At 36.6% G+C, this 136288-nt stretch overlaps 15 protein-coding genes, 1 long non-coding RNA gene and 1 pseudogene across 22 annotated transcripts; 10 read left to right on the top strand and 7 right to left on the bottom strand.

Annotated features, from left to right (window-relative positions):
- Positions 1-902: 902 nt before the first annotated feature.
- Positions 903-7038, top strand: LOC130728847 (heat shock 70 kDa protein 4-like). Of its 2 annotated transcripts, XR_009015803.1 has the most exons (3): positions 903-1340; positions 1423-3999; positions 6734-7038. XR_009015803.1 is itself a non-coding variant. In XM_057580431.1 (2 exons), exons 1-2 carry the CDS (start codon positions 1121-1123, stop codon positions 3087-3089), a joined length of 1887 nt encoding a protein of 628 aa, XP_057436414.1. In that variant the 5' UTR covers positions 903-1120; the 3' UTR covers positions 3090-7038. The 2 variants fall into 2 exon arrangements, 1 of the variants encoding a protein (XP_057436414.1); XM_057580431.1 differs by having other exon boundaries at positions 1423-7038.
- An 895-nt stretch (positions 7039-7933) lies between these two features.
- Positions 7934-11807, top strand: LOC130728861 (uncharacterized). 4 transcript variants are annotated; one of them, XR_009015805.1, is made up of 8 exons: positions 7934-8477; positions 8763-9030; positions 9121-9217; positions 9307-9513; positions 9590-9722; positions 9795-10001; positions 10691-11341; positions 11426-11807. XR_009015805.1 is itself a non-coding variant. In XM_057580448.1 (6 exons), the coding sequence occupies exons 1-6, from the start codon at positions 8328-8330 to the stop codon at positions 9951-9953; spliced, it is 1014 nt and encodes a 337-aa protein (XP_057436431.1). In that variant the 5' UTR covers positions 7934-8327; the 3' UTR covers positions 9954-11807. The 4 variants fall into 4 exon arrangements, 1 of the variants encoding a protein (XP_057436431.1); XR_009015806.1 differs by having other exon boundaries at positions 9795-10860; positions 10943-11341; XR_009015804.1 differs by having other exon boundaries at positions 9795-11341.
- Positions 11808-15571: 3764 nt separating this feature from the next.
- Positions 15572-20268, top strand: LOC130728850 (heat shock 70 kDa protein 4-like). The gene is made up of 3 exons (XM_057580435.1): positions 15572-15618; positions 16622-16851; positions 18497-20268. Exons 2-3 carry the CDS (start codon positions 16632-16634, stop codon positions 20125-20127), a joined length of 1851 nt encoding a protein of 616 aa, XP_057436418.1. The 5' UTR covers positions 15572-15618; positions 16622-16631; the 3' UTR covers positions 20128-20268.
- A 507-nt stretch (positions 20269-20775) lies between these two features.
- LOC130728889 (uncharacterized) lies at positions 20776-24371 on the bottom strand. 2 transcript variants are annotated; one of them, XR_009015811.1, is made up of 3 exons: positions 22842-24371; positions 21308-21455; positions 20776-21121 (listed from the first exon to the last, which is right to left on the bottom strand). It is a non-coding gene; the product is annotated as an uncharacterized LOC130728889 (long non-coding RNA). The 2 variants fall into 2 exon arrangements; XR_009015810.1 differs by having other exon boundaries at positions 20776-21059.
- Positions 24372-41474: 17103 nt separating this feature from the next.
- LOC130717501 (uncharacterized) lies at positions 41475-41867 on the top strand. The gene has a single exon (XM_057567745.1). It carries the CDS (start codon positions 41475-41477, stop codon positions 41865-41867), a length of 393 nt encoding a protein of 130 aa, XP_057423728.1.
- An 8865-nt stretch (positions 41868-50732) lies between these two features.
- LOC130728867 (uncharacterized) lies at positions 50733-52068 on the top strand. Its single transcript, XM_057580454.1, has one exon. The coding sequence runs from the start codon at positions 50829-50831 to the stop codon at positions 51624-51626; it is 798 nt and encodes a 265-aa protein (XP_057436437.1). The 5' UTR covers positions 50733-50828; the 3' UTR covers positions 51627-52068.
- Positions 52069-59635: 7567 nt separating this feature from the next.
- On the top strand, positions 59636-60307 carry LOC130728879 (uncharacterized). The gene has a single exon (XM_057580466.1). The coding sequence runs from the start codon at positions 59727-59729 to the stop codon at positions 60138-60140; it is 414 nt and encodes a 137-aa protein (XP_057436449.1). The 5' UTR covers positions 59636-59726; the 3' UTR covers positions 60141-60307.
- A 245-nt stretch (positions 60308-60552) lies between these two features.
- Positions 60553-63791, bottom strand: LOC130728840 (heat shock cognate 70 kDa protein-like; annotated as a pseudogene).
- A 3616-nt stretch (positions 63792-67407) lies between these two features.
- On the top strand, positions 67408-68146 carry LOC130728877 (uncharacterized). The gene has a single exon (XM_057580464.1). It carries the CDS (start codon positions 67566-67568, stop codon positions 67977-67979), a length of 414 nt encoding a protein of 137 aa, XP_057436447.1. The 5' UTR covers positions 67408-67565; the 3' UTR covers positions 67980-68146.
- Positions 68147-68391: 245 nt separating this feature from the next.
- Positions 68392-71511, bottom strand: LOC130728841 (heat shock cognate 70 kDa protein-like). Of its 2 annotated transcripts, none has more exons than XM_057580425.1 (3): positions 71220-71511; positions 70607-70851; positions 68392-70502 (listed from the first exon to the last, which is right to left on the bottom strand). In XM_057580425.1, exons 2-3 carry the CDS (start codon positions 70824-70826, stop codon positions 68743-68745), a joined length of 1980 nt encoding a protein of 659 aa, XP_057436408.1. In that variant the 5' UTR covers positions 70827-70851; positions 71220-71511; the 3' UTR covers positions 68392-68742. The 2 variants fall into 2 exon arrangements, with proteins under 2 accessions (XP_057436408.1, XP_057436407.1); XM_057580424.1 differs by having other exon boundaries at positions 70607-70856; positions 71220-71510.
- Positions 71512-73865: 2354 nt separating this feature from the next.
- Positions 73866-74537, top strand: LOC130728878 (uncharacterized). The gene has a single exon (XM_057580465.1). The coding sequence runs from the start codon at positions 73997-73999 to the stop codon at positions 74408-74410; it is 414 nt and encodes a 137-aa protein (XP_057436448.1). The 5' UTR covers positions 73866-73996; the 3' UTR covers positions 74411-74537.
- Positions 74538-74849: 312 nt separating this feature from the next.
- Positions 74850-81485, bottom strand: LOC130728854 (transcription initiation factor TFIID subunit 6). Its single transcript, XM_057580438.1, has 12 exons — positions 81117-81485; positions 80876-80962; positions 80010-80111; positions 79812-79920; positions 79144-79247; positions 78917-79054; positions 78726-78821; positions 77773-77897; positions 77168-77300; positions 76456-76581; positions 76224-76335; positions 74850-75360 (listed from the first exon to the last, which is right to left on the bottom strand). Exons 1-12 carry the CDS (start codon positions 81240-81242, stop codon positions 74984-74986), a joined length of 1635 nt encoding a protein of 544 aa, XP_057436421.1. The 5' UTR covers positions 81243-81485; the 3' UTR covers positions 74850-74983.
- A 6064-nt stretch (positions 81486-87549) lies between these two features.
- LOC130728873 (CASP-like protein 4D1) lies at positions 87550-88902 on the bottom strand. Its single transcript, XM_057580459.1, has 3 exons — positions 88576-88902; positions 88222-88357; positions 87550-87936 (listed from the first exon to the last, which is right to left on the bottom strand). The coding sequence occupies exons 1-3, from the start codon at positions 88770-88772 to the stop codon at positions 87733-87735; spliced, it is 537 nt and encodes a 178-aa protein (XP_057436442.1). The 5' UTR covers positions 88773-88902; the 3' UTR covers positions 87550-87732.
- A 4561-nt stretch (positions 88903-93463) lies between these two features.
- On the bottom strand, positions 93464-95465 carry LOC130728874 (CASP-like protein 4D1). The gene is made up of 3 exons (XM_057580460.1): positions 95199-95465; positions 94467-94599; positions 93464-93938 (listed from the first exon to the last, which is right to left on the bottom strand). The coding sequence occupies exons 1-3, from the start codon at positions 95369-95371 to the stop codon at positions 93732-93734; spliced, it is 513 nt and encodes a 170-aa protein (XP_057436443.1). The 5' UTR covers positions 95372-95465; the 3' UTR covers positions 93464-93731.
- A 7012-nt stretch (positions 95466-102477) lies between these two features.
- LOC130728875 (uncharacterized) lies at positions 102478-103780 on the top strand. The gene is made up of 2 exons (XM_057580462.1): positions 102478-103136; positions 103225-103780. Exons 1-2 carry the CDS (start codon positions 102957-102959, stop codon positions 103525-103527), a joined length of 483 nt encoding a protein of 160 aa, XP_057436445.1. The 5' UTR covers positions 102478-102956; the 3' UTR covers positions 103528-103780.
- A 307-nt stretch (positions 103781-104087) lies between these two features.
- LOC130717494 (uncharacterized) lies at positions 104088-104777 on the bottom strand. The gene has a single exon (XM_057567736.1). It carries the CDS (start codon positions 104775-104777, stop codon positions 104088-104090), a length of 690 nt encoding a protein of 229 aa, XP_057423719.1.
- Positions 104778-120766: 15989 nt separating this feature from the next.
- Positions 120767-123117, top strand: LOC130728858 (dof zinc finger protein DOF2.4-like). The gene is made up of 2 exons (XM_057580444.1): positions 120767-121133; positions 121408-123117. Exons 1-2 carry the CDS (start codon positions 121077-121079, stop codon positions 122476-122478), a joined length of 1128 nt encoding a protein of 375 aa, XP_057436427.1. The 5' UTR covers positions 120767-121076; the 3' UTR covers positions 122479-123117.
- The last annotated feature ends 13171 nt before the right edge of the window (positions 123118-136288 follow it).

The following is a 136288-nucleotide window of genomic DNA, read 5'->3' as shown; positions in this document are numbered from 1 at the left end:
TAAAATTGTAGATTAAGTTGTACTCCATTTTCTTTTTTCTTGAAGTTTCACTATGTAACTTACTCAAATATCTTACACTTTACCCAATTTATATCAAGTAGCACTACTGAGGGCTCGTTTGGTGGTCATAATAGCATAAAAGCAGAATATGATAAATGATTGGAAAAGGACAGGATATGATAAGAGCAGGATAGACTTTTATCCTATCTTACGTTTGAGGTGAACAAAATATTAATATGATATGATATAAACAATGAAAAATGTATCAAATATTCCTTTGAAATAAAAAAAATTCATAATATTCATAAGCTGATATCCTATCATGTCAGGATAATTTCTATCATAACTCTCCCTTCTAGATAACTTTTACACACGATAGACAGGATATAATAAGCGACATGATAGTGTTATCCTATCCTGCTGACGTAACAAACAATATATTACAGGAGGATAGAATTATTGCTATCGTATCATGTCTGTTTATCATGTCCATCAAACGAACCCTTAAAAACTTGTGACCGTTATAAATCATAGCTAATACATACAAACTAGATATTATACCCGTGCGTTGCACGAGTTTATTTACAATATTTTTTACCATTATATATAAATTATTATAGTTTAAATAAATAAAAGTTAAAATATTTTTTAATTATAACTTTAAGAAAATAAATAGGGTTAAGATATTTCAATAAATATAATTAGAGTTTTTTGTGTGTAAATAATTAATATTACTCAAATTTAATTATTCATATTTAATTATTATCGTAGAAATAACAATTTAAAAATTTATTTATTTAATAATATGAAAAATTATTAAGTTAATTTGAGGAGAGATATTTCTTAAGTTATACTTATAATAAAATCAAGGATAAGCAATAAATGTAGCACGGCTAGAAGTCAAAACCTGTTTTCCGAGATAAAGAGGCTCGCAGGTTTTTAATCTTTAATGCATTTACTTCGATCACAAAACCTGTTTTCCGAGATTATGTATGCCATTTCAATTTCAAATTTCAATTTCAAAAAAAAAATGTATGCCATTTCTTTCTGCACTTTATATCTTCCAAACCCTTAACTCATTTCTTTTGATCACAAACACAAATTTGGTTAGCCTGAAAGAATGACAGAAAAATATGCAGCATGCGCCATAGGAATTGACCTTGGTACCACTTATTCATGCGTTGGAGTGTGGCAGGAGCAACAAGATAGAGTGGAGATTATCCACAATGACCAAGGCAACAATACCACACCTTCTTTTGTTGCCTTCACAGATAAACAAAGGTTGATTGGGGAAGCTGCTAAAAATCAAGCTGCTACCAATCCAGACAACACTGTTTTTGGTAACTTTTTTCCTAAACTTTCCTTTCTGCCTACCTTGTGTATGATGAAATGACTAATTAAAATTATTACCAATTTTTGCAGATGCTAAGAGGTTAATTGGAAGGAAATTTAGTGACCCCATTATTCAAAAAGATATTTTATTGTGGCCCTTCAAAGTCATTGGCGATGTTAATGACAAACCCATGATTGTCGTTAGCTACAAAGGCCAAGAGAAGGAACTTTCAGCGGAGGAAATTTCATCTATGGTTCTCATAAAGATGAAGGAGATTGCAGAGGCATTTTTGGAGGCACCTGTGAAGAATGCAGTTGTCACTGTTCCTGCTTATTTTAATGACTCGCAGAGAAAAGCCACCAAGGATGCCGGTGCCATTGCTGGCCTCAATGTTATTCGTATAATCAATGAACCAACTGCTGCAGCTATTGCATATGGCCTTGAAAACAGAACACGTTGTGTTGGAGAAAGAAATGTTTTTGTGTTTGACCTTGGTGGGGGTACTTTTGATGTGTCTCTGGTTACAATTAAGGATAACGTCTTTGAAGTTAAGGCCACTTCTGGAAACACTCACCTTGGGGGAGAGGACTTTGATAATAGAATGGTAGAATATTTGGCAAGGGAGTTCAAGAAGAAGCACAAAATGGACATCAAGGGGAATGCAAAAGCTCTGAGGAAGTTGAGAAAAGCATGTGAGAGGGCGAAAAGGACACTCAGTTTTGCTGTTGATACCACCATTGAGGTAGACGCTTTATTCGAGGGAATAGACTTTAGTTTTCCAATCTCTCGTGGGAGGTTTGAGAAGATCAACATGGATCTATTTGAGGAGTGTATGGAGACTGTGGAGAGGTGTCTTACTGATGCTAAGATGAAGAAGAGTAGTGTGGATGATGTCGTTCTTATTGGTGGTTCTTCTAGGATTCCCAAAGTGCAGCAGCTATTACAAGATTTCTTCAATGGGATGGAATTGTGTAGGAGCATTAACCCTGATGAGGCTGTTGCATGTGGTGCAGCCGTCCAGGCTGCTTTGTTGAGCGAGGGCGTTAAGAATGTTCCAAAGATAGCTCTTTCGGATGTTACACCTCTTTCACTAGGTATTGCAGAAGAAGGAGATCTCATGAGTGTTGTGATTCCTAGGAACACTACCATTCCTGTGAAGAAAACAGAAGAATACGTTACAATTTATGATGACCAATCCAGCCTTTTAGTCGAGGTTTATGAGGGTGAGAGATCAAGAGCCAGTTATAACAATTTGTTGGGTTATTTTTATCTTACTGGCATTACTCCCGCTCCTCGTGGTCATCCTCATGATGTATGCTTCGCTATTGATGAAAATGGTATCCTCACTGTTTCTGCTAAGGAAAAAACTAATGGCAATATGAATGAGATTACCATAACCAATGACACAGGAAGACTGTCACCCGAAAAAATCAGAAGATTGATTGAAGAAGCTGAGAATTACAAGGCAGAAGATATGAAGTTCAAAAAGAAGGTTAAAGTAATGAAGGACATGGAGGATTACCTTTATGATATGAAAAAGCTTGTTACGGATAAGGGTGTCAGTTCTAAGCTTTCTACAGTGGACCAAGTTAAGATCAATTCAGCTATTGTAAAGGGAAAAATATTGCTTGGTGGTGACCAGCAGGAAGATACGTTTGTATTTGTGAACATGTTAAGAGAGCTTAAGAGCATATTTGAACCTGCAATGGCCAAGATTAATAATGGTTGGACTAATGAGGAAAGTGATAATGATTGATAAAATTTAGTTATTTGCATTGCATTAATCAATTTCAGCTTTTCATTTTAAATATTGGAGTTGCTTGTTTTGCTTGTTTGATTACTATAATGGGAACATACTTCTTTTTGTTAGTAGTATTTTCAGTTTCAATCACACTAGGCATGAAGCAAACAGAAATCTATGACAGCTTTTATCATAAATATTTTAATTATAGCAATTTGTATTCTGTGATTGACCATTCAAAATTGGTATGCTTAATTGATGTATATAATTCATGCTCTGTAACTAAAATTGTTCATAGAATTGACTATTGACTTCTACTGCAAGATGCTTGCTGTCTGAGTTAAGGTCTTAGCTTGTAGTTTTTCACTTCCTTTTCTGTTAAGTGTTCATAACTACCTTAGCTGAATGAGTTGTCAAAGATTTGGGTTGTGAATTCATATTTGATGGTCCATGCACTGAATCAATTGATACAAGTGTTAAGTTTGTACCTAAAATTCTGTTACTTTTGACATTCCTGCATCTTGAGTCACAGTTCTACCAAGAAACAAATACTGGTTGATATGACTGCAATGGTAATAATGATGTTGCTGCCAAGACTCAAAAACCCGTGATGTTGAAATTCTGAATTTTCTCTCCAAGTTCAAAACAACAATTTTTTTTGGGTGTGTAACAAGTTCTGTTTTTAAATTAGTAGATTTTCATACTGGTGAGTTTTCCTTTTCATTTTTTACATTTGACTAATTTTTTTCTACTGTAGGATCACTTTGTGGAATGTCAAAAAATGGCTATAAATCTGAATAACATTGGTTAAATATTGTCTTGCAGATATCCACTTACATGATCCTTGCTATTCCAAGCAATGCATCTGATAAATTGTCTCTCAGGTCAAGAACTTAGAGAAGAAGCATATAATTAGGCTCTCCAGGTGTGCTTACTTCTCGTTACCATATGCTATTATTCTCTTCTCAAATTTGAGGTTTCACTCTTCATCAAGAATTAGTTCAAACTTGTCTAAATGGACCTCATGTACGACTACGTTACTCTAGCTGATATCAATTTTCCGGACTCTGAATTAGTGATAGGAGAATACTAAAAAGCATGTCTTAGAACTGAATAAATTGCCTACGAGATTATGGTTTCCTTACTGCTAAAACTGCCTAAGAGATTCTGGGGTCCTTACTAGGTAGTTTGCTTATGATTTTGCTCCCTCCATTCCAAAAGTTTTGTTTCACTTATTTTCCAAAAGTCGTTGTTTTAGAAGTGAAGACTATTATACTACCATATCCTTATTTAATATTATATGCCTCACATATCATCATATTTTCACCTATCACAATCTTCACTAATTATCTAACCAATAACTATCATTCTTTTTAAAAAATAAAAAAAAAGAAACTGCGCGCTCTCTTTTTTTTTTGGTACCCCCAACTTTGCAAGAAAATCTACTGGCATGTTCCCCTCACGAGACAAATGCTCCAACAAAATCTCCCACTGCAATTGCAACAACCCTTTGTTGCAGCAATGATCGATGCAAAATGATGCCAAGGGGGGAACCACATCTCTGACTAGCTGGATCACTAACAAGGAGTGCGAAGAAATTGCCACTCACTGATATCCCTACTGCCAACAAAGGTGCAAGTCATGGAAAGTTGCTAACAATTCACCATTGGAGCCCAAAAAACTAAGGATCCAGCCACCACCACAGTCCCCGAGTAAACCCCTAAACCTAGCCTAGCCAGGATTACCAAGGGAGCATTTGTCCACATTCAACACAACCCAACCCAACAGTGGTCTCGACCAAGCGATCCACCAGGGTGAAGAAGACTGAGAAGCCTGGGATAAGGTGTTGGGAATGAAGGATAGTCTGCTACTCACCTTATGCATCATCGTACCGATAGGATGACCTTGCCCTTGGAACACCACCTTACAACGGTTCTTCCAAAGCTCCCACACCATCAGCGCAAAATGATCTCGAGCTTGGGGCGGAACACGACCATGGCCAGGGCCCAATAATCTGTTGAAACATTGAACTCAGAAGACAACAAACCCACCTACTTCCAAATCCGCCCCAAAGTTGGACAATCCCGCAAGCAATGTAACAGGGACCGACAACAATCTGCACAAGCTACAAATTGCCGAGCTAAATAAACCCCGATGATGAAGCACAAGCAATGGCACCATGGCAAGCTTGCCGAAGGAAGAAACAGAAAATCTCTGGAACCTGCAACTTCCAAATCCAATACCACACCCGGATCAAGAAGGAGAGAAACCTGCCCACGCAACCAACCATAACAACTCTTCACTAAAAAATATCCACACTGGCTATGGCCCCAAGCAACAACATCCTCCACATCTAGGCCCGACACAAAAAATAAAGAGGCAAGGTAGGATCACACATCATCAGAGAATATAAAAAAAAGCATATATAGTTAATGTTACCACTCACCAACACATCACACAACCTCAAATCTACATCAGAGATGTGCTCGAAGTCCACCAACTTACGAAGCACACCAAGATCACACCACCTCTTATACCAAAAGGAAACATGACCTCTACCAACACGAAAAACAAGTCTAGGACCAATGAGAGCCCAAGTCTTAAATATCGAACGAGCAAATATTGAACCTGTCGACGAAGACGCAACCCCAAAATCCGCAACCGAGGGATACACCGCACGAGATAACCTCACCTAAAGCTTCTTCTCGGAATGAAGCAAATTACAAACCTCTTTACTAAGGAGCGCAACATTTCTCCTCCTAGAAGTTCTGACACCATATGAACTCCTCGCCTATCATTGTTGCTCCAAAGAAAACGTCGAGCAATATAGTCCAACATGTTACACATAGATCTTGAAAACCACAGGATCTGCATATCATGAGTAGGAATAGAAGACAAGACTGGATTAATCAAGGTTATGTGCCCCGCTTTGCTAAGGTTCCATGACGCAAGATGCCTAGCCAGTAGCCACTTGATCAACAATGAAATCAAAATGTTTTCACTTTTAACGGCCACAAATAACAGATTACCCAAGGTACTTCTGAAATTTGAAGAAAATGGGATTGCAGTGATGGCTAGAATACTATATATCTTTGCTTGGGAGACTAAAGGAGAAACCAAAGCCCAAAAATTGTCCAAGTTGACTCTCAAACCAGAAGCCCGACAAAATAGATTCAGCACACCATGAACAACCCTAGCTTGAGATACTTTGACTTTGGAGAACAACAACAATCATCGACGAAAAAAAGTTGTGAAATCGCGGGCCCATTCCAGGAGATAGTCATCGACTGCCACTTATTCATACTAACCTAATGCATGATAACATGCGCTAACCGCTCCATACAAAGAACAAACAAGTATGGGGAAAGTGGATCACTTTGCCGCAAACCCCGCTTGGGAGACAAAGACGACAACCTAGCTCCATTCCAAAGGAGGGATATGTGACGACAAATAGTGCATAATAAGGTTAACCACACTAGAGGGAAAACCAAATGATACTAAAGTTTTCTTCAGAATCTCCTAACACACCCTATCATAAGCTTTATCAAGATCAAGCTTAAGGATCAAATTATTATTCACTTTCCTCTTATGCGTAAAATGATTTTGATATTAGTCAGATTGACTGGTCAATTGGTGGTGAGGATTCTATTCCATTTCAGCCACAGGACATGTTTGGAGGTGATGGACATGCGGTAAGTTATTCTTGGATGTTGGATCAGATAAAGTGAACCTTTCTCCTGCTAAGAGAAAGTCAGATGAGGATTGTGAAAGTGCTGCTAGCAGTACCAGCCCAAAGACCCCTGAAAAGTATGAAGATTGAGAAGGATTGAACTTGTAGAGAAGACTCTTCTAGGCTTTAGATTGAAAAATCATGTCTTTTTTAGTTTTTTAGTTTCTATTTTTCAATTTATGTAAGCAATTTTGTTTATTTCAATTTTTAAGTTATCATATTCGGTCTTTTCCTTGAGTTGTGTTGTGCACCCCTTGGATTTGTATGATTGTATCTATAAATGATATATTTTCATTAAAAAAAAAAAGATAATGCAACTCTTTGTATAAGACACAGAATAGTATAACTCAGCGAACGATCTTCTTGTACATACACATACACATCCACATCAAGGTCGAAATGGAACACAAAAAAGAAAAATAAGAGATAAGATATGTGATCACGTAAAAGAAAAAAGTGAGGTATGAATCAAACGCGTGGATTAGTGAATGATTGCACGTGAAGCATAGCAACTTCGTGGAAAGTGGAAATTTAGAGTATATTTGTCGTTTTTGTTTACGGTGCTTTGTTTATTACAGCAAAAGCTTGCCTTCAAAACACCCTGTTTGCTGGCTAGACCTTTCATCCCCCCTCCGGCCTCCCTATAGGCTATAGCAATGGCCCTCTATATATGAAGATGCAAGGAACATCCCACCGCGTCCTCAGCAGGAAGGGACAGTGTTATCAGACTCAACCCGGAGATTGACTTGGTCAGGACATTGGGTCAATGGGTCATTGGTCTGACCATTGGGTCACTGGTTGAACCGTTTGACTCGATTAATATTAAAAAAATTAAAAAATTCATAATAGCATAACTAAATATCACAAATGCAACTAGAAATAAATTATTTTTTCATCTACCTTTACTGCACCTATGTGACTACTTCTGCGCACTGCTCTACTGATGTTATTACTCTTGTGCATTGTTCAATGACAAGTCTGTCATAATGTCACTCTCTCAACTTTATTAATAATAATTAACTTAGTCAATTTTTTTTTATGGGAAAAGTAAAGTACCTTCTCGTTCTCGATGTGCCTACTACCTAGTCTCTCTAATTTAGTTTGCATCCCCCTACTATACAATGCAGGAGCCCTTCAAAAGAACCCATTGCATACGTGTCTGCACCGCGCCCCTTCTCAAGTCCCTTTGTCCACGTGTCAGTGCTACGGAGATTCACTATTTTTGGTCCTTTATATTGGTCCTTTATATACCATTCCCACTTGCTTTGATTTACAAGTATCCCGCTCAAATTGAAATTGGAATTTCAACTCAATCATCAATATTATGTCTGACTCACTGAGATACATGAGGCATGGTACAGGTGCTAAGTTTGTCCCCTAATAACTCACCTTTAATTATTCTGCTTAAAAAATTCCTTATTCCCATCATCCATGTTCCACATACCTCTCTATAAATACACTTGCTTCCACATATCAGTTCTCCACCAACCATCTGTTTTCCAATTAACAACTTAGTTGCTATCATGGCTTCTCAATTCGATGATGTGATTAATCTTCGACCTGGGAAGGAGACATGGAGGATGCTGGTCAAGATCATACGCATCTGGTATAGCCAGGGCTATACTAATTCCAAATTACCATTATCTCTGGAAATGGTTGTAATGGATGCCAAGGTAATTTAGCTTTGACATATTTTTTTTGGCTTTGACATTTTTTTTTGAAAGAAAAGTAATTCGTTTCATTTCTATGTAAAGAAGATACCCTCCACACATGTGTCCAAGTCCATCTGTAATGTTTGGCAGTACAGAGATTATTGCACCGTTACTTGACACAAGGCAAAAAAGAATTTGCAACTATATATTGGTTGCCCATATACAAAATTGAAAAAAGCAACATGAACTGAAGCACCATAATAATATCTTTTGTGTTTAACCATAATTACTGAATCTATTTGGCAGGGGGATAAAATACATGTCATCATTAGGAAGACAATCATGTATAAATTTGAGACGACTCTTATTGACGGAAACGTCTATAGCATGTCCTATTTTGAGGTTGCTGACAATACTGGGTTGTTCAAACCAACTAAACACCCCTACAAAGTTAATTTCCAGTTTAACACTGAAGTCCGCCCAATGAACCAAAATCCCATTTCTGTTGATCCTTATTCGTTCGTCCCTCTTGCTGACGTGATGTCTACCGCTTATGATACAAATTTTTTAATTGGTAAGAGTAATACAATTAATTTCCCAAAAATTTTAGGACATATCGGGTTAAATAATTTATATTAATAAGTGCTTTGTTTCATTATCTTAGACGTCATTGGAATCCTCACTGTTGTTGGAACTGAGAGGGTGATTGAAAGTCATGGAAAGAAAACAAAGATGAATGTCATTGAAATTGACTCTTATGGGTATTTTTGGCTTAATCACACATACTTTAAATATCTATTTAACACACTAATTATAATTTAAAAAGTAAAACCACTTACCATATATGTAGGGTCAAGATGGAGTGTGCCTTATTTGGACCCTATGTCGAAGATCTCAATCTGTTCCTTAATGGTGGTGAAATGGTGAACGTAGTTATTCTTCTCCAATTTGTCAAAGTCAAGACATGGCAAGGGAATTTGTCTTTGCAAAATGTGCATGGGGCTACAAAAATGTTGTTTAACCCCGCAGTCGACATAGCTGTGGCTGTCATGGAAAGGTATACTCATTAAATCCGGATTTTTTTACTATGGGTAACAATATTGTGACATAATTTTTTTTCATTGTGTTATTAGGTTTTCAGCAAGTAATGATACAGGATCGCAATCTCTAAGTCAGCTTCAAGATTCAAGCAAGGTTGTAGATGAAGAGGACTTCTTAATCTTAACCCCTCGAAAGACCATTGCGCAAGTCCATGACATGAAGGAGGTATCATTCTTTAATTTGTGAGGGATTATTGTTCGAAAATCATATCGTTGAATCTTTACATTTACCCTGCAGAATTCGGTGTGCATTGTATATGCCACTATCAGCTATGTAGAAGAGGGTATGGACTGGTGGTACACTGCATGTAAATGCAATAAAAAAGTTTATCCAGATGAAAAGATGTATTTCTGTGAGGTCTGCAACCGCCACGTTGTCCACGTTATCCCAATGTGATAGATTGTAATATCGTCCATTCCTTTGATATGGATTATTTCCATTAAGGTTAGACCAAACGACTTCCAACTTCACTAAGAATGTTGTGTGCACTGAGGTTTTTGATAATATATGAGCAGGATAGTATTGTAGTCCATTGGACGTATCTTTCAATTATTTAATTTGAAATCTCCCACATGGTTGACTTTGTTTTGAACTAATATCCTACAAAAGTAGTTATGATTTTATTCATACCATTAATTCTTCACTGCATGCATGAATCACGCATGCTGCATCTGACACTCTTGCTCCCTTTTTTCTTTTTCTAGCAAAATAATTGTACATGTCTTTTGAGCAAAAGTTCTCCTTTTTGTCTATATGGTGTTGTTTAAGTTTTAAGTCAATATAAACACTAATTTTATTTTCGTATCCCATTAGTCTAATTTTTTTTTTTTGGACGGATCTAATGTAACACGTAAATCCAAGTAGCTATTTTTTTTTTAATTTAATTGTGGTTTGAACGGCTAAATAGGGAAATAGTGGAATTTGGTTAATTGATATATTTTTATGCCCATCTAATGGATACAGTATTGTGTAATGGGAATCATAAGAATGATAGAATGGAGAATGAGAAAATAAAGCTAAAAGAGGACAGTTTAGACATGTAATATGAATTAGTTTAGAAAAGGTCTTTAAATGCAACCTACTGGTTAGACATTCATTACTTACATTCTTACTAAATATCAACTCAATAATAGGACTATGCTGTAAAAGTCCACAGTTGTGAGTCTATATATACCCTCCATACCCCCTACATCCCACACTTTGGCTGGATTGCCCTCCCATTTCCTAAACAATGGACCACATTCTGTCGGCGAATTTTGAAGCGTATGAGTCTGCATTTGCTGTTGTCAGTCGTCCTTACGAGGTTTGTTTGATCATCTAATGTTCATATCCATATCATATATATCACCAACTTATTAAATATTCAAAAATATTTTAAGTTGCAGATGACTGCTTCTGTGGCAGAATTTTTCGCAACAAGGTTTGATGTTGAACTTAGTAACAGGTGGTTGTTATTTGACCCTGTTGGTAATAGGAATTCTGTCCAATTTATTAAGTGTCCTGTTAAGCCACAAATTTCAACTGGGTGGTTTGAAATCCGTCATTTTTATGGATTGGAGGGGGTGAGATGGTGTATTTTGAGATATAAAGGAGGGTCTATGTTCGATCTATTTGTTTACGGTAGAAATTCACAAGAGATAGACTACCACAGAGGGCCTCGATCCAAACACTTAGAGTATCCCCCTATGTTAGAGCCCATTGTAACAAATGTGCCAGAATGGAGATTTTATCCATGTTATTTCACAGTGCAACTTACGGAAAGCCAGTCAAAAGGAAGCCAGTTGGTAATGTTTTAAATTGTAGGTTCCATTCTTAAAGTCATATAATTATTTTGAATATCTAATATCTATCCTTGGTTTCATATGCAGAATGTTCCTAAGCACATTGCTTACTACCTTCGTAACTCTGATGTTTTCCACTGGATTCTAAGAGGGCCATCTGGCATTCAAGTGTTATGTAGCATACTTGCACCAGAACGATTCAACTACGCTAAGATCGGTAGAGGTTGGAAACTCTTCTGTGAACTGCATTCTATACATACTGGACAAGTGGTATCTCTTCTTTTTTCAACCGAAGATATCAAACTGGTGGATGTTATTATCCACCCATATCAAGTGTAACAGCATTTGCCTTTATTTCGTTGCCACTTATGTATGATGTATCCATATATATGTATGGTAACAAGCTTCCATCTGATGTATAATCCATTAGGATTATTTTTTTTTATTGCAAACTTCCTGGTAACCAACGTATGCCTGCATATAATTGACTTATGCTTGCATATAATTGACTTAGGCATGTGCATTTGTTAACATGATGTTATCAAAGATTTAATTCAGGAGACAAAAAACAAAATAAAAATTACCAGATATGAAACACCGTGCATAGCACGGGCCTATATACTAGTTTTTTTATATGAGAAAAGCAAAGCACCTTCTAGAGCTTTAACATTCATCACTAATTACACAACCCAATCTTCTCCACTCTCTCCCACGCACACCCTTCCAAATTCAACCACTGTGTTTATTCCTTCTTCTCCACCTCCATTTTAGCAACCACTTCACCTCCACCATTGCATCTTCTCCTTTGCCTCATCCAACACCCAAAGTTGCAGCCACCATCAACCGCGAAGTCCATCTTTCTTGCTCCTCAAAAGCTTGTCTTGTTCACGCCAGCCTCGGTATCACGTTGCAAGCACCTTCCAGATGTAAGTTCGCTTTTCCACCATTCACGATCTGATGTAAGGAACATCCCACCGCGTCCTCAGCAGGAAGGGAGACTCTAGGTTGTTGCCTTTACCATGATCCTTTGTTGGGGATCTTGTCCACAAGCTGGCTTTGACACTCCCCATCCCATCTCACTGTACATACCAGAGATTCCCTGCATTATTGAAGTCAGGTCTTTCTCTGGCTTTGAGTGCTAGTGGGGTGGGTGGTCCACTAATTATCGTACTGCGCTAATTTCAAGCTGTGCTTCCCTTTTCATTATTACGTGTTGATTTTTAGTGCATGTACCACCAGTGGCGGAGCCAGGAATTTTGCAGAGCCTGGGCAAGGTTAAGCTTGAAAACCATAATCGGATATTCGGATACAAGTCATGTCAAATGACACCAAATTTTATAACAACAAATCCACATTAGTAAAAAATGAATGTGAAATTTAGTGCTAGTACGAACAGACGCTTCAATGCAAAATGTAAAGATGATTCTTCTGGATTGGGATGAAAAATTTTCATGTTAACTCAACTAAAATCCAGATTCCAATCAAAGTCTATTTTATCATGGTTGTTCCGGAACATGTCACCATTAGACATCTGCAAATAAGAAAATATGACATTTTCCATTTTTCAGATTGAGAAAATAAAAGGATACATAAAAACCAGTACCAATTCAACTTTTACCATGTGAAAGTCATTTAATGAATCATGTAAAGATGGTAAAAAAACTTATGAAGTTTCGTATCCATTTGTGAACATGAGATTGGAGAAAATGAAATTAAAAAGTATTTGATTTATTGCATATCACCAAAGACTTACAAGGATGCTTCTAGGCAGTGTTATAAAACTCGGCTCAGACCGGCCGGTTGAACCGGTCCGACCGGGAATCGGTCACCTGAGCGGTTCGAGTCGAGGATCGGATCGGCCATGCAATTGAACCGGTAAGAACCGGTATGACTCGGTCGGTTTACCTCAAAACCGGTGACTCGGTCGGTTTTTTACTGAACCGGAGAGTAGAAAAAAAAACGGCATTCTAGTATCCATTCTCTTTTAACAGATCTGCAACAAAGCTGTGTCATGGAGCTAGGGGCCGTCCTCACCGTGCTTGTCCCTGGGTTATCAATTTCCGGCCGTCCAAGGTTGCCACTCTTCTTTCCGGCCGTCACGAGGTTGTCTCTTTCTTGATTTTAACTTCTCTTCACCCACATCGCTTTGCTCCCGCACCTTCATTGTATTCTGTTGCTGCTGCATATTTGTGTGGCTGCTGTCCACTGTTTCTTTTCTTTAGTTACATATAGGGTAATGTTTCATCCACACCTCTCTTTTGAGGTGGAGAGGTGGAATGTTGAGAGAGATAGGAAGAAAAGAAAAAGTAAGAGAGAGAAAATATGAGATGTGATAGATGATAAGATGAGAGAGATAGAAATAAAAAGAGGTGGAAATTGAGTGTTTAAAAAATGAGGTATGTATATATCATTACTCGTTACATATATGATATTAGAAATTAGGGTTTTGTTTCCTTGGGCTCTAGCTAAAGTGCGGCCTTCTATTAGACTTTAGATTTACTTGGCCCAAAAACATGATCATATTATTTAAGAGTTTGAATGGGCCTAATATAAAACCAACAATTAGCTAGAGTACTATACAGGCCCTTACTCCCTTTTGCTAAATTAGTGGACAAAAGAAATCTTTTCTGATTTGTAGCAATAAGGTCCCAACGTGCATAATATTTTTATATATTATTACTTTAGGTAACCGTAATAAATTGCAAGGTTTTATTATGTAAATTATTTTTAGTTTATATAATTCTTATATGATGGTAATAATTTTAAATTTAGAATGTAATAGGCTAATTAGTGTTAATTTTTTATATTTTTTAATAAAGACCGAGTCAAACGGTTGAACCAGTGACCTAGTGGTTGAACCAGTGACCCATTGACCCAGTGCCCTGACCGAGTCAATGACCGGTCCGACTCTGATAACACTGCTTCTAGGCTTCTAGCCCTTATTAATTCAATGAAAAAAAAGAGAAAAAAAGAGATAAAAAGGAAGAAAAGGTATATAAAGGGTTTTATTTTGTCATAGAAAGGTATCCATTAGATTGAAAAAGGGCTCAGCCCAAAACAGCACAACAAAGGGAGTATTCCTTACAGGCCAAGCAACAAGACACGTAGGGGTTCACCACTTAAAGTTGTTGGGAAATATTAAAAAACTGCTAGTGGAGTAATAATTGAGCTGCTCTACCTCCAAACGGACCAATACTCGCACAGTACGGAATCCAAGTCTTGACCAGAGGAAAACTTGTAAGACCATCTCCAATGCTAGTTCTTATTTTTTAGTTCTTAGCACTATTCATGTGGGCCTGTATTGCCACATGTGTTTAAGCAACTCTCAAGTAATTTTGCTCCAACCATGAGTTCTTAGTTATTAGTTCTTACCACTATTCATTTGGTCTCACCAACCACATTATTTATACTTTTTATTTTCATAAAGTAATAAAACAAAACTCATAAAGTAATAAAATAATTTGGATGAGAGAGAAATAATTAATATTTTAAGCTAAGAACTCAAAAAGCAAAACTTCTTATATAAGAACTGAGTTCTTATTTTTAAGAACTAAGAAGTCCATGTCAGCACCTCCAATGGTAAAATTCTTAGTTCTTAGTTCTTAACTCTAAATTGACTAATGTGACATAAAAAGATATGAGTCATTGATCATGTGTCAAACCAACGTGGCAAAAATGATGACATTTGAACTTTTCCGTCTCAGGGACTAACGGAAAACTAAATCAAGGACCAACTTGACACATGGTAACACATTCAGGGACAAAAAAAGACTATTTCCAAAGTATAAGGACTGGACCGTGATAAATGAACACATTTAGGGACCAAAATGACCTTTATTAGAAATTGGGAGGCCTATACTCAACCACAAAAGCTAGCTCAAGAGTTGAGGTTTGCACAACCCTTATAAACACTTGATTGGCCTTATCTCTAGCCAATGTGGGACTTCTAACACACCCCCTCACGTCCAGGATTTGAACAGACTGGAACGTGGGAACAACAACGGGTGACCCAAATATGGGAGGTCTCCACACAACAAATGGATCTAGGATAGGCTCTGATACCATATTAGAAATTGGGAGGCCTATACTCAACCACAAAAGCTAGCTCAAGAGTTGAGGTTTGCACAACCCTTATAAACACTTGATTGGCCTTATCTCTAGCCAATGTGGGACTTCTAACAACCTTTTTACTCTATAAATAGTGAAAGAAGAGAGGAAAACGAAAAACACTCAAAAAGAACCAAGGTCTCTAGCATTTTAAGATTTTGGACTGCAAAGATGTAAGATATCTCATCTATCAATGTTATTCCTTTCGCCTTTTCTTGTTTTGATGTTGCTTGTTCTGCTCTCTCCAGCCATGTTAAGAATGCAATGAATTGTTAGTTAGCTATTTATTTTTTAAGTTTGTTCCCGAGCTTGAATTCACTCCAATTTTTATCTTGTACATATTGGCCATCTTTTCTGGCTCTTATAGTCAACCAAGGAATCATAACCAGCATTAAACACAGTAAAATTAACACTTTGGCCTATACGACCTTAAACCCCCATCCATATAATTTTCTGAAATCCCTTTTGAGTTCCTTACAAATTCAAGGCCAAAATTTAACAGAACAGAGTTCGTCTTCCATTATCTATCCAACCAAGTCGCGAGTCCCCGGATAAGGATATTGGGAGCATGTAGTGCTGTTTTTTTGTCTTCTTTAGGCTTTGGTTTTGGCTGGAGTTGCTTTGTTATTTCTTTTGTTAAGTCTGTTGGGGTGGTTTTTTCCTCTTTTGGCGGGCTCTTTGCTCAGGCTAGAGTCTTTTTGATTAGCCTTTTATTGAGAGGTTTTGTATCTCGATAACTCATCATTTCAATAAAACTTTTGCTTTAGAAAAAAAAGATTTTGGGTTGTGGTTGCCATGTTAACATTTTATATATTTCTCCCTTCATACATACTCCTTCCAATCATTTTTATAAGAAAAACTTTAACAAAATCACACAAATCAATGAAACTAATATTGGGTGCTTGTAATTTCCCTTTAAATTTTTGTATGAGGAATGAGTCTCTTTGCATTTGAATGAATTATTTGACTTAATTTTGTAATAGTATTTTTTATAAAAATGAAAAAAAAAATTTCAAAGTGTTTCTTATAAAAATGATTGGATGAAGTATTAAATAAATGTGAATTAAAACCGTTTTAAATCTTACTCACCGTTTTAATTTTTCATAAATTTCTCATTGATGAAAACCAAAATGGGTTCTTCTATGGTACTAAATAGCTTCCTGCGTCTGACTGCAGTTGAAAGAGAATGGCAAGGCAAGATGAGGGATTGGTGATAGGAATCGACCTCGGCACGACGTACTCATGTGTTGCAGTATGGGAAGAGCAACACTGTCGAGTGGAGATCATCCACAATGACCAAGGAAACAAAACCACTCCTTCTTTTGTTGCTTTCACAGATCACCAAAGATTGATTGGCGATGCTGCTAAAAATCAGGCTGCAACAAACCCAGCAAACACTGTCTTTGGTAATAAATTTTTCTTTTGTTAATGGACTCATTTCAATGATTATTTTGATGTTGCTTTTAATTGAACAAATATATGGTCACATTTTTTTATAAGCAAAGTGCATTATAGCAAGCACAAGCGTGCTTGAATCCTATAACAAATAGGCTTAATTGCACTTTTCGTCCCTCATCTATACCTCTTGTGCAAATTTGGTCCCCTTTGTTTAAAAGGAGCAATTTTGGTACATCAAAGAATAGGATGTGACAATTAGGTCCGCCGTTAGCTTCCGTCCAATTTTAAACGGAATATTCTTATTGAGATTTTTTTTATTACACCACCATAACACATCAGCAAATAAAATAAAATAAAATAAAATAAAATAAAATAAAATAAAATAAATAAAACAAATTAAATAAAGAATGAAATTAAACGTATTGAACCCTAATCCCAATTTTCCCCAGCCACCATCACTCTCAACTCCCTTGAATCCTCCATCATCCACAACCAACATTTTCCTCCACCTTCGAGCATCTTCATCGTCCTCCCCTTCATCTTCACACACGTAGAGAGACAAATCCAGATCGAGAGAATCGGTGGTGCGTCTCCAAATAGAGAGAAAATGTCGGTGCTTCTCCAGATCGAGAGAAAGGGAAGCGGGGAAAGGGTGGACGCACAACAAGGAGAGAGACTTGATGCGAGCTTTGATGGTGTTGGTGAAGATGGTGCGGTGCGTGATGCCATGGCCAAGGAGCGGTTCTGTCAACGACGACCATGGTCTGAACCTCGACTGTGGGCTGGATCGAGGTTGCGCGGCGGTGACAAAAGTATGCTCTGCGGCGAAAGTTGGTGGCTGAGATGAGATTAGGGCCTCTGTTCTTTATGGTATGTTGGAATTTATGTTGTGGTTCCAGAATTTATGTTATGGGTTTGAATCAGATGCAATTTCAGATTGGAATTTGTGGTGGTGAAAAGTTTTGCAGCAGGGCTTAGTGGTGGAGAAGAAAGAGGTGATATGCAGAGGATTGCTTTGGGTTTATTGTTTGGATCAGCAAGGATAAGTTGAAAGGTTTTTGTTGTTGATTAATTCCAGATGAAGATGGAGGTTTTTTTTTTGAACGTATGAAGATGGAGGTTGATTAGATTAATAATTTGATTACGATTAAAGTTAAATAAATTTTGATTTTTTTGATTTTTAAATTTTAATTACTTTTATGTTGTATTACGTGGAGTCCTAGTGGCATCTAAGTGGCAAAATGTGTTAGGGCCACGTTATGAATGAGCGCCACGTATGAAAAATCTGTTAGGAATTGAACGGAATCTAACGGAAGGATCAAATTGTCACAAATTGATCTTTGATGTACCAAAATTGCTCCTTTTAAATAAAAGGGACCAAAATTGCACAAGAGGCATAGATGAGGGACGAAAAGTGCAATTAAGCCTAACAAATATATGGCAACATAACTCATGATTGTTACCTTTACGGCAAAAAATATCATTTTATCAAGTGCTCAAGTTTGCTCTCTAACTTTACCTTGTTTCAAATTATTTCTTTCAAGTTATTAAATTAATAGTGTTTTGTTTTCTGCTAGGCTACCTTGACTTGATTAACATCATTAACAAATAATTCCTAACTTGTTCCTATGTGACACTGATTATGTTTTGAAGATGGGAAGAGGTTAATTGGAAGAAAATATAGTGATCCAGTTATTAAAGATGATCTAATGTTTTGGCCATTCAAGGTCATTGCTGGTGCTGATGACAAACCCATGATCATTATTAAGCACAAGGGACAGGAGAAGCATATTTCTGCTGAGGAAATTTCTGCCACAGTCCTGACAAAGATGCGCGAGACTGCAGAGGCATATCTGGAGTCACCAATAAAGAATGCTGTTGTTACAGTGCCTGCTTATTTCAACGACTCTCAGCGCCAAGCTACGAAAGATGCTGGTACCATTGCTGGTCTAAATGTTGTAAAAATAATCAATGAGCCTACTGCTGCAGCTCTAGCATATGGACTTGAAAAGAGGGCTAATTGTGTTGGAGAGAGAAATATTTTCGTCTTTGATCTTGGTGGTGGAACATTTGATGTGTCACTCCTCACCATCAAGGGTGAAATCTTTGAAGTCAAAGCCACTGCTGGAGACACGCACCTTGGAGGAGAAGACATTGATAACAGAATGGTGAACTACTTTGTTAAGGAGTTGAAGAGGAAGAACAAAGTGAACATTACTGGGAATGCAAGAGCCTTGAGAAGGTTGAGAACTGTATGTGAGAGGGCAAAAAGGACACTTTCATTTGCCATTGATACTACCATTGAGGTAGATGCTATATTTGAGAGCATTGACTTGTGTTCATCAATTACTCGCGCCAGATTTGAGGAACTCAACATGGACCTCTTTAAAAAGTGTATGGAGACTGTTGAGAGGTGTCTTAATGATTCTAAGATGGACAAAAATAGTATCCATGATGTTGTCCTTATTGGTGGCTCTTCTAGGATTCCCAAAGTGCAGCAGCTATTGCAGGACTTCTTCAGTGGAAAGGAACTATGCAAGGGGATCAATCCTGATGAGGCTGTTGCTCATGGTGCAGCTGTCCAGGCTGCGTTGTTGAATAAAGGCATTAAGAATGTTCCAAACTTGGTGCTATTGGATGTGACACCACTTTCACTTGGTATATCGGTAAAAGGAGGTCTGATGAGTGTGGTGATTCCAAGGAATACCACTATTCCTTCGAAGAAGATAGACACATACTTAACTAGTGAAGATAACCAAACCAGTGTCCTGATTGAGGTTTATGAGGGTGAGAGGAAAAGAGCCAGCGATAACAACTTGCTTGGTTTGTTTAACCTTAATGGCATTCCTTCTGCTCCTGCAGGCCATCCTTTAAATGTATGCTTCGATTTAGATGCTAATGGTATCCTAAATGTCTCGGCTGAAGAAGAAACCACTGGTATTAAGAATGGGATTACCGTAACCAATGACAATGGAAGACTATCTTCTGAACAAATTATGAGATTGATTCAAGAAGCTGAGAAACACCGGGCTGAAGATAGGATGTATGAGAAGAAAGTTGAAGCAATGAATGCTTTGGATGACTATGTTTACAAGTTAAGGAATGCTATAAAGGATATTGATAGAAGTTCTAAGCTTCGTCTACAAGATAAAAGTAAGATCAGAGTGGCAGTTACAAAGGCCAGAAATTTGCTTGGTACTAGCGACCAGACAGAGACAGAGGTGTTTGAAGATTATTTGAATGAGATGGAGGGCATTGTAGAATCCATTGTCAAGATTGACTAGTTACTTTCTTCTTCTGTTTTGTATTTGGTCCAATGTTACTTTATAGATTATGTGATGGGTATGAAATATCCAAAACTGCGTGTACCATATTATCTATACAAACTCCTTTGATTTCTGTTTTTGGAATCGAATTCAAGCTAATCGGGAGAACATGGAACAAGTTGCTTGCATAATTTATACTTATATGGAGTTTAAAGCAAGTAAAGAAATGAAGCTCATGTCAATTGGAAAAATCCCAGATTCAGAGTTAACGACCACAAAGGCAATTTATGCTGCTATATCCTTCTTGGCCAATTCTCCATAAAAATAACTCCTCCTTGTTTTCTACTAAGATATTTGCGAAACATTGTTTCTGTTGTCATCTAAGCAATTATATAGGACCAAAATTCTTGAGGTCACATAGAAAAATTATTAGGCTTTCTAAGAATTGTGTCTGCTTGTTAACAAGTTCAGAGTTTACGAATTTATGTTTCCAAATATGCAGTATGGCTGCTACGCTTTTCCAGACATGTTTTTCTAATTATGGATGATATAACTTTAAACAACACTCAAAAACTCGGCCCCCCTGGGAGTCCAGTTGCATTTTCCAATATAGAAAGAAGCAATGTGTTTAGTTGCATGTTTGTTTCTCCGTTTGCACCATCCCAATCCAAACATGATTTCACATACCACCCTTAACACACAAACAGAGAAGCAGGATTTTATAGCGTTGAGTTGATGTAGATCAACTTTAAGTTCAACTGAAATACAACTGCACACTAAGTTGCTATGCAAAGAATTTGTAAGAAAAGCAAAAAATGAACCTGTAAGCACCCGCCATCCTGCATGTCATCGTAGCATCCAATAGGCTGACCATCACCCATGGGGCCATGAGACCAAAGTACATTGCTCGTCCTATCAGCTCACGATCGAATGCCACATTCATTCCACACCTGGGAAACGAAGTTCTCTTTGGTATGGTCATAACTCATAAGTCATAACCATATCCACATACCTCAAGCATAATAATCACAAGACTTAGAATCAAACTGACATATAAGCTAATAGTTTTTTTAATTTGTTCATAAGAGTACAAGCACAACTAGTACCTAGTGTTTCTCTCATGAGGCTTCACATCAGTATCAGCTATTGATGCATATCAGCAGACAACTACAAAAAAATTTGAAATCTGAGTGATTACCTAAATATCCAAGCTGTCTCTTGTGATCTTTATTCCATCCAGATTCACCCCTTCACGTTTCAATAGAGTTCCTAAACATATTGGTCCTCGAATAACTCCTAATAATAGCATTCCACACAAACACATCCGGGTGGGCAAAATCATCAAACTGTTTACGGGCATAACAAATTCTTTCAATAGTTGTGATAACCTCAACATATCTTCCAGCAACCACAACATATATAAACATTTAAAACCAGTAAATAGCATGAAAATATGATCTAACTTTATCATATAAAAAATAAAAACTAAAATGAATGAAATGTATAAGGTGCATCATTTTAAAAGCTGTCAACTGATTAACCATTTTATTTGACCGTTAGAAATAATATTAGACAAAGTTAACGACATGTCCAAGGTGAGAAGCTGATGAAGAACAAAGATGTTTGACAAGCTTGAGGTACAAGCAGCATGTGGGTTGTTGTTTGCAAGATGGTGAATGAAGAGTGAAGACGTCACTTTTGTGCTCTTGAAAACACTCACATCAATTGGATCTGGTGTAAAGGAATGGATCAGATGATTTTATTCCTCAAAAAGCACCTACAAGTACTCCTAGAATCGTGCCTCTAATTACAGCTGGAGATTCTATCTATAATTACATAATACCTTAAATACAACATGTCTAACTACAACAAGAATCAATTCTAACTAGACTTAGACCCGCGCATCGCGCGGCTGCTAAAATTAATTTCTTTCTTATCAAGTTAAAGTGGTACATGTTAGTTTGTTAAAAATACCAATGAACCATTAAAATGTGTATATTGTTTTAGTAAAGACCTCTCTTGTCGGCATGCATTTTTTGGTGAGTACAATTTGAGCTTTTTCTACATTCACTTTCCTTCTTTTCTTTTATGGAAGATCTTAATTTAAAGCATATATAAATATAATAATTTTTTTTGTTATTTAATGTGAAATTTGATGGGTAGTGATAGAGTTTGTGTGTTTTTTTTTTCTTTCTTGTAGCATACTCTTGAAAAAAAAAATATTATCACAGCAATTGAAAAGCATAACTTGCCCGTGATCAAAACCACTTGCCCGTGATCAAAACCACTATCAGACATAAAGAATCCATATACAACTTGTACATGACTATAGTCCAATGTTCAATACGGACACATATTTTAAATAAATAATTTGTTTAGATTGGTTTCATGATGAATGACCCTTGATGTATTCAGCATGTTTGTTGAAATGCTTAGGGCATCACAATATTAGTGTGCATGAAGTTTGTAACTTCAAAATTCCAAAATCAAACCTCTTACAGCATAGCACAATACTTATGACCACATTTAATTCAAGAATAACAACTCAAACCTATTTTTAACACAGCGTCATGTTTTTTGACTAAAGACTCTACTGCACAAAGGCAAAACCAAAAACCAGGAGCAATTGTCACACGAATATGTTGGTCACAAGTGTTGTATAAATAAGCCTTGTGCTGAAACAGGCACTTAAAACTAAGAAAGTTATGCAAAAGCTAAATAAGCAGATGAACCTCTATCAATCAAACTTGTTTATGGTCTTAACTCTGGACCCTTGACTCCCCCTGGTCTTCTGCTGCTGCTCTTAGTTTCTTTTTCCCCTCTGTTTTGAGGCTGTTGTTTGCTGTTTGCTTTGCTCTGCTTTGTGCCTTTGTTGTCGTTTTGTTGGCTAGTTGGTATCTTCCGGAATGCTGGCCCTTTACGGCCCTTGATGCTCAACCAGCGACCTCTAATATGCAGTCCTGGTGCGCTCTTCCTGTGTTTGTTCTTGGCTGTTACATCTGTCTCGTTTTGCTCTATGGCTGCTGCTTATTTCTTTGTGCTTCTGGTTTGGGTTTTAGTGATTTTGCTGTAGTTGCTGGTTGTTTCTCGTTTCCCACTGTTGTCCCAATCATGTTATTGTACCATGTCTTTTGTCTTTGGATCCTTTTGATGTTCACTCTTGCTTTTATTTATGTCTTGTATTCCTCACTTGGGAGAGGTTTTTTCCCTTGGACTGTTTCTTTTTAATCAATCCTTCTCTTTTCTAAAAATACTAATGGACCCTTGACTAATTAAGTAAAAATTGTATCAGTAAAAACATCTAGAGTTCAAATAAGCCATTGTAAGGAAGGTTGAAAGTACATGATAAATTAGAACCTCACTTGAACTGGAAAATATATGCAGCATATAGACATCCACTTGAGCTTCAACAGTTAGAAAACGCGGAAGAGTGCTCACACATTCTATAGAAAGAAACCATTTCCTCAAGTCCTCCCTTGACATGGGAGTCAGTAATGGAGTAATTTAGTACAAATGAAATAATTTTGAAATGTATTTAGATTCTCATCATTGTAATGTTTCTTTAATCTACGCTAATATGTTTCAGGTTGTTCTTGTTCCTTATTTTGGTGTTTGTAAATTGTCATTCAGGAAAAATTAGTGTTTTAAAAATACAAGGGTGTTAATGGTCTTAGTTTCTCATCATTACCAATTTGAAGAAACACATACAGATATACATGATTTGGATACAATATTAAATTAAAAAAATAAAGAACTGATTGCATGTTTAAGATCTTCAATTCAATACTACACTAAAGTTACCGCAAGCCTGGAACCAGAAATTAACTGAAGTAAATTCTTCGGTGTGCTCTAGAAATTTAACCAAAAATAAAAAGAAAGATATCAGGAGCACCGGACAGAGTTAAAAGCGTAATAGCTTATCCAAGGCATGAGCGATCACTGGAAGCATATGGTTGCTTTGCGCAATGAGCAGATCTCTAGAATTGGAAGAAGCAGAGAACATGATAGTTGAAAGAAGGAGGAAGAAATCTGACCTCGAAGGCGAAGGATGCCCAATGACTCGAATTGGGGAACAGAGCGAGCGATACAATGGAGACACGCTTTCCTTCTTCTCTTGTAGTGAGGAAGCCAAAACCGTAAAACTGCGAGTTTGAGGGGGACCGTTTGAAGAATATAATTGCAAGGCGAGGTCGGGGATTAATTACGAGAGATGAGATCAAAGGGTTGAGAAATCAGAATGTGGTGAAGAAAGAAGAAACCTCACACGTAAGCTAATAATCTCATGTGGCAAGTTAAGGTGAGAAAAAATTGATGAGTTGTCGGCGCTACATTACGCGCTTCACAATTCCTATATTATAATAGAAATAGATAGATAGATATGGAAAGAAATCAAATCTGATGTCTATAGAGAGAGGTCAAATGTGATGCAATTACCAAATACCAGTGTTTTTTACCCGTACGTTGCGCAACGATTTAATTTATTGTATAGATGTCAGTAGAAATATGTTTTTACTTGATTTAGACTCTTTCTAATAAGTACTTTAAAAAAAAGACTCTTTCTAATAAGTAGAACATATGTGAAACCAAAAATATGTTTCAAATATATAGATTAATAGACCACAGCAAAAATATTAATTTGATGAGGTTGTATAGACCTCGCAATGTCAACATTTGAATAGTAATAAGAACCAAGTTTTTAAGGAATGCATTACATTGAAATCGAAATAAAATAAACATAACAACGACAACAACATGAACGCTTATTAGAAGTTGCAGTCCATGATTAATGATAAAAACTTCAAAATCGATCTTGTAGTCTAGCAAACATATTTGAGCAATAGAACCTACAAAGGAAAAAATATATATAAGAGTAAAAATTAGTAACCAATACAAAGATAAACTCAATATAATTTGAAAATGTTAAACAAACCTTATAGCAACGCCAATAGCCCTTCGAATTAGATGATCAATAAACTGCTTAACATTTTTTATGCTGTCAACAATTAAAAGAAAAACCATATCAGTTTTCCTATTAATAAAATTTAAATAAAAAATAATTGTAAGAAAAATTAGCACTTACATGTCAAATATTATGGAAGACTTCTGGATACACTATTGCGTGTAGTGTTATATACAACTCCTTCGTCATCTATGATGAGCATCTTCAACCATTTTCTAGATTTAACTCTTGAAAGTGCAACATATAACTGCCCGTGAGTAAAGACAGGCCTTGACAAATACAGACCAACATGGTGATTAATTAAAAAATGTTATACCTTGTCATCCATAAGAACCATGTCCATGCACCTCATGTTTTTTTTTTTCCGGCCCTCCCCTAGTAGTGTAGTGTAGCTTGTTGTCCTTCTATTGTACCTTGTTTGTTTTATTGTTTATGTTTCTTTACTGTTTTGCTGCTTTCCATTTTTCTTTTGTTGTCTTTCGTTGTAAGTTATAGTCCTTCTCGGATAGTAAACTCTCATATTTCATGAGAAGCTTTTTCTCATGGTTTTATCTATAATATTTCTCTTTTTTGAAAAAAAAAAAGAACCATGTCCATGGAAAATGTAAGTTTCGAACCATATAAGCTCAGACTTAGCCATAAACGGTTCACTTTTGCAACAATAGTCTAGTTCTCCTTGGAGGCATCGATGGTGGCGAGATCGTCGATTGCCATCAGAACAAAAGTTTTTTCAAAGCTATTAGATGCTGGTAAATGGATGGAATGATGAAGGTGAAGAATATCATGAGAGAATATATATATATATATATAGATGAGTCAGAATTAGGGTTAATAATGATTGAAGGTTAAAAAAGGAAGGAAAACATTTGATATAAATTAAATTAATTATGTAAGGAGCTAGTTACCATTTATATCTTTTGTAAGGCCCAATATAATTATTTTTTATTTTCCAAATCAATATTTTTTCTCAAATATGGAAGGAATTTTAAATTGTGATTATTTTTATTTATAGTCATAACTTCTGTAACGGCTTTAGTTGAGCTAATTACTGTACCTAACTCTTGTAACATTATTTAATTATTTTTAATTTTCCAAATCAAGTTCGTTGCTTAAATTATTGAAGGAATTTGAAATTGTGGTTATTTTAATTTATATTCAAAACTTAGAGCTAATTTATAGTCAGAATTGTAAAGTTTGTAATGATCGGTCAACAAAATTCACAAAATCCAGTTAATAAGGAAGGAGAATATTTGATGTAAATTAATTAAAAAAGAAGGTGAATATTCAATGTAAAAGAACACACGACACTATTTTATTCCTAACAAAAGTTAACACTAAATTTAAGCAACGAAATTAATGTAATAATCAGTCAACGAAAAGTAAGACTATTATATCAAATCTTGAGCTAATTACCGTTTTTAACTTTTGAAACAATCTTATTTGATAGATTAAAAAAATGACAATAAATTATTGCTAACATAAATTATTACTAAATTTAAGCAACGAAATTAATGTTAAATTGTAAGTTTAAAAAAATGAAATAGGTTCGCTAAATGTAAGCTATGAAATTAATGTATATTGCAGTCAACAAAATTAAGACTACTATTTTTTTTTTTGAATGGGACTACTAATTTTTAAAAACATCCCAAATTTGATTAACCAAGTTGGTGCTTTTAGTATGCACTGGAATGAATCAACCATTAATGTCCAAGTTATATGCAATTAATTAAAACTAAATTAGTCAAAGATTAATCAACCAATGCCAACGAAAAATTCAATTAATGAGTGGGCTCAGTACAAAATTTAAATAAGCATTCAAAAGGTTGTCAATGATGGGTCTCCATACAAAATTCAAAGAAAAATAGGCTTGTAATAATTTGGTACAAATGAATAGGATTGTGACACTTGTTAGCTAATGAGGAGTGTGGGTGAAAGTTAACCTTGGAATGTCAACTCATCTAAGTGGGGCTCACAGAGATTCTCATTTCTAAAGTACTAGTATATGACCCGTGCCTTGCATAGGGGAATTTACTTTTGAATGTAAGTTTAAAATTTGCTGATCAAATATTTCTTAATTTTATCGGGTAATTAAAGTGACGCGATTTGGTTTTTGTTGTTTTTTTTCACATTTGTGTTTTGTTTCGTTTTGATTGAAGTATAAAACTTTTTAGCAAAAAAATAGACCATTGTTGGCGTAGTTGTTGCTGCAAAGCACAGTGTTTTAGGGGCAAATATATGAGATCGATATGTGAAAATAGAACAAAATTAAAAATAAACTGACAAAGCTTTCAAATAGGGGGAAATGTACGACTGTGGTGTAAAGCTCTTGTAGCTGAAAAAAACATGAAGTTACACTTAAAACGTGAAAATACTCCTTATTGTTAAATGACATCATTTGAGCATTAGACTTTAGAGCTCCAAACGACAAGTTCTAAATCCTGCAATGTTCACAATAAAGATAAATGATTATAATCTCATGAAATATTGGTGGACAAATTCAAAAATGTAGTTATAAAGATTTAGCAATTAGAATATGAAATTTAAACATTGATTTGAACTTTGAAATTATGTCCGGGTCTTTGAAAATTTTGAGGACGTTAAATGCTGATTTAAACTCTCTTCTAAAGTTGTCCTTCCGTTCAACCTTGAACAGAATTTGTTTGTGCACTAAATCACTTATTTCTTCGGGGTTGTTCCATGCAGCCGTTCTAGATTAATTAAAAATTAAAATGAAAAAATAGATATTTTATCAATTGATTGTGAAATTAAAAAGTAGTTTTATTTACATGTACATGTTTACCTTTTCCATTTTTTCCAGTATTGTGTTGCTTGTTTATGGAGCAGAGCACAACCACTGCGATAAAAAAATTGTCAAAGTTGCAGATTCAGTAGGGAGGGTGGTGTGAATAGAAATGTCATGTAGATTTTAAGAATAATAAAAAAGTCACGTGGAAAAGTTGACTGGGTAAAAAATAAGACGCATCAGACTCAAACACATTTTGGATCCAATTAGATTAAAAAAACATTTAAGGGACTCAATTTGATGCAAAAATTTTACAAGGACCAGGTCTGAATTCTTTTACAATTTCAGGGACCAAAAAAGTATTTAAATTTCTAGCTAGTACATTTGATCTCCTATTCGATGAATAAGATGACAAAATATATAACCGACGAAATATATCTTCTTGAATATTTGAGATTAAGTCGCACATGACTCCAAATTCAGGACATTAATTTACTTTTTTGCTTGCTTGGAAGTAGAATGTTCATTTGAAACACGTGTCAAGAGACAAGAATAAAGCAGCTAATTTTCTTGCTTGTCAAGCTTCCCGTGAGAGCTCTCGACGTCGTGTTTGGCGGCTTCCCCCTTCTGGTGTCGTGGCCGCGTTGTGTCGTTGTTTAGTTGCTTAGTTCTTGTTTTTCTTCTCATATATATATATATATATAAATATATATATATATATATTGTAGATTTATCATATGAGAAAGATATTCTTATGTGAGAATAAATCATAATCGTTAGATTATATTATGAACGGTCAAGATTAAAATAATTTAATGGTCTTAATGGTCACATAATCATATCAAGCTCACGGTCCAGATTAAAACAATTTAATCTTCTACGCATGGAAATTAATAACGGAAGAGAAAACATAAGCAAAATGGGTTTTCCTTCTATTTTGCTCAACAAAGAAAATAAAATAAAACAAGTTAAAATTGTAGGGCCCAGCATAGTATTTTCCCTCTTAGGCTATGTTTGGATTGATAGAACATAACGGAATGGAGCGGAATGAAATATAATTGAATGGAATGGAACGGAACGGAATGGAATAAAAGTCTTCTTCCATTGTTTGGATATTTTAGGATGGAACAGAGCAAAGTGACTACTCCATTGTTTGGATAATGAACGGAGCGAAATAAGTTATAAATTCTTTAGTACCATATTACCCTTACTTTCTTTCTTGGAGCATTAGCTAGTCTTGTTTTCAAATTCTGACATGTTTAAAAAATGTAACGGAATATCATGAATGGAGAAAACACTGATAAAAAATAGCCTAAAAAATACCAGAAACCCAAATCTAACACAAAACGCTAATTTTTTTTACGAGATGCTTCGGCTTCCAATAAAAATTGCAAATTGATTGCATATACCTACAAAAGCCTGTGTTTGAAATAATATTTAACAAAACACATTGAATAATGCAGCAACGAATTGAGCACAGTAAATGAATTCAACAATGACACAAAGTTAAAAGCAATTATTAGGAACAAACAAGCCAGCAACGCAGCAGATAGAGATAGAGAAAGGATCATTGTAAAAAACCAAGACCCGTGTAGTGATGTAGAAATGCAGCAAAGTGGAAACTGCAATGAAAGAAGCAAAAGGTTCTAAATGAGCGTGAAAGAAACTGGGTAGTAATAAGGGGGTGGTTAAGGGACATATTTGTATTTTTATAATTTTGTTAGATGTCAATAATTTTGCTCCATCCTATTCCTCCCAAATTGAGGAGGAACAAAAATGGGGGAAAGTAATGGAACATGATGGAGCACATTCCACCGGGCTCCGTTCCTTTCCATCAATTTTTAATTAATCCAAATAGTGGACCTCATCCTCCATCCCCTCTCTTCCGCTCCATTCCCTCCCCCTCCATCAATCCAAACAAAGCCTTAAGCAAAGAAGCGATTTTTTGGTCATCTTATCATCGTTTTCCACTACATCTTCAAATGCTCTGATCATTTCTAACAGCTTAATCAATGACGTATAGCTTTTAATTTTCAATAAATTCTAAGTTTAACTATGAATATAAGTTTTGGTTATCAAATGACAGCAAGCAATGTCAAAGTTCTATTTCAAGTTTCAACGAATGATTAATTAAAATTTTAGTTACATCACAACAGCAACCAATGTCAAGTTCTGGTGAACATACCCATAATGGCAAACACGCAAAGCGACGACGATGTAAACATTTAAACCTTTTGGATAATTGGTTATTTACGTGATAACCTATTTGATTAAATTAGGAATGATAATGGATACAGATTTTAACCTTCCCAAGCCCAAAACAAAAAACCCGAACTCGATACCGGGGCTAAAAAAATCCCATGTCCGGACCCGATGGGTTTCGGGTTTACTCGACCGAACCCAAACCCAGTATTGTCCCATGTAACCACTCAACAGGTGAGTAGCGGCCGAAGGTTGTGTCTCTAAAGATATTCTTGTAAATTTATACACATTTGATCGGGTTCGGACGCAGGTTTTATCAAACTGAAACTCGTATCCAAACCGTGTTTTCAATATCGGGTAAAACCTGAACCCAAATCTAGTCAAATCGGGTTAGGTAGCCACTAGTACAGGTTACATTGTCATTTCTAGATCAAATGGTCTAGAGTAAAGTTACATGAATAATTTTATATCATTATTTTTAACTGGAGAAAGATATGTGGTGGTGGTGTGAGGGTGGCAGACGGTGGTGGCGGTTATTTTCATTTCTTATTTTAATTTTTTTTAAAAAGGTTTTACTTGGAACTTTTTAAGTTTTGAAAACATGTTAATTTTTTACTATCTGTGTTTATTTCTCGCTGTCGTCATTACCACCATCGTTGCCGCCACCACTATCGCACCATCTCCACCACTATCTTCACTAGCACCACTGTTTTTCATCTCTCTATTTTCAATCGGTTTCATTCTTACCAAAATGAAGATGCTATTATTTTTATTTTCTATTTTGATCTTACTTTAGAAAATATTTTTAAATTTCCTTAACAGCAGTCAAACATATTTTCAGCTTTATTTTCTATTTTCATTTAAAAAGAAAAATAGAAAGTGGCTAAACCAGACACGCAATGTGTTCAGGTTGGCTCTTGAGTCATAACGCCTGATAGCGTTATAGCTAGGGGAGTATCTGGGGAGGGGCTGGCATGGGCCATCAACACCCCCAAGAATTTTGAAAATTTCACAGACTATAGGTATTTTTATATAGATTTTTTTGAGTCATAGTCTCACCCCCCCCAAAAATTTTTTTGTTGATGTTGTAGAATTTTAGTCGAGTCCCTCAGTTATCACAAAATTTCATTATTTAAAACATTCCATGTTTCAACAGCATCTAAGAGCGATTTTTTTTCTGCAATGAAAGTTGTTAAGACTCGGCTTTGTAACAAAATTGAAGATGATCTTCTCATAAATTTATTAGTTGTATTCGAGAGAAAAATTGCTGAAAAAATCTCTATTAATACAATAATAGATAAATTTTGTACTATGAAAGAACAAAAAGTCGTATTAAAATAATTTTTTATTATTTAAAGTTTATATAAAACTCAATTAAGATTTTTTTAGTCTTATTTCCCCCCTCTCCAACAAGAAAATCCTGGATACAACCCCTGGTTATAGCGGATCCACAAGGGTTTGCTTAAGCAAACATAGACATCATAAGGGCGACTCGCACAACCTGGTTCAGGAACGGACCATCTCGGGGCAAAATGTCTGAGCGGTCTCACAAAGGGCCGAGATGAAATCCTTGACGGTACCAAGCAAACTATACGCACAGAGCTCTACTTAAGGACTTCCTTACACCTGCAAAAACACTAGGCTCAGATACCGATCTTGTTAATACAGATTTTATCGCTCATTTACATAACAACATATTCATTCTTTACAATGAACACCGCCAAAGAGTTCAAAGAGAGCGGCCAATTCTGATTCTCATAAAGAACCGTATATAAGTACTGATTTATCAATGTCCCACCTATTTACTATGACACTTGAGATAATACACCTTACAGTGGGTGCCCACTGCGCATTCAAAGGGAAGGGATGCTGGTATTGTCTCCAAACCCTAGTGCGTGCAGGTATTGTCTAAAACCCAGTCAAACTTTAAATTGTTTCTATTTTCTAAGACTAGTGATGAAATGGAGCTTCGTCCTTCCAGCTGGAAATTAATGACCGAGTCTTAGCTTGTCGTGGCTTTCTAATCAAGCAACTATTAATTCCTAATATATATATCCACGTATTAATTAAGTAACTATCGTCCACGTGGCTTTCTTTTAGTCTTTCTTCCTATCAAATTTAAATTTATATTAAACTTATTTGTATTTTTGGTCCTATTAGTTTGGACTATGTTTGAGTTTGATCTCCCTAATATATTTTGAGCTAATTAGGTCCATTTACTTCTAAAACTGAGCAAATTTTGTCATTCTCACAATTATAATATGTATAAAATTTTCAAATATTTTAGTGTTTATCATGGATTTGATTTACAATATAATTTTAAAAGTTAAAAAAGAATTGGTGAAAATTTATTAAAATTCTTATGGATTTTGAAGAGAATGAGATTAGGGTTTATAAAAGGTGGAAATTTAAGATTTTTAATTTTTATTTGAAATATAAAATTTTGTTTACTGGGTTTTTTTTTATCAAAATAATGTCTACAATGATTAAGTTTTTTTTTTGTTACAAGAGGAAAGGTAAAAAACAAGAAACTAAATATTAACGTCCTTGAAGAGCGCTTCAATCACAGTAGATGTGGAAGACACCAAATACGACGTGGCGAGCCATCCCTCGAAGCTTTCCTAGCCAAACAATCTGCGACATTATTCTTCTCCTTAGGCACATGTTCAATCTGCACTTTCCAAGACCATGAGAGCATATCCTTAATTCGCATAATAGTATCATTCTCCCGATATGTTCCCCGCTGGTTGAGCCGCTGGAGGATTCGGAACACGCAAGGAAGGCCACCGTGTCCAGTTCTGAACATCAACCAGTATCTGTCGCAGGACATAATACAATGGTCAAGGGTTCTGCTAAAAAATCTGCTGATTCTGCCAGCGCCATGTCCACCACATAATTTCAATCATCAACAAACTCTCGTGATGTGAAACAACATATTGAAACCAATCTTGGAGCGGCATAGACTCCCCCAAAATGGGGATACACGAACCAAAATGCCTCCAAATTTGCCTTGCCAGCGCATACCGACGAAGCACATGATCTATATCTTCAATATTAGCGACACAAAGCGGGCATGCAGCAACACAGCTCAGGTGGTTGTAATTTTTCTTTGCATTTGTGTGCAATGCCTCCCTCGCCACGAGCCAAAGAAATAATTTAATTTTTTCTGGTATTGGACACTTCCACAATTGTTTCCAGCAACCTTGGAGCAACATCCGCTCACATGAAACCAAGGCAGAGGAAGTGTTGGTCGTGTATACACCATCATGGGTGGCTCGCCATCTAATATCATCCAGCTCTCCCTGGATTTGAGGCACCACCACCTTCTTGATCTCCTCACAAACACTCGATATGGAAGTATAGTATATAACCGGGATAAATTCCAGCTCCCATTCTCCCACATTTTCGCAATAGTGAACTCAGAATCAGATATATTAACATATGGGACACGAAAGTAAAGTTTACCGGACCCAAGCTAGTTATGATACCAAAAAGAGGAAGACCCATACCCCTCCACAATATTGTTCTTAGCTTGTATAATACCTTTCCATATATAAGAATCGCCGCTCTTGTAATTTCCAGCAAGGATAATAGCATTAGGAACATACTTTTCCAAGAGAACCCGAGCCCAGAGTGTATCATTCTCATGAAGTAAACTATCAACAAGCATACCTAGCATGGCGATGTTGTTATTGCGTATACTCTTCAAGCCCAATCCCTCTATGGCATTAGGGCACGTTATTTCCTTCCAAGAGACCAAGTTCTAGCTTCTGTTGTTACCCCCTTTCGCCCAAATACAATTCCTAAGCTTCTTATCCACAACCTCCCAAACTGACTCAGGAAGCCAGAACGCTTGCATGGCATAAGCGGGCAAAGATGTTAGGAAAGACTTGGCTAAACAAAGACGCCCCGCCTGATGAGAAGCTTGTTCTTCCAAGAGGCCAAACGAAAATTAATTTTTTCAATGATTGGGGCAAAAATATCTCTAGTAACTCTACCTTTCAAAAGAGGCAGGCCAAGATACTTCCCCAGATGACTAGCTCTATCTCTATCGCCATAATCTCTTATAGCTCTTGCCGAGCATTCTGCTGTAAGTTTTTAGAATAAAACATCTTGGATTTCTCCAAGTTAACCCTCATTGTAGAAGTCCTCCAATGTCTTGGCAACAAGTTGCATCTGCTCTTTGCTTGGCTGACAAAACAGAAAGACATCTTCAGCAAAAAATAGATGTGAAATGCCAACACCCTCTTTAGTTACTCGAATGGTTTTCCATTTCCCCTCATGGCCGACTTCTGAATTTGGATAGCCAATCTTTCCATGCAAAGAACAAATATATATGGTGAAAGATGGTCTCCTAGGCGAAGACCCCTTTGGGGAACAAAAGAAGGCATTTTAGAATCATTCCACATAATAGAGATACCCGCCGACGAGACCCCCCACATAATCAGATTCACAACTTAAGAGGGAAAACCAAAATCATAAGGGTACTCCGTAAAAAATCCCAACTAACCCGGTCAAAAGCCTTCTCCAAGTCAATTTTCAACGCCACAAGTCCACCTTTCATCGTATGAGTGTGGATAGTCTGCATGACCTCCTGAGCTAGTATGATATTGTCTTTAGTGCCTCTTCCTGGTGTAAAATTCCCCTGAAGCGGGCCTGCAAGATCTGACAGGAGGGGCCTGAACCTGTTAACTAGCACCTTAGTGATCACCTTGTATGCTACATTGCAAAGGCTTATCGGGGGCAAATCCTTGAAGCGAAGAGGTTTTTTCACTTTTGGAATCAACATAATTAGAGTCTCTAATAGTGCCGGATAAGCTCTACCATTCCGGAAGGCATCTGCAACCATGAGATGGAGATCTTGTCCCAAGATATGCCAGTATTGTTTATAGAAAGGAGCCTGGAATCTATCAACAACTGGGTCCTTGAAAGAGTGCATAGCCATCACCGCACCACGAACCTCCTCCAAGGAAACTGAACTGCACAAGTCCTCTCTATCGGAAGCTGAGAGTGTTGGGGTTTAATTCTCCAAGAAATAGTTCTTGCAAACCTATGTGTCAATGGAGAACAAGTTAATAAAAAACCTCAAAGCTTCTTGTTGAAGCACCGCCGACTCCGTACACCAATTGTCCCCCCCCCCGACGAACATGCCATGTATCTTACTTCTCTTCCTCCGTATAACTATGTGGGTGTGGAATAATTTTGTGTTTCTGTCTCTAAAGCGACCTAGTTCTCCCAAGACTTCTGGAACCACATCAATTCCTCCTGAATGATGGACTCGGTCTCTATCTCTGCTGCCCAATTCAAATTGCACACCCTGCAAGCGTCTCTCTACCCACTTTTTCCTTCTATGGATACTCCCAAAGGTCTCCTTATTAAACACTAAAGAAGCCTCCCTCATATTTTTCAACTTTCCAACAAGAGAAGGAGGTGGTTTCTGCCATGTTGAGTGAACTAGAGGTTCAAAGGATGGGTGTGTGGTCCAAGCTGCAAGAAATCTGAAAGGTGCGATCATCAAAATAAACCCAAGACAAACGCTCTACATACGCTTCAGGGAAGAAGTGCCGCCAAGCTAAGTCCCCCATAGCTCTGCCAAGCCTCTTGGCTAAAACTCTCTTTTCATTCTGGCGTCGTTCCCATGTGTATAGACCACCAGTAGCTCCCAAGTCAATAAAATCACATACATCTATCATATTGAGCATCATTATAGAGTGGGAGGCTGCAAATTACCCTCCGACAACCTCAGAAGGAGAGCATATCTCATTGTAATCACCAATTGCAAACCACAGGTCCGTTATGCGGTGCTTGAGAGCTGTCAAGTGCGACCATAACTCCTACCTTCTAATCGGATTAGGACTTACATATACAATAGAGCAAACCCAATTCCTTGCATCGTTGCAAACTTCCATTGAAACAACTTGTGGATGCACATCCACCAAAAGAACCCGTTATGTGCGTGTAATTGGTGCTAAAATCCAAATACCTCTGCTATGTCCTTCGACTTTCGTAGCTGCACATAATTCATACCTCATTCCTCTCGAAAAGGATGCAACTCCCTCAAAATGGCAATGCATTTCACACACAGCGAAAATAGAAGGGTGAAAGCTCTGTATAAGATCCTTCACTCGTCTCTGGCCTCGAGCTTCCGCTCTACATGTATATTCCAAGCTAAAATACTTATATTTTTACAATCCATAAACAAGGTTAGGAGAAGAGAGTGAGCCCAACATCCTGGCTCAAAGTGAGCGACCCTGATCTCCGGGGTCAAATGGCGCACCCCCACCTTGGACCACCTTGGATGCAGGTTGCACAACATTTTCATCTTGCAGAATAGAGTAATGACTTCCCACCTTGTGTTGCAAGTTCATCATTGACTGAGTGCCATCCTTTGCCACGTAGACTTTACCACCTGAAGCCTTGTTATTTTCCACGTTGGAGGGCCCATGCTGGCCATGAGTTCGAGCCACCTCACCAGAATTGGAAGTTTCCTTTCTGTGTCATTTTTTCCCATGAAATCCTGTCTACTCATAATTATTTCTATCAATAATTATTCCAGCATTAAAAATGGTATCCTGTGGTACATCCAGATTGGCTACAGGTGGAGCTAAATTAGTAGGGGAGGATTTGTTTCCATTTCTATTTCCAAACCCCTTAATTTTCTCCCCTGCTTGATAACCATCAGATTTTCTGTTCCAAGCTTTATTTGAATTCTGGGACTTGCCTCTTTTACTAACCATCATCCATTGCCCATGAGAGTTATCAGGGCATTCAATCCCCTTAACTGCACTCGCTTGAGTTACTACTTCTGCTGGTTTTTCGCTCCCATGATTATGAGGTTGGCTTCCATCCTGGTGCATCGCTGTAACCCCCGTTGTTTCTTCCGCACTAGCCGCCGCAGCCACCCTAAGGCTTGTGTCTCCCACCTTGTTCACGTTCAGTGTTGCCTTGACCAAAGGTGGCGTCGTACGGTTCCGAGAAAGATGATTGTAACAGCCACACTTGACAATTAGCACAAAGGAGGTGGAGTCCCTCATACTAAATGTGGTACCAAGTATTACGTAGCCCTACCATGCCCAGGACCGACTCATTCAAATCAATTTCCATGTAGATACGCGCGTACTTTCCTCGCTACATATCAGAGGTTGTCATGTCCACCTTCACTGGGGTTCCCACCGCTGAAGCTAGCATTAGTAAAATGCTCTCGTCGTAAAACTGAAACCCTAAGCCCGGGATACGGATCTACGCGAGGGTTTTGTTGATCTTGGAATTCGATGCGACGAAATCCGACGTCCATGGTTGAACTGATAAGTAATGATCATAGATCCTCCAGGATGCCCCTGACATAACCTTGTTCTTGTCTTCCTACGACTCTAACTTCACCAAAAAGTAGTCATGGCGCACATCTCGCACCTCATACCCGCTTGACAGTTTCCACAACGTCTTCAGGCGTGCACACAAAGCTTGATAGCCTATACGTTTGCTCAGTAGCTTGATAACCAAGAAATCTTCCCATGGCTTGCACATCTCATTGTACACCTGGGGTGCAATGTCAAACATGGGAAAGAACTTTGTTCCTATCCACCTTAGTTACTTTCATGATACCTTCCTTCAGCAGATCACGTACTTCTTTTTCTCCTTTGCTTTCTCGCCCCCAAGCACCATCTCTTTAAACGTTGATTTCCTTGTAGTTATCTCTGGTGGTTTCTCCATCGGTCGTGCTCGAAACCCCAAGAATCCGCCATCGCCCTCAACCTCCATGGCCACCATCGAGATAGAGGGAGAAAAAAAAAACAATATTTCCCTTCAGTTCAATTTGTGAATTTTATTTTTCTTAAATGTGAGGGTTTTAAATAAAAATAATATTAATAGGATCATAAGGAGACTTGATTTGCAACAATTTAAAAGTTTTAGGACTAAATTTATTCAAAAAATCTTGGGAGATTAAACTCACTCGTAGTCAAAACTTGGGGATTAAAAGTACAATTATGTCTTTATATTACTTCTTCCACTTATCTCTTTTCTCATCTGCTGTCATTCTTTATATTTTGAATGTGTCTACCTAATATTTTTTATATGTATATTAAAGAAATTTTGCTAAGGGATTAGGATTGACATTTATAAAAATAACTAATTTCTAGAATGTTCCAACATTTTCCAATTACAAAAGTTAACAGAAACTCTTCTTGCATGTGTATGCTAAGTGCTAACCCGCCTATATATAGTGGTAGTCTTTTGAACTGAAAAAGCAATCTTATAGTAACAACAACTAGTGGAGTTTTCGGTAAGTATATATGTGAAGAAAAGCATGCATGGTCATTTTTTTTTTCGTCAGCACATATAGTTTTGATTTTTCTCACCATCCTTGAATTAGCTTTTAGATAGTCTTCTCTTCTATGCTCTATTAACTCCACTTAAAACTAGTGATAGTATAGCTTGACACCATAACTTGTTTATATCATCACATCTTCAAACTTTCAATTTGTGTTTATATATGATGGTACTTCAACTTTTTGAACTTTGTGTTGTTTTTGTTTGTTTCAGCAGTATATAGTTCTATACATCCTTATACTCTAGAAGATGAATCATCCACACCCATTAAAGTTTACTCTCTTCTATGCTCTATCAACTCCCCTTAAAACTAGTGATAGTATAGCTTGACACCATAACTTATCATCACATCTTCAAACTTTCAATTTGTGTTTATATATGATGGTACTTCAACTTTCTAAACTTTGTGTTGTTTTTGTTTGTTTCAGCAGAATATAATTCTATACATCCTTATACTCTAGAAGATGAATCATCCACACCCATTAAAGTTTACTCCCTCAGGAACACCGTACAGGTGCAGTGGTTGCCGAGAATTAGGGTTTGGATCCAGTTACCGCTGTGAAAACAACGGGTGCGGATACATCCTCCATGAAGAGTGTACAAATGTTGTTTCCCCGGCCTTTCATCAATTTCTTCAAAAGAGTGATTTTGAGTTCTATGAGAAAGCATCGGGATACAGAGCTAGGTATTGCGATGCTTGCGGAAAGGATGTGCTAGGGTTTGTCTACCATTGTTCGCGTACTGGATGTGATCTGCATCCGTGTTGTTTAAACTTGAAACATCGTATTTCTGATGAAGATGAAGGCATGACGCTGGAACTTTGTCGGAAGGTTCCGACAAAGTGTGTCAAATGTAAGCATAAGAAGGTTGTGGCGAACAATGAAGGTTGTGGCGAACAATGTTGAAGGTTGGTCTTATATGTCTGATTCAGTGGGGAATTATTCTTGTTATCATGTGTCTTGTTTCAAGGATTTGATTCTTGAGAATTAGAAGAAGGGCTATTTTTCTCAACAAAACAATTCAATTCCGGTGAATGATGATCACTTGGAGCACTCTCAACTTGCACTAAGAAGAAACACAGTGATGGTTAGAGGTGGATGAAGCTCAAGAAGTACAAGGACTATAAAAATATGTAGCAAGATCGCAGTGGTGGTGTTCAAGCTAATATTTTCAGCCATTTTTGGAAATCCTATATCTGCCATGGCTTCTCTTGTGGAAGCCCTTATTTCAGATTGACCAGGATATTATATATTTTACAAATATATTGGGTGTTTGAATTTGAAAATGCTATTAGATTTGATAGTTAGAATCCCATTTAGAGTTATAAGTTGGTGTGGGTTCTCTCATGTTTCTTTAAGTGTGCTTCAATTTGTTATGGCTTTATAGTATGTTGCCTTTTGTAGTTTTATTTCATTTATGACTTACTTGAGAGGGTTGTTCTCTAGGGGTTGTTTGGTTTAGAGAAAAGAAAGAGAAAGGATTGGAGAAGGAAAGAAAGCACAAAAATCAAGAAACTTTTCCTCCTTTGGTTTAGAAGAAAGAGGGGAAGGAAAGAAGAATTTTAGTGGGGCCCACCCCAAAAAACTTTCCTCCCAAATTGGATGGAAATCTGGAGAAGTTTAACCATTTTGTTCAAAAGACTATAATACCCTTCAGTTTATTATATATTATATTGCCTATGATTTTAAAAAATCGGAAACTAACTTTTCATCCATTATATTGATGATATGTACAAAAAAAAAAGCTTACGTATGTTATCATAAATGTTAAATCATATACATTTTTTCAAATGCAATTTTTTTAAAATGTAAAACGTATTATCTAGTGCAGTTTTCGTTTCTTTTAATAAATGTTGTTTCCTTTATTTTTAGTTTTTTTTGTAATGTAAATTTTTTTCCTTTATTTTCAGTTTGAATGAGAAAGTAAAAGATTATTTACATATTTTAAAAGTAAAAGAGAGATCAGGGTATTTTTGTCATTGCATAAATACAAACTTTTATTTCCACTCTCTTTTTCTTTCCCCTTCTCTTAAACCAAACAACCTAAAAAATCATCCCACATTCCTTTCTTTTTCCTTTCTTTAACCTTTCTTTTCCTTTCCTTTCCTTTCTTTTCTTTTCTTTTCTTTCCAAACCAAACAAAGCCCTAGTGTTTCCTTAATAATATTTACTTGTTGCTTTTAAGAACAATTATACATACGACCATTTCAGAGTTGGGTTATATATCATGTACTACCTCCATTTTTTCTTAACAGTTGATTTTGAAGAAAAAAGTTTGTTCTTATATATATGTTCACTTAGAGTTTCGAGAGTGCATTAAATGATGTTTTTCCAATAAATGCCCTTGCAGGAACAATAAATGATGAAAGATAAAATACATTATAAATGGTGAAATATAAAAATAAGTAATATTGTCCTGAAAATTAATAAATTAATTTCACTCCTTAATATGTGTGTTTCTTCTACTCCCTCCGTTCCTATATATAAGTCACAAATAACTAATTCTCTTAGATTAAGAAAAGTAGTTATTAGTAATAAATTTGTAAAAAAAATGATTTACTTTCCTAGATTACCCTTATTTACTTTCCTATGATTTTCTCTCTCCAAGTTAATACTTCTAAAGTTTATCATATCTTTCATATTAAATATGATGGTGAATTTGGAAAAAAATATTTAATGCTTCCTAGATATTAGAAAGTGACTTATATTTTGTAACAAAAATTTTTCAAAAAATGTGACTTATAATAGGGAACGGAGGGAGTATTTGTTAATATTAAATATAGGAACGAAGCTAGTAAATGTTTCCACGTCATCATGAAGAGAATCCTGTTGGAAAGCTTAATTGTCAAGCTACAAATATCAATAACTTTTTACTAATTTATTTTCGCCACTATTTCACTAGTTTTCAACAACGTGTGGCCATGTATATGAATAGTCAGATATTCAGTTACAATTTTATATAGGTGGATATTCAGTCACAATTTCATCGACGATCACGGAAATTAGGTGGAAGAAAAGACAAACATTATATAAGAGATAAATCATATCAGTCACAATTTCGTCACCTATATATTCAGTCATATCAATCCAACGGAATGTTGTAGTCCTTATCTTCAATTAAAATAATTGGATGATGTGCTCACTAAATAATTGGAAGTCCGCCACCTCTCGGAGTATTGCGCATGGCACGGCGTTTCTGGCTGAGATTAAAGCACTGGAGTTGGGGATGTTACACACGTTACAACTTGGCTATAGAACTATTATTTGTTACTCAGATTGTGCTGGTCTGGTCTCAGTGCTCAACTCCGGTCAGGATATTAGCTCCTTCTGGGACCGTGACATCCTTAGGAGGGTTTTGGACCTAATGGCATCATTTGATAATTGCACTGTGGCTCATGTGGCGCGGGAGAAGAATAACACGGCGGACACCCTTGCTCGTGAGGCGGCGAAGTCTGGTTCCGCATCCCAAGTCTGGAACGTACCACCTTCGTTTGTGTCTACGTCTCTGTTTTTGGATGCTAGCTAGTTTTCTTTTTCTGTTAATTTTCCTCCTGTAACCAAAAAAAAGATGAATGCAGGTCGTAGGGTTGTCTAAGTTGGGCTGGACCGAACCAAAACCAAGTAATAACCCGCAATTTTTTGAGTTTGGGTCGGTTCAGGCCAAACAAACGGTTATAATCACTATCATTGCTATATTTTAACCGCTACCTTACGTATTTGTTGTACTAGTGCAAAAATTGGTTGGAGTGGCTTGGTTTTAGTTTAGGCTGCGGCCCTATTGAACTGATCGAAGTAGATATAAAAAAAAATTAACAACCCAAGCCTAATACTGAGAAGAGATCGAAGTCAAGAAAAAAAAAACGGCCCAAAACCAACTCAGAATCACTATGAACCAACCAAACCTTAATCCTTTAAAAAACAAATCTCCATCTCTAGCTTTTAATTCCATCAAAGCCGCTTCACTCTTTCACTGCCGTCTCTCACTCTCTAACTTCCATCAGATCACTTTCTGACTACCACCTCTCCCTCTCTAACTTCTCAGCGCTATGTCCTCTCTCCCTCTCCTCTACTTTACTTCCCCTTCACAGCATACCTTAGATCCGCAACCACGTAAATCCACGGCTTTGTCATCCTCGATATCGAAGAATTTGATAGATGTGCATGTCATCGTCGTCCAGTCCTCGCCTCCGATCACACTTTTGCCATCCTTCGTCGCCGGCTTCATGGATTCCCAAGTTAAGTCTTTAACTTTTTGTAGTTTCTCACCCTCGTCTTCTTTTCTGTTGCAAAATTTTAATTTTTTGATCATTGTAAGTTTGTAACATAGTTTTTAATATAGATCCATTGTAATTTATTACATATTTCTTGTCTATCTTCTTCTTTGTTGGCATTTTTCTTCTTCTTTATTCTTATTTGGACCCGGATATATTTTTTTCATCTTCTTGTTCCTTTTTTTTTGCGATTATTTTATGGATTTACTATCCGTGTGAACCCATCCGGTCAACCCGATTTCTGGCCAAACCGAATCTGAACCACCAGTAGCTAGTGAACAGTGGCGAGCCTGGTGGTTTGGTGTTCTTCACTCAACCAAAATTGAGGTTTGGGTCCGAACCCTCCTATTGGACAGCCCAAGACCCGCTTAGAATATTGTATAATATAAGTATCAATAGTGTAAAGTTTGATAGTATTTGACATGATAAGATCATATAACAAATTATAATAGTATCCAGCATTCAGTCACATATCGTATAACTTATTATATCATTCAAATTAATATACTCCTATGCTTGTTGAAGTATTAAATAGTGATAAATAGTGTACAATTAAATATTTTAACAAAAATTATGTTTAACTAAAAGTGGACTACTTTAATATTTGGTGGTGATGGTGAAGAGTGCAATGGTGGTGATAGTGGCAATGTTGTAGGCCGTGGTGGAGGGTAGTGTTGTAGCATGGCAGTGAAGTAGGGTCGTGGTGGGGATGGATGTGACAGTGGTGGATGGTTGATGTTTTGGTTGTGGCAAAGGTAGTGGTAGTGATGAATAGTGGTGGTGATGATAGTGGCAATGATGGCGACAGTGACGGTGGTGGTAGAGGGGGTGATGTTGTGGCAATGGTGGCGATAATGGTAGAGGTGGTAAAGTTGTGGCAGTAATGATGGGGTGCTGCAAAGTGTGGTAATGTTGTAAGGCTGTGGTGGCAGTGGTGGAGAGTGGTAGTTGATAGTGATCGTTGATGGCGGCGATGGCGGTAGAGGAGGGTGGCGGTAGTGGTGGCGGTGATGGAGGGTGTTAGTGATCGTTATCGTGGTGGTGGTGGCAATGGTGGTGGACATGTGCGGTGGCGTCGTCCGGTGACAGTTGTGACAGTGGCGGTGAAGTGGTGGAGGATAAAATATTTTCAAGTAGCTTATATATCATAGTCTTATTAGGCCTTATCCAATTTGTAGATAGACTAGATTAAATAATTTATTATTTTAATGTATAAGAGTCGATTGATTAATAAGTCTATACAATATAATGTTAATATCAAACAATTAATAAACTTAGTCATAATGTATTGTATAAGTTTATATTATCACTTTATCAAATTTAATACAACGTACTAAATGAGCGCATTCATCTAATCTAACCATTATTTTTTATTTTTAAAAGTCAAGATTACAAAATGAAAAATCAATTACTCCCTTCGTTCCAAAACTATTGTAGTTTTAGGTTTTTTTTGTCTTGTTCCAAAACCATTGTTGTTTTACATATTCAAAACACTTTATCTCATTATCTTCCATTCATGCCCTCATTTAATATTATATCTCCCAAGTACCACCTCTTATTTCTAGCAATCACAATTCTCACAAATTAGTTGACCAATTATTTTCATTCTCTCTTTCGTATAATTCATATTAAATAAGGGTGTTTCAGTCAAATTATAATATCAATTAATGAACTCTAAAACCTTGTGCATAACCTTAAACTACAATAGTTTTGGAACGGGAGGAGTATTAAACTAGTTCAGTAATTAATGATCGATTATAGGTTGGGAATTGTTATTCAGACCCCCCCTCCCCCCATAGCTATTCAGACCGAAGGAATTTTTTGAAACCTGAAATTACCCTTTCGAACGCACCTTTAAATTCCGTGACAGTCGCAGTTTGAACATCATGTTCCGAGTGCGACACGAACGCACACTGAGAGTGCGTTGGTGACGTACCGATGCCGTGGGGGGGATTCTACTACCATGGCTAGAACGGTTGGCCTGGGGCAAATTCAAATTCTTTGTTCTTGGCATATCTGAACCAACATTGGAAACATAAGACTTAAAACAGAACAAAAACATAAAGGCATTGAAGCTTTGACAGATAAAGGTCTAAGACGCACTCTCAGGGTGCGTCTTGGTCGCACCTTTAAGGTGCGTATTAAGCGCACCCTTAAGGTGCGTGTATTTTGAACACGCACCTTCAAGCTGCGACACAGACACATCTACAAAGTGCGATAATTAAAAACCATAACATAATAGGTCGGGTCGCGTAACGAACCTGGGTTTCGGGAAGAATCTTGGGTGGTTGGCAGCAGAAAGTGGCGATGTGGGTGGCGGTGACTCCACTCGGTTGCGGTGTCGCTGGAAGAACCGATGGTGGTGGCAGGCGTAGGCAGTGGAGAAGGATGCGTGAGAGAGGGAGAGAGATTTTGAATGAGGAAGATTTAAATGAGTGAAATGTGTTTGGGGAGGGGGTTTCGGAAGTTTGAAGAAGTGGGAGAAGTGGGAAGGGGGGAGGGGGGTTAGTGGGAAATTTAGGAAGTTTTTTTTTATTAAAATAGGGGCATTTTAGACAATTCGCCAATTTTGAAGGGTCTGAATAACAATTCCCTTATAGGTTTTTAAACATATTCTGATCGCAGGTATTCATGGAAAATTATAGTTGCTGACGCCCTTTCTTTTCCTTGTCATTGTCACTTGGTATAAATTCCAAGGATTATATATATGGATAAATATGAAAATGGTCCCTTAACTATGATCGAGGGTTGGTTTTATCTCTCGCCGGCGTAACTTCCGAAAATGGTCCCTCTGTTTAGGAAAATCGTCGTGTTTGGTTCTCGGCTCTCGCCGGAGCACGTTCATCTAATCTTAACCATTATATACCATCATATTCACGTTTCACGAAGATGGAGTGACTAAGAGAAATGGAAAAATAAGAATACAAATTAGAGATAGGCATCAAAGAAGCACGCCCGCACTTACCCATGCGCACATCCAGCTGCACAAGATATTCATAGAAAGACGCAACTTTTACGTCCTTCTACCAATGGAGCTGATACACTTCCTGCCTGTATTACCCATACAATTTTAATTTCAACTGCTAAGGAATATTTTAGATAAGAGAAACGAACTATTCAGCTCCAATAATATATGCGGGTTATCCCCTATATAGCCATACACCAGGATAAAAAGCTAACAATATTGATCTTGTAATTCAATTATTCAAAACAGATTTTACAACACAATATAGTGTATTATTATTTTTTACCAATCCTCTTCATTATCACGGAGGAATCTATTAATATAAGACTATGATGGAAGCATCAGATTTGAAGTAGCGCATTGGGAGCAAACCATTGTCATTCTAAAAATTAAGCATTTCACTAATATCATGAAAACGAATAACATAACCTGTGTCTTACATCTTTCATGGTTCCTAAAAACTTACAAAAAAGAATGAAACAAACTTTTGGGAACTTAATTATTTTGATAAATGAAAAGAGAAAAACATTTAGATCCTTGTAAATGTACCTAGAGAAGTCACTACCTCTTGCAACAGTGCAACTTGAAGAGGCGGAGCATACACTATTCTCAGCCACCATCTCACCATCTTCAAGCTTTGAGTTGTGGTAAATTCAATGACTTGAAATGGAATAATAAACATGTTAATTCCTCCATGAGAGAGGACCAAAATCAATTAAATTAGCACATGTTTTAGATTCAGATGGGGAAAGAGGTAGGGGAGATATTTTGACTGTAACTTTAGTTCCAATTCCAAAGAGAACTTTCTCATCGAGAAATGAGTTCCATACCGGCAAAACAGGCAAAGCTCCAGACTTAATGAAAGAACAAAAGAATGCAGTTGATGGCAAAGATGGTAACTTCGAAATGAGATGTAGGGATAAAAAAAATGTGATAATACCTTGGGGATAGAAATGATAGGTTTGGGAAGAGCAATCGCAGAGGCAAGAAGCGCAGGCAGAAGAAGAGTGGCTCTCAAAGTCGTTATTTATAAATTGGATCCGTTTACTATGGACCACTTTTTTGTGGTCTATGGTTACACCACCTGCCTTTGACCTGCTAGTGCAGGTCCAGCAGGTATTTTTGTAATTTTTAAAAAATAAAATAATTAATATATCATATATAATTAGTTATATAGTTAGTAATTCTTAATATGATTTGCACTAATTGGGTCAAGTAATTGTATCAGTAAAAAATTAACCCATAATCAATCACCATCACCAACCCAGAAACCCACCGCAACCCACGCCACCCTCACCCCCAACCGGAAACCCACCCCCACCAATCGAAACCCAGATCGCAACCCACCCCACCCTCACCCCCAACCCCACCCAGAAACTGAGCCCACAAAGAGAAGATGAAGAAGAGGAAGAGGAGAGGGAGAGGAACAACCTTGCGATCAGATCTAGGCAAGAAGAAGCACCACCAAAACCCAGCACCCAGCTCACCTTGTCATCATCTTCAACATCTCACCCAGAAACTCACCCACCTCGTAACCCACCCTACCCTCACCTGCAACCCACGACAGAAACCACCCCCACCCAGAACTCATCACAACCCACCCCACCCCACCCGCAACCTAGATGGAGGACAAGAGATAGAAGAGGGAAATGACGCCATCATCTGAGTCTGTTCCGCTCTACCTCATACCACCACCACCACCCCCACCGATTCCCCTTTCGTTTGCTGCTATTATTTTGGTTGTGGGATCCATGAATTTGACAAAATGCAGAAACAAGAGTTTCCTCTCTCTCTCTCTCTCTCTCTCTCTCTCTCTCTCTGTTTCTCTCTGATTCAGATTCAGATTTCAAAGACGGTGAGAGGGGCTTCGCTTCGTGCTTCTCAGTGGAAAATGAAAGTGGGGTGTGGGTTGCTAGTAGTAGCTCTCAGTGGAAGGTGGCTGAATGGGAGGGGTGGAGAACGATCCAAAACTTGTCTCTTTCGATTTTGTGGTGGTGGAGAAGGAGGAGGTGTTGATAATGGTGGAGAGGGAGGGATCATAAGCAATCTGGTTTCTAATTCTTTCATCGAAGTGAAGGTGATGAAGATGTGGTGGAATCTGAGAAAGAAAAGGAAGAAGAGGAAATCTTGGTTGATGGAAAAATCAAACGGCAGAAGACAGAGAATTAGGGTTGTGGTGGCGGCGGTTTAGGGTTGTGGGTGGGAGCACTAATTAAATAATTTCTGTTTTATATATTAATTATTTGTTTTTTCAAATTTTCAAAAAAATACAAAATTACCTTTAGTACCAGGTCAACAGGTAGTGGTGTAAGTTTAGACCACACAAAACTGGTCCATATTAAATTTTTCCTTATAAATTGCATTGACTATGTTTTATTTGCAATTTTGTACAACTCACAATAGTAACTTGGATAGAGCTACATTTAAATATTGATTTTCATAACTGAAGCAGCCGTAGCCTTACATTCCATATCCTGATAGAAAAAGAAACGCATAGTAAAAAGGCTACATTCGAAGAACAAAAGAACTAAAGATCATCTCAACCTAAAATATATAAGTGTTGGCTGATATTTAAATCTAATCATCAACACTTCGAAATTCAATGTTTTGTAATTTACACTTCAAGAATACACAATAATAGGAAAACCTTATTTCTAGATACCATACATTCATAATATTGACAAATCAATAGAAACTTTAAAAATATTAACAACCTCAAACACAGGTGGGGATGCATCGGCATACCATAACCTCAAATGCCTCAATTAAACTACATTCTTGAACCGTTCATAGGGGCGGCCGACAGGTCCAAACTCTAGTTCCTTTATCTCAACAACAACGACATTAAGAAGGTTTTGGCCACAGTGGCTGCAGGTTCCAAGAAACAATCAGTATCAATGAGAAAGATTATGGAGATAGGAAACTAAATATAATCACATGACTGAAGCATAAGTGACTGAGTCATACATTGATGTCGAAATTAGCACATGTGGTGCAGAGGGTTGGTAGAATCATGTTTCTCTGTTGCGTGCGTGCTTTGACTTGAGAGTGTCCATGTGAGGAAAACTTGTTGAAGAGATTTTATAGGGAGATAGTTGAAGCTAAAGAGATGGGTGATAAGGTGGAACTTGAGAAGGTGGAAGAAGAAGAGACGATGCAAACCTGTTTGATTTTAGGAATGCCCATGTGAGGATGAATTAAATTCATTGGATGGTGGGAAGATTGTTGAAGCTCAAGAGGTTTATGAGAATGTGTAACTGCTGAATGGGGAAGACGAAGAGATATTAACATATAATGGATGCCAACAACATTGTAGATCAACGGCCCGGATCCAATCTATCAGAAATAAGAAGCATTTTTATATAAATACCCATGCTTAATTTGAGAGTGATGTATAATGAAATATTGAATGACAAAGTCGCCCTCCTTGATGCAAAAACTTCTCTTTTATATATATTTTTATAGAAGATTATAGATTATAGATAGATAGATCGATATATTGAGTATTAATGCTAATAAATATCTTATTAATAAGTTAAGCATATATTATATATTTAACTAAATAAATATATGGTATAACACATGGTTGTTTCTTTAACTTTTTTCAGTGCAATTCTGCTTTTTAGTTCTTTTCTATGTAGTTGTTTTAGTTTAGTCTTTTCTTTATTTCAATTCATGTTTGATATCAGTTCTTTTTTTTCACTTGGGAGAGATTGTTCCCAAGTTTTTTATCTATTTATATATAATGACTTTTGTTTAAAAAAAAAAACTTAATATATGCTCCTGATTTAAGAGAAGTAGGGTAACAAAAAAATAACCAAGAAGAATAGAAGATATTATGGAACTATTCCAGGTAGCGTGTGGACTTACTTTTGTGCTCTTGAAAACACCCACGTCAAATTCAAAAAAAAAAAAAAAAAGAAAGAAAACACCCACGTCAATCAGATCAATATGGTTATAACTGATACTATGGCTAGTCAAAGTTTCTAGACATTGCTGTCCGATCCTATCAGAGAAAAGGATAACGAAATAACCAATTTGATGATAATTTAAAATGTACTTTCCTTCTTGCTTGGCTTGCTAACTAAGTAACTATTAGTCTTCTACGTGTGGAAAGATAGAAAATAAAAAAAAAGGGAAATAAAAAAAAAGGGAAGAGAAAACACAAACAAGATGGGATTTTCTTCTCTTTGCTCAGTAAAGAAAATAAAATGAAACAAGTTAAAATTGTGGAGCCCAACACAACGTGTTTTCCCCTCTAAGAAGTAAGATGCAAAGCCGTGTTGATAGGATTTTTTAGATAAGCAAGCCGTGTTGATAGGTAGACCACGCTTCGAAATTTCCCTGTAAATTTTACTTCAAAGAAAATTCACAGGAAATTTAGCAGGATTTTGTTTATTAATCATTTTCACCACTACTCTTCTTTTTCACAGAAATGTTACAGGAAAATTTTGTGAAAATGTTTCGTTACACGAATTTGTCGCAAATTATATTAACTGCTGCAAATTTTTGCATTTAGATGTCTAAATGTGTGTTGTTATGATTTATGGTTTATGGAACTTTTGTAGCAAAGAAAAGAGGTAATGAATTTTGAAGCAAAATGATAGAAGGACAAATTTTTCCCATCTTTAATCTAAATTTGTCTCAAAGTTACAAAACCTTGATCTAATAATTTTTAAGGTAATATTGTTATATAGAGAAATTTTGTAAAGGGATATATAGTTATGAAAAAGCTATTTTATTTTATTAAATAAAGTATAAAAACTCATGCTAAAAAAGAGCTCCATGCACGAATATGAACATTTCCAATTCAAACGTATTGGCTAAGAGGAGGATATATTTGGTATAGTAAAATACTAAACACAAATATTGTTTCTATCCCTAGAGTCAAACTTTAATTGTTTTTTTCTAGACATTTGCTGAGAAAAAGACAATGAATTAATAACCGACTTATTGCATGACCAATACAATACAATTACAACCCAACCTATATTTTTCTTTTTGATAATTTTTTTTCTATTTTTATTCTCAGCTGTAAGGATTCATGTTAATAAAACAGTATTAAATTATAAATTAACGGAACTTCCTCTTGCCTGTGTTGCATGTCTATAAATAGTATAGTAATCTTTTGAATAGAAAACACAACTTATAGTAACTAGAAAAGCATGCGGTTTTCTCTTTTCCAAAAGTGCATCAACTAATTTTGTTTTTATCTTTGAATTTGCTTCTAAGTTCTAATTTTCTACCTTCTATGAACAGTTTTTGCTGGTTTCAACAACAGATTATAGAAGATATGATAGATCACCGCAGTCATCCACACCCATTACACTTGAAGCCTCCAGGAACACCATACAGGTGCAGTGGTTGTCGAGAATTAGGGTTTGGATCCAGTTACTGTTGTGAAAACAGCTGGTGCGAATATATCCTCCATGAAGAGTGTGCAAATGTTGTTTCCTCGGTGCCTCATCGATTTTTCCCGAAGAGCTATTTCGAGTTCTATGAGAAAGCACCGGGAAACAGAGCTAGGTATTGTGATGCTTGTGGAAAGGATGTGAAAGGCTTTGTCTACCATTGCTCGAACACTGGAAATGACTTGCATCCGCGCTGTTTAAACCTGAAAGATACTATTTCTGATGAAGATGGATGTGTCACACTGAAACTGTGTCAGGAGGTTCCCTCAAAGTGTGTAAAATGTAAGCATAGGAAGGTTGTGGAGAATAAAATTGAAGGTTGGTCTTACGTGTCTTCCATGGGGAATTGTTGCTATCATGTGTCTTGTTTCAAGGATTTGATTCTTGAGAACTGGAATAAGGGTTATTTTTCTCGAGAAAGCAATTCGATTCAGGTGAGTGATGATCATGACCCGGAGTCTCAACTTGCACTCACAAGCATGGTGATGGTTCAAGGTGGAGGAAGCTCAAGGAGATCAAGGACTATAAAGATGTGGTGCAAGATTGGGGTGGTTGTGTTCAAGCTAATATTTTCAGCCATTTTTGGAAATCCTATATCTGCCATGGTTACTCTTGTGGAAGCCCTTGTTTCAAATTGAACGTCTGAATTTAAAATCAGATTAGTTTGTGTGATGAATAAATTTTGTACCTAGGCGCTTGGATATATGGATCAAAATCTATGTACTGTCCCCAACAGATCGAGTATCTTAATCCCACTTGGATAGTTCGTTAAGTTGATTTGGGTGTCTATTCTCTCAGGTTTTGGTTTTTTTGGGTGTTTCTATATTGTTGGTATGGCTTTAGCTTTGTGCTGTTGCTGTATTGGGGATTTTCCACTTTGTACTTGTTTATCTTTTTTTATTCTAGCTTTTGTTGGTCTATTGTCTTACCGGTAGCTTGTTCTTTGTCTTTAGACTTTTGCTGTGTTGTGTGCCTCACCAGAGGCAGAGGCTTGTTCCCTGGAATGTTTACCAAATCAGTTTTTCTCCTTTCCAAAAGAAAAATAATAATATTTTTTTTCTTGTTGCTTTTAGAGTTTAATTATTTTGGATTTGAGCTTCTATATATGTATGATAAAGTCAGAATTTAAGCTAAATTGTGACTGCAGGTTATGCTGACTCAGAGCAACCTCTTGGAACTTAGTTGCCTAGCCACGAGGAATTTTCTTTCTACTAGCTACTTCATCTTTGTCGTGGATGTCGTCATTGCTTCTTTTATTTTTTGTAGTGTTTAACTGCCGTAAATTATCCCCATAACCACCGCGAATTTAGCTAATATGTTAACACTAAATTCGTCATTTTGAGTCACTCATAATTTCCATTTCTAAATTTCCAAGTATATTATACACTTCTACTGGTGATCACTAGACGTAGTTGTTACCACAATAGTTTAGACTTTAGACAGGAAAAAAGGAGTATTAGAGTAATGTTACTCACACACCTCTCTTTTGAGGTGTGTGAGGTGGAATGATGAGAGAGATAGGAAGAAAAGAAAAAGTAAGGGAGAGAAAGTATGAGATGTGATAGATGGTAAGAGGAGAGAGATAGAAACAAAAAGAGGTGGAAATGAAGTGTTTTAAAAATGAGGTGTGTATATATCATTACTCGGAAAAAAGCCATTCACTAATAGGAGCAGTTTTAGCAACAATTTAGTGTTTTTGAGGTCAAGTACTTTAGACTAGAGCTGTCAAAATGGGCTAGCCCGCCCCATATGATCTGACCCATAACGCGTTGGGTTGGCTACGGGTTGGGTTATGCCAACCCAGTCGGATTTAAATGAGCCAGAAAATTATCAACCCAACCCGGCTCGCTATGAACCCACGGGTTGACGGAATGACTCGCGAGTTGAATTAAATAAATAAATAAATGAAAAATTGAATTAAAAAATGTTTAAAAAAAATTATTATAAAAAGCTACTTATAAAACTTCATGAATCTAAGATTATAACTAAACAATATAGCTTTTGACAGAGGAAGGACAAAGATACATCATCAATTTGGACCTTGGGCAGATTGTAGTTTGCAGAGGTGAATGTAATGTCCTACAGTTTTCTTTTTATGATCAGATTTCCCATCATCTGCCTAAACCGCCTTGTGTGACTGTGAACCCTAACCTTCTTCTCACACACGTGAAGGCTAAGTCAACCTTTTTGCCGGCAGCCCCTTTAGGTCAGGAAACACTTAGCATCTTGAAACCGGGTCAAACGGTGGGCTCCTCAAGTGGGCCATTAAATCTGATTACAACAGCTGGGCCTCAAATAAATATTTCTAGCATTTTTATTGACCTGGGTCGGGTCTCTATAACCGACCCAAATCAAGTAGCACCGTTTATCCTAAACACTGATGAGAGAGAGCTGTCGCGTGAAGTGGTCCAGGAACCTCCAATTTTTGCTGTGCCTTCACTGACCCAGGAGAGACCGACCCCGACAGTGGTCCAGCGCCGGAGGGGCCGCCCAAAGAGCTCCAACACTCAGCTCTTGCATCATAGCCACGCTCCCCAAGCTGCCTCTTCGACCCATGTTGTTGCTACCAGTGTGCATGAATCCGAGGTGTTAGAAGGGGATCAAAATCTTCAATCTTCAATCATCTGAAGACAACATTCTCACTAGGGCCAGAAGGGCTTATCTAGTGGGTTCTATAGTGGGAGTGGTTTTCAATTGCTCAGAGGAAGAAGCTATTGAAGGATTCAAGAAACAAATTCAGGCGCATAGATCAAACAGAAGGTGAGGCTATATTTCGGTGAAGAGGAATTGGCTCACTGAGATCGTCAGCGGTTTGGGGAAATCGAAGAAAAGAAGTGTGTTAAAGCAGGCTCTGAGGAAGCTATTTTTTAACTCAAGGAGTTTTATGCGCAACGGGCTTCCGGATCATAACAGATGATTCATGAAATAAAATTCTTCTGGCTTGGGTCGAGATATAAGTCGAACATGCTGGCCTCTGATTTGCAGGATGCCCTTTATTTTTCTCAAGATACAAGCAGTTTTGGCATGTGTTTTGTCACCTATTGTGAAGGTCTAGCTGCTTCTGATTTGAGCTAGTGGGCATAGGGAGTTGCAGGTTTGCTTGGAGCTGTAGGAAAACACTTTATGGACTCTCTAATCCTCCAGTCTTTCGATTTACAAGAGCTGGATTTCATAGAAAGATTTTATGTCCCATCTCAGAGTGGTAGAATTAAGTCTCTTTAGAGTAACCATTTCAGATCCTTTAACTTTGGACCATGCTGTGTGCACACTTTGGCAAGCTTTGCCATCTTGTAAACGAAGAGTTAATTGAGTAGCTATCGTGATGCCTAGGCCTCACCAAACTTACAAGAATTTTCCTAGGATATAACTGATCTTTCAATTCTTCTTTACACATTGCTACGAGGACCTTAGATTGAGCACTTTTCTGGTTGATGTGGGGTGGAATGTTGATTATTGGTTGTGGTGAACATTGGCTCATGACTTAGGGGCCTATTCTTATTGCTGGGTGTTGCTTTTTTCAGTGCAATTTTGCTTTTTAGTTCTTTCCTTTGTAGTTGTTTTAGTTTAGTCTTTTCTTTGTTTCAATTCCTGTATGATATCAGTTCTCTTTTCTCACTTGGGAGAGATTGTTCCCAAGTTTTTTTATCTATTTATATATAATGTCTTTTGTTTTCAAAAAAAAAAAATAACTAAACAATATAGCACCATTCATTTTATGCATATCTAAATTAAATTTAAGTTCAAACTTCAAATCTAACATAGTTTTACAATAGTAATTAGTAACAATATCGACACAATTCAAATTTACCATAGTTCAACATAGTTTAATAATAAAACTAAACAAATAAGGTTTTTAAATAAACATGTCAATGTGCTCATTGTCCAAGAACAATTTAAAAATAAAAATAAAAATAAAAAATAAAAAATTACTCAGACCTGCAGGCTGGCTCGCTTGACTCGTGAGCTAGCCCGTTTAACCTGTTTAGGTTGCAGTGGCCCATATTTTATCCGAGTTGGAATTTAGTCAACCCAACCCGGCTCATTTAGCCAACCCGTTGGGCTGGCCCGCGGGTTGCAATCCATATTGACAGCTCTACTTTAGACCTATGTAATTTATCTAAAAGGGAATTTATCTGTCGTAAATTCTGTCACTATTTTATTAACGCTTAATCCGTCCTTTTTAGTAGTTAACTAATACTATTCTACTGGTAATCACTAGACGCAGTTGTTACGGCAATAGTTTAGAGAAGGAAAAAAGGTCATTCACTAATAGGGATGGTTTTAGAGACAATTTAGCGTTTTTCAGGTCAAGTTGTCATTTTGAAACCAATGACAAATAACTTCTCTCTAAAATTTTGTTACTAATTCCATCGTCGTTATTTGACAAACAGTTTTACCTAAGGATGTTGTGATGGATTAAATTTATGTCGCAAATAACAAGTTTCTCTGCTTGATTTCTTTTTATAATCATATCAAATGCTTGTTGTATCTTTGGGTTGAAACACCTCTTGTGTTTTCTTTAATGCATTTGGCTTTTCAAAAAACAAAAGCAAGTTTCTCTTTCTTACATGGCCAAAATTGTGTTGGAGAAAGTTTTTGTTTGTCTTCACAGAGGCTTGAGTAAAAAACATCATCTCTTGAAGAAAACAAATATTTTTCTAATAGGACCTCACACAAGGATCACACATATGGAGTGAGCGAAAAGAATGATGAGAATAGCGAGGTGTTTATTATTTGAGAAAGATCCACTTCATTCATTAGTCGATTATCCTAAGGGTTTATGGTGGTCTGAGCCCTCTCAAATGAGATCTAATGCTTTGTAGAGTGTAGACTCATATCTTTCTGATATATAATTTCATAGTGAGTTCTACATCTCATATTTTCGTTCTCTTATTTTTTCTTTTCTTTCTATCTCTCTCCTCATTCCACCATTTCCACTTCAAAAAGAGGTGTGTACGTAAGTAACATTATTGATTATTAAGCACCCGTGTTGTCAAATATCGGCCATGGCGGCGCCATGGCGTTTTTCCATATCGGGTTTTTAACATGCCGCCACAAAAAGTGTGTGGTGTTGCGGTTTAGCATGGCGAGGCCATGGCGGCCGCGATTCATGGCGGATATCGGGAAAATGGTGGAAATATCGAGAAAATGGCGGAAATTCCCGACAAAAAAAATATGTGCAATGGGCCCATGGATTTTAATGGCCCAAGTCCATATTTCAGCTTCTAGTCCCCCAAATTCAGAATAGAAACCCTAATTTCACCCAATCTCCTTTCAAGTCTCCCCTTCCCATAGCGGCTTCCCCATCCACCTCTAACCACCGCTCCGTCCATTCCCGACCACCTGCGGCCGCCGACTACCGGCGACCACTCTCGCGGCCACCGGCGACCACTCCGGCCACCGCATCTCTGCTGGTTTGTCATGATGTTTTGGTAATTGGTATGTAATATGTTCAATGAGACTATGAGACTTAGTATCTATCTAGTATCTAATATGAATATCTATTGAACCTCTGTTATGATATTTGCTATTATATATATGATATTGAGCCTATATTAGATGATATAAGTTTTTATTAGTTAGCAGAATTTTTATTTGTTTATTGTATAGTTGCATTATGCAGATTTTTTAATGTGTGTATGTATAATCCTATACAATATCATAGATATATATTTATAATTTTTGGCCGACATGGCATCCGCCATAATTATATGGCGGTATTTTGTCTTTCCGCCATGGACCGCCATCCGCAATTGATAACACTGTTAAGCAGGGGCGGATTCACCGCCCAACGAGCTTGGGCCTATGCCCAGGCACTTGCCAAAAAAATAATTTTTTTTCTTTAGACCAGATCATCTTTTGGGCCCAAAAAAAGAAAAGAAAAAGGGCAAAATTTGAAGGTGAGGCGTGGGTGTGGCTGACAGGCTGAGTGAGTGAGGCGGTGGTGGTGGGTGAATGAGGACGGTGTGGGTGAGGCGGAGATGTGAGTGAGGAGATTCTGCTTGAGGATCTAAATCAATTGTGACTCCCACCTTCATCGTGTTGTCCAGAACGCAGCAAAGCAAATACATAAGAAACATGGTTGTGCGGCGCATGAGCAAGAGAATAGGAAGAAGACAACTTAAAAACTAGGGTTTCTTTGGTTAATTGGGTCCAGGCCCATCTAGATCCACATAAGTTAATGAATATCACCACCTTTCGTGAAGAAAAAAAACACCGTTAGTTAGATGATGATGTACGCAAGTCTGGACTCTTTTTGTAAAAATTAAAAACCACATTTTTCGTTCAGCTATTGGACCTTATGGTTGACAAAAACATTCATGAAATGGTGTATTTTAACATTATTAAACAATGGAGTTCACTTTCAAGAAAAAAATGGAGTTCAAAAAAGAAAACATGATTAAACAATGAATAAAAAGTTACAACGAAAAAAGTACAATAAGTGAATGATAAGCTCAACCCAAAAATTACAATAAGTGAAATTATTCATATAAGTTAATAAGAAAATAAAATAGTATATCTATAGTTGTTAAAACTAATTTAGTTATAATTTTTAATTTAGTTTAAACTAAGCATTTATATCCATAAAAAAACTAGGTATTTATATAATTTTTTTGTATGCATATATATGGGAGTTATATACATATTATATTTATAGAAATTTGTAGAATCGTAATGTATGTGTTACGTTTATATGATTTTACAATTCTGCACCCCTTTCCATCTCTATGTAGAATTGCGATTCTGTCAACCATGGAGGCGGGTGAGCGAGAGAGAGATTGAGTGAAAGCTTGAAAGGGGAAAAATTGAGAGAGACAAAGAGTGAGTGATGAGTGTGTGAGTGAAATTTGAAAAACGTGAGCCTGTGGCATTAAGATGAGGTTGCAATGTATTCAATTTGGGCATTTGGTAGCATAGCCAAACATGAGTCCCATGACTGTAGTCAGTGGCCCTCTGAAAAAAAAAATGGCACTTATCCCCTATATAATTATTTTTTGGGTGACCCCTAATGTGGACCACTTTTTAAGTGGTCTAATTTTAGACCACTTTTTTTAACCTGCTATAATAGGTCAACACTTCTTTTTTTAAAGAAATTTAATACATAACAAATTTTTAATGATATTTTTTCTTTAAAAAAATAATGTGTTGACCTGCTATACCCAGTCAAAGTAGGTGGTGTAAAATTACACCACCTAAAATTGGTGCATATTAGGTTCACCCTATTTTTTGAACCCTTGAAAATTTTAAATTATATTAGTAGACCAAGTTTTGCACCTTTTTGCACCAAAGAGCCACATTCACTTACTCCTCTCACTCTCTCTCACTCAATCACTTTGTCTCTCTTTCTCTCACATACGACGTACCCTCGCCCGTCGATCTTCACAGGTTGTTGTGCACTGTATGTATAATATGCCCCAATTTTCCATACCAACACCCTTTGACTTGTTTTTCTTTTTTTCACTCTCAAAATTGGTTTTTTTTCTCCTTCAAAGTTTTCCCCTTTCTGGGTTTTGATATGAATATTGATTGAATTAAAACTATGGAAGTTGTGAAATAAATCGAGTTCTTAATTAATTGAATATTAATTGAGCAATCTGCTATGAATATTGTGAAGAACAGGTTGCGTAACCAAATTGGAGATACATGGATGAACGATTGTTTAGTTACTTACATTAAGAGTGATGTATTCAATAACATTGACTCTGAGCTTATTGTTCAAAGATTTCAATATATAAAATCACGTAAATGATAACTATGACTTGTATAATTTCTGATGTATAAACTTATTAAAGTTGTTTTTTAATTATATTTTTAACGATTTGTCCATTTAAAAAATATGATCCCCCTGACCCCGGGGTCCTGGATCCGCCACTAACTGTAGTGTTGACTCGGAGAGGGCATTTGCCTCATGATTTTCTGAAAAGTTAGCACACTATTGGTATGTTACATTTTTCTTATCTTGTATTGTCTTCTTGGACATGTCTTTTTCTTATCTTGTATTGTCTAACGAAATGGAACCCAAATTAACTATACTTTTGTTGGTAAAATGACGAGTTTTTTTATTTCAGTTTATAACTATTTATATATTATGGCGTGTGAATTTACGGTTTTAAAATTTATCCAGACTTCCCAAAATTTCTGGTTCCGCCACTGCTGTTAAGCACACAACAAAAAGTTGTGAAGCAACATACAAAGCAGAATATACCAAGAAGATCCTTTATGTAATGTTAAAATAATAAGTGGGTATCCTAGTTTAAGACTTTGACTTAGCTACGCGATGTTTATTGGTTTGACCCACACAGAAGGTATTAGAACCTGACCGGTCACTCATGACCCATGTATTCTAAGCCATTTGATTTAAATATTTTACCCCTACATGCTGTATTGCTGATTATTTTCCACTAAATCTATGGATTAGTGGAAGGGAGACAGAGAACAATTCAAACAATCAAGAGAAGCATCCAATTTAGTAGGTTTGGCAAAAAGAATAAACAAATCAAACAAGGGACACAAACAACACAAGGTTTCAATACCATTTCTTCTTTAGTTACAATGCCATCCAAGTTGGTTTATTAAGGAATGTATGCAGCTAGCTCTTGGAACCGACTACCAATGCCTATAAATATACTAGGAGAAATCCAACTCTTGTCATCAAAGCACTAGCATTTGCAATCCTATAACTCTTTTTTTTTCATAAAAACCACCTTCCTCCATTTGAAATCAAGTAGAAAAGAAAGATGAGTGTAGAAATATTGGATGGTGCCACCATTGTCAACTTCCTTGAGGATGAAGAAGCATTTGATATCTCGGTATGCGACCGGTTCGCTCTCCTTGACACAAACAACGACGGTCTTCTCTCCTATGAGGAGATGCTGAAGGAGCTCCAGAGCCTGAGGGTTCTGGAAACCCACTATGGTATTGATGTCGAGCCTAACCCTGATGAGCTTGCTCGTGTTTACGAGTCATTGTTCATCCAATTCGACCACAACTTGAATGGCTCAGTTGATCTAGAAGAGTTCAAGATGGAAACTAGGGAGATGATGCTTGCCATGGCAGATGGAATGGGTTTCTTGCCAGTTCAGATGGTCCTTGAAGAAGACAGCATCCTGAAGAGAGCTGTTGAAAGGGAGTGCAACAGAGTTGTTGCTTAAGTACTAAGCTACTCAAACTTGATATTTAACAAGTTTAACAAGTACTGTAATATTTTAATATCATATTTCATCGGCTTAAACTGTTTTTATTTTGAGTTCCTCATGTCATGTTTAACAAGTACTGTGTAATATTTTAATGTCATGTATATGTTTCATCTGTTCAATTAGCTTTTATGTTTTCACAGACCAAATTTTGTTAGGGCCATTTTATGATGGAGCAAAAATGAAAAATCAACTTTAATAACTCAGCATGTATTTCTCCTATTGAATGTTAGTTATTTTTGCAGAGAATTAAAGAGTCTGTGGTCTGAACGGAGTGCAAAGAGAAGAAAAATACAATTGCAGCAAAGGAATTCTACATTCAGTTCATTTGCAATCTGTTAAATCTATAAATGCAAAGCAAAACTACAAAAACAGAAGAGTGGTTCTCCTTAATTTAGGCCACTAACCATTATCTCCAAGACTAAGCAACCACTAACAATAACAAACTTATATATTTGACACACTGCATCAGGAAAGGATAATTTAAAACTTGATTAACTGTACTTAGTAGCAGCCTTGAAGCATATAAATAACTGTACTCACCAATTGTTCTTAGTGGCTCTAACCTATCAATTGGTATTCGTTTCGTAAACAAACCTACCAAATGCTACAACTTTATTCTAATAGAACTATTCCTCCAAATAAGCATATAGCCCTAGAGGTAGTTTGATCCTATTAAGTGAAATATTCTGGAATGTTACCTAAAAACATTAAAAGCAATTCAAGAAGATTTATTAAACCAACTAAGCTTCTCCTTCAACTTGCGCCTGGTTGAAGTAGCAATTGATTGGGCAGGCCCAGTAGTGCTTCCATGATCCTCATCCCTATCCTCATGAGTCCAACCATTGTCGATCTTGGCCATCGCAGGTTCAAATATGCTCTTAAGCTCCCTTAATAAGTCAACAAACACAAACGTCTCTGGCTTCTGGCCACCATCAAGCAAATTTTGGCCCTTTACAATAGCTGAATTGATATCAACTTGGACCATTGGGGGAAGCTTAGAGCTGACACACTTATCTTTCATGCGTTTATTCATATTGTAAAGGTAATCATCTAGAGCATTCATTGCTTTCACCTTGTTCTTGAACTTCATATCATCAACCTTGTAAATCTCAGCTTCTTGAATCAATCTTTTGATTTCTTTAGCTGACAGCCTGTTTGTTTTATTGGTTATGGTTGTCTGATTCTTACTACCAGAGGTTTTTTCCTCAGCAGAAACAGTTAGAATCCCATTTTCATCTATAGCAAAGCATACATTAAAAGGATAGCCACGAGGAACAAGAGGGAGTCCAGAAAGAATAAAAGAGCCTAACAAATTGTTATCACTGGCTCTTGCTCTCTCACCCTCATAAACCTCAATCAAGACACCAGATTGGTTATCTTTAACAGTAGCGTATCGTTGTGTCTTCTTTACCGGAATAGTAGTATTCCTAGGAATCACTACACTCATTTCATCTCTTATTAACGCCCACCCTAAAGACAGGGGTGCAACATCCATCAACACCAAGTTTGGAACATTCTTAATGCCTTCTTCAGTCAACAAAGCAGCTTGCACAGCTGCGCCATAAGCAACAGCCTCATCAGGATTAATCCCCTTGCATAGTTCCTTCCCATTGAAAAAATCCTGCAATAGCTGTTGCACTTTGGGAATCCTAGAAGAACCACCAACAAGAACAACATCATCTATTTCACTCTTGTCCATCTTAGAGTCTTCAAGACACCTCTCAACTGTCTCCATACACATCTTGAAGAGATCAATGTTCAGTTCCTCAAATCTGGTGCGAGTTATCGTTGAACACAAGTCAGTGCTCTCAAATAAAGCATCTACCTCAATTGTGGTATCAGTGGCAAATGAGAGTGTCCTCTTTGCCTTCTCACACGCACTTCTCAACCTCCTTAAGGCTCTTGGGTTCCCACCGATGTCCTTCTTGTGCTTCCTCTTAAACTCCTTAACAAAATGGTCCACCATTCTGCTGTCAAAATCCTCTCCTCCAAGGTGAGTGTCACCAGCAGTGGCCTTAACTTTGAAATTATCATCTTTTATAGTGAGAATAGACACATCAAAAGTGCCCCCACCGAGATCAAAGATGAACACATTTCGCTTTCCAGGAAAACTGGATTTCTTCTGAAGGCCATATGCAAGACCTGCAGCGGTTGGTTCATTGATTATCCGCATAACATCGAGGCCAGCAATGGAACCAGCATCTTTGGTGGCTTTTCGCTGAGAGTCACTGAAATAAGCAGGCACAGTGATAACTGCATTCTTCACTGGGGACACCAAAAATGCCTCAGCAATCTCCTTCATCTTTGAGAGAACCATGGATGATATTTCCTCAGGAATAAGTTATTTTTCCTCACCCTTGTACCTAACAACAATAGTGGGTTTGTCATCAGTTCCAGCAATGACCTGAAAAGGCCAGAGCTTAACATCATCCTTAACAACTGAATCACTGTATTTCCTTCCAATCAACCTCTTTGCATCTGCAAAAGTAAAAGCAATATTGATGTATAATTTGTTTTGTTATGATAAAGCATAGAACCATGAATCAAATAAATACACAAAATAAAAGAAAATCAATTACCAAAGACAGTGTTTGACGGGTTTGTTGCAGCCTGATTTTTAGCAGCATCACCAATCAATCTTTGGGTATCAGTGAAAGCAACCAAGGAAGGCATGGTTCTATTTCCTTGTTCATTGTGAATGATTTCAGCTCGATTGTTCTGTTCTTCCCATATAGCAACACATGAGTAGGTGGTGCCTAAATCAATTCCTATTGCAGGTCCCTCATACTTTTTAGCCATTCTTTCTCAAATGACTGAACTGAACACTGTTCTGTAGAAGAAATAAATTCAGAGAGTTAGAATGACAAATAGCATATTGAAGAGCCCAAGCCATTACTCTCTTCATAATCTAATAACATAATGAAATAAAAACACTAAAGAAAAAAATCAAAATTATATGACATCAATTACAATATACTAATAATTTTTATGTTTCTTTACAGACATATTTACGGGTGGGCAGTGGCATCCAAGCCTTTGAAGAGTTTTACAGACAGAAGTGTTGTAAATAGAGGTGTTGAGGTAGTAATAACCAAATTATAAGCATGTGAATGATTAGGAAACAATTCAAGCTGGCATTTTGTATATGCATGTGAATGATTTTCATGTTTTCTGCTAGCTAGGATTTGTTATTTTGTATAAGCATGTGAATGATTATGAACATAGTGATAAACATCAAAACCTTCATCTAAAAAATGTTTCCTTTCCTTTCTTCCTCCACTCTCTCCAGACCTAGAAACTCCCCCACAAATTTCTCATTCTTACACATAGAATCATAGACATCAACAAAGAAAGAGGAAGATAGAAAAAACTTACTTGAGAACCGAGTGATCTGGAGAGGCTGAGGGAGAGTGAAATCAGATAGCAGAATTGGGTTGAAATGCAAGTGAGTGAGTGGCTTTTTATTTTGATGTTTGATTTGTTTCCATTCCTCTGTTGTGTGCTGCATTTGCTATCTATCTTCAATGTAGTGAGTGAGTGTGAGCTGGTTGTTCCATTTTTAGTAGTAGGAAAATCATATGCATCTTCTCATTTTTTTTTTCTAGTCTTCGGAATTTGATTTTGATGTGCTACCTAATCTAACCAATGTGACTAAGTTCAAAAACTTAAATGAGGCAAGTGGCAAGGTTGAATGATCGAATATCACTTTGACCAAGGTGTGCTATGTGCACCAATTCATATATGTAACTAGTCTTGATTGAGGAGAGTATTAAATAAACTTGTGGTGAACTACAACCCCTTAAAGCTATAAAAGAACCGGCAACCACTCCCTCATACTCTCAATCTCTCTCAACTTATCTCTCATATTCACTTATCTAAGTCTCACTCAAATAGCTTGTGATATCATTTGTAAGGTTTTTATGTTTTATTAGTGTATATGTATGATTTATCATTGATATTTCAATGTATTGGCTAAGTAGGCTTTATTTCATATAAGGTTTTTTTATTTATTTCGTATTTGTATGTATTTATTGTATGTACGGATACTTTTCATTCAAGGTAATTCTCCTCACATGATGCATCTTTTATGCAATGTAACTCGCTATACATGAGGCGTATTCTAATTCTATAAATCTTAAACTCTTCATCCTGAAATAAAATCATACTTTGAGATGGTATTTGTATTCATAATATTTATTCAAATCATATGCTCTCGCATGCCAGAAAGGAACTGCAAATCAATCTATTCCTTGATAATATGAATAGTTGTTATGCACGGTTAGTCGATACTCATAGACCACCTAGCCTTTAAGTTGACTATGATAGAGAAGCAATTAGCAAGCTACGACTCAAGAATATGGCAAGATATATTTGAATGTAAGAGACGGTGTGCAATGCCTTATATCTGTTAGGGGTGTAAGTGGGTACGGTTCGATCCGTGAACCCGATCAAACCGAACACATTATGGTGGGTTTGATTGGATCACCGGTTCGGTTTGGATTTTTTTTACTGCATCCGATCACTATTGGTTCAGGTATCGGATTTGGGAATTGAAAAACCGATCAATCCGAACCAAACCAATGAATTGAAAATTGTTATTTACATTCAACCCAAACACTCTAGCCCATTACATTGCCTATTTATACTTGTATTAGAAATGTTGGTTTTATTTGGATTATTTGAATTATGTCATTATGAATGTTTTGTTCTTTAAAAATGTTGGATTTTTCTATATTTTTATAATTTTCACGTTTTTAGAATAATTTTCGTGCAAATTTCTGAATATAATTTTTTTATTCTACGGTTCCTTGTTCACCCTCTCTTTGAAGTCTATTCCGCAGGTGAATTAAGCAGCCGGACGGACTACTATAGTGAGTCAAGTGACTCCCCACCGAACACAAGACCTGGTTATACGGGAGAAAAACTAGTATCAATATAAATCCGACGACTCGATCCGAACCAGTTGGATTGATTTGGTTCGGATTTAGGAACAAAAATCAGGAAATCCGAACCAGTCCAAACCGAACATGTTTGATTGGTTCGGATATTCAAACCCCTAAATTCGAACCAATCTGGTTCGATTACAACCCTAATATCCATTATAATTAGCTAGAATTCACAATAAAAATAGGGATAAAGTCATTTGTACAAAATCAATCAACCAACATCTATACAAAGTACAAACTTCTCATATTTATTGTGCTTATTTATTTATTTTGCTTTTCCAGCCTTTTATTTACCTTTCAAGTCTTTGGAGTTCAAATCTTGATCATTTTACCGGAGCGGTTTATTTATTTTAGGCTTAATTATAACTTTAGTCCCCGACGTTTACCAATGTCACGATTTTGGTCCCTCACCTAATTTAATTACATGGATGGTCCCCGACGTTGTAGGCTGCGTGCAACGTTAGTCCTACCGTTTATTTCTTAATGGAGGAGGCTTACGTGGACGTCTAGTTGGAGAGAAAAAGGAGATCTGAGGAGAGATGGGAGCACGTGAGTATCACGTGAACTCACGTGAACCTTATATGAACCCATTATACCCAAATCTGAAACCATAGGGATCTAAATCGCGTTACCTTCTTCGTTCCAGGGAGGTCAGGGGTTTGGGTATAATGGGTCTAAATAAGGGTTACGTGATACTCACGTGCTTCCCTCTCTCCTCATACCTCATTTCTCTCTCCAGCTGAACGTCCACGTAAGCCTCCTCCATTAAGAAATAAACGGTAGGACTAACGTTGCACACGGCCTACAACGTCGGGGACCATCCATGTAATTAAATTAGGTGGGGGACCAAAATCGTGGCATTGATAAACCTCGGGGACCAAAGTTGCAATTAAGCCTTTATTTTATCAACTATTTTTACTCTACCTTAGTTGTTTCCAAGCCGTTCATAACACATCTCTCAATAGTGGTTAATTAAGAATTCTTTGAAGTGTCTTAAAAAGTTACACTATGGAATATGGTCTCTTCCTCAAAAAATTGTTCTAATTACGAAATCACTTTTTCGGGTCTAAATTACAAAATCACTTAATTGGTTGCTTAGCCGATGCTACAGATCAATTGCTAATCAAGAACGAGATGCAAACAAAGCATCCCATATTTAAACATTTAGCTTTTGATTATCCTAACCTGAGAGCTTCGGTGCGGACATATTAGTGTCGGCTCAACACTAAATGAGGTTTAAAGCAAACTTTAAAGTGAGTTCTTTTTACCTAAAAAATATTTTTTATTTAAAATTTATTTTTCGAGCTTTTTGAGATGTAAAATCATTTATCAAATTATCATAATCAATTTGAAAATTGGAAATCAAATATAGTAGAGAATATAAATTATATAGTAGAGAATAGAAATTGAAAATAAATACGTTTTCTTTTAACTTATAATATAGCAATAAGCCATCAAATACACTAACAATGCATAATGTGGCTTTTTTAAAACTAATGCATAATGTTAATATCATTGATGACCATGGAAATTGGAAATCAACACAATTAAGAGGTCAATAAATTTTATTTGTTGAGTAGGTGAAAAAGGAGAGAAGCATAATTCTGATCAATATCCAACTAAGGGTTTGGTTTTTTGAGATCTTTTTGACTTTTTCAAAAAAAAAATGAAGGCCTAAAACCCTTAGTTGAATGGCTTTAGCCTGGGCCGGCCCTAGGACATCTAATGTTCTGTTTGTATAGACTCATCTCACTCTAATATTTAATCTAGTAACATGTTCTTCACTTAAAAAAAAAAAAAAAAAGCTTTGAGAAACAGGTATTATTGCACATTGATATAAACAAGGAAACCAACACATAAAAAAAGAATAAACCAAGAAGATCTTTCAAGAATATTCCTTTAACAATATATTGATAATGTTAAATAATCTGTGGGTATCCCAGTTTAAAACCATGTTCCTAGAAAGCTATGGTATTATTATTAATTGGTTTGACCTACATAAAATGTAAGAGTATTAGACTTCCAACGCTGACTTAGCCAATTGGAACCCCTCAATCATTGACCATGTATTCTAAGCCATTTGATTTAAATATTTTACCCCTACATGCTGATTATTTCCACTGTAAATCCATGGACTAGTGGAAGCGAGACAGAACAATTCCAGAAGCATCCAATTTAGTAAGTTTGGCAAAAAGAATAAACAAATCAAACAATGGACACAAAAACAACACAAGGTTTCTATACCATTTCTTCTTTGCCATCCAAGTTAGTTTATTAACGAATATATGCTCTTGGAAACTGAGTACCAATGGCTATAAATATACTAGTAGGAATCCAACTCTTGTCATCAAAGCACTAGCATTTGCAATCCTATAACTCTCATTTTGTTCATAAAAATCACCTTCCACCATTTGATATCAAGTAGAAAAGAAAGATGAGTGTAGAAATATTGGATGGTGCCACCATTGTCAACTTCCTTGAGGATGAAGAAGCATTTGATATCTCGGTATGCGACCGGTTCGCTCTCCTTGACACAAACAACGACGGTCTTCTCTCCTATGAGGAGATGCTGAAGGAGCTCCAGAGCCTGAGGGTTCTGGAAACCCACTATGGTATTGATGTCGAGCCTAACCCTGATGAGCTTGCTCGTGTTTACGAGTCATTGTTCATCCAATTCGACCACAACTTGAATGGCTCAGTTGATCTAGAAGAGTTCAAGATGGAAACTAGGGAGATGATGCTTGCCATGGCAGATGGAATGGGTTTCTTGCCAGTTCAGATGGTCCTTGAAGAAGACAGCATCCTGAAGAGAGCTGTTGAAAGGGAGTGCAACAGAGTTGTTGCTTAAGTACTAAGCTACTCAAACTTGATATTTAACAAGTTTAACAAGTACTGTAATATTTTAATATCATATTTCATCGGCTTAAACTGTTTTTATTTTGAGTTCCTCATGTCATGTTTAACAAGTACTGTGTAATATTTTAATGTCATGTATATGTTTCATCTGTTCAATTAGCTTTTATGTTTTCACAGACCAAATTTTGTTAGGGCCATTTTATGATGGAGCAAAAATGAAAAATCAACTTTAATAACTCAGCATGTATTTCTCCTATTGAATGTTAGTTATTTTTGCAGAGAATTAAAGAGTCTGTGGTCTGAACGGAGTGCAAAGAGAAGAAAAATACAATTGCAGCAAAGGAATTCTACATTCAGTTCATTTGCAATCTGTTAAATCTATAAATGCAAAGCAAAACTACAAAAACAGAAGAGTGGTTCTCCTTAATTTAGGCCACTAACCATTATCTCCAAGACTAAGCAACCACTAACAATAACAAACTTATATATTTGACACACTGCATCAGGAAAGGATAATTTAAAACTTGATTAACTGTACTTAGTAGCAGCCTTGAAGCATATAAATAACTGTACTCACCAATTGTTCTTAGTGGCTCTAACCTATCAATTGGTATTCGTTTCGTAAACAAACCTACCAAATGCTACAACTTTATTCTAATAGAACTATTCCTCCAAATAAGCATATAGCCCTAGAGGTAGTTTGATCCTATTAAGTGAAATATTCTGGAATGTTACCTAAAAACATTAAAAGCAATTCAAGAAGATTTATTAAACCAACTAAGCTTCTCCTTCAACTTGCGCCTGGTTGAAGTAGCAATTGATTGGGCAGGCCCAGTAGTGCTTCCATGATCCTCATCCCTATCCTCATGAGTCCAACCATTGTCGATCTTGGCCATCGCAGGTTCAAATATGCTCTTAAGCTCCCTTAATAAGTCAACAAACACAAACGTCTCTGGCTTCTGGCCACCATCAAGCAAATTTTGGCCCTTTACAATAGCTGAATTGATATCAACTTGGACCATTGGGGGAAGCTTAGAGCTGACACACTTATCTTTCATGCGTTTATTCATATTGTAAAGGTAATCATCTAGAGCATTCATTGCTTTCACCTTGTTCTTGAACTTCATATCATCAACCTCGTAAATCTCAGCTTCTTGAATCAATCTTTTGATTTCTTTAGCTGACAGCCTGTTTGTTTTATTGGTTATGGTTGTCTGATTCTTACTACCAGAGGTTTTTTCCTCAGCAGAAACAGTTAGAATCCCATTTTCATCTATAGCAAAGCATACATTAAAAGGATAGCCACGAGGAACAAGAGGGAGTCCAGAAAGAATAAAAGAGCCTAACAAATTGTTATCACTGGCTCTTGCTCTCTCACCCTCATAAACCTCAATCAAGACACCAGATTGGTTATCTTTAACAGTAGCGTATCGTTGTGTCTTCTTTACCGGAATAGTAGTATTCCTAGGAATCACTACACTCATTTCATCTCTTATTAACGCCCACCCTAAAGACAGGGGTGCAACATCCATCAACACCAAGTTTGGAACATTCTTAATGCCTTCTTCAGTCAACAAAGCAGCTTGCACAGCTGCGCCATAAGCAACAGCCTCATCAGGATTAATCCCCTTGCATAGTTCCTTCCCATTGAAAAAATCCTGCAATAGCTGTTGCACTTTGGGAATCCTAGAAGAACCACCAACAAGAACAACATCATCTATTTCACTCTTGTCCATCTTAGAGTCTTCAAGACACCTCTCAACTGTCTCCATACACATCTTGAAGAGATCAATGTTCAGTTCCTCAAATCTGGTGCGAGTTATCGTTGAACACAAGTCAGTGCTCTCAAATAAAGCATCTACCTCAATTGTGGTATCAGTGGCAAATGAGAGTGTCCTCTTTGCCTTCTCACACGCACTTCTCAACCTCCTTAAGGCTCTTGGGTTCCCACTGATGTCCTTCTTGTGCTTTCTCTTAAACTCCTTAACAAAATGGTCCACCATTCTGCTATCAAAGTCCTCTCCTCCAAGGTGAGTATCACCAGCAGTGGCCATCACTTTGAAGTTATCATCTTTTATTGTGAGAATAGACACATCAAAAGTGCCTCCACCGAGATCAAAGATGAACACATTTCGCTTCCCAGCAAAACTGGATTTCTTCTGAAGGCCATATGCAAGACCTGCAGCGGTTGGTTCATTGATTATCCGCATAACATCGAGGCCAGCAATGGCACCAGCATCTTTGGTGGCTTTTCGCTGAGAGTCATTGAAATAAGCAGGCACAGTAATAACTGCATTCTTCACTGGGGACACCAAAAATGCCCCAGCAATCTCCTTCATCTTTGAGAGAACCATGGATGAGATTTCCTCAGGAACAAGGCGTTTTTCCTTACCCTTGTACTTTACAACAATAGTGGGTTTGTCATCAGTTCCAGAAATGACCTGAAAAGGCCAGAGCTGAACATCATCCTTAACAACTGAATCACTGTATTTCCTTCCAATCAACCTCTTTGCATCTGCAAAAGTAAAAAAATTCTTGATGTATAATTTGTTTTGTTATGATAAAAACATAGAATCTATGAATGGAATTAAGACACAAAAACAAAAGAAAATCAATTACCAAAGACAGTGTTTGATGGGTTTGTTGCAGCCTGATTTTTGGCAGCATCACCAATTAATCTTTGTGTATCAGTGAAAGCAACCAAGGAAGGAGTGGTTCTGTTTCCTTGTTCATTGGGAATGATCTCAGCTCGATTATTCTGTCCTTGCCATATAGCAACACATGAATAGGTAGTGCCTAAATCAATTCCTATTGCAGGTCCCTCATACTTTTTGGCCATTCTCTCTCAAATGACTGAATGAACACTGTTCTGTAGACGAAATGAATTCTGAGAGTTAGGAAGACAAATACATTACTGAAGAGCACAAGCCATTATTCTCTTTATAATCTATTAACAGAATGAAATAAAAAAACTGAAGAAAAAAATCAAAATTATTTGACATCAACTACAATATACTAATAATATTTATGTTTTTGTATCTGCATGTGATAAGCAATTCAAACTGATATTTTGTGATAAAAATAATAATTTTTCAACAAAAGGTCCTGATGAACATAGTGATAAACATCAAAACCTTGTTTCAGTTCCCTGTTCCACTCTCTCCTGCCCTAAAAACTTCTGATTATTACACACAGAAGTCAACAAAGAAAGAGGAAGATGGAAAAAGGTTACCTGAAAAATGGAGCTGAGTGATCTTGAAATAGTGAAATCAGAACGCAAAGACGAAGCTGAGTGAAAATTTGGGTTGATTTGTGAGTGAGTGAGTGAGTGAGTGAGTGAGTGAGGGGTTTTATTTCATTGTTTGATTTCTTTTTCTTTTCCCCTCTGTTGTGTGCAGCATTTGGTGTCTATCTTGTATGTATGTAATGTGAGTGAGTGTGAGCTGTTGGTTCCATTTCCAGTATATAGTAGGAAAATCATCAAGTGCATCTCTTCACATTTTCGGAAGTTGATTGTGATGTGCTACCTAACCTAACCAGTTTGAATTCAAAAGCCATCAAATTTTCATCAACTTTTAACTTATACTAAAATTTCTATTTCCACCAATTTTTTCATTTTTCCTGGAATCTGAGGTTGTGTTGTTTTCTTTTTCTGATTTTGGAAACGCAGGAAGATGGTGCATGTGCATGTGGAATATTAGAAAAGACGCACACTTTTTCACACTTATTTGTAGGAAATTGATTTTTCTATTCGTTTTCTGCCCCCTTAATTTTATCACGCTTATACATACAAGAATTAAATACATACTTCACTTATACGTGTGGAACATAAATTATACATTTTGCAAGGATGACATGAACATTAACATTAAAATGAATTCTCGTTTGTATTGCTCATAGTTTCAAACTTCCAATAACTACAAACAGAGCCCGCTGAACCAATATTTTTAAGGAATAATCTGGATTTTTTTAACCATGAGGAGTTGTTTTAGCCATGTAGGTAGCTAATGGGACCTTGCCTTTGAAAATTATCTCTCATGAGGCGAGTTATGCATTTATGTATGGGGGTCCAAAAGACATTGTCACATGTCCTGTAGCATGGTTCAAGACTTCAAGTCACCTCAAATGGGGTGCTTTTACGTCCAAATATGTTGTCACCGTTCGTGCAACAGTGGCATTCTTGTCAGTATTATTTCTTTGGGATTTTCCTTTTTTCATTTTTTTTCTATCTACTTCTTTAGAATTATTTTTATTTATCTTCTAGAGTTTTCTCGTCATTTAAATATTTACAAAACTTATTTTTTATTATTATTTGAATTCAATTTTATTAGTTTTAATTAATTTTGAAGTTTTAATTATGTTATTTTTTCAATTTTTCTAATTTATTATTTTTCAAACTTTTTAATTAAATATCTAATTAAGATTTTATAATAAAATTAATAAGATTAACAAAGAAATGAGTCGGACAAAAATGGGTGCTGACAATTGCTAAGTAGATTTTATTTCATATGTAAGGTTTTTTTTTGCGTACTTATATGCACTTATTTTATGTATTGGCACTTTTCATTCATGCTAACTCTCCATACATGAGATATCTTATATGCTATGTAACTCACCATACATTAAGCGTTTTCTAACTCTATAAATCTCAAATTCCCCAACTGGAAGACCTAGTCTTTAAGTTGACTAGGGCAGAGAAGCAATTAGCAAGCTACGACCCAAGAATATGGCGAGATGTTTGAATGAAAGAGACCGTGTGCAATGCCTTGTAAGTGTTGTAGTTAGCTAGAATTCACAATAAAAATAGGGATTGAGTCATTTGTACAAATCAATCAACCAACATAAATATCAATATAAAGTACAAATTTCTCTTCTTCTTTTTTTTTTTTACTTTTCCAACCTTTTTTTTACCTTCCAAGTCTTTGAAGTTCAAATCGTTATCATTTTACCTTAGTGGTTTATTTCTTTTATAAACCATATTTCCTCTACCTTAGTTGTTTCCAAGCGGTTCACATCACACCTCTCAATAGTGGTTAATTAAGAGCTCTTGAAAGTGTTTTAAGAACTTACATTAAGGAACATGATCACTTTCTCAAACAATTATTCTGATTACAAAATCACTTATTTTGTTTAAATTATGAAATCACTTAATGCTTAGTTGATGCCTAGCGGTCAACAGTTAATCCATTTATTTGAGCACAACTATAAAATCAGATTTGCAGTTTAAGTATTCAAAAGACAAAACTAACTTTAAATCCCTCCCCTTGTTTTCTCATATGTTAAACGAGATGCAGACAAAACATCTCATATTTCAACATGTTTAGCTTTTGATTATCCTAACCTGAGAGTTTATGGTGGGGACATCTAATGCTCTGTTTGTGTTATTTCATTCTGATATTTAATTTAGTAACATGTTCTTCATTTAGAGAAAAAAAACTTTGAGAAACACGGAATACAAAAAAAGAATAAACCAAGAAGATCCTTCAAGAATATTCCTTCTAGCATATATTGATATTGTTAAATAATCTGTGGGTATCCCAGTTTAAGACCATCTTCCAATATAGATACTCTATTGTTAATTGGTTTGACCTACATAATATGTAAGAGTATTAGACTTCCAACGCTGACTTCGCCAATAGGAACCTCACTCATGGGCCGTATTCCAAGCCGTTTGATTTAAATATTTTACCCCTAAATGCAATGGACTAGTGGAAGGTAGACTGAAGAATTCCAGAAGCATCCAATTTAATAGGTTTGGCAAAGAGAATAAGAATAAACAAATCAAACCAGGAACACAAAAACAACACAAGGTTTCTATACCATTTCTTCTTTACCATCCAAGTTAGTTTATTAACGAATATATGCTCTTGGAACCGACTACCAATGGCTATAAATAAACTAGGAGGAATGCAACTATTGTCATCAAAGCACTAGCATTTGCAATCCTATAACTCTCATTTTGATCATAAAAACCACCTTCCACCATTTGATATCAAGTAGAAAAGAAAGATGAGTGTAGAAATCTTGGATGGTGCCACCATTGTCAACTTCCTTGAGGATGAAGAAGCATTTGATATCTCAATATGCAACCGGTTCGCTCTCCTTGACACAAACAAAGACGGTCGTCTCTCCTATGAAGAGATGTTGAAGGAGCTCCAGAGCCTGAGGGTTCTGGAAACCCACTTTGGGATTGATGTCGAGCCTAACCCTGATGAGCTTGCTCGTGTTTATGAGTCATTGTTCATCCAATTCGACCACAACTTGAATGGCTCAGTTGATCTAGAAGAGTTCAAGATGGAAACTAGGGAGATGATGCTTGCCATGGCAGATGGAATGGGTTTCTTGCCAGTTCAGATGGTCCTTGAAGAAGACAGCATTCTTAAGAAAGCAGTTGAGAGGGAGTGCAATAAAGTGGCTGCTTAAATATTAAGCTGCTCAGGCTTGAGATTTAACAATTTCTACAAGTATTTTAATATTTTAATGTTCTGCTTGTTGTTATTACTGTTTCCAGGAAAGCATCTATGTAAACTATCTTGATCTGAGTTTTACATCTGTCAGAAAAGGTTAAAGGAGTTATACTCACAAGAATGACTAATCAGTTCACTTCCCCCAAAAATATTTCAGTTATTATATAACTTTTCAATTAGGCTGCAAACAAAATTTGACATGGTAAGCAAACATTAGACTCTAACCACTATCCAACAAGCAATATCATCCAACATCTAAGTGTCTATTTGGATTTCCATTAACTCAACGCAAATCCACGTTGAGTCAACAACTGAAGTCTAGCTTGTCCGGTTGTGCATAGGCACAGGTTTACTACAACGCAAACGGGAAACCAAACACAAAGTAAAGCATCAAGTTTCACGTGAACTGTAAATTTCATTCATCAGAAAGAAAATTGTACATTTTATACCATTAAGTAATTTTAGGTTGTCAAAAATATCATCCATCATGTATCTATCCATAAACAAGATTACTATAATACTCCCCAAGTTACAGGAACACGTACATCTCAGGAGCCTTAATGAAGGGAAGAATGGCTTCACCAAACAACTCAAACAGTGACGCCAGGGTACGTCCTGAATTCAGCTCATCCTTCCAAACCTGGGTGAGGGCAGCAGATATCTTCAATGCCTGAGTATCTACCTTGTTACTTTTAACTTCGCCATCTAAAGTGGTCTCATTTTTCATCTGCCTAGAAGATGTTGATGCGGCTGCTATTGAATCAACTGAAGAATCTTGAGTCCCTGTCTCCCCTTGCTTGTGAGACGGTGACGAATTTGTCATAATTACATCAGCTTCACCATCAGTAGCAGATTTCTTTAAAGGGGGCTGCTCTTCCAATTGCTCATGGCTTGCCTTGCGTTTAACTTGATAATCAAACATGGGAATGAGTAAGAATACAAACTATGGAAAAGTACAAAGAAACAGTTGATACTCTGGTTTGGTAAACTGCAGACCAGACTAGTGAAAGTTTCAAGTGGACCCCAAGATATTCTTTTAAATCATCATGACATTGACGAGTAACAGAACCATTGGAGATTTAGTAGCTCCTAATAACAGAAACATTGCTCACTTGATATGAACCTTATAGGTGTATCATTGCTCCGTTTTCCTTATAAAACACAGGCTTCGTGCAGTCACTTTATATGGCAACCAGGAAAGGAAGAATGGGAAGAAGGATGTAATGTAGTTATCATCCGAAGTCCACAAACAATGTGGGCAGTGAACTTAGGATGAACTTCCATTTGAATTATGACTAATGAGTAATGAGTTCACTTAGTTACTCGTATGTTATGTACGGGTTCTTTATTTATTAGCTTTTATATAAGGGAGACTCAACTATGACTTGTGATTTTGTTTTGTGAAACTTATGATCAAGTTTTTTGTCAATTCCTAGTTTGAAATTATTCAGAGCATTATGCATTATTTACAGGTCATATTTCACTATTTTCCATTGTGACTTTAATTAAATGATTAGGCAATTCACCATTTCAAAATCTTGAATATGACCAATTTAACTATTTCTTGCTCCAGGTTCAAAAGCTCCAACCCTCTCAGTAAGATACCAATATTAGCATCTCTTTTAGTATTATACACATTTGTTTCCATTAAATTAGCTATCCAAGCAAAAGGTGTCCTACCTCCCAAGACTAGGTTTAAAAATTATTGTGCTTGCACATTTCATGAACTACAGACCAGAATTTTCTTGGGTAACAAAGGAAATACTCACGAGTTGAAGAGGTAAGAACTCTAGCATTGGTCTTCCAGACAGCTTGAGGGAGAGGAGATGGTAATGTAGGGAACATCTTGAGTCGATCATATATACACTGACCTGCAGCACGCTGAATAATACATCGCATACAATCATCAGACCAACCATATTGTACCGAGACTGATGTTTTTCAGTCATAAAAGAAGCTACATTTGACTAGGAAGTATCTGTATTTGATAACATATCTTACCAGCAAGGCTCCATAAACACGCCAAGCTTCATGCCTTTTTATTTCATTTTTCTGCTTCTCGAGCTGCATCTCTGGTTCAAGAAGTCTTATATATGTTTCAAGATTTGGTAGCAAAAGAAGGCGAACCTACTTTCAAAGTAAGGGTATCATCAAAAACATGTCAAAGACTCAAGATGTAATTATCAAATCTGACTTGAGTCAAACAACTAAGAAATACACCCCAAACATACATGGCTTTTTTAAATTAGTTAATTGAATCCTTCAAGTTCCCCCCACTCTTTCAAATTTTGTCCTCAAGACTGTTAATGGAGTAAATAACAAAACTACCTTATATAGCTGCTTGATAGTAATATGAATAAACATCAAGCATGCAGTACCCTTTTCCCCAAATCTTTACAATTTCTACTTTCAATATGCTTCATAATACTGAATATATGATATAACATTTCCTTTCCATATTAAACAACATGGGAACCTAATCTTCTAATCATATAGATTACAACTAGTCCTTTGGAAAGTCGTCATTTTGACTCACAGGAGTATTTCTGATATAAAAACAAATTTTTCTTCAGCTATTTCTGATACCATCGGAAGCATTAAACATAGAACAAATACAAATGTACTGGCTTATTGATTTGTCTTTCACAATATTTTCCCTACTATTGGTCCTAGAAAAAGTCCATAATTTCCTAGAGCATGGATAGGCACATACCACATTAGGTCCCAGTGCTCCTAACCCCTGAATTGCTCCATAGTGTTGCGTCAATGCCTTCTTGGGATCCAAGAATGCATTCAGCAATGTTTTTGTCAACCGGGACTGTAGATTGCTATAAACATGTCCAAACCTACATAAAGAAGCATTTGAAAGTTAAGAAAAGGTAAAGTTGCAATGCAATCAACAAATGTCAAACAAATAAGCCTCATACGATTTTAAAATAGGTAAGTTAACAAAAGTTATTAAGGAAGACTATATATTTCTAGTTTCAGTTAAATGATTCAACAGTCTGTACCAAGTTCAGCATCTTCACAGGACAAAGACTATGCTAGGGGATTGCAAGAACTCAACAAAGCATAAGCTTTAATGTACAAATTCACCAAATGAAAACATTGATGTGCCCCTTTAAACTGGAGCTCCAAAACAAGGGTTCATTTTAAAGGAAATACACAAATCTATAGCTTTGCCACAATAAAATCGAAGCAGGAAACGTAGAATGGATTGCAACAATAAAATTAGAGACCAATAAAACTATCAAGTATAAATTGATTCTGTATATCATGATCCACAACATATAACAGAATAGAGTGAAGATATCTCACTTTTTACATATTGAGGCTACCAGATTAGCTGTGAAGTCTCTAAGTTCCCAATGGTTGTCTGACAATCTACTGCCCAACCTTTTAGCAACAAGGCAGGTCACAATAGAAGGCATCAACTGGTGTAGCTGAAGCAAGCAAAAAAGTAAAGAAAAGGAGATAAGAGATTGTTCCACATAAACTCATTTTCGTGTACCAAGTTTTTATCCCATTCTTTGCCACATTGAGCCCATATGTTGTTTGTTAGAACTTATTGTTGAGTATAAATAGTTGCATACAAAGAAAATGCATTTGGATAAACAACTTAATTATGCGTTTATGTCAATAAGAACTTATCACAGAAGCGCTTATTCATAAACTTATTAGAGAAGTTGATGGAAATAAACTTAAAAGAACTTACAGGTAGAGTTATAAACACTCATTCATAAGATAATCTCAGAAGTTTATCAAAAGAACTTATAGTATGTCATAAGCTATTTTCATAAGTTTAACCAAACACCTGCTTAAGTGCTTATACTATACGATAAACTCAAATGAGCTCTTTCAAACGCACCCAAAATATTAATTGTCTAGAGCAGACAAAACTTTTTTATATGTGACGACAATGATCAACAATTCAACATTGAAAAATATAAACACTTTATTACTAAGCCGATTATGAAGAAAACAATAAGACAGCAACATACAAATTTTGTCAACTAGCATTTACATTTTTACGGGCCAAAAGTTGTCAGGGTCATATTTATGATGGAGCAAAAAAATGAAAAATCAACTTTAATAACTCAGCAGTCAGCACACTTTCACGTTTCAATGGAAAGTTGGACACTACAGAGTTCCAAATAGAAAGATGAACCAACCTAATTAAAATATTAATAATGCAACTTTGCTTTTGCAAAGATCAAGTTATGTCAGTAACAAATATAGAAATACACTAAATCAACAAGGGGTGAACTCACATAAGGTTCAATATGGATATGAGGGTTTTGCAGAAGCCTACTAACAACTCGCATCAAGGCAAATAGACGAGGAAAATTATTCAAGCTGTGAGAAACCTGACAAGAATGGAGAAGCACACAGTTGTAATGAGCTAGATAAGGTAACATTTTCATTCTTATCCACCATGATAAAGAGAAAAAAATATGATTACCTCATCAGCTATAAAGCATGTGAAATAAGGAACTAATGGATGTAGTCCTGAATCAGTAGCCAAACTTACTAATGCTTCTTTAAATAGAACTGAATCCGACTCATTTAAAGTTAGTTCAGTCACTTTATCAAAATACAGCTGCAAGAAAATACAGAACCAAGTTAAATGATAAATGAACTAAAGGATGAGATACAAAATAGCTCACAGTGGCTTAATAATTTTGATACCTGAAGCTCTCTAGATAATACATGCTTAACAGGTAACTTGATGTCAACTGGAAGTCCATCATTGTTCTGATCAGGCTTTTTTACATCAGGAGGAGCTGAAATTACTGCAAATAAAACAGTGGGAAAAAAATTTATTCTTAAACGGAAAGGGGAAAGCAAGCTATAGGTACATGGAAGGACATAAAAGCGTCAATTAATAGATTGTGAACCAATAAGCAGCCAAATAGTTCTTGTTTGTCTGCATGATGTGCATCTCCAAAAGTACATATGTAGCTATAAACATGCATATGTATATGTGAAACTCAGTATATTTAATTAGATTAATAAATTTGCATATCTACCATTTATAATTGATGATCAAGGTTCATGAAGATAATGGTAATATATTGATACATGTTTTCCACAAATTGTACACATGTGAGATGGCCATGCTACATAGCTATAAAAATAAGAAAACCCACTTCAGTTATCATATCTCACAATCTAATCACTAACTCGATAAAAAAATTTGACATCATGAACGAACAAAGAACAATACATAATGACATTGAAATGATAACATAAGAAAAAGCATAAACTCAAGGATTCCTAATTTTAAAGTATTGTACCATGAACAATTAATCTGTGAACAAAATACCTACAGGTAGCACTCAAGGTTAGATACCTACCCTCTATAGGAGCATTTTCCGGAATAGCAGGTTGCACACCTTCAATGGCAAGCCAGTGGCACGTAATTGCAGTATCAAGGGGTGCTTTTGGTAAAGGAGCTTCAATGACCTACGATTAACACGGAATCTGATTATAAAAAGGGGATACACTCAAAATTCAAATCCAATTGAAGTGACAATGATTTAGTACTCCCTTACATCTTTTAAGTCTACATCCTTGTCATCAATGTAAAATAAATCTCTATGTCCAACAGCTCTTTTGAACCGTAAAGGACCGCCAGATGCAAATCCATATATTGGCTGACATAAGAAAAACAAGAAGCGGTATTGATATTAGAGACAAAAACTAAGAATTTTTCACCATGAAAAATCACTGCCAAAAGTTTCTAGATGGCAGTTCTAATATACATCATCGATTTGCAAATATCGGGAAATCGTAGAACTTTTGTCCTGGCTATACACAGATCCTGACATCGCAGAACCAATTGTTCATCACTCAATTGAAAATTATCCATGCTTTAGGGTGAAGGGTCCAGGGTTCGAACCCTGAGAGGACTAATTTACTAACATTTTTTTTTTGCTGTCCAAAAAAAAAAGAAGAAGAGAAGGAACAATGCATCTAGTATTAACACTACAAAATTAACACATTGAGCCAGATTCATTCCCTTACAACAACAATGTTCTGAAAGCTCACATCCCAAATAAACATATTAACTTCAGAACTGTATATGAAGTTAGCCCAGAACATTGAACACTCGTTAATTCCATTACCACCCACCCCGCACCAACGATTCATTTGGAACAACAAACAACTTACTGACAAGTGACAACCCTATTATATATGGACAAAATAACCAAACAGGAAGACTGAAAATACTCTTAAAAACAGTTAGCCAACCACTTCAAACACATTTTTTTTCTTCTATCGGTCATCTAAGAGCCCGTTTGGATACGTGCTTATTGGAGCTTATCTATTAGAAAAAACACTAAACAAGCTTCAATAAGTGCTCTTTAGTTCGCATCCAAACGGGTACTAAGTCAAATTACTTAAGAAGCTTACTTACTTCAACATTCTTCAAGTTGAGTGCAGCATCAACATCATCTACTGTCAAAGTGGTTCTCCTAGAATGCCGCATGCACTTGATTGCTTCCTGGGGTTTGAACAAACCATATTACACCATGTTACATACTTCATCAAACACTCTTCTTTGTTCAAAATTTCAAATTTATTCACCAAATTGATTGAAGCCCACAAGCAAAAATAAAGAAAAGATCATAACTTTGAAACTTAAAAAACAAGGGCACCTGCATAATCTGACGCATACGGTACTCAACATCAGGAGCAACAGCAAGAGCAACATCGGGAGACAAGGTGTTAATCCCAATACTCTGTGCAATAACCTCCACGGTCTCTTTGGGAACAATGCTCATGTTCAATCACACACACACACCACCAGTTGCTGGAAGAAAACACTTGTGTGTGTGAAGAACGATTTGAGAGTTCAGAGCATGAAAATTTGGGGATGGGAAGTGGAAACCCTAGATGAAACTGGGTCTCCGGTGAGCGGTGAGGTGAGTCGCCGGAGTTGCGAGACGACGGTGAAACGGAGGAGTGATTGGTTTTGAAGAGAGATGGGGTTCACTTCATATGTATGAGACTGTGAGAATGAATGAGAGTCACAGTCTGTCTCTGTCTGGGGAGTTGGGTTTGGAGCCCCACCCCTTAGGCTTTGCACCCCACTAAAACAGATACGGAATTTAAATTTTCGTATCAATACGGAAAATAAAATTCCGTATCTGTTTTAGTATATAATGAGTGGTTGAAAATGTGACACGCATGCTTAAATACAGTACGGAATTTTAAGTTCCGTATTCAATATGGAGAATACGGAACTTTAAATTCCGTATTTGATAAAGTGGGGTGCCAAGCCCCATAGGTGGGGTGCCAAACCCAACTCCCCTCTGTCTGTCTACATAGGAAGGGGAGGTGATGGGTTGGGATATTTTTGTAATTTTACTTGTAAAATCACAACTATTCAATCAAGTGCATAAGTTCAAATTTTAATTTTTGTGAATAAAAAAAAATGTATTTGGCCATCTCATCTATCGCTTTACGGTTAGTGATTGGGGGCTAAAGTATGTAATTTCTGGAGTTATTACGATTTGAGTTGTGTGTCACCATTAAGTGTCTCAGTAAATAGAGGTAAAATTTTATTTATCGGCCACCTAGGACAATGGTAATTTAACTCAAGTATTTCTTATGGTCATTTAGATAAGCCTTGAGATAATATTGTAAATGAATTAGTTAGTGAGACATCTACAACTCGATCTAGGTTTAACATGAAGGGAAAGCAAAGGGTAATAACGTGAAGTTGTAGAGGGAGTTGAAAGGGGTGAAATAGAATTTTATAGGTGATTAGTATTTTTCCATTCCTTTCCTCCCATGGAATAAATATGATAGAAAATAGTGGAACTCGAGGAAGCTTGAACCTATATCCCTCTACTCCACTCCTCTATTTCATCCTCCTCCCCCTAATTCAAACAAAGTCTTAAGTAAGTAGTCGGGGTTCCAAACAACTATAGAGAAAGAAAAAAAAATAACTCATTCACTATATACCGCATAGTACACTGAGTATAAGATATTAGTCTCACAATTAGTATTCGATAGGAGGTGGGGACTAGGGTGGGGAACTTTCAAACTGGTCCACCGGTGGACCATCATCATATGTTGTTGGATCTCAGAATCTTGGAATATTCTTTTATTGAATGGTTAGGATTTGATGGATGATAAAAGGGCAATAGAGTAAATAGACACATCTCCTTCTTCTTCTCCCTTTCTCACTGGTTCTTCTCTCCGCCACAGCCACCACCTTCCACCGGAGCTCAGCCCATACTCCGATTCTGCTGTGGATTTGAAACCTTCACTGAGAGATCTAGTAGACGACGGAGGGGATTTTGTTTCGGGGAGATTGACCACTGTGATATCATGGATACTGGATCTTCTCTTATCCTTTCCTCCTATAAGCTGCCTGATGAAATACTTTCGAGCATGACTCGCAACCTGAGTGGGTGTTCTTGTGGTCACAAAATTCCTAGAGATGTTTCTCCAATCCCCTTTACCATACTTCTTCACACCGTGACAGAGCTAGGGAACCCTAGGATGCTTCAGATGAAGAAGATCCGCGAACAATCCAAACAAACCCTCCCTGTGCTTCCGTTCCCCTCATCCCCAAACCTGCTGTTCTTGGAATGAACATTGAAGAGAGGTATAGTACCTAGAAGTAGAGGATTGTGCTAAGAGAGAATGAGAATGAGAGAGAGAGTGCTGAATTTCATGTGTCAGTTTCTCAAATGAGCCAAAAAGTCCTCTACACTTGATAACTACCTCCTATTTATAGAGCTTGGGTACTACCTATTGGGCCAATTGGGCCTCCGAGGTCAAGGCCCATCTGAAGGCTAGGGCCCCGCCTCAGGGCGGGATACATGCTGGGCGTTGCCCCTCAAGGGGCTCGCCCAGTCCACTAGTCCACAAGACACCGAGCTCGAGGTACGAGAGCTAAGTGTGTCTTTTAAATGCTTTTACATATGTCTCACAGTACACCGGAATCTGCCCTACCAACATGGCTTGAGAAAAGAGAAGTAAACTATATCGCCAACATGGCGTGAGCAAAAGGAAACTAGCATTTTCAGTTACCCAGTCCACTGACTTGACGAGCAACCCGAGCTGGCAAGTCCACAAGTCCACAAGCGGCGAGAACGATTACTTCGTATTGGCGATAAGTTGGAGCAGGTGTATGATCGTTCGCCGGCGGGAAAGGTGGCGGGCATGGGTCATGTGCTAATCATTCAATCATTGACTGGCGGTAACCCCGGCGAGCGACTGAACTTTGTTGTTGGTGTCACCTGTCAGGCGATGGTGTTTGATCTTTATAGTGGCGAGGCTTTTCGCGCTTTCCCTTATTTTAAAACCCTTTCAAATCCCTATCTGCCCCACGTGACTGCCCAACGTGACGCGTCGGTTACATCAATTTCCCTCTTTCTCCGGAACCGTCACTTCACCTTTCTTAACCGTCCCATCGTGCGCAGTAACTCCCCATTGCACGCGACCCACCTCCCCAAAACCATCATGACTTCCAACCTTCCACACGCGTCCAACACGCGTCACCCTTCCAGCTTCCCCCCTTCTCCTATAAAAACCCTTCTTCCCCACAGTCATCCCTTTCCGAGACCCCTCTTTACTTCCCTAATCGCTTACCAAACTCCCTCTGCCCACTTCCGCTCCAGAGCCGTCGCTTATCACCCTTTCCGTTACCCACTCTTCACATCCTACTCCGGTGAGTCCCACTATCCTTATCTTTGCATCATACACATACTCATCTTTTCCTTTCTTTCACTTTACTGTCTTCTAAAAATGGCTTCAAGCCCTACCTCCCCTAACCACTCCTCTTCTTCCTCCGGAAGCGACCCTGATGCCACCGCCGCCGCCGGCCTCCGTTTAGAGGTCCCGGAGATCCCACCTTACCGACTAAAAACCTACGCCACTCTGCCCCTTCCAGTCCAAATAGCCCCCACTCACGAGGCTATAGACCAACCTTCTATTTTCCAGAATAGCGATCTCATCGTGCAGTTCGCGAACTCCCTGGGTGGTTTGTCTAATGACGATGAGTTTAACGCCAAACTCAGGATCTGGATTTGCAGTCCCGAGGACCGCCCCTGGCTTCATAAGCCAGACGGCGACGTAAAGAGATCCCATTTTTTCTTTGCGTATGAATACATGTTTAGCGAGCTTGGAATCAGGCTTCCTTTCTCGCCCTTTGTCCAAACCGTCCTCCGCGACATCAACGCGGCTCCCTGCCAACTCCACCCTAACGCCTGGGCCTTCATTCGGTGTTTTGAAATCTTAAGTGCCGCTGTCGGCATCGCCCCATCCCCCACCAGTTTCTTCTACCTCTACGACGTCGACCCCAAGTCCATCAAAAACAAAGGATGGATTTCCTTGAAGGCCCGAGCCGGCCGGAAGTGCTTGCATCCTCACAAAAGTAACGCGAAGTCCTCCTTCGCACGGAAGTACTTCCGTGTGGCGGTTCATCCCGCCTACCCAGAGGCATTCACCCTTAGAGACGGGACCGCCCTTTTTCCTCTTTACTGGACGGAGAAGCCCAATGGGATCACCGATCCTTCAGAGGAATCTTTGTCCGCCAACGACAAAGCCTTTCTTAATCTCCTTGCCCCACTTCCCATCCTTGACTGCACAACAGTCCTTGAGGGCGCTGACCTCTCAAGAAATCCCAAATACTTAGGTTGCCCATAGCTCACTTTTATTATTGACATTTCCTTTCTCGTCTCCTATGTTGTCACTGATCGTATTTTTTTATTGTTACAGAAGATATGAATTTCACGAACGCCGAGCTCCTGAAGGCCCGCGAGAGGAGAATGGCTCGCTTTTCCCCAAAATTCAACACTGAGGGCGACGTGAAAAAACGGGGCGGTGCTGAGAACCAAGCCGAGAGCACCAAAGCTCCCAAGAGGAGAAGATTGGTCAAAGCCTCCTCCGGCGCCGGCACATCCAACCCTGGCGCTCAGCCCACCACTGCTGCTGCGCCTAAAGGCAAAAATGTCACTGAAGCCTCCGTCGCCGCGGCTATCGAGCCAACCACCGTACCAGCTTCTACTCCTGCCACCGCCGGTGCGACCGCTGCTGTTGCCGCTGAGTCCTCTGCTGGCGCCACAGCCGCCTCCGTCGGTGCCACAACCACCAACATTTCTCAATCCTCAGCTGTCGAGAAACTCGCCGGCGTCAACGCCACAAAAGCTGCTGCGTCTTCCGACACTCCTGTTGGAGAGAAGGAAAAAGAAAATGAAACCCCGAAGTCTCCCTCTCGCCAAGACGCGCCTCCTAGCCCGCCCCCAACACATGATGCGGGCTCCATGCCTTCCCCGCCTCATCAAGGGGAAAAAACTTGTCCTGGCGCTGCCACTACCTCTGAAGCGGCTCAAATTGAACAAGCCCCTGCTCCCGAGGTCGGCTCTTCAAGCTATTATAATATGCTCCCCCACGCCATTGAACCCTCAGAATTCTTACTTGCTGGTCTTAACCGTGACGCCATAGAAAAAGAAGTTTTGAGTCGGGGCCTTGATGACACCAAGGAGGAGACTCTTGCTTGCCTCCTACGCGCTGGGTGCATCTTTGCCCACGCGTTTGAGAAGTTCAATGCCGCCACCGTTGAAGCTGAGCGGTTGAAGGCCGAAAGTGCTAAGCATCAAGAAACCGCCGCTGCTTGGGAAAAGCGTTTCGACAAACTGGCGACGCAGGCAGGAAAAGACAAAGTCTATGCCGACTAGATGATTGGCACGGCGGGGATTAAAATCGGCGAGCTGGAGGATCAGCTGGCGCTGATGAAGGAAGAAGCAGATGAGCTTGACGTGGAAATTTTTTTTATATAATTTTTTTTTTTCTAATTATTATTACTAATTAAACCCCAAAATCCCCAAATTGGCCTTAATTCTCTAAGCAACTCTAATCACCCAACACCAAAATCTTATCCCTTCTCTTTCTCATTCCGATCGAAACACATCCTTCACTCTTGCGAAAATCAAATCAAAACATCAAAATCCCTAAACATCAATTCATACAACACATCAAATCCCCTCTCAACCCTAAATCAAATCACGTTATTTCCCCAACCTCTGAACCTCTTCTCCTTCTTGTACCTGGGTTCGATTCTCACCCCATTGTTCTTCCTTCAATTTTTTAGCTTCTCCTTCCATCCTCAGATCCCAGCGCTCTTCATCATCTACAAGACTTCCAGAATTATGGCAACTATTGTCGATGAAATCTGGGTTAAGTTTCCCTACAAGTACTTCGGATCCTCTACTAGATTTGAAGGCCCGCCAACACATGTTCAAGGTAAGGGCCAACAAGAGAAGGAACAGAACAAGGGCCAACAAGCCGCAAAGAGAGACGAGGGATCAGTGATGAGATCTGAGAGAGAGCCGAGAGGTGAGAGACGGTGGACCTGGTGGCACGTGGCAGAGATGGCAGACGAGAACCCTATAAATCCCAACCCATAAACCGCAACCCCAAAAGCCCAGATCCAAATCTGAAATCCTCTATGTCTGTTTCTTCTTTTGGTTCACAAAGCAACCATCTGAAAACCCTCCATGTCTGTTTCTTCTTCTGGGTTCACTTCGCACCTCTCTCTGCAGCACTGTGAATGTATTGCTTGAAGGAAGATGAGGGTTTAATTTTTCTAATTTGGAGTTTGGATGAAGGTGAGGATTGTGGTTCTGGGCTTTCATCAAGGTGGAAGAGAGATGTGGGTGAAAGAGAGATGAGGGTGAAGGAGAGAATGCAGATAAAGGATGAAGATTGAAGAAGCATGTGGAGAGAAGATGAACCGTGAGGATGAAAATAAGGATTGTTTGTTTTAATTAATTATTTTTCAGTTTTATGTTAGGATTAAATGATTAATTAGTAATAATAATTAGGAAAAAATAATTATTCAAAAAAAAAATTTCCACGTCAGATCTCATTAATTGACGTGGAAGGACATGTCAGCGTTGGCCGGAGGGACGGGTCAAATTTTTTTTTCAAAGTCTGAGGATGGTTTTCAGATAATTTTTCGGCGAGGGACGGTTTTCAAAACTCGCTCAAAGTTCAGGGACGGTTATAGTTTTTAACCCATTATTATATATTAATAAGAGTATACATATTACAAGAAGCAACACAAAAGGGAAATACAGAAAAGTCCATTCTATTAAAAAATTAATACAAGTACAATTGGAAGGAAAACTTGGAAGATATACAAATCCACGACAAGGCACAACCGCACAAGAATCGATCTAATCAAACTTGAGAAGCGCAGAAAGGATTATCATACAAGAGAGCTAGCATCATTAATTTTCTGCATCAAGCTGCATGCTAAGCTTTCTTTGGCAAAGCAAATGAAGTGAAAATTGATGCAATGGCAGTGCACATGAATCCAAAAAGAAGAAGGCTAGCTGAGGCATTTGCCTTTGCAAAATAGACGTTGAAGGGAAGTTCTGCGTTTTTGAAGATTATGTGCAGATCTTCAGAGGCACCAAATCCAGCAGCTGAACCAGAAAGTAGAACGAATGACATGATCTGTTCAAGGAAAAAAATCAATTAAGGTTTACAAATTACAAAATTAACGAAAATAATTGACAGACATTTCATTTCCGGTAACACCCTTCAGACATACGCTTTTGTAGCATTTTTTTAGTTGCTACAAAATGTTGTGGCAGTTAAAAAACTTTCGTAAAAGCGTATGTTCGAAGGGTGTTGTGAAAAATTTGTATGTATATAATCACTCTAAAATTAATATTGAGTTTGTGGTACAACATTAATTATTCCATAAACGTAACTTGTACACAAGTATTAAATATGTACCTTGTCACCAAAGAAATCAAACAGATAACCAACATTGCCGTTTAGTATACGGTTTCCTGAGACCACGGTGAAGATTGAGAGTGCCATTTGCAGGAGGTTATATGCAAACCCAATCACTATTGTGGCCATCATGTATCTGCATTTTCAAAATTTATTGTAGCTTGTTAAATAAAGAAGAAAAGAACAAAACATTCTGATTTTAAACGTTGATTCATAAACTAATATGTAAAGCATGAAAATAAGTTCAAATGAGTTTATAAGCGATAAATCCTTTTTATGAGTTCGAACGAACATTTGAGATAAGTTCAAATAAGCTTTTGCAAACGTAATCTTGCTGACAGAGATGTTTCTTACCTAAAAGCACGAAAATCATTGAACTTGAATTCTGCAGAGTCACCACTACTTGTGTCTTCTTCAGTTTCCTTGTTTGCAGCTAGGAGTATGAGAGCAATTAGAAGGAATACAAATGTTAAGACCCTCATAAGGAGAAGGACAGTTCTTGAAACTGTGGAGCTTGAGGGTTTGCTACTGCTATCGGCGGTCTCAGCCATCTTTTTTAGTAATCAAAATCAAAATTAAGCTTGTAATTCTCAAGAAAATTTTGGTGTAACTTCTGGCCTTTTATAACATGGAGTTGTTCTCTTCACGTTTATTAAGGAGAAAGCCAATTGGCCAAGTTGATCTTTTTTTATTCAACTCACACACACACAAATATCTTCCCCGCAAAAGAGAATTAATGATGTTCATCTACATCCTAGAGTTAGCTAGTTCCTCACATTATAATTTTTTCAATGCACAAATATTAATTTATACTCAACATAAGTATATAGATTTCCCAATAGACAATCATGTTTGATCCAGAAAACATCCACATCTTAGAAGAATTTATTGCATGCAGCACAACTATCTTTGAAAACGTCAACTTTCAAGTACATCACTTGCTCGGATGGTGCAACTCTAGTAACTTGTAAACAAAAGATTTGTAACCATGTTAAATAAAGTGTACAACAAGGAAAGAATGGTGAAATTATGAATTGTAAATTAGCTATCGATCAAATAACTGTTGGTTTTTTATTTCTATGCTTTATCTAATTCGTAAAGCTATCAAATAGCTGTTGGTACTGATCCATTTTTTTCTCACATACAAATTTAAAATTAAGTATTTTTTTTAAGAGGAATTAAACTTATATCACTTAATTAAGTATATCCGATCCATTACTATTTAGCAAAGTCCATAAATACATAGTAGTATGATTACAAATAAAATAAAAATGGTTGACTTTGAATGGTGGAATAAAATAAAATAAATACATAGAATGCTCAGAGCCGACTCAATGCATTGACTAAAATATGTAGTTGCTTCAAAATTTCGGCGAAAGCTCTCATTCTTTGATGTCATTGACTTTGCATTGTTTGACCATTAGCTGTAGTATTTTGTCTCTTGAGTAATAGTTATACAACACTTTGATTTGATTTCACATTGTTTATATGTATATACAGACTGTGCAGGATCTCCGTATATGTTCGTGAATCCTTAACAAAAAGTGAGACTAATTTTAACATAAAAATTAAAATAGAATTAAAATTTTATGTAATAATTGAAATTTTGAAACATGATCTGGATTGCATGTGAATAGGGATTTCACCATATAGGACTCTCATTTAGCATTGGTAGGTTATAAGACGTAGTCCCAAATCAAATTTTAGGTTTGATGCGTTAGCTAGGAAAGAAACACAGACAAATATGGAATAGGAGCAAGGCTACTTAGTACTAATTTTAATAAGAAATGCAAGAACCATGTACGTGTACTATTCAAACAAGAAACGCGAGGTGATAAGAGTGTTGGGGAGACGAGGGTACAAGAATTAATCATGAAAGAATTGTATTCCGTGAATATTATTGATGGGTAAACACCCTATTTATACAATTACATGGTTGACTAATAATAAAGCTAAACAAATCTAAATCTGATTACATTCGTAATTACATTGGTAAATAAATAAAGAATATTCTAATCTAATATTCTATTATATTCTAACACACCCCCGCAGTCGAAGCTGGAGGTTCACTGATGCTGAGACTGGAACGAAAATCATCATTAAAAAAATGGCTTAATAACTCTTTTGGTCCCTCATTTATCAGGATTTTTCACTTTTTGTCACAAATAAAAAATATAGCACTTTTGGTCCTCCACATTGCTTAATTTTTTATAAAAATGATCCATATTTCTATTTAGGACTAAAACAGAATAAATGTGTAAATATGAGGACTAATTTTGCTAATTTTCTAGAGGGATCAAAAGTGCAAAATCATGATAAGTGAGGGACCAAAAGAGCTATTAAGCCTAAAAAAATATAAGAATATGATGTGGAAAAACTTTAATATTGAAAAAAAAATCTACGATTATTATGAAAATCGATAACTAGAGAATAAATACTATGTGAGAATTATCATAACATATAAATTTAGCTCTCAACCACCTCATGATTTCAATGCACTCATATTCTCTAACTACCCTCAAGGGTCAATCTTCACAGGAGAAAGGTTATCTTCGCAGCAGAGGAAGTGTGTTGCCCGGTGCATTCTCAGGAGGAGGAAAGCCTTGATCATTTACTGCTTGTTTGCCCACTCGCTGCAGAAGTTTGGATGCGGTGCTATAGGTGGTTGGGAAGGACCACAGTGCTTTCGGGGGACTGCACTTCTCACTTGTTACAGCATTCACAACAAAATGTACTGACTCGATTCATCTGGTTCGCGGTGGCATGGAGAATTTGGAGCCATCAGAATAGACTGATTTTTAATGGAGGCACAGTTCAAGAAGGATTGGCTCTGCTGGAGATTGCTCAATATCGAGCATGGTTGTGGCTTAAAGGAAAGGTTAAGGGGTTTCATTTCTCCTTTTATGAATGGATATCAGAACCTCCCCTTTGCATCAGTAGTGTTGCGTAATTGGACCTAGTATTGTACTGGTTGAAGGACATTGAATTTAACTACTGGACCTTGTTATTGTTAGCTTGGTGATGACTAATTGGGGTCTGATGAACCAGATTAGTGAGTAGTCTATTTTACTATTTATGAATAATAATTTTATTTATTTTTTATTTTAGTTAACTTAATATTTTTATATTTATTATTTAATAGGATTATAATTTATACAATATTAAAATAAATTAATTTAGATGTAGGATACTGAAAGAAAATATATAACTGATATCCTATCATGTTCTATCCTAACTTCTCCTTCAGGATAACTTTTACACATGATAGACAAGATATGATATGAGACATGATAGTGTTATCTTATTCTGCTGACACAACAAACAATAGATAACAACATGATATGATTACTATCCTGTCATATCTTATCTTGTCCTGACCACCAAACAGGCCCTTAGAATATCCATTTCCACCCTTGGCATGTGCATCAGTGCATGGTTTAATCTCATATGCATAATAGACTAATTTAATATTTTCATCTCCTATTATTTAAAAATTATTTATCTAATTATATAATAATTTAAATATAAATTACTTTTGAAATAATAATATTTTTAATTTAGTTAGTTTTTATTATTTAAAACGTGTCAAAATTAAGTGAAAACCAATTAGTTACAAATATTGATTTTTTAATAGTAATAGACTAATTTTCTATTTTAATCTCCTATTATTTTATTTTATTTTATTTTGTTACACATCTCCTATTATTTAAAATTATTCATGTACTTATATAATAATTTATAATTTAAATATAAAGCACTTTTGAATTAATAATATTCTTAATTTAGTTGACTATTATTGTTAATTATTACGTGTAACAACTAAGTGAAAACCAATTAGTTAATTGCATAATTTTATTTAAAATATAGGCTATCTTCAAAACAATAAAATAAACTAATTAATAAAATTTAAATAAATTTTAGTTATTTTAAAATATAGACTCATTCATGAAAATGTATAAAAAATTAAATTTAATAGAATGATCAATTTTTAAATGTATTTTTTTATTCAAATATAAATTTGATACATTTTTCATATCTTGTCCTTATCATGTGCACCTTAAACACAGGATATGATAATAGTCTATCCTGCTCTTATCCTATCTTGTTGCTATCATGTTCACTTATCATATCCTGTCCTTATGACCTGATTGCTGTCAAGTGTTCCTGTATTCATTATTGTGTTGACTTGATCAAGGAGATTTATGGTCTTGCTTCCTTTGCGTTTCTTGTGCGGAGGAATATGTTAGACAACGTAGTAATAGCAAATGAGGTATTCCACGAGGCGAAAAGCAGAAATATTTCATGCAGGGGAAATTCGAGGAAGGCGTTTTTACAAAATTTGTTGGTAATCAAATGTATCCTAAGATGTTTTGAGTTGGTGGCTTGGGATTGCAACTCTCCAACTTATATTCTATTGATTTTGTTTATAATTTAGCAAAGTGACTTTGAACACTCCCCCTCAAGTCCAACTGGATTCGTCCTTTGTATATTTTCAACATTTCCCCTCAAGTCCAACTGGATTCGTCTTCCTCTAATATCATTGTTGGGTCTGGATCAGGGAGAGTGGACTTGTGACGCTGAAGTAGAAGCTTTACCCAAAACCTTAAGGAAATTGAGATTGTAACTCTCCAGCTTATATTCTATTCATTTTGTCTCCAACTTAGCAATGCGAGACTTTCTTGTTGGATTTATTAATCCAGCGTCACCCTTAGGATTCGATGGGCGCTTAACATCGCAGATCCTTGAGTACTCTGTACTGTAAGGAAATAAAGTTGTGCTCTCACTAACAATAATTTCTTTTGGCGTAGTGGTAAGCGCTTGATACAATAAGTGGTATCAAAAGCAAGGTCATGGGTTCAAATCCCCCGGCTAACACTGCTAACATTGCAAGGAGATTATTAGATTTATTAATCTAGCGTCAGCAATTACTTTTGGCGTAGTGGTAAACGCTTGATACACTATTTCTTTGTATATTTTCAACAAGGTACAACATGTTTCATATTTTCGCTCATGCATTTTAACAAATAGTGTGGGTAGGGTTTGATAAACTGCATGTGTCAAGTTTAGAAGAAACTGAGTTAGAGGCTTAGAGCCCATGGTATTGATGATATAAACTTGTTCAAATGAATCTAGAGGCTGTCTCTGATGTAGCCTCTAGGAAAAGTGGTTCATCCACAAGTGTAGCCTTGATAGTCAAATCAACAACGTGAGTGCATGCGCTATTAAGGAAAAGCTATAGAAATCCCCAATTTTATGGGTAGACATTATTGAGAAAACAGTGCACTAATTTATAGTTAAGGTTTTAACCTTTAAGATAAGCAGAGTCATAAAAGTGGAATCATCTCATCACTTTTAGGAATATTCTAGAAACACATTAACTATATAAGAAATAATAACTTCTAATTAATGATAATAAAGAAAACCATGAGCATGTTCCTGGATCATAATTGAAATTATTGGAGCTTGCCTCGCCATTAGCTTTCTACCAGGACATCATTTTCTGCATCAAATTAAACTTTCTTTGGCAAGGCAAACGAGCTGAAAATTGATGTTATGGCAGTACACAAAAATCCAATGAGCACAAGGCTAGCTGAAGCGATTGCCTTTTTAACAAAGGAATTGAAAGGATTTTGTGTAGATTTGATGAGGGCTGTGTTCAGATCTCCAAAGTAACTGAATCCTGCCGCTGAACCGGAAAGTAGAAGGTATGATATAATCTGTCCAAAGAAGAGAATGAAAATATTCTTTAAAATGAGTACTTAATTAAGGTTATACTTCCTTCTTCCTTTTTATAAAAATTAAACTAATATTTCACGCCCCTTAATAAAGTGGTTGATAGTATTAAATTTATCTAAACCTTCCAAAATTACTTCAACTTATTTTTCTTAAATTCTATTTATTATTAATGAGTTGCATAATGGTAAATAAAGAGAATCCTCAATTAAATAAGGGTGTTGTTGTTGCCAAAAATATAATTAATGTACCTTAAAATTTAAATTGATTTTTATAAATTAAAGGACCAAGCTACCTCCTTATTTGGTTTTTAATTATAAAAAAAGAACCGATAGAGTAGCAAGATTTCATTAATAGTATCAATTTGTATTTGTGTACCAGAAAACAGTATCAACACTTATATATACATCACATCATCACATTTCTGTCTTCTTTTCATATATTTATATATCTAAAAAAAGTGGTAAGTGACTCTTTATTATTTCAGCTTGAAAATCTATGGCCTGATTTACCTTGTCACCAAAGAAATCGAATATATAGCTAACATTGCCGAATGGACGGTTTCCTGAGACCAGAGTGCAGATTGAGAGTGTCATTTGGAGGAGGTTATAAACAAACCCAACAGCTGTTGTGGACACCATGTATCTATATGATTTAAAAATTGTAAGTAGTTAATAAAGAGGAAATTAATAAAGATCAAAACTATCAATCGCCTTGACTTTGTTAATGATTTTTGAGAGACCATAAATGAGTTTCCTTTGTAGAACATGCATCTTCTTTATCACAAAAAGAAAATGTTATTTTGCTTATCTCATTGACAATTTTTTCATCAAATTAAATTTTGATTTTTTATTTCAGTATATAACACTTTTAAGTGAAATTAAACAAGTTTTCTTCCCTCGTTTGACATATGTTTAATAAAAGGGGATTATAGCCTATACACCAGTATGTAAGTGGAGTAATCAAGCACTGAATAATTAATTGCAAAATAACTGCTAATTAGAAATTGAAATATTTATATCTGCACCTTCATAGCATATATAAAAGACTCTGTGTTACACCATGAAAACTTGGATTTGTAATTAGTAAAATTTATAACTTGGCTTTGTCTGTAATCTCCATATTAAAAATGGTTTATTACAAATTAGCTAGGGCCTATCAAAAAAAACAAATTAGATAGGAATTAGCGATCGAAATATATTTCCAGCTATGTTTGGAGTGAAAATGTATATGACTTGACTTACCGATAACCACCGAAATCTTTGAACTTGACTTCACGAGGGCCATTAATCGTGACTTGAGTAAGCTTGTTTGTGGCAGTGACTATGAGAGCAATGAGAAGGAAAATAAAGGTCAACACCCTCAAAAGGAAAATACATGTTATTGAAACTGAGGATTTTTTATCCATCTCAGGCATAATTTTTCTCCTCCTTAGTCCTAAGAATTGGTGTGAACAAATTTGATGCAGGTTCTACCCTTTTAAGGACTCACCTAGCCAATTAGATGGATAGGATGATTTTGAACACAATAGAAGAGGGGTGGCTTTTGAAAATAGTGACATCGTATAGCATATATCCTAATGTTCATTGACTAAAATCTGTGGTTTCTTAAAAGATTTCTAAGAAAGCCGTCTAGGCTTCAGGATTGGTAAAATACTAAAATCTAACCCTTCTGAATGCCTGATAGTTGGAGAGAAAGAAATTAAAATGGTAAATTTAGATGAACTGCAGGCACTCCATGATCCATTGCTCCTTCAGCCAATCCATGATCTTGTCCCATGACTCCCTCAGAAGGACTTTTTTTTAACTTGAGTTGTAACTTGTAAGAGTAAAGGCCGGCTATTAAATCAAGAAAATTAATTAATTGTACTAATTTTCAAAGGGAAGGTCCAGTAGTATTACTAACTCCTCCGCGCTGCAGCGTTCTTGTTTCATGCATAAATTAAAAGAAAAATTCAGAAACTACTGATCATAAACTAGAAAATACTGAAATAAGAAGACAAATGTAAAATAGAGAAAATACCTATGAAATGCTATGAAACGTCCTAGGGAATCTGATTTCTTTACTAAAAGTCTAAAACTATAAAGAAAGGATTTCTTTAATGTAAATAAGCGAAAAAAGTGATCCAAAGGTGATAAGTCCAGGGCCGTGGAGAGAGTTGGGTCAAACATGTAATTGCGTTAGGCTCCCAAAAAATTATTACCTAGTATTATAGTACTATTGAGATTTAAGAGAAGTAATGATGGACCAATGAAAAGTTATGTCATATTCATTGCAACATGAGAATTGAAAAAAGTGAAACTTTGCAAATTATTAGTAGTAGTATTTTGTATTAGTAAATTTATATTTTTCAAAAAATTAATAAATAAAATATTATTATTATTACTATTACATTCTTAAAATTGAAAAATTAATCTATAGTATCGAAGTTTGCTTTTCAATCATTGTTATACCTTGAAGCGAATTATTAAAGGAGATACTTGATATCAAAGTTTATTCAAAAAATCAAGTCTCTTTAAAATTAATATAAAAGTTGATAATTTATAAGATATATCAAGTCTTTTTAAGATTTTTGTGAAAAGAAAATTACTTTAACATTTTCGCTTTAGGCTTAATTAAGTTTATTGTCCCTGTAAAATACATCGTAGTTGTTTTTCATCTTGGAAAATATTTTCTTTGTTTAACACCCTCCAAAAATTACACATTTTGTTTTTAGTTCTTGCCGTCACATTTTTCCATCCAACCTAGACATTAATTTGGGTTGATTTGATGTTTAATGTAAATGTTATTAAGATTATTGGTTTAATAATTTATTTATAAAAATAAAAACATTTTATCTAGAGATAACCTATAATAGGGGGTCAAATTAAAAGGGGGTTGTGTAAGGTTACACTAGTTTTTTGGTTTTTTCTTGTGTATTTAGAGGGCCCCCTATATATACAAAGGATAACATGCATTCATAAAAATAAATAAAAAATCATGGATCGTTGAAGCAACATTGATGCCTTCTACGCCCAACAACTCATTCTCATAAGGCCCACATTCATCTTGAGAATTTTGACTATTGATGGTCCATGCTTGATTCGCTTCGCTTAAGACCATACCCACATCCAAATTACTGTTAGGCCCAGTTTTAACGCTCGGTTCAAATAAATATTTGGAGACCGTAAACTTCTTATTTCTTCATAACACCTAATTGTTTGGCTTAATTGTACATTTCTTTCTACTATAGTGTCCTTTCCAACCCCAATATGTGAACTTTTGGGCATGGCCAAGACATTTGCTTCCCTGCAGATTTACTTACAAAATTTTCTTGCGAAATTACCTGTGAAATTTCCTACTGATTTGAAATATTAGAAATAGTATAAAATTTTGCACTAAAAATAACAGGAAAGATTAGTGAAAATTTTCGTGGGAAATTTTTTATATTCATATTGTGGTGGTTGAAACTCCTGCAAAAGAACCACCATAAATGTAATCTGTGGGATAATTTGCAGGAATACGTATGAACTTTGAACTTTTTTATGTTTCATTCGACACAATTCGTGTATGTCTCTTAATCGGTGTCCAATAGTAACGAGAGGTGTAGGTATCTAATCCCTTGTATTAAATTAACCTGCTAATGCATATGCTGCAATTAAGTAGATTGAGTATATATGCTCATAACTTAGTAGTGAATATTGGGTATTGCCCTTCTACGATTGTGAAAGTAGCTAAAGGTTACCATGGATTGGAGTTTAAATTTTTCTAACTTATTGGAGTTTGTATTTTACTAACTTCTGGTGTGAAACAAGGATATTCCTCATTTGTTTTTTAATATTGAGGTTATAAACGGTTGTCTAACTTACCTCATATTACCATAAGGCTTAATCCTCAAATTGGTCATGATCTTTGTCTCGCCGTCTGAACTAGGTCCCTCACCGGAAAAATTTGTGGAATACGTCCTTATTTTTACAAAACGTATGGAGCAAGTCCTCGGCGGAGCCCATAGCTCCGGCGAGTGATGAAGTGTCACGCTGACTGTGTCAATAGTGCCTACGTGAAATTAAAAAAAATTACCCATCAGAAAAATAAATTAATTAAAAATTTCAAAGTTAATTAAAAAAACTTAAAGTTAAAAAAAAATTATTAAGCAAAAACAACCAAACTTGAACCCAGAGAAATAAATCATCTTCCCTCACATTCTTTATGTTCTTCAACAAACAACTAAACCCAGAAACATGAAAAATCCCAAGATTAACCCCTCCCTCCAAACCCAGAAAATTTACCCACAACTTTTTTTTTATAAACCAATAATATATTAAGGAAGTACCAAAACCAAGAACAAATCTCAGGATTACAGAAGCTAGAAACAATAGTAAAAAGAAAAAGAAAGAAAGGGATACAAGAAGGGTAAATGGTTATTTTGGTCCTCAAAAGTGTCCACCGACTTCACATTCATCCCTGAATGAAATTTATTCATCTCGCAGTCCCCCAATGTGGCAAACGTCCGTCACTTTAGTCCTTGACGTTAAAAACACTTAACAAACGTTAACAAATTCATTTTTTTAAAACTGAAAAATCATTTAATTGAATTAGAATAACAATTGAACTAAAATATAATTAATTAAAACAAAAAAATTCTGGATGTGAACCACCAGTCTTCATCTCCTTCTTCTCATCTTCTTCTTCATCATCTTCACAAATCCTTCTATCACAATCAAACCCCACCACAACCCAATCCCCCACCACAAACCTCATCCCCGCCCCCATCGAAACGCAGTTCTCTCTACCCTGATGAGATTTTCAAACCCACATATCTGAATCCAGATTTCCAAACCCAGATAAAAGCTTCAATCTTTCCCTCTTTTGGTTTGAAGCTTCAATCCAGATTTCCAAACCCAATCAGATCTGCCATTGTGCACACGAACCTAGGTCAGAGTGGGTGAAGAGGATGATGGCTCGGTCTGGGGTGAAGGGGGGTGGAGGGCAGTTTTTGTGGGTGGAGATGGAGCTAGGTTCGGTCTGGGTTTTTGGATGTGGCTAGGGTTGCAATGGGGCATGGAGGTGGGTTTCTATGATGGGTTGCGGTGGAGGGAGATTTCTGCGATGGGGATGAGGGCGGTGGCGATGGGTTCGATCTGAGAACTGCTCTAATAGTGCTCAGGGTTGCAAGAGAAGAAGAACAGACATGTCTTGTGTTCTATTTTCAGTCACGCAGCATGTTGTGGAATAAACTGATAAATTGCATTAGTACTCCTTGTAGATTATATATTCCTCCTTCCATATTTTTGGGTGTGGGTTTCAATTGTGTGGTCAATCTGAATCCTGTGTAATGGCTGTAAATTCAAAGGTGATGCTGTATATGTAGATAAGTTGCTGGACCTGATTCAATTGTGTGGTCAATTGGGACTAGCACCCCTTGTATAAACAGGGAGAAGACTGGGTTGTCATGGAGTTTGATGGTGATGGAAGAATTGAAGAAGAAGATGAAGAAAAAAGGAGTAAGCTGAAGAAGATGAGAAGGAGATTAGGATTTTGTTTTTTAAATTTTTAATTAATCAATTTTTCAGTCAATTTGTTTTTTTAAATTTAAATTAATGATTTCCATGTGGGTAAAAAAAATATAAAAAATGAATTTGTTAACGTCTGTTAAGTGTTTTTAACGTCAAGGACTAAAGTGACAGACGTTTGCCACTTTGGGGGACTGCGAGATGAATAAATTTCATTCAGGGACGAATGTGAAGTCGGTGGAAACTTTTGAGGACCAAAGTGACCATTTACCCGATACAAGAATGGTGCTAAATTATCCATCTTAGGATTATAGAAGCTAGAAACGGAGCTAACACTAAATCAGCCAAAGCTATACATTGTCCCTGACCCACCATAATAGCAATCCTTAGAAGGTAAAAGTAGCAACCAAAAAACCAGCAAGGGGAAGAGTAATTCCAACACGTTGCCAGATCAGAAACAGGGGAACCACCTGATTGTTATAATCACACCCTTGTCCATAAATCCCAAAACCCCATCTGCTTCATCTCCCCCTCCTTCATCTTCTTCTTCTCTTACCAACCCCCACCTGCAATCGGAACCCTTACCCCAACCCCACTCCCACCTGCAATCGAAGGTTCAGAGCGTCCAAAACCCCAAGCCACCTGCAACCGAAGGTTCAAAGCGTCCAGAACCAGAGCGTGAGATGGTGATGACGACGGAGCAAGGCCGTGGGCTCGGAGGAGATCCCCAACTCAGATCTCCATCGATCTGCTCTGTCCAAGTTCGAGAGAAGACCCATCATGCTTTCGGGAGTGGTGCTGGTGGCCAAGCCGTGAGTGGTGGTGGTGGCGGTGGTTAGGGAAGAAGAAACCCAGGAGATTGAGACCTAGAAGTGGTGGTGGTGGCCAAGAATCTCGTTCGAGAGCCCTAGATCCACACGCACCACCTTCAGTAACTTCCATTCATCCCAAATGGTGCTTACAGTAACTCCTGAATCGTTCTCTTTGTGAAATCTGGAAAATCTGGGTTTGAGTTTTTTCTTCTTCTAGGATGAAAGGAAATAGAATTAGGGTTCTTTGTGATGGAGATGTTGAAAAGGTTTATGAAAGGAGCAAACGAGCAGCCTCCTCATCGTCAAAATCAAGGTCCTGAGTAGGGGTGGAAATAGGCCAGGCGGCTCGTCAGGGGCCTATGGCTCGGCTCGTTTGAGGCTCGGCCCGGCTTGCCTCGTTTACTAAAAAGGTCAGGCTTAGGCTTTTTAAAAGGCTTGTTTAACTAAAAAGGTCAGGCCCAAACAATTTAAAAAGCCTATTTGGCCAGATAGGCCGGCCTACTTATATATTATATTATTAATAATATAAATATAAAATAATTATATATAATTTTTTTTAAACTAATGTATACTTTAGTATAAAAGAAAACCCTAAGTCCATGCCTTAACCTGGACTAGAAACGTTCCAGACATATTCAACATAGCACATCCTCAGCCGCACAGGACGCAGACTGCAGCCAGTCGCCCCTGTTGATCTGCCGCTGCCAAGTCCACCTCTCTTGCAATGATATAGGTTTAGTTTTTGAAATGTAATGATACAAGTTTTTTTATTTGAAAAGAAAGTGCAATGACATATAAAATGCTTATTAGCCCACTAGCCTAATGACCTTCTTTTGATAAAATTGTCTGTTAAGTTAGACTTTTAAGAAGGCCTGTAGGCCTGGCCAGGCCTTAGAAAAGGCCAGGCCAAGCCATAAAATTTGGCCTATTGATAGGCCACAGGCCAGGCTTGGGCCACCAAAAGAGAATGCAGGCCAGGCCTAGGCCACACAAAGCTTGGCTCGGCTCGGCCTATTTCCACCCTTAGTCCTGAGTATGAAGAAGAAGATGAAGGAGGAGGAGATGAAGCAGATGTGGAAATTGGGGAAAAATGATCTGAGTTAAATTGGCTTAATTAGATTTGAGTTAGAATTAGAATTAGGGTTAATTATGTTAACTATATGATGTGTAAATTGATTTTATTTATTTATTTTTAGTGTCATGTGAGCTTCATTTACACAGTTACCATGCTATTTCACCACTGGCCGGAGCTTCGGGCTCCGGCGATGACTGGCTCCATACGTTTTGCAAAAATAGGGACGTATTCCACAAATTTTTCCGGTGAGGGACCTAGTTCAGACGACGAGACAAAGATGGGGACTAATTTGAGGATTAAGCCTAACCACAATATACACCAATAAAATTATTTATTAAAATTCAAGTAAATTGGTAAAATTCTTAACTCTTTTTTCAACAAGTTTCTATAAAGGAAGTCCATTTTAATGAGTTCTTGTATATATATATATACATACATAAAGCTAGTGATCGTGTATATATTACATGAATCTCTAAATAGCGAAACATTGGTGGGGCTGGGGCACACAGCAATGGAATCGAGAGTCACAATCTTAATATCTTATCTTGAAACCAAAGATTTGATGCTCAAATGCATGTTTCCCATCTTCCATGTCACTGTCCATGCATGGAATTCCAAAGCCATTTCTAGAGCCTCATGTTCAGTGGCCAAACAGGACACGAGGGAGGACTTAACTAAGTAAAGTAAAGTAAATAGTCCCCCACCTCTGCATTCCTTCTTCCTCCCCACATTAACAGGAGGCTTTACCCGCCACCACCACCATTCTTTGTCCCTATGCTGTCTCCAAAGTTTATTGTCATCAGAATTTTAGCCGTACAAATTTGTGAAATTTGGTAGAAACAAGTGGGACCTTGTTAGGGGCATCAAGTTACTCCAGGAGTAACTTTTATGAAAGTTACTTCACTTAAAACCTTTTTAATTACAAAATATGAAATTGACAAATTCAACCATTCATTTAAGAGTTTTGAATGAGTAGATTAAAATTTCATAAAATTTTAAAATCATTGACTTCATAAAATTTTAAAATCATGGATACGTCATAAGATAATTTTAATTTGATGAATAATATATATATGTTTTAAAATATAGGCTTAATACATCAGAAGGCCCCTGTAATTGTAAAGGGAATCAAATCCAGGGCCTAGAAAATTTTTGCATCAAATTGGGTCCCTAGAAAAAAATTTTTAATTCAATTAAGGCCAAAGTGTGCCAGCTCTCAATTTTATCCCAGTCAGCATTTCCACGTGGCTTTTATTATTATTTTTTAATTTAAAAAAATAATTAAAAATTATTTTTAATTCCATCTCAGTTAAGTAATCAGAAAAAAAAATTAAAAAACTTAATAAATAACCTAATCTAACTAATAAACTAATAAACTAATCTAACCTAATCTAATCCCAAATCTAATAATCTAACCTAATCTAATCTAATAATCTAACCTAAAACAAAGTATCAAATTGAACCCAATCCCAAATTCCCAATTGAACCCTAACTGAGGAGAACGAAGAACACGATTGAGAGACAGCTCCACGAACGAGAGAGTTGCAGGAGGGAGGAAGGAGCTGAGCGAAGGGTGAAGAACGACAAGAAGAGAAGCGAACGAAGCTTGTTGGGTCGACTGAGATGAATTCTCAGAACCACGAAGCATCGAAGAACCCAAGGCTCAGTGGTCGTTCATCCACATCTTGTCCTTCACCCTCACTTTCATGCAAGACTTGTGGCTGTGGGAAAGAGGTAATTCTCTACCGATCCAATTCCAAGAATAACCCAGGAAAGCTATTTTGGAGGTGCCCTGATTGGAAGGTAATTTCTTCTCTACTGATTCATGTATAATTATTCATCTGATTGGCTGTGGTTCTGCTTGTAATGTTTGATTTTTCAATTGTTCCAGGAGAAAGGGACTTGTGGTTTTTTCGAATGGGATAAAGGTGTTGCTGCTGAAGATGGTATGCAGGGTTCTTCAAATCTGAATGAAGACATAAATGACATTATGGAAAAAAGGATTGCTAGTTTGAGGGAAGATGTTAAGGAAATAGTGCACAGGGCAATTATTAAGTTATGTGAAGACATGAATGAGAAGGACAACAAAATTGAGATGATGAAGATGAAGCTGGAAACAGAGGGATTGAAGATTAATGTGCTCTTGTTCTTTTTAGGCATTACTTTGGCTGTAGCAGTGTCAAAGTTTTTCTAGGAATGGGGTGTGGTGGATTTAGGGCTTAGGTTCTTATGTGTTGTCCAAGTTGAACTTCTTTTGTCTGCATTGTATGGCTTTTGTATTTTGCCAGGATTGAATTGAATGCAAAAGGTCCTATGTAATGAATGCAACATCCAGCATGATTAAATGCAATGTGTTCTGGTTGTTTTGAACATAAAGTATGGTCTTCAATTTTGTTATGTTTTCCCCTGCAATGTTCCATAACTCATGCACACAATAAAGTATACTTGCTGCCCTGTTTTGGCAGTATATACACATGATGCATAATTGTAAAGTAAATGCTTAATAAACAAAAGCCAAATTGTTATAGAAAACACAACCTCAAAACATGTGAGTCTTGAACATAGCAAATGTGAGCCATAAAGCTAATACAAAAGTAATGGAGCCAAAGTAATGTCATCCAAGCATTTCATTACAATAGTTGGTGATGTGGTCCCATGTTCCACTAAATAACTATATCTAACATAACTATTACAAAAAAAGACAGATATGAGCATCTTTTGTTGTCCTGCAGCATCATGTGCTCCTCTTTTTCTTCAGATCCATCTTCTCCTTTTGATAACTCTCTTCTTTCCTTGGTCTCCTGGAATCCAATGACCAATCTCATTGTCTGGCCCTCTCTTTTTTCCCCTTTGATTAGGAGCAGCAACAACAGGTTTCTTGGGTTGTGTTGCAGGCTTTGAGGGCTGAGCAGCAGGCTTGGAGGGCTTAGTAGCAGGCTTTTTGGTGGGCTGAGCAGCAGGCTTTGAGGGCTGGACAGCAGGTTTCTTTGGTTGTGATGCAGATCTAGCAGCAGGTTCTCCTTCATGTCTTGCCCTAGCAGCTGCAGCTGGAGATGGTGGAGGTGGTTGTGGTGCTTGATGTCTAGCTCTGGCAGCTGCAGCTGGAGATGCTGGAGGTGGTTGTGGTGCTTGATGTCTAGCTCTGGCAGCTGCAGCTGGAGATGCTGGAGGTGGTGGTGGTGCTTGATGTCTAGCTCTGGCAGCTGCAGCTGGAGATGGTGGAGGTTGTGGTGCTTGATTTGTAGCTATGGCAGCTGCAGCAGGCTGAGATGGTGTTGGTTGTTTTTTGGCTTTTCCAGTGGCAGGTGGTGGAGCTTGTTTTTTTGCCCTTGAATCAGGTTGCACTAGCACTGGAGGTGGTGGAGCTTCTTGAGTTGATGGAGCAGAAGCAGACACATCTTGTGATGTAATAGAGCCAAAGACCTGTACAGAAACAAAGACCATACTTAGACTTTTTTACCCAGGGGTTGCACAATCAGATGCAACATGGCTTAATTTTATTACCTGTGAGAGATCCTCTCTTTGTGGTTCATTCTCTTCTTCAATGTGCTCATCATCAAGTGGTGGAGATGACGGAGGCAAAGGGCACTTCCTCTGGTTGTGTCCTTTTTGGTGGCACCTACCACATGTGTAAGAACTGCCTCCCCTTTTTAATTTGGTTGGATTCTTCTTATCTGGTTCATCAGGTTCCCTTCTCCTTAATTTTTTGGGCCTTCCTGGCCCTCTTTTAATCTCAGGAGGAAGGATGTCATCTTGACTCATCTTTGGCCATTTATTCTCACCATTAATTGGGGAAATCATGTGCCCATAGCAAATTTCATAAGTTGCTCTAAGGTAATATTGATGCACATAATTCTCAGGCTTAAGACCCTTATCATTGAAGCAAGCCACAGCATGTCTACAGGGAATTCCATTTAATTCCCAATAGTTGCAGGTACATGATTGCTTATCTATATCAACTATAAACTGGTCTTCAAAACCAGCATGCTCAACTTGGAATAGACCTTGAGCAACCCAAGTTGCTACCCAATTACCACTATACTTTATCTCTCTATCTAGCCTCTTCCTAGGTTTAGGCATCACCTTACCCTTCCATTTTTTACTTTTTTCTCTCAAAGTAGCAAATCTGGTCATTAAATACTTCCTAATCCATTCAAACATTGTGATAAGGGGTTTGTCCCTAGCAACTAAAATGGTACAGTTGAAAGCCTCAGCCAAATTATTCATGGTTACATCACATTTAGGGAAATAAGAAAAAGCATGCCTGCACCAATGTATTGTAGGGATTGCCATCAGCCACCAGTAAGCAGCTTCATTGATTTTTTTGATTTCTTGCATTTTCTCCTCCCACAGCTCCTTATATGTTGCTTTGGATGCCCACATCAGCAGGTCTCTAACCTCAGTTCCTCCACCAAACTTCTGCTTGAAGTTTGCGTACAAATGTCTCACACAATAGCGGTGCTCTATACCAGGAAAGTCCTCAGCAAACACTTGTAGCAACCCCTAGCCAACACAATCAGATTGTAATGTAAGTTAAGTAAGGCATGATGACTCGGGTTTAATATAGGCTGTAAATATAATATGTTAATTTAGGTTACCTTTTGCTTATCACTGATGAACACCCATTTTTTCTCACCATTATCCTCAATATCCCGCATCAAATGGTTCAAAAACCATCTCCAAGATTCTTTGCACTCAGCTTCAACCACTGCAAATGCCAGTGGGAAGTATTGATCATTTGGGTCCCTTCCCACAGCAATGAGAAGGATGCCACCATATTTGGTTTTGAGGTGACATCCATCAATCCCAATAAATGGTCTGCAAGCGAGCTTAAAAGCAGATTTGCATCCCTCCAAACACATATAAAAACAACCAAATCTAGGCTGAAGTGTGGTGGGAATATATCTCAGAATGATAGCTGCTGTGTTTTCATGATTCACCCTCATGAGCTCAGCTGCATAAGATGTTATCAAGGTGAACTGCTTTAGGGCATCTCCCTCAACAGCCTCCTTAGCAATTTTTCTTGCATTCCAAGCAGTCCCCCAACTGACACCAACACTGTACCTTGTCCTCATCTCATGAATAATCTCCTTGACTTGCATTACCCCATTAGAGTTCCTCATTCTGTCCTCAATGACCTTTGCAATCCACTTAGCTGTTGCTGCCCTATTCTTGAATGTTCTTCCACATGTGTGATCAGGATTAAGTGTCTTAATCCTGTATGTTGAAGTCCCTTTTATATTGGCACAGTATGCAATGAACCTACATTCTTCTTGTTTGCAAGCAAACCTCACCCTATTCTTGTCATTCTTCTTGTATATCACAGCCTTCCCATTCATCACAGAGTGTGCAAGGATAGCTTTCTTAAACTCTTCTGTGGAAGCAAACTCCATTCCCAGTCTGAACTTATAGTCTTTGTCAAAGTCCTCTTGCCTGAACCTCTGGTATCTGACCCTGGAACCATTATCTTCCTCATCACAAGAATAATCACTCAGAAGGTCATCACTCTCATACTCCATATCAATGTTATGTTGGGCTGCAACCTCAGAGGGAATGAAACCAACATTATTATCACTTTCATCACCATCTTGAACACCATTGTTGGGCCCACTGTTTCTGTTCACATCATCTCTTCCATCACCATCCTGTTGTACATCAAATGGTTCATCCACATCATCAAACCCATCATTGGTCAGGTTTTTACAGATTTCATCCTCACTGTCTATGTTGCTAGCACCGCTCCATTCAATGTCACTGTCACTAGAGTATACTATCCTAATGTCATCAGAATCACTGTCAGCAAGACATTTTCCCTTTGCTTCTTTAGTGGCAGGATTCACTTCCACTTCAGGCACAGTAAGAGGAGCTTCCTGAGTCATAGGAATCACTCCCACTTCAGTCACTTCCACTTCAGGCACTTCCACTTCAGGCACTGCAACAGTAGGAGCTTCCTGAGTCATAGGAATCACTTCCACTTCAGTCACTTCCACAAACACATCATCTTCATCATCCAACACAGCATCTTCTTTTTGCATCTCATTCCTAACAACTTCAGGCAATTCCACAGTATGTTCCAGGTATATATCAACCACCCCCCCAGTATCCATTGCATACCTAGCAACTTCCATAGCATCCTTATCATCAAGTATCTTCTTCAAGCCCTTTGCTAAATTCACTTCTGAGGACCACCACAATTTGTACTCATCATCAGGATATCCCAGAAGTCCCTTCACAGTAGATTTGATGGAAAAGTAACAGAATAAATCAACATCCCCATCAATTTCAATGGACTCTCCCCCAACATATCTCAAAGGTATGCCTCTGAAATGACCCTTATGGTGGATTCTGGTTTTGATCAAACCTTCTGCCATTCCTGCAAAAGAAAACCTAACTTGTAAGTATTCAAACTCATAGCAAGTAAGCAAGTAGTCAAACCCATAACAACTAAGCAAGTATTCAAACCAATAACAACTAAGCAAGTATTCATCCCCAACAAAGAACAAGTAAGCAACCATTCATCCCCAACAAGAAGTAAGAACATCCCAGACAGCATTTTAATACGCAAATCAACAACTATATTCGTAATACCTGGTTCGACCTTTCTAAATACAGCACTAGCTTCTTCGAGTTTGTTGATCTTCACCTTCTTCTTCGCTCTCTCGGTTGGAGTTCGTTTTCTTTGCCTTCTTCGATCGTGATGGTGGTGGTTGTTCTTCGATTTATCAAGGTGTTCTTCGCTCTCTCTCTCTCAGTCGTGTTCTTCGTTCTCCTCAGTTAGGGTTCAATTGGGAATTTGGGATTGGGTTCAATTTGATGCTTTGTTTTAGGTTAGATTATTAGATTAGATTAGGTTAGATTATTAGATTTGGGATTAGAATAGGTTAGATTAGTTTATTAGTTAGATTAGGTTATTTATTAAGTTTTTTAATTTTTTTTTCTGATTACTTAACTGAGATGGAATTAAAAATAATTTTTAATTATTTTTTTAAATTAAAAAATAATAATAAAAGCCACGTGGAAATGCTGACTGGGATAAAATTGAGAGCTGGCACACTTTGGCCTTAATTGAATTAAAAAAAAATTTCTAGGGACCCAATTTGATGCAAAAATTTTCTAGGCCCTGGATTTGATTCCCTTTACAATTACAGGGGCCTTCTGATGTATTAAGCCTAAAATATAAGTAAATAACGATAGTATAAGATTACGCATTTACAAATTTCTAATTTAACCAAAATTTAGTATACATAATCATCACGATTAAATTACATAACTCAATGGTTAGATTTATTAAATAGTTCATATCTTATAAAAAGTTATCACATATAAGAAAATTTGCAGGTAAGCATTTAGCGGAGGTTCAAATTTCCAACTACAAATTATCGTAAAGATATCATAAATTATTTTTTTGAAAATTAAATGATTATATTATCACATAAAAAGCTTGAGGACAAACTCCCAAGGACGGAAGGAGAGCGGAGATTAAACCTATAAAAACGAGGTAAAGCACAAGATGCTCAAATGAAAAACCCCAAAAAGAAGGAATGACCCCAACATGAGACTCAAATAAAGACCAGCAAAGGCTAATAACATAGCTATACAAAACAAAATTCAGAGCCAAAGCATGAAAACCCAAAGAGATATAAAATCAGCACAAGAGAATAGAATCAGGACATGAGATGTTCCTGAAAAACCTTTCCAATGCCTCGTATAGAATCCACAACGTTCTCTTCATACACCAAACCCACAAGCTTGTCGAGAAGCCACGACTCCATCGCCCGCGTGAAGAAACACCTCTCCTGACAGTGTCTGAATTCGACGATGACAAAGAAGCTGAAGGTGTTACCAAAACAAAGTCCTCGACCACTACCAAAGGACACTCTAACTCACCAGATACAATCAGACCTTAACCCAACGAAGAAGATCCCCAAGTCTCCAAAACTGTGGCCCTAACCTTGTCTTTCTTATGCCTCCCACGGGTTCGAGAGACCATTTCTATAGGGAAGCAGCCCTTAACCTTCTTTGGACGACCTTGCCGCTTAGGAACATCGGAATCCCCACCTTCATCATCACTAGGTTCCTATCCTATCAGTTCGTGAATTAAGACCCTATAATAGCATCCTCCATCAGCAAGGGAAGGACTTCGACAAGCATTAACTAACCCATCATAAGAGCATATAAATTCACTAGCCAAAACAGAACCAGCAACCCCTTGAATTTGATCCTCCTTAGCTAGGGCCTCCAACGTCCAAGTATTCCTAAGGAAAGCTGAATTGAGACCGACCCTAGCTAAACCCAGTTGCTCAAAGCACACCAGAAACGTACCCATCTTAGTCACTACTCCCACCCTCTTAGGAGGCAAGAGAGATCCCTCAGCAACAACCATGGACGATTTTCCACAACAGTGTTGCCGCAAAGAAGGAATAAATCACTTCTCAAGTTCCAAAGCAGACAATTGTGTTCTTCGCCATCTCCAGCCAAAACCAAAACATCCTCTAGCCTTCGTTCATTGACCACAACCTCAAGGCAAAGATAATCGTCCGAGACTCCATTTCCCTCTTCACAAGCACTCCAGACCTCCGGATTCCGCTCAGTGGACACAATCTCAGGAATTAGTGATAGACTTTTTGTTCTTTAAAATATTCATCATTAGTTTCCTCGACAATATTTTAGCAACTCGATTAGGTACGAGTTTTTGGATGGTATAAAAATGAAGAATAAATAGAAAAAAGTTTAAATTTATCATTGTATATTTTATATAAAAAAATGTCAAGATTTAATTTTATTTTTCATCAAATTTAAATTATTTAGCTAATTTTTTTTTGATACATCGGAAAATAAATTATTTAGCTAATTTAAATAGAAAACATCAATCAATATATATTAGAAAAGAACAACTTCTAGCATGACGTGTCGCTCTCACAGGCCAAGTTAGTGACGTGTCGCTCCGAGATTAATTCTCACTTAATTATTTACACGTCAGCTTTTCCACCTATTAATTCTCATTTAATAATTTACACGTCAGCTTTTCCACCTATTAATTCTCATTTAATAATTTACACGTCAGCTTTTCCACCTTGGCCCTATTTGCCACATGTGCCCTGATTTTTCTTTACCTTATTTATCCTTTAACATTTTTTCAATTGCACAGCTCATTGTATCTTTTCAATTGCATCTCGGTTTCGGATCTCATCTTCGAACAACTAGGGTTTCCAAATTCCGATCAATCGGCGCCGCGAAGATGTTTGGCAGAGCGCCGCCGAAGAAGAGTGACAGCACTAGGTACTACGACATCTTGGGTGTCTCTAAGACCGCTTCGCAAGATGATTTGAAGAAAGCTTACAAGAAAGCCGCCATTAAGAATCACCCTGATAAGGGTGGTGATCCTGAAAAGGTTGCTAATCTCATCTTAATTTTCTTCGTTTTTGATTAATTGTTTGTTTTAGGGTTGATTAGTTATCTTAATTGTTTGATTTGGGGTTTTGTGATTAATTTAGATTGCAAAAGGGGTTTTGTGTATATTTTGATCGATTTAGGGTTGGAATTTGTCGAAAAATTGGAAATTTTGTTAGTTTGTGGGAAGAATTTGTGGTGGGTTTTGGTATAGTGTGGCACTGTGTTGCTGAATTACTTTGAATTGTGCTGTATAGAAGTTGTAATTCATAGTTTCATTCTGATAACCTTACATATAGTTTTCTTTGATTACATTCTGTACTTTAGTTGTTGAATTGATATTGTTTGGGCTTTTAAATTTTCCTTTCATTCCATTTGTGATTGGACAGGGACAGCACCTGCTCGCACTCATTTGCCTCCGCCATGGAAACCACCATCACCGTCAAACTCACTGTCTTCCCCATCTTTTCCCTCTGATGATTTCCTCTCGGCAAGGTTGTGAGATTGAAGAGAAGCGGAAGACATTTAGATCCCACTGTCTTATGTAACTGTAAGTTCTCTCTTCCTCATACTTTAATCAATATATCTGTTCAGTTCTATCATGTTTTTTATTCTTTTATTGGGCATGTTGCTGTTTTATAAGACATTTTGCTACTGGCAGAAGCATAGTTTTCTTGCTTTCTATACTTTCAAATCAGTTTTGTTGTATCCATATTTGTTTTCTTAAGTAACTTATCTATTGCAAATAGTTTAGAAAACCTATTTAGCCTCTTGCATTTCATGGGGACTAATCCTTGGTGTAGCTGGGCATGGTATGGCCAAAATAATTTTGTTCTTTTTCTTTTTATTCAGCTTCTGATACTTTTGTATTGTACTTCTGTGTAGGTGGCACAAGCTGACTCAAAAGACTAATGAGAACAAAAAGGTTGGTTCTAAGCAATGACAGTTTTCCCTCTACTCTAAATAAGTATAAGATTAATGAAAGGAATCACCTATCTTTTGTTATCTTTTATTTATTTTTGTTAAAAAAATGACATGTATAATTGTTGGCCATAAAACTTTAAGCTTTTTACTGTGCATGCTAATGTAGAACATGACATGTAGATATATGAACATCTTTTATCATCTGGCTAACAGCAAAGTGTCTATTTAAAGTGTTTGTGGGAGCAGTTCCATAGTTTTGTATTGTTAATTTATATGTGGATAAATAGGTGAGATAATAATTGATCTACTGATCCACATCGCATCACCTTCCATCTGTTACATATAGTGTTTCTTATAGCAGGATCTATATGAAAGAATACACTTATCATTCTGAATTTCTGATTGCACTCTTCCGAATCTAGCCAGGAAATTACTGCATTACATTAATTATTTTTCTTTTATCTATTTCAAGGGACCACAATATGTGTGCACAAATTTTTGGACATTTGTTTGCACTAACTGCAGTGGAATACAGTAAGTCCTTACAATTTTTTGCATATATGCCTACACTGTGATTTGAGTTGAATACATGGTTTTATGGTTCATGGTGTTGCTTTATTGATATGTATTGCCAATTTTAGTTTTTTTGTTGGTGGGATAACTTTCCTTCTCAAATTCAAACTGCGCTTTTAGCAGATGTATTTTCGATTATTATCTAATGAAGTTACATTTCCTATCAAAAAAAAAATATGCCTTGCTTATGATTTTTTTAATTCAATGGTGAAGCTTGAACTATCTTTGTACTCCAAATTGTGTACTTTCTGCATATTGTTGCATTGCAGTTTATAATGAATTGGAGTTGATAAAACTGTATACCTACAAAAATTTGTTTTTCCTTTGCAATGGTTAAAACTCAAATAAGTCTAATAATGTGCATGCTCTCATATTCCTTTTTTTTCTCAATGGTTTGTTTGATTTTTTTCTTTTTGCTCATATATTTGCTCTTCCTTCTTCTTTGATTCTTATAAAGTTCGCTCATTGTAACTGGGTTATTTCTTACAAAGTTCATTATGCCCTGGTTTGTTTGATTTTCTTTGATTCTTTTTTGGGGCAACTATATTGCTAAAAGTAATACTAAAAGGGACAATTATTTGTGTATTTGAAAAGATGTTCAACAATTAAAAAATGCTCTATGCATCTCAATTAATTTTCATGTTCTTGATGCTTCTGTCAATGACCATATGTAGTCGTATTCATTTTATTCCTGCACACTTGAATTAGGTGTTCCACATGGATCGAAATGACTACTATGGAGGGGCTTCTACATCTCTAAATCTTACACAGGTCCCTCCCTTCTGATGCAGATTTTGAATACAAGCATTCTCCTTTCTATTTCATGTTAGTTTGGTTTTTTTTTCCCGCTCATGTTAAAACTCATTTTCTGCTATATAGCTATAGAAGCGATTCAGGGGAGACGACAAGTCACCAGATTTAAAAAGTTTAGAAACCGATTATAATTTCAATAACATTCCCAACTTCATGTTGATAATTGATTGAAAGGGCCATATTGTTCACTTTGCAGAAAAACTAAAAGGATTAGATTTGACGGTAGTGGTATTATTAGTTCTTCAATTAATGAATATGTCATGTCTCTTTTGCCTCAATGAATATAGCATGCAGATTATTTCCTATCTAATCGGATTTGCCATATTTAATTAGTGCAGCATGTTGACACCACTATATTATATGGCTTCCAGAAGAAGAAGCACAAAAACATCCTAACACTGCATCCATGTGCGTTTATGTTTTGTTTTTAGAATTGAAACCATGCTGAAACTAATCAGATGGAGTTGTCTTTCAGGAACAAGCATATTGTTGTACATAGAAAAGGTGAACTTATTTTGCTATATCTTGGTGCAAATTATGCATAGAATTTTGATCATCACATACTAGAAATTTGAATATTTGTTTTTCTGGAGATCTTGCGGCTGATAGCTCAATTCCTATTTTTTTCTTCATGCTTGCCATTTCATTTATCCTTCTTTTAATTTTAGTGTCTTAAATGTTTTTAGTTTTAATTACAGGTTGTGCAGCAATATATTTTTAAGGTTGCATTGTTATGTTTTTATTGGAGAAATAGAGGACAGATTGATGCTCATAGTGGAACAAGGGTTTTGGCATTGGAACAAGGGTTTAAGATAATTGATTTGGAGTTGGGAGCTTGCTAATTCAGAATTTCATGGAAAGAATTACTTGCTGAAGAATTTGCCGGTGTTGTAAATGAATTGGATTGAAATTGCTTAACACCTTCGAAGAGGTTGTTAGATAGTGGGAATGGGAGTATTTCAAGCAACACTGGTCTTCGTTTTAGTTTTTTTTAGTTTTGTTTTGTATGAATCCATAGAAGTATTGGTAATTCATGGATGTATAATTTTGGGTTTGAAATTGGTTAGTGAAAGGTTCCACCCCTTATGTGTAAGGTTTTAATTTCAGAAGTTTTTGTGAGATTTAGATTGTAATTTCTCCCACTGAGGTTGAAAAGGCTCATTTTTGTGGTGGTTGTGTCTAAATTTTATAGGCTCTCCCTAACAAGTTTTGTGGAGAAAGCAAAAGCAAATGTCATGTCTGATGGAGGAAGAGAAAAAAAAACACTTGAATAAGTATTCATTCTATGAGATAAGCTCAAATAAGTAGAGGAAGAGAAAAAGATCATGGTTGAGTTTAAGAGCAAACAAATTATTTCTATGGGAATGCAGAGAAACACAAAGGGTTGTGTGTATTCGTGATTGTACATAATTTTGAGAGTTAAGATAAATGTGAATGTGCCTTTACACACTAGAGAACACTATCGATATGAAGGTACTTTTGTACACCGTCATTAGCAATTAAAGGAATTCCATCTTAGAAGTAGAGACATATTCATTAGATGTAGTTCGGGCAATTCATTGCCGCAGAACAAGGACATTTTACGGATTCACCTTTTTGATTGTGTTGCTTGATTCATTGTAATCATTCTCCCCCACCCTGAGCAAGTTCATTATATTCTTTTACTATTACACTAAGTCAATTAAAATGTGTCATGTGGCAAAGTATTAGTACAACTTTGAAAGCCCATTACCAAACTAGGAATTTATAGAAATCCTGATAGGAGTGGTGAAAATAAAATTAGTAGCATCCATGAAGTAACTATAAAGTACTCACTTTTTTTCATTTTAAAAAAAAAGTACAAACTTTTAGGCGCCGTTGATAAAATGGGTAATTTACTAATAAGACATTTTACTTTGAAACGAGGGTTACTATGAAATGAAAGGTTAAGACTAAGAGCCCCAGAGTTAAGACTAAGAGCCCCACTTCAAGGAGAGGCACATGAGATCACACATGAGTATGATGACAAGAAAAAAAAAAGACAAAAGTAGCAAATTAGAATGCTTTATCACATTCACAATCTTAATATTCAGCAATATCTCAATTCAAGTGTAAAGATCAATGTTAAAAGAAATCGTAAAAATATATAAGAACGAACTTGATACTTAAAAAGAAAAATATGAGGACTAAACATAAGAACAAACTTCGCCGTGCAACGCACGGGTAGGGTTTTGCTTTTGAAACATAGGTGATGATGATTCATGAAGCTTTAAAATTCTGCTAACTACATTTGATGTCCAGTCGAATCTAATGGTGTTGTAGGCTCAGGTCCATTTCTTTTTGGTCTCTATTTATCTTTCTTGCATTATTCCTTAAAGCAACAGGTCATGGAAAGTGGAATGCCATGCTTATGTTTGGAGGTGGAGATTTACTAGCTATTACAATCAAGCTTGAGACTTCGTGCAATTTTGTCAGTTAGCAGGAACTACATGCCATTGGAGATGATCTTTCTATTTCTTTATTGTTTGCTGCTAATATTTTTTGTAGGCGGGTGGTTTTGTTTAGCTTTTTTTGAGGTATATATGGTGCTTGGCTTTTGTTTTAGTGATCTTTTTCCTCACCTAGGGTTTTTCCCACTGGATATTTCCTATGGAGGTTTTAATGAGGCTCTCTCATGAATTGCTTTTGGCACCAAGTTTTTGTTGGTTTTTTTTTTTTCATTCTACATGAGAGGAATGTTCTCATGAGTTTTTTACTCATTCATCAATAAAATCTCTTTGTTCTCAAAAACAAAAAATAAAGCCACTAAATTTACTTTTTCTAGTGGCGATATTCTTGCACATCTTTACCATTGTAAAATTTGTATCATCTTTTACACGATAAAATTGCCCTAATCAAAGTATGCATGAATTTTTTTACCTACTTTTTTAGTAGGTTGTGTTTTACGGCATTTCTTCATTTGAAACTATACTTCCATGAGAACTATGTCTAAAATAGATTAGTAGACATGGTAAAAGTAACTCACATAGAACGTAGTTTACATGAGTTGATGAACAAAGAGACATAGTGGGGGAAATAAGCAGGGTAACAAAGAAGGAATAAATTGATTAATTTTTTACTCCTGGTGTAAGACAGGTGTCCTCATTCGAAGACAATTCTGTTTGAGTCGGGAAAATCCACATCATGGTGGGGCTAACTCTCCGAACGGGGTTTTTTCCATCTACAAGACTCGACGAGTTAATTTTTAATATGAGTTATGTGATTTGTGGAGTGGGACATGAACAATGACCACATGCATATACACAGGATGAGGACCAGACTGAATGAGGCTAAAGGGAATTAGGGTATAATAAAAGGACACAAGTCCTTTAGTTTGTGGATTAATGTTGTATCATGGTGGGGCTAACTCTCCGAACGGGGTTTTTTCCATCTACAAGACTCGACGAGTTAATTTTTAATATGAGTTATGTGATTTGTGGAGTGGGACATGAACAATGACCACATGCATATACACAGGATGAGGACCAGACTGAATGAGGCTAAAGGGAATTAGGGTATAATAAAAGGACACAAGTCCTTTAGTTTGTGGATTAATGTTGTATGAATCAGATCATGATGGGTGAGATCCAGACGGTATAGTTAAGATTATTGGAGGGGTTTGTGATGTTCTATAAGGTTTGATGTACATTTATGGAGGGTGAAAGGATATTACTCCAGCAAATAAGCAATTATTAATGTGTCGATGAAAAGATGTCGTGCGGAGATTAGAAGACCTTAATACATATATAATCTATATTATTTATATTTAAGTTAAAAGGTTAAAAACTCCCACGGGGAATAATATTTTACTTGAAAATATTTCCATATAAAAATAAATTTTAACAAGGTTTTAGTGGTTTACAATATAGTTTTATGTTAAATTTATACTACATTATAATATAGTCCACTTTCATTTTTTGTACAAATTATACGAGTATGTACAAAGTCTGATATATACATATCATAAATTTTGTAGGGACCCTGCAATATTGGCACAAACTTGGATGTCTTGATATAAACACAATGATGTCATACTTTATGATTTATCTATCACAATCCTCATATGTGTTACTATCAGATACTTTTTTTTCCATGATTAATATGTGTTTATCATCTGCTTTATTAGTGATTTCTTAAATCTATGATTTGTGCTATTGTCTTCATGTCCAAGAAGAATGTGAAACGAGTTCATGTTGATCTAAATCAAGCTTACAAGAGAAGTCTTTTTGTCCAATTTGCTTAGCATTTCAGACTCTTCTATTTCATCTGTTGTTTAATATAATTTTAATAATCAAGGTATTGATTGACGTATCGAATATAACAAACATATTCCCCGTGCAACGCGCGGGTAAAAAAACACTAGTTTTATGAAAAGCGTAAAGAAAAGCTCTGGTGAAAAATTAGTAGGAAATTTTCTATTTTCTAGTAGTATACAAAATAAATTTTTTATTTTCAAATTAGTTACGGGTACTAATGCATCACAATTAAGTTTCAAAAAAAAAAAAAAAAAAAAAAACTAATGCATCACAATTTTAATGACGGAAAAAACGACGTACGCTTCACAATATTAATGGAAAATCTTCGCTGTTTTTTTTTTAAAACTTAAATCTTCGTTGTTGATACTGTTTAAAAAATTATTATTCATATTTTTTGACGGGTTTAGTGATGAACATATTCAATAAGAGAAAATCTATCACAAAGTTCATAACTAAATGAGTAGCTAAAATATTGAGTAGGAAATTAACAATGAATATTTTAGTGATGGAAAATTTTATCACTAATCTGAAGCTAAATTTATAAAAAAAAAAATCACTAGAATTCGCAGCTAAATTAATTTGTGAGTCTTTAAAAAATTATTATTCATATTTTAGGACGAGTTAAGTGATGAACATATTTAGTGAGAGAATATACATAAAAATTTATAATTTTTTTTTTGTCTTTTAACAGATGTCGCCACCCGTTCGAAAAATAGTTGTATGTCCATCCCAACAACGGTCTTTTTTGGGATTCAAACTTATCTTCTCAGTCTTACGGAGTTTAACTTGCTTATCACTAGACTGATATTTTGTAAGTGCAAAATTCATAACTAAATGAGGAGTTAAAATATTGGGAAAGAAATTAATGATGAATATTTTAGTAATTTTGCCACTAATCTGAAGCTAAATTTATAATTTTTCACTAGAATTTGCAATTAAATTTGTAAATACAAGTTACGGATTCAAACATTTGACCTATAGAGAGTGAAAATTAAACCCAAAACGTGTAGTCAGTTGTGCTGACAAAACTAATTGGCTGAACTATATATCTAGTAATCTATAATCCAAGTTTCCTAAATACATGGTTAGTGCTAATTTTGTATCAATATATCCTTTATCTACTGAGTGAATTTATTCCACTCTCTTCATATCAGCATAAGGGTACTGAATCTTTTCTGTCCTTGGATGGCACTTGGGGGTGTGTATTATATATATGTCGTCCTATGAGGCTAGGACTGGACTGGTACATAAATGTCATAATATGCAAAAGGTTTGTAAACTTATGACATAAAAATAAAAAAAGCTATACCTACAAAATAAAGTTAATTAATTATACAAAGAATAAAAAATAATGGCTTTTTCCTTTTGAGCAGGGAAATAAAGGTTCATTCGATTGGGACACTTCCACCGAAGACCACCCCACCATGCTTCCATGACTCATCACCTTTTTACTTTTAAATTCCATATTTTTTTCTAAAAAATTTTAAAGCCCATTATTTATATTCAAAAATATGGGATCTCATATACAATAAATTCATATAACAACAATTTTACGATATTTTTTTCCTTATCTCACTCCACAATTAAAAATATATAAATTTTAATTTTCTTAATTAAAATTTTAGTTGATGATTAACACTATTTGGGTGATCCCTTGGCGCTCATACCAAGAAATTAATGAGCATCTGTTGACTTTTCTAACATGTTACACACATTTTGTTCAATAGTCCAAACAGTCTAAACGTGTTTTTTTCTTCTTTTATATGTTATTTCTTTACACTTTGTGTTTAACGGCAGTTGAAAACCGCTGCTAAATGCATATCTCGATTGAATATTACGAATTGTTGGCATTCGACAATCATTACTAGCAAACTTTTTTCTATCACATTATCAATTACAACTCTTTTATTTGTATCTCTCCTGATTTGTATGGATTTGGGTATGAATAGATTTTTTTTATTAACACAAAGCAAGCTAGTGTGTTAGGGTTTCTCTAATCCTACATGGCAATTGGAGACTAAAATCTTTAGGGTTAAGTGTGTTTTTTTGTCTCTTGACTATAGTGAATTATTGGTATTGGCCCGTGAATGAAATTCTAAACGAAATCTAATACCTTGACCATGGAAAGAGTCATGTATTAACCCTCTACTCATTTAGATGTTGATTTGCCCGTGTTAAGTTTTAAATGATGTGGATTTTCTGTGTTTTTAAATGTTCATGTGGAAAAAATTAATTATTTTTTCATCATACCCCATCATCTTCATCCCCAATCATCTTCATCTTCACCATCTTCAACCCTTAAACGCATTAAATTTTCCTCTTCTTCACCATTTACGACCCTAAAACCACAACCTTCTTCATCCAAAAAACTCAACCCTCCCACTACACTCGAATTCATAAAAAAAATTTAATTAGAACAATCAAACTAAGAGCCCAGATTTCCGCTCTCTCGAAGGAGGCTTTAGAAACATCACGAAATTTCCTTTCCTGCCAACATCAAAACAAAACCCTAGCCAATATAGGCCGAAGCAAACACACATGCATATTTTATTAAAACAATGTTCTTTTCAAATACAAGTGAACATTCATATACAAACACCTTGTAGGTATAAGGAAGGAAAAAATCACAAAATCAAAGGCAAGATCTTTGAAAGTCGACCTCTTAGATCAACAATTAACTTATTTCACATAAGAAGCAGATGAAGATTATGATGATGAAATCGACTATGGCGAGATGAAGAAATGCATGAGGATAGATAGGATTCTTCTTCAAAAGCTCAAGGAGAATAAAAACGCGCCAAAGCAACCATCTTCATGCCCCTACGTCGCTTTTACCGAAATCCGAATTATATCTGCGAAGCTATGTTACGTGACCCAAAACCCTCACCGCTCCACTTCTTTGGTTCTCGATCACTCCTTCTTTGGTTCTTGACCTCTCCTCTGGTTCTTGATCTCTCCTTCTTTAGTTATCAACCTTTCAATCTCTCCTTCTCTAGTTCTCGATCTCTCCTTTCCCTCCTAGGTTTCCATCATACGTCGTTGTGGAGTTCAACTCTCCAGATATGGCAGAGGACGACTGCTGCTAAACATTGTGGGACTGCACCTCCTTCTCCACGACCTCGATTGATGATATAGCTGGGCCGAAGAGTACATGACATCAACAAATTAGGAATGACACGCGAGCAGACACATCAGTGCCTAAATAGGTAGAAGGATGAAAAATTCACTATTTTCATTGTTCACAAATTGATTTTGTTGAAAATTTAGTTCATAGATCAATATCAATAATTCATTATAGTTCACAAACCAAGAACTTATTTAATCCAAATCTTAAATAATTTTAAGGAGAATATTGGATTGACACTCAATGCGTGTAGGTAACTGAAATGAGAAAGGAAGAGAAGAGAAAAAATAGTAGAAATGGTATTATCTTGTAATGTTAATGTTGAATTAAAAGAATTAGAACATGAAGGTGCTTATAGATTAAGAAACTCGTTTGGTGCTCTTCAATAATCCCAAAAAAAAAAAATACAAACAAAAAGAAGAGAGAGGGGAGAGGATGCAAGAGGGGGAGAAAAGGAAAAGAAAAAAAAAAGATGAAAACATAAACAAAACACACCCCCACAAACACTCCTTTATCTTTTCCCTCTCCTTGTGGTGATCTCTTTCTCTCTGCAACTCTCTCATGTTGATGTGATTCTCCACCTCCAAAGAAAGAACCCATCAAACTTTTGCTAAAGAAAGAAAAGAAAAGCTCAAGCAGCCAGCCATGGTCTTCCCGTCCCTTCCAATCTACCTAGATCCACCCAACTGGCCACAACAACAGGTAATCATCAAATTAATCATGAATTATATAATTCTTTCATTCATTCTCTTCCATATTTCCTTTCCTTAATTTCTTCTTTCTTTAATTATAGCTTCTTCATCAATAAAGCTAAGAACATATATAGTTAATCACAAACAAAAATATTCCTTCACACTTTATCAATCTTTTTTCCCCTTGAATATACCTTATGAACGTACACACAAATATTCAATTATTTAGCTTCTTTATTTTTTTTCTCATTTTTGTTTTCTTACACTTTTTTGCTGAATCACAGCAACCTAATAATCAGCAAGTCGGAATTTTCCCCCAGCAAAATTCACCACGACCGCCGCCGCCACAACCACCACCTTCAACTGACATAGTTGGAGGTGGTGGTGGTACTGGCGGCGGCTACCAGGGCTCTATCAGACCAGGATCAATGGCGGATCGAGCTAGGTTAGCCAAGATACACCAGCCTGATGCAACACTCAAGTGTCCGCGGTGTGAATCCACCAATACCAAGTTCTGTTACTACAATAACTACAATCTCTCACAGCCACGCCACTTCTGCAAGACATGCCGCCGGTACTGGACCAGAGGGGGTGCGCTGAGAAATGTTCCAGTTGGAGGTGGCTGCAGAAGGAACAAGAGAAGCAAAGGAAACAACTCAAAGTCTCCTATGAAATCTGATCATCGCCAAGGTGCTAATAATGGTTCTAGCTCTACAAGTGCTAACTCTTCTTCTAATGGAATCTCCACTAATGCTATGGTTGGTCATTTGCAAACTCAAACACCAACAACCCAATTTCCATTCTTGGCATCTTTACAACATTATAATAGTGACTATGTTTCTGGGAATATTGGTTCACATTTTGGGACAAGAAATGGCAATGGTACTAGTAGTGGAAGTGATATTGGTGAGTTTCAAATTGGTGTGGGTTCATCAAGTGGTAACAATGGTGGATCTTTGTTGTCGCCAAATGGCCTTGGTGAGCAATGGAGGTTGCCAAATTTACAACAAATTCATCATCAGCATCAGAGTCAGCAGCAACAGCAGCAGCATCACCAGTTCCCTTTCTTAACTAATGTGGAACCGCAAATTGGGTTGTTTCAGTTTGGTGGAGAAAACAATGCTGATCATGGAGGAAGGTTTAATAGTTCTAAGGCAATAGATTCTTCTAGTGTGAGTGGGATGGTGATGCCTCAGCATGATAACACTGTAAAAGTGGAAGGAAATGAAGGGTTGAATTTGCCAAAAAATCTCTTGAGTATTTCAGGAAATGATCCATTTTGGAATAATGGAAGTGGCAATGCATGGAGTGAAGAAGCTCCTAGCTTTGCTCCCTCGCCGAACCACTACTTGTGATCCTTGGAATTGGCTAGACATAGCAGGTTTGGATCAGCTTCTTTTTTTCCTCAGAATTAATTCTTACACTTGGGATCACATCAACATTATATTTTCCCAGGATTGATTTTGTCTTTAGAACAGAAGAATTTCCAAACATGCAACAACTATAGATTCTTAATTATCATCATAGACATGATCCAAGGTATTTAAGAGAGATAGAACCAATCACTTGTTAGCCATGGAACGGAATTCATGCACCCTTTATGAGTGTTACGTGGATATATATGGGAAGGAAGCATCAGGGAAATTTGTACTATTTCAAGAAGCCAAAGTGGTATGCTACATGAAATTAAGTTATATATTTCTCCGTCGATGGATATGATCAAAATTTATAGTATTTGTAGTGCTCCAATTGTATCGACGTGTTGAAAGAAGTATTGGGTGTAATTGTTTACTTAATTTGCATGTCGTTATGACATCAAAGGTTAAGCTGATATTACTAATTGTGTGCATCTATATGAGGACTAGAAGGTTTATTATGTGATAATTAATGTAGTTTTTACTATTTGCTTAATGACATTTTTCCGCAGCCAAAGGTGTAATATTGAGAAACAATCTAGTGTATCACTTATCTTTTAAATTTTGTTTTTGCTTTCACGTGTTTTAAAGTTTTGGTAAGTTCGACTGCGGTTACTATTATAGGTGATAACATGCGTCTAGGATCATAAGTTGCTTGTACGGGTACTTATAGATCACTCACTAACATAGTCATCACATCAACAGTAAAAATTAAACACACAATCTTCTGAAAAAGTGATATATATGTTATTACCAAATCAGCTTTATAGTACCATTTGATTTAAAAAAATAATGAAAAAGTAGCTAGTTGTACATAATAATTAAATACCGGATAAATGAAAAATGCTAACAAATTGAAACAAAGCTATAGTCATATTTGAGCACCATATGTAAGAAATTAATTCTATCAAAGTAAAGATACGTTGGATTTTTATAGAGATTTGACGATATCCAAGTCAATATTCTCGCTTTTTAATATTCGTTGTGGAGAATCCGCAGTTAGTTTATAAAACATATAAATTTATATATACATGACTATAAGAAAGTCATGCATATAATATATAGAGTGAGTGTGTGAATGAATTGAAATGAATTCTAAAAGATACATCTTCCAACACTTGTAAGTTGTAATAGAGGTAGCTAGGCACTATAGCAGCCACATGACATATCTTTTTCACTTCCCCATGAATGCAAAATTTCCATTTTTGGGTGGGTTAGCAAGGTGCTAAACAATTGTGTTTGATGATTCAGTTTCATGAAAGATCTTTCCCCATGCATTATGGCTCCGTTTGGAAAAACAGCTTAATTAAGCACTTATGGTCATAAGCGCTTATGACATAAGCGCTTATTCATAAGCTATTTTTGAAAATTTATTGAAATAAATTAAAAATAAGCTGGATATAAGCATAAGCTGTTTTTCATAAGCTATCCTGAGTAGCTTATGAAAATAAGCTGAAAATAGCTTATGGCAGATCATAAGCTATTTGCATAAGCCCTCCCAAACACTAGCATAAGGGCTTATGTTGTCAAATAAGCTCAAATAAGCTCTTCCAAATTTGGCCTATTTGTGTCACTTTTAATTAAGCTCTAGGTTTGATCTGACTGGCTGCTGCTAGAACCCCTCTAACTTGTTTTTTTCAATCAATTAAATAGAAACTAATTCCTAGACTTCTCTTGGTCTCATATTTTGAGAACCCTTTTTTCATCTCGGGTTACTTATTTTTAACCCTTCTAAAGGACAAACCACTTTGGATCCATCCAAATTGGGACCATGACTGTGTGAGAGAGAGAATCACGTTGATTAGGTTGAATTAGTAATACAAGTACTAATTTGGTGGGCAAAATGATGATTATCAAATTATTATAAGGAAATTGATCTAATATATGGATATGGTACTTGTTTGTTGTATGTGTGAACCGGGAGTGGAAGCTATATATGGATAAGGAGGACATGTTTCATATGTTGGAAAGAAACGCCAAAATCCCCCTCAAAACCATGCAACTCATCTTTCATGAACTAGAACGGCTTCAATTACAAACAAAAGAACTAAACAGATAAAAGACAAGAAAAATACAGGGAAATGATAAATTGCCTGTTATTTCAAACCAAATATATTGTCCAAAAACAAGAACAGGACAAAGAGAGTGAGAAATAAAAAGGTCATTGTTTTTATTGATTGGAGCTCACTAATTAAATACTCCATTAGATATTTTTTAATGTGATCCCTTAAGAATATTTTTAATGATTCTTAATATAAAACATAATGTTTAAATGAACCATTTGGGTTTTTCCCATTCACCAAAAAATAGAAGACCCATGTGGGTTATACAAACCCGGAACTTAATTTATCAATACGATTTTTTATAAATAAAAGACTTAATACATCAGAAGACTCAAGTAATTGTAAAGGAAATCAAATCCAGGGCCTAAAAAATGTTTGCATCAAATTGGGTCCCTAAATTTTTTTTAATTCAATTAAGGTCAAAGTGTGTCAGCTCTCAATTTTATCTCAGTCATCAATTCCACGTGACTTTTATTATTATTTTTTAATTAAAAAATAATTAAAAATTATTTTTAATTCCAACTCAATTAAATAATCAGAAAAAAAAATTAAAAACTTACTAAATAACCTAATCTAATAATCCTTAACTAAACAAACTAATCATCTAACTAATAAACTGTAAGACCTGGATTTTCAGAACAAGCTAATTTCCGACTCACGCGTAGAATCAGTGTAAGCGTGACAGGAGTTTGATATTTGAGAAAGATTAATGAAGAAGAAAGTTCAGGAATTGCTTGAGGAATGTTGCGTAGTCATTTTAGGAATTAGAGCGAGTCGTCTGCACACCCGCCTTATGGCAAGCGTGTCCAGAATAGGCTAATTTCGCTTTAGAGCAACGTTTTAAGTGAGATTTCGAATCCTGGGAAAATTTAAAGATTTTCTTTATTTTTCCTTCGACCAGCGTTTCATTTCGGAACTCTGGACTGTACGCACGATAGTATTCACTTTTCGGAAGTCCGACGACGCTAATTTCCTTGCTTCGAAACCCTAGATTCGAGCGATGGATGAAGACTTTTTCTATTCGGGACTTCTAACGAAGTTTCCGTCCGCGTTGCCAGATTTGTTTTGACATTTCCAATCTTTCTTCAGAAGGAAGTTTTGTCGTCTGAGCATCACAGCAAAAAGTAGTTTAACGGGACAGATTAACTTACACCGCCTTTGGGATTTTAGATATCGTTTTTCCCAAATCATAGATAATTGTTTTGAGTTCTGGAATTCTGACGCCAGAATCTCTCTTAGAATTCCTCGGTGGACGTGCTGCAAAAATCGGAATCGCGAAATTTTCATTTTCCCGCGATTTCACCTGCCTATAAATAGCTCGAAAAAGCAAAATCTCTTCATTCTCACCCATTCAAGGCCGCGAGCAAGGAGAGAGGAGGAGAGGAGAAATTTTCGCGAAAACTTGACCAATCTTCGTGCAGTTCGTCCCTACTTCTAGGTATTGAGGTAACTAGCATGAATCCTACCTCTGTTTACTGTTTCTGTTGCGTTTCTGAAGTCGTTTCTGTGCTCACAGTTTTGAGCTTTTTCTAAAATTGTCCGATTTCCTTGATTTCTTGGTTGGGTTATGTTCCTTATGTTCCCATGAGTCTAAAACCTCTGTCAGTAATCGCCGATTGCGATTCAGTTGTCCAAGATCTGAAAAATTGATTCAAAACCCCATTAGTCGCACATTTCGAAACTTTATTGTCGAAAAGCTGTAATCTGACTTCGTGCCTTTAGGATTTGTTGTCACGGATGTCATGAGGATCAATGCTGTCAAATTTGTTTTCCGAACTGATAACTTTGAAGTTTTGAGCCTTTATTTTGGACCAAAATGCCCCTGGATAGTCGTATTTCGACCCGATTGTCCGAAAATTGTTCCGACAATTTCTTTGCCTTAGTTTTACCCTAAAACTACCTTGTGAATTGATTTAGATCGAAGAAAAAGTTCGAAAACCCTATTTTCCATAGTGGCCGAAACCTAATTGCTTGGGTACCGTGTCCAAAAATAATTTTTGGGTCTCTATGACCTGAGCCATTGCGTAGCTCTTTCAATTGTCGAAATTTTGGCGCCGGTTTCGTGTCATTCTGAGTTCTGTAGCTCGAGTTATGCTCGTTTTAGCGAACGAAGTCTCCGTTGTCAATTTGTGCCTAAATAGGATCTCTGAAGCTTTAGAGGCTTTCTTTACGATTTCGATTAGTATTAGTAGATCGTGTTGCTCCTAGTGAAGCTTGTGTTGATGATTGTGTTTTCTTTGTTCTAGGTTCGCAATTTCCATGCCCAACTTCTACTCACGAAGGTAAGGGTAACTCGGTTTTAGAGCGTCTTTGAGTCTTGCATGCTTTTATCGCACTGCCTGTGTTTGAGATGAAGATGTTTATATTGATTGGCAGATGATGATGATTATTATGCTGAATTTGGAAAATGTTTTTTGAGAGGCTTCGGCCGTTTACTGGTTTCTGTCGTTACTGCTTCCTAGTGGATGGAACATGTGGTTACTTTGGATTGGTCCTTGGGTGGGCTTTGTTATTGTCTGACTTGGCATATAGGGCTTGAGTCAAGTGGCGATGAGGAGGTGTGTCCTATCATTGTCCCATCTTGCGAGATGCTAAGTGGCGATCAGGAGGTGTGTCCTATGATTGTCCCGTCTTGTGTGACGTTAAGTGGCGATTAGGAGGTGTGTCCTATGATTGTCCCGTCATGTATGACGTTATAAGTGGCGATGAGGAGGTGTGTCCTATCATTGTCCCGTCTTGAGAGACGATATTGATCGATCCATTTTGTTAGCAGCATATAGTTGCATTATAGGGAACTAACACATGACCCTATGTTGTTGGATTTTCGTATTGGTTTATTGATATCTGATTTGATGTTACATTGTTGAGGTTATTATTATCTGAGTCCGATTTATGTTTAAGTTGTTGATATATGAGTTGAGTTATGTTGCTAGTTATTTACCATGCCAGGTAATTAAATTCGAACAGCATGATTTTTCTCTTTTATACATGGTAATTGCATGGAGTTAACCCTTTCTATTTGCTACTTGTTGTTTGGGCGCTTAACGCTATTAGGCGATGGAGATCCTTCCGCCGAGGCATAGCTACTCGAGTTGGAGATCGAGTTGTAAGCGGTGGAGTAGAGGTATGAGAAGCAGCTTTGCTTCTCTTCTTGTGGATTATGTTGGAGTCTCTTTTACTTTATGAGAACTCTGTTATTAAAGTCTTGCTTCCGCCACTGTTAAAGTGCGCATGTTTATTCTGAACCTTACTTATGGTATTGTAAACTATTATTACTGTATATCGGGAAACAAGTTATCTAAATAAAGTTATGGTATGTTTCCAACCTTTTAGCCGAAGTGTTTAGTTGTTTTACAGAAAAAAAATTCCCTTGGTTTTTAGGGATTGCAGATTGGTCCTTAGACTTTGTTAGGTTACTAATGTGACTCCTCAGTTGAGAAATTGGGGTGTTACATAAACTAATCTAATAATCTAACCTAATCTAATCTAATAATCCCTATAACAAATCCCCAAATTGAACCCAATCCCAAATTGAACCCTGGATATAAAATTTCCTTCTCGCCCATTCGCCGAAAGCACCTCCACCGTGCCACTGTTCCAAGACTCGATCAAACCGTGACTGAACGGGGGCAATTTTGTTTCTCTGTTGACCACTGTCAGCCCCAATTTTTGAAGGGGGGTGGTGGTGGGTTTGCTTTCTTGCTTTGGGTTTGGGTTTGCTGCTTCATTTCCTCCTTAATTGCTTTGTTTCTTGGTTTGGATTTCAGATCTGGAATCAACCCTCTCCCTCAATCACAAGCAGAACCATGATTCCTTTGAACACTTTCAGCTTGCAGAAAACCCAGATCTGACGCACATCCCAAGAAGCCACACTCCCCAACTTCTTCCTCTTTCTTCTTCTCCCCTAAGACTTCGTCGTTTCGATCTCTAACTCTCATTCTCTTCCCTTTTCATTTTCCTGATGTGGGATGATGAAGATCAATGGGTTTGTTCATGGTGGAATATTCTGGAGATGAGGATGAAGATAATTTAGGTTTTTTAAGTTTAGGATTAACAAAATGGTTTTAGTTTTTTTTATTAAAAAAAGATTTTTAATTTTTTTTCTGATTATTTAATTGAGTTGGAATTAAAAATTATTTTTAATTATTTATTTAATTAAAAAATAATAATAAAAGCCACGTGGAATTAATGACTGAGATAAAATTGAGAGCTGGCACACTCTGGCCTTAATTGAATTAAAAAAATATTTTTAGGGACCTAATTTGATGCAAAAATTTTCTAGGCCCTGAATTTGATTCCCTTTTTAATTACAGGGGCCTTCTGATGTATTAAGCCTAAATAAAATATAGAAATTTTAACTCATTTATCTTTAATATGATTGAAAGATCAGTTATTTAACCTAAACTTTCTCATGAATCATTAAGTATTTATTACTCCCATATTTAACCTTAATAAACAATAACTATTAAAGTATCTAATTTCTTAAGATTTATTTCATGTGTATTTGACTTGATTTAGACAAATCACGGATAAATTTAACTGAGTTCTTCCTTAATTAACTCTCATATTTTTCTAAAGTTAGCATGTATTTGCTACAAATACAATAAATTATATGGAAATCAATTCTCACTCAGAAGATTTGTCATAATCTTACTATGATTATGATCATTCATATGATAGTAATTAATTAATCAAGGAGGCTTAATTTATAAGAGATGGAATCTTAGGCTTGGGGTCATCTCCTTTTCGCAATTACCAAGGCTATAGCAAATTGCTGCTTACAAGGAATAAAGGTGTCACAAACATAGTCAAAAAAGTAAATCTCTTTCTTTCTTTGTTGGATGAAACAGTGTAGGAAGTTTTTTTGTTGGTCGGTTGTTCGTATTGTAGTGATGGGATACTATTCAAGAAAAAAAGTAATATTTGAAGACAATTTTGTTGATCCAAACAGGATATAAATCTCAATGAAAATTCATATTTATGATATAAGCCTAATTGATTTTCTTCTTACTTATATGTTTCTGTGACGGATATATTTCGTCTATTTTCTTCCTTTCTCTCATTTCATAATCAAAATACGTTCGTTTTACCTACTCTTTTTAGCAACATTTAATGTATTAACGGAAAAGTTAGAATTTAATACATTGAATTAAGAGCAAAGCTACAGGGCACGAAGAAAAATAGACACGAGTAGCACGATTGGGCAATCTAACCAATCAAAGTTGGTTAAAATAAATTTGAGGATAGAAGAAAATCAGGTAATTAATCAACAAACAATTGAAATGTTCATTGTCGTGACTTTCGTGGATGGGTTCCTCGTGTCTTATAAAATTTTCCTTGAATTAAACACAAATTATAAAAGAAAAAATTTAACACGTTAACTTTAATGTAAATGCACATTAAATTTAAAAATTCAAACAGACACGATGACAAAGTGTACAACGACAATGGTTTGGCAATGTGTATGATCTGATGATAAAAGCAAAGAAACTTCGAAGAAAGAGGAGATAGCCAACTTAGTCCCTGAATGTGCCAGCCGACTTCACATTGGTCCCTAAACTTCTAAAATGCCTCTCGCGGTCCCTGAATGTGACAAAATCTATTCACGGTAGTCCTTGGGTTAAAAAAATTTGACGGACGTTAAGGGAATCCGTGATGTGGAATTTTTTTCCATCCAAGAATGCTGATGTGGAAATTATTTATTTTCCCCCAAAAAATGAAGAAAATGAAACTTCATCTTCTTCCTCCTCCTCCCTCAACCTTCATCTTCTTTCTCTCAACCTAACCTTCAAAATCAGAACCCCACCAAGCACCACTGCCACCACCACCAAATCCCCCCTCTCACCCAACACCACCACCACCACCGAAACCCTCTTCCACCAACACCAACCTCTCTCAACCTTCATCTTCTTCCACAAATCAGATCTCAGATTCGGAGGGTCCAAATCCAGCTACTCCAACCCGCACGGTTGGATTCGAGTCGGGAGGGATCCGAAAAGAGGTATCACTTCGCCATGCACTGCTGGCCAGGGTACTTGAGGGAGAATAATCATAGCTTCACGTCCTGTAACATTTTCCCCTAAACCCTTCATCTTGGTCTCTAAATTGTAAATTCACAATTCGCACAAACTCTACACCATCGTCTATTGGTGGGGACGGAGGTGAGAGTGAAGATCTTGCATATCCTTCTCAAAATCGCACTTTACATGTTTGTATCTTTGCTTCAATGGGTTGTATGTTTACAAAATTTCATTCTTTTACTCGGCCTTCTTTTCTTGAATATATCATGAATTGGGTATTTGAAGAATGGAAAAAAAATGATGTTTTTTCTTGACAAATGTCACTCTGTCTTGATATTTTTGTTGATCTCCTACGAAGAGTAAGTTCTCCTTTTCACTTTCAACATAACTTTTGTAAGATGATGAACTTGTTCTGCTTTTTGGGTATGTTTTTTTTATCGTACATGTTGGAGAAGGTGGGAAATAGGGAGTGGAGATGTTGGATTTCACTCTTATGGGAAGTAAGAAAGTTGAGAACTTTGAGATTGCAACAAGAAGAAGATGGGGGTCTGGAGAGAAAAAATCTAAAGAGGATGAGTTGGAAGCTCTCATCGTGAAAATTACCTCATTGTTGAAGTTTTTTGGGTTCAATTTGTGATGAAGTTGGAAGATTTTTGGATCTGAATCAGAATTTGGAGGTGATAGAAATTTTTTTTTTTTCACATTGGGGACTAGTTTGCCACATTGAGGGACTAATTTGACGTCTAAATGTTTTCTCAGATTCCAATTCCACGTAGGAAGTCCACCTAGGCAAAAAAAATTATAAAAAATAAATTTGTTAACGTCCGTCAACTTTTTTTTTAACCGAGGGACTAACATGAATGAGTTTTGCTACATTCAGGGACCGCGGAAGGCATTTTAGAAGTTTAGGGACCAATGTGAAGTCGGCTGAAACATTTAGGGAAACATTTAGGCACAAGAAGAAGAAGAAGTAGCAGCTAGCAGCAGCAACTATAAAGCTTGGAATCCCAAGCTAAGCAAGAAGCTGCTTTTGCTGCTTATGGCATAGTGGCTGATGATGCCCACATGTCTAGGCGTGAATATGTTCTCTCTGTTTCGTTGGCAGCTTTTGCTTTTGTGACGTACCAACCTCTTGAACATGATCAATCTTTCTCTTTCTCTCTCTCTCTCTCTTTCTTTCCGTGATTCCAATCTATTCCTTCATGGTTCCAAGAAGGCCTCCTTCATTGCCCCACATTAGCTCAATCATATGTATGTATATCTGTTAGATTCTCTTGCCCACTTCAAAAATGTGCATATCTTCTATCTTCTACCGTGGACAAACGTGGGCATCATGCAACTGCAACCTAGAATGTTTTAGTATATTTACTCCAATATATAATGATTCGTGGGCATACAGCTTCCCACAACACATAAGCAGCATACACAGATTGTGAAAGTTTCTCACCATCACACACTACAAGAAATGTCTGTTCCAGAATAAAAAAATTAATGTTGGTCACCACGCCATATATACTAGGTTTTGCTCTTTGTTGTTGGTCAAACGCAAAAAGGATCACTTTACTTAAATTGTAGCGCGCATTAGCCTAACTGACGCTAGATAGCATTGGTTAAGTCAACTCAAACTCACTAAGAGACCAACGCCACGTAATTTGTAACGTACGCCAGCGCTAATTAAGAGGCTCAGTTCCAATTGTCCAATGGCCGGGTAGCGTCGGTTTGGCCGACGATATTACGAAATAAAACATTAGCGTCGGTTGAGCTCTCACTAAATTTGAATAAGTTTGTTTATCCTTGACTTCGTGACCGAATTGTCGCAAAACTCTAAATTCTTAATCCTCGCACTCTCGATCTCTTCTTCATTCTTGTCGCTCCTAACCTCAACATCGTGAGAACTCTCCACTGTTGCCGCTCCTTGTTCCAACCCTGAGAGAACCCTAAATCCTTAATCCCTCCTTGGACCGCTCCCATGACTACCGTCAAACGTCCTTCAACCATTGTCTATGCCTCAAGCCACAACCGTAGAGGCATTGTCGAGAGCTCCCCTGTCATCCACTTCGTCCCTCGCTGTCCATGATCGAGCACCCGCTCCACGATCTTTTTTTTCTTTCTTCTTTGGCCAACCCGATAAGTGCATGCCCCTAGAATGATTTATCAATGAGATTGTACCTTCTACTTTGATTGGAGCCCAAAAGTGTTTTTGTGAGGTATGGAAATTTTGGATACCTGGCTCTAGCTTTTTTAGTGAGGTGTAAGAAATTTGAATAAGGCCTAATGTGAAAATGGATGATAAAATTTAGGGCAACCTCTTATTTTAATGGAATATATGAGGAATGTTATTTAATTTGGTTGGTTCATCCTGTTAGGTAGCTACGGATTGTCTCCTAATTTTTAGGAGTTTGGGTCTTCTCATACTGATTTCGGGGAATAGAGAGTAAAAAACAATGAAACAAGTAAGGTGTTTATTCCATTTACAACAATTGGAAACTATTGAACTAACCTATGAATCTAATGAATTTGGTCCAATTTGACAAAGTAGGTCCTTCTGCAAAAGAGTGCTCAGAAGCCAAAATCTGATTTGTGCATTATTATGTTAGAACCTCAAGGAAATCAATAACATGTTTGGATTAATATGTTTTTCTTCATAATCAATGATCACTTTTGGCACTGAAAAAGTACTCAAGGTTAAGAACCTTTTATATAAGCTTATCTCTGATAAATGCTAATTTACCTAATTTTTGATATTATAATTCAGACACTTATCTTTGTTAATCATGTAGATTTTCCACTTCACCTTTGAGTTGAATTTGTAAATATGTAGTCTTTTAGTTAATTGGATTATATTGAATTCTAGTTAGATCTAATGTTCTTTACCTGTGCGTTGCACGACGATTAAATTTATTGTGAAGATGAATCAGTAAAAATATGTTTTAACTTAGTTTAGGCTCTTTTTAGTAAGTATAACAGATATGGAACTGAACATATGTTACAAACATGTAGATGAATGAACCACAATAAATATATTAATTTGATGAGGTTGTATAGACCTCACAATGGCAACACTTGAATAGTAAGAATAACCCAGTTTTTAATGCATTACATTGAAATTGAAGTAAGTTAAACATAACAATGACAACAACATGAGTCCTTATTAGAAGTTGTAGTCCATGATTAATGATAAAAACTTCATAATCAATCATGTTGTCAATCAAGCATATTTGAGCTATAGAACCTACAAAGGAAAAAATTTACATAAGAGTAATAATCAATAACCAATACAAATATAAATTGTGTATAATTTGAAAATCTTAAACAAACCTTATAGAAACGCCAATAAACCTTCAAATTAGATGATCAATAAACTGCTTGAAATCTTTTTATACTGTCAAGAATAAAAAGAAGGGTTAAGGGTCATATTAGTCACTGTTTGGTAAAAGTGTTTGATTTTGGTTCCTTAGCCAAAAAATGATGTTTGACTTGTGAAAAAATGGAGAACAAGTTAGGTGGAGTACGTTTTCCTTTGATTTCTCAACCTATGATTGGATCTCCATCCTAAGATACTGTTTAGAGCACCTTTGATTTCTTAGAGATTAGTTCCTTGTAGACTTGGTTTTGAATTCAATTAATGATTGGTGGTAGATTAATGTTGATCGAGGTTTTTTGACTCTGCACGGGATGGTGGAGGGACACTAATTTAGAAAGGAAATTTGTAATTCCCTTTATTTTTGTAATTAAATATATTTATTATTTGGGTTGGAGTACTCCTAGTGCTCTCTGTCAATATATTTTGCTAGTTCAAAACCAAAAATATTTAAGAGCACACAAAATTTATATGCAAATTTTCAGATTTCGTCTATAATTAGGCTACACACTATGAGCGTGATATAAAGCCTAGTAAATTTTTATGTATTTCCATTCTGATTATTTTTGTTATCAAAAGTTCTGTTATCTTGTAGTTAATGATCATACTTTAAAAAGATATAAGAAAATAATTTTTTTTTCATTTGTGTAGCCCATTAAGTTATTGAACGAAGAAAAATCATTCACCTAAATGTAAACCTGTATTTTTCCAACTAAACCCACCCCATAAGTGGGTTGAGCCGAGCACACTCACAACCTGAGTCCATTTTGGTCGACCTAATTACTACTCCACCTCAATTATAAGATTTTTAATTATTACTTAAATTTTCATGCATTGAATTATTACTTAAATTTCTAAAAGTAACTTAACATCACGAAATTGATTATTGGAATTGGGTCACAACCTACCCAAATAATTAACAAACAAAACAACTTTTCATAATATAAATGAAAACAGAATTATGTCTTCCATATTTCAGACCATGCAACCTAAATATCTCCATAGATACTTCATGGAGATGATGTTGTCGTGCATTTGTCGAGATTTATTAACAAAATAAGGGCAGTTATTTTATTCACGTTCAGACGATAGCTAGGAGCGCTACTTGATCATCAGAGGTTCTTCAAAGAGTTGGTCGATACAAAATTCTTGTTGGCTACATTCCAGCACATATATATCTATTGCAATTTCCTACATCAGTAAAAAAACAACATTACAAAATAGACTAAAAAAATTTCTCACAAAAAAATATATTTTTCCGTTGAACAATTTTAGTGGTCGAGGTACCTAGGTAATTTTTTACTCTGGCAAGTTGGATCAAAACAACTGCACCGAGTGCACGACCAGCAGAAATGAAATCAACGTATTCTTGTACAAATTTCTCAATCAAAACACATTCAATTTTGGCTCTGCTATATCAATAAAAGACAAAACTAGGTTCTTTGGTGTATTGGAAAAAAATAAGTGTAATTATAAATGAGTATACGAATGCATATTAAATTATCCTGCTGCAGAAAGGTCGATCAATTCGAACGACCTTCTCAATCTTTCTAAGGATTGTGAACTCTTGTACTCGTCCAACCTCACTCAAAACACCGATTATATCTAAAATTTCCAGATATCAGAAATTGTTAATATTGTGCGAATAATATAACTACAAAATAATTAACAAATACTCACCGATAGTGACGTATCCTCCGGAAAGTTGGGTTCAAAAAGATGAATGTTTGACGGGTAATATTCAGAATTTTCAAAGCTAATAGTTGGTGGAAAATTGAAGGACTGATAAAGTTGAAGAATAGCATGAGGTGATTTATATATAAATTTCATAATTAGGGTTACTTCTCAATGCAAGTTAAAAAAGGAAGGAAAATTAAAGTAATATTATGCATGGTATTTGAAATTAGCCGGCGCTATTTCTTTTTTCAACCAAAATTTCAATCGTACGCTTATAGTGACTTTTAATAGCCTAAGGTGATTTACTACTCAAAATAGGAAATTCAATTAATTCCAGGGTAATTTTTTCTTTATAAGAATGGAATGTATCAATCATGATATTAATATATTACTCATGTAGCAAAAAAAGATATTAAAATATTACCTTGTGCGTACAAATAATGATATTAAATAGTGATTCTATTTATTAAAATATTACAGACGTACGGTTCACTTATAATTATTATGAATGATAGGTCAATATTTCTCATTTATGGAAATGATTAATTATAGGAAACGCGTTATTTAACTGAGAAACGCGTTGATTTAAAAAAAAAAACTGAGAAACACGTTGTCGACGGTCCTCACAC

The sequence above is a fragment of the Lotus japonicus genome, chromosome 1 (genome assembly GCF_012489685.1).
Source record: "Lotus japonicus ecotype B-129 chromosome 1, LjGifu_v1.2".
NCBI lineage: Eukaryota > Viridiplantae > Streptophyta > Magnoliopsida > Fabales > Fabaceae > Lotus > Lotus japonicus.
Note: the sequence above shows the minus strand (reverse complement) of the source record. Positions and strands in the feature narration are given on the sequence as shown.

What these genes read in the sequence shown, in the direction of transcription:
- LOC130728858 (XM_057580444.1), top strand. Translation starts at nt 121,077, where the DNA reads ATGGTCTTCCCGTCCCTTCCAATCTACCTAGATCCACCCAACTGGCCA. An exon ending in CCAACTGGCCACAACAACAG is followed by an intron (nt 121,134 to 121,407) that starts GTAATCATCAAA and finishes GCTGAATCACAG; the next exon opens with CAACCTAATAATCAGCAAGT.
- LOC130728841 (XM_057580425.1), bottom strand. Translation starts at nt 70,826, where the DNA reads ATGGCCAAAAAGTATGAGGGACCTGCAATAGGAATTGATTTAGGCACT. An exon ending in CCCATCAAACACTGTCTTTG is followed by an intron (nt 70,503 to 70,606) that starts GTAATTGATTTT and finishes TTACTTTTGCAG; the next exon opens with ATGCAAAGAGGTTGATTGGA.
- LOC130728850 (XM_057580435.1), top strand. Translation starts at nt 16,632, where the DNA reads ATGGCAAGGCAAGATGAGGGATTGGTGATAGGAATCGACCTCGGCACG. An exon ending in CCCAGCAAACACTGTCTTTG is followed by an intron (nt 16,852 to 18,496) that starts GTAATAAATTTT and finishes TATGTTTTGAAG; the next exon opens with ATGGGAAGAGGTTAATTGGA.
- LOC130728875 (XM_057580462.1), top strand. Translation starts at nt 102,957, where the DNA reads ATGAATTCTCAGAACCACGAAGCATCGAAGAACCCAAGGCTCAGTGGT. An exon ending in GGAGGTGCCCTGATTGGAAG is followed by an intron (nt 103,137 to 103,224) that starts GTAATTTCTTCT and finishes CAATTGTTCCAG; the next exon opens with GAGAAAGGGACTTGTGGTTT.
- LOC130728867 (XM_057580454.1), top strand. Translation starts at nt 50,829, where the DNA reads ATGAACAGTTTTTGCTGGTTTCAACAACAGATTATAGAAGATATGATA.
- LOC130717501 (XM_057567745.1), top strand. Translation starts at nt 41,475, where the DNA reads ATGTGCTCACTAAATAATTGGAAGTCCGCCACCTCTCGGAGTATTGCG.
- LOC130728847 (XM_057580431.1), top strand. Translation starts at nt 1,121, where the DNA reads ATGACAGAAAAATATGCAGCATGCGCCATAGGAATTGACCTTGGTACC. An exon ending in TCCAGACAACACTGTTTTTG is followed by an intron (nt 1,341 to 1,422) that starts GTAACTTTTTTC and finishes CAATTTTTGCAG; the next exon opens with ATGCTAAGAGGTTAATTGGA.
- LOC130728873 (XM_057580459.1), bottom strand. Translation starts at nt 88,772, where the DNA reads ATGGCTGAGACCGCCGATAGCAGTAGCAAACCCTCAAGCTCCACAGTT. An exon ending in AATGATTTTCGTGCTTTTAG is followed by an intron (nt 88,358 to 88,575) that starts GTAAGAAACATC and finishes TTGAAAATGCAG; the next exon opens with ATACATGATGGCCACAATAG. An exon ending in TTGATTTCTTTGGTGACAAG is followed by an intron (nt 87,937 to 88,221) that starts GTACATATTTAA and finishes TTCCTTGAACAG; the next exon opens with ATCATGTCATTCGTTCTACT.
- LOC130728861 (XM_057580448.1), top strand. Translation starts at nt 8,328, where the DNA reads ATGGCTTCTCAATTCGATGATGTGATTAATCTTCGACCTGGGAAGGAG. An exon ending in ATTGAAATTGACTCTTATGG is followed by an intron (nt 9,218 to 9,306) that starts GTATTTTTGGCT and finishes CCATATATGTAG; the next exon opens with GGTCAAGATGGAGTGTGCCT. An exon ending in GCTGTGGCTGTCATGGAAAG is followed by an intron (nt 9,514 to 9,589) that starts GTATACTCATTA and finishes TTGTGTTATTAG; the next exon opens with GTTTTCAGCAAGTAATGATA.
- LOC130717494 (XM_057567736.1), bottom strand. Translation starts at nt 104,777, where the DNA reads ATGGTCTTTGTTTCTGTACAGGTCTTTGGCTCTATTACATCACAAGAT.
- LOC130728874 (XM_057580460.1), bottom strand. Translation starts at nt 95,371, where the DNA reads ATGCCTGAGATGGATAAAAAATCCTCAGTTTCAATAACATGTATTTTC. An exon ending in AAAGATTTCGGTGGTTATCG is followed by an intron (nt 94,600 to 95,198) that starts GTAAGTCAAGTC and finishes TAAATCATATAG; the next exon opens with ATACATGGTGTCCACAACAG. An exon ending in TCGATTTCTTTGGTGACAAG is followed by an intron (nt 93,939 to 94,466) that starts GTAAATCAGGCC and finishes TTCTTTGGACAG; the next exon opens with ATTATATCATACCTTCTACT.
- LOC130728879 (XM_057580466.1), top strand. Translation starts at nt 59,727, where the DNA reads ATGAGTGTAGAAATATTGGATGGTGCCACCATTGTCAACTTCCTTGAG.
- LOC130728877 (XM_057580464.1), top strand. Translation starts at nt 67,566, where the DNA reads ATGAGTGTAGAAATATTGGATGGTGCCACCATTGTCAACTTCCTTGAG.
- LOC130728878 (XM_057580465.1), top strand. Translation starts at nt 73,997, where the DNA reads ATGAGTGTAGAAATCTTGGATGGTGCCACCATTGTCAACTTCCTTGAG.
- LOC130728854 (XM_057580438.1), bottom strand. Translation starts at nt 81,242, where the DNA reads ATGAGCATTGTTCCCAAAGAGACCGTGGAGGTTATTGCACAGAGTATT. An exon ending in TCAACTTGAAGAATGTTGAA is followed by an intron (nt 80,112 to 80,875) that starts GTAAGTAAGCTT and finishes TTCTTATGTCAG; the next exon opens with CCAATATATGGATTTGCATC. An exon ending in GGAAAATGCTCCTATAGAGG is followed by an intron (nt 79,248 to 79,811) that starts GTAGGTATCTAA and finishes TTTTATTTGCAG; the next exon opens with TAATTTCAGCTCCTCCTGAT.